This window comes from Amyelois transitella, chromosome 6 (genome assembly GCF_032362555.1).
Source record: "Amyelois transitella isolate CPQ chromosome 6, ilAmyTran1.1, whole genome shotgun sequence".
NCBI lineage: Eukaryota > Metazoa > Arthropoda > Insecta > Lepidoptera > Pyralidae > Amyelois > Amyelois transitella.
In genome coordinates, this window is record NC_083509.1 from 4,341,635 (window position 1) to 4,485,813 (window position 144,179).

Genomic DNA, 144,179 nt, shown 5'->3' on the forward strand with positions numbered 1-144,179 from the left:
AAAATATCTAATTAAAAAAACTGTTTCAATGTACGACGGCTAAATTGGTGTTCTTAGGCTTCCAACAAAACGGCCATTAAAATAAATATTTTGTTTTTAATGTAGGTACTCCATACATTTACTTTTAGATTTTAAAAAAACTTGTCACAATTTCTCATTTTTCACTTAGGATGGTAGGATTTAAGGCCATACTGCTGAAAATGGCCCTTTAGTCTGCGAGACTATTGGTCCTATCTACCCCGTACGGGATAAGACGTGATGAGTTGTATATACTCGTATATGTATGGTAGAGGTTGTGGTGTTATTCCCGTATACGAATATTTGTTTCATTCGAATAAAGCAACGTATTTTCCGCTTGCAAATATGTTCCAAAGTTTAAATCTAAACCATATTTTTTTATTTTGATATAAGGTATTGCACAAATAAATGCGTTATATAAAAATTTGCCATCAAGTTTGAGCCTTAAAATCACTAGTCATAAGATCAATGCAAGAAAATAGCAGCATCATAATAATAATATAATCGTAGTAGCATCCCACACTCTTGTTTTACTTTAACATTGTCAAACGTGAGTATTTGGTGTATATTTGTAAATTTATTATATTTATTAAATATTTTTTACGAATGCTATAAATATGTTTACAACTATACGCTAGCTATTTTATGTCACAAAAGAAGTCGTATTAAATAAAAAGCGTATTTAACTTTCGTTTTCTGAAACCTTTCATAAAACTGGACCATAATGAGTAGAGAAGTTCTTAAAATACCTACTTGTAAATATGTTGGGTAAATATTGAAACATATAGTCTTTGTTCTAAATTTAAAATGCAAAGAGGAAACTTATTAAGTATATAAATTAATGTAGTTTGAGTCAATTTGAGCAATAATGATGTAAGTAGGTATTAACAAGACCGAATTGATAAAGATTTAAGAAAGCAGTTTCTTTATAATGTAGTTACGATTTGTACTAATCAACTTTCTAAATCTAAAAGGTGATCCATACAATTTAACATCAAACCAAGTAATAGTACAAAATTCGTATCTTCTAAAAGCAGATATTTCATATATAAGCATGATTTCGCAATGAACTGGACGAAATAGCTAAGTCTATAATGACATTATTTTTATTTGGTGTAGTTTTATTGTTATTCGATACAATTTACAAAATACTTTATAGTTGATTGGTAAATAAAATCTATTAAAATATTTTATGAAGATCATTTCGTTCTAACTATACGCACTCGCCTTATAAATTTATTTCTCTGTATCAATTGAACTTTAAAAAACAAATTGGTTATTAGCATTGCTAAAGATAGATAATCATGAAGGAATTTGTTGTATAAACTTTAACAAACAAAACTACTTCTTCATATTAGATTTAGCTATGCAACAATAATCACAAGTTAACTAATGCTAAGTATGGCAAATACTTACGTTAAAATTAGAAGAGAATTTTATTTAATAATTCGAAAAAAAATATATATCCGAATATCATTTTTTAACAAGCCTTTTGGTCAAGTGCGTACAGTATTTCTACCAACTGCAGAATATAAATCTCTTCAAATGCTATTCAAATATGAGGCAACTAGATCCATTCATAAAATTTTATTTCCTACTCGTATAAAACTTTGGTGTTATTTTGTTTTTCTATCTACTGGGTCCTCGGTATAGTATTGCTACATACAAAATTTTTCGAAAATACTGATACTACTATATTTTCTTCGCAAAAATACTGCTACAAAATCTCTAAAATCCTGATCAGACTATGTCCCGAACTATGTTTATCTGTTAGTAATAAACTATTTTATTATCATTTATAATCATAATCAAAGCTCAATGCTCAAAAATTTTCAAAAACTTTCTATTTATTAGGTCGCTTATTGTTCCCGTCATGGAAATATAAATCGAATGAAGGTAACACTAAGGTGATGTCTAATCAAATTTTCATTAAAATGCTAGTATTGATTTAACTGAAAACGGCTTTAAATAATATGAATTTAAAAAATTTGAAACCTAGTGTAAATGGAAGACATACATTTTGAATCATTATAATCGTAAGTGCTATTGCAGTAAATGTTATTGCATTATATAGTGGAATGTTGTATAGCCTCTTAATACTAGGAAAGACAGCAAATATTCAATCTTAACTAATTTATATCTAGAAAAACAGAATAAGAATATGAACACAATGTCTTACATAATTTCAACAATAACACTACATATGGAGAAAAAGTACTCGTAACAGCATAAAATTAAGCGATAAATGAATAAAATCCTACCCGTTTAAGTGAGAAATACTGCGATCTAAATATCAAAATCAACGTATTTATACCATTATTATAGTTAAAGCATTCAATAAAGCTACAAATAAATAACACATTAAAATATTTTAATACAATAACTTAACATTATAGCAGTCAACTTGGAAACTAATTCAGGGTGATTATTACACAAGGATTCAGTACAGCTAAAGGAACGGTTATTACAATAGACGATATAAATGGGTAAAGTCCACATAAATATAGCTACAAACTAATTTATATTTTTTAACTGAAATTCTATTACAATAGTTTCTTTAATTAACAACTTGCCCGTTGTTGTCAAATTACAGAACACAAAATTTTATGATTGCGTATCTTAATAGATTTTTATGCACACCTGAATAGTTGAATCTATGGCACTAACATCTATCAACGCCACTGGTCTACTTCAAAATTCCATCATACCATAGTTCATGATCGACAAATTTCACTTAGTACCTACGGGCCGGTCGCTACATGTATGCAGGCTTCATCTTATAAGCTCTCTTCCAGATTTCACATAAACAAACAGTAGAATGAAACCGGTAAAAGATAGCTAGTGGCATAGAAACGTGCGTAATAATCGTCCACGCCCAAAGACCATAAAAATGCAGCTGAACTGGATGTGACTCAGCTCGTGACTTTTCAAGAGTATTGATAGCCCACATCGCCAAATTTGTGACTAGAAGAAACGTTACTATTTCTCTTCCAGGTTTCTTACGCAATTGTTCGGGAGTCTTCGCTGACCTTCGGCTTGCATCCAAAATGAACATTGTCTGACAAGTCGTTTGAATTAAAGACGACAAAGCTGTTATGAGAATAAGTATAGTATTCTTTTCTATAGTAAACTGACCTCCAATAATGGTAAAGGTGCCATAAATGAACATTCCTGTCTGAGCTCCCACAAGAAGGATATTGTCCAGTTCAAGGTTCCGGTTGCCATCGTACTTCAAATTTCTGACGCACACCATTCCAGCCAAGCTGGCAAACGTAGTCATTGCATACAATCCCAATTCACAAACATTCACTTCCACAACAGCCAAAGATGCATATTCTTTCTTAGATACTAACACGAAGAACAATATTAATGATATTATTGTGAGGACTAGTACGAGGATTCCAAAGAATAAACCCTTATGTGCTCTAGCGCAATCAACGCTATACAAATGCGGCGATTTCTTGTATGCCAAGCCTTCAAGTATCCTAGCTTTAGCTATGGCCGCCGCAACGTCTTTTGATGGGTATTTCGATATGTTTTTCCACATGACATATAAGATGGCAGCGCATATGAGGGAGTATTCAATAGTGCAGGGGAAGAGGAACGGTGAAGCGTCTTGCACCAGGGAGCCCATAATGTTCGTCCGCCTACATTCGAAGATATGATGAGGTCCTTTTAGACCACGAGGTACGCGTAAATGTGCCGCCGCAGGGTGTGATGCTGGAACTTCCGTGCCAAAAGACGCGAAGGTTTTTTGGAATGCTGTAATAGAAGAAAAACGTAAGTAAGTTAATGCTTTATTGTTCACTAAAGGAGTACATTACAAATATTAAACAGTACAGTACAAAGGCGGGCTTATCCCTAAGTCTTTAAATGTTTAAATTACTAATCACAATCATGGACTCTTTTTCTGGGATCATAGACTGTAAATGTAAAGGCTTAAGCATTATCATCGTGAAACATTGAACATGAGCTTAATGAGAGAGATAGGTAGATGTAATTATAGTTGTTTCTCCATTTCAGTGCTCGAGAATTTAGGGCAAAATGCCATTTGACGTCGATCAGGGATTGGAATGCAATTGACATACTTCGAGAAATCGCCCATAATCGTGATGAGGGCTGTCTCAAATTACTGTCGGAAGTTTAAGGCATCAACCCCTTTTTCAACTACCGAATTATATACATATATATCATATATCTATTATATATATATATATATCATATATCTATTATATATATTATATTTATATGTATATATATATATATTATTAATCAATATTATAAACTCGATATCAACTTTTAATACGAGTATTTTCTTCGCCCTTCATCCTACTGATGTCTGTATTTTTTATAGAGACATATTGATAAAGATAAATTGTCCCTGGTTAATCCTCTTTACATAAAAGGTAATGGAAACGCTACATAAGAAAGGGTCAAGTAAATGAAAGGACGCAGGAAATTTCCAAGATAATTATGTGGGTGAAAGGGCAACAAACAAAAAATTAGGGATAAAATCCCTTACTAAATGTTAATAATGGCTTTAGGCAAATTACCCTTTTATATTTAGACAGATTTATATGTGAATACATATATACTTGATACTAAATTGTTACACCTTTTACAATAGGTCAATTAAGACTGAAGTAGTTCCACACTTCAAGCTTATGGGATTCATTAATTTATGAAATTATTTTTATGGCGACTGTTTACTTTGTTTCTTCGATTTAATTTGTATTATGTTAAAGTTTTTGTAGCCTTTAATTTCCTTTAATATAATGAAACTAATGTGATCTTAGGAAAGCTTTGACTCTGGCGTAAATACATAATATATCGCAAAGATGAACAAATACTATATCGGATCTTTATCATGTAGTTTGGAACATGTGAGTACTTTTCTACTGACGGTGTAATTAAATGTCAAAACCCGCGCAGTACGAACTGAACCCCAATATAACCATGCTATATTATAAATGCGAACATCTGTTTATCTGTGAAGCTTTCACGCCCTAACCGTAAGGCCGATTTGACGAAATTTTGTATTAATATAATTTATTCAGATCGGGAGAACTGAAATAAAGCGCAATTTTACGTTGAGGCGGGCGATTGTAGGTACTTCAATAAATTCAAATCATTTTCATATAAAATATTCTGATAATAGGCTGATTATAACACCATCGTCAAACCGCAAATAAACTCGTACTACAAAACATTATTAACATTAACACCACTTTCGTAAATGTACAGTCAATGGCAGGGAAACATCATCATCATAATTAATTTATACAAAAATCCCTGTGGTCATGTTTCTCTGCCTTTGACCGTACGAACAAAATATCGATTGACGAGACATCGAAACGCCCCTATACATGGTATAGGTTAGTGTACGCACGCGACTTCATTCACCGAGCCTGCCCAACCGATGTAACACGAAGGACGGTTTGTTTAGCTAAATAGCCACGACTGACCGGAGGTATTGAACTCGATACAATACGCATTGTAAAGTAATGACTTCATTCAGATTAGTTTGAAAGGTTGCAGATATAATTGTACACATTATGTACAAAAGTGGATAAAAAAAATTGCTCTACCTACTATACATTTTATAGGATCGATATACGATGGCAAACCATGTGGTATGACCCAATAAACAAATTACGGAATGACTTGCCTCATTCTCCTCACTATTTATGCAAGGAAAACTGTTTCTTTCAACAGACTTCAAAGAAGAATTTGACTATATGCTCATTACGAAATTACTCTGGGAAATTGTATGAACCGATTATGATATCTTTCTTGAAAGGATATGTTCATTAGGCTATGGAACCAAATCATAGGAACTTTTTAATAATTTCTTATATTAAGAGCAGTTCAGATGGTTGCATAGTATATGGAAGGAAAGTACTTATAACATTTTAAATTCTTGTTTTTTTTTTATTATTATAAATGAGAGATTACTCGTAGAAGTCATTTTTTTTAGTCATTATTTTACTAACAACAGTTACCAAAAGTGTATTTTTTTTCCTAATTCCTTACCTAGCCGATGCGACAGACCGATGGTTTTGTTCTCCGGGTCGTAGAAGGTCAGGATCTCGTGCTTGGTCTCCTGCACCAGTACGTTCAGCCATACACTCAGGTTGGTGCCAACCATGTGCATCAGCCCGAAACGAGCCACTATCTTGTGTTTGTACACTTTCATCTGTAATTATATGGTTACTAATCAAGCTTTATCCTTACTGTACCTTTTAATTATTTAAACATCCCATAGGAGTTCGTAATGTTGTATGCTACATTCTTTGACATCCGTAGAAAAAAAGAGGATGGTCCTATTCAAACTAAACATAAACAACACTTGTCTTGTTAACTATTGTCTTATTATATAATACTTACTAATAAGAGATTTTATAATATCTTATTATTTTTACCATTTAAAAATTATTTCGTAGTTGACGACATAATAATTTTACAACAATTGCCTGCATCAAATCTTAATATAAAACCTAATCTACAAACCTCATTGTTCAGAAAGATGAAGTACATTTGTATGAAGATAAAGGCCATCCTGGTGGCAGGCGTGAGTGCTAGAAGAACGTTGTGGCAATTCGTGTTCCTCTCCAACTCCCAGTACTGTCCAAACTCAAGTCCGGAGTAGATCATGGATCCAATGCCGAAGGCTGCAAAGATTTTAAAGAAACGTTTGTAATTACACTTACTTATACCAGACAAGTATACAATACCATGCTAATAAACTTGCAATTCTTAAAGGCGATAGGCAGCAACCTGTCACCATTTGAATTGATGGATCTTAATTCCATTATTTAGGCATACATACAGCTGAAGCTGAACGTAGTCATTCAGTCTTATCAAGACTGTTGGCTATGTCTTCCCCACAAGGGATAAAGACTGATTGTATGTATGTACTAGACAAGTGACATTGGCCAAATATCTACTGCATCTGCAAACTGTATAGTTAAGGTTTCGGAAGACTTAAAATACCTAATTACGAGTAAAATTACACAGATTGAGTTAGCTTTTCTGACCACAAAAATAAAACATAACTAGTGTGTGACAGATGCTTCTAATCCTTCGAAGATAGTAAAAAATAATCGAAGGAAATGCTTACAAAAATTTAGATTTTCTCTTAGGTTAACTTGTTATCAGATAGCTGAATCTCTATTCCATCATTAAGCTTTTCAGCTGAACATGGCCTCTGAGTCTTTTCGAGAATATATTGTTTCTGTCTTCCACAAAACAGATAAAAAAGTGATACTATTTAAATGATATTTATTTTTATAAAATCATTTACCGGGATATTTAAAAGAAAACAGGAGTAGAATGTTTCAAAAACCAAACTTTAATATTGAAGTGCCAATAATTTAGTAGAGTCTACTTACAATGATTTTCACACAAAGAATTTTAAACAACTTTAAAGATTCTAAACTAAGTAGCCTTATATAATCAGAATAAACATACAAATTCAATTAGTACTTAACTGATAAAAAATTAAAGCTTCCATTATTTATACTTTGCTGAAGTAAACATTAATAATTAAAAATAAAGCATTTGCAATGAGTAATATTTATTTATATTCAAATATTATTCGTTCTACGATAAAAACAGTAGTTGCCAGACAAACTCCAATTACGTACATCCCATAAAGAAGGTATAAATGTTTCAATGCAAATGGTGAATATCCTTTATCAAAATAATCGGCTTTTTTCAATAAGATGGATTTTTTCATTCCTAAATCACGCATACACTTTATAAATAATCCAGTTTCCGATAATTTGAGCACCTGTTTATTAAATTTGTCTAAAAATGGAAAGCCTTTATTCACAAAAATTACACGTGCCATACGTTGTATAGGTATGCCTGGCATAACGTGGATTTTGTTCTTGTTCGTAGAATTGAGGACATGAAGATACTTGTAAAAAGTATTAACTGTGTAAAGACCAGTGTTTTTCGTTAGGTACAGAATCGCAGATTCAGTTAAATTACATTCCAGTGGTGGTTTTACAAAATTGTTAAAAACTGAAATACGAGTATAATTCAAAATTCCTCTTACACTGTGCGGTACGCAAGCTTTGTATCTTTTTTGTACTAACATTTTTACATTATTAACGTCTAGTATCTTACCAGTAGTAGCGGTGTAGCTAACAAATGTAGATTGATAAAACCCATTAATGAAAAATATATACCATACCCAAACCAAGAGGCCTATTTTAAATTTCAATCTGCGCTGTAAAAGAACTCCTGAATCTCCACAAATATAACCAAACATATACAACAATGTAGAATTTATATCATAGGGAATAGTATTTTTAAGACTGGTGTAAATTTTTTCCAGAACTATAAGAATGAACAAAATAATGAAGGAAACAACAAATACAGAAATCCAGGTATCATAATTAAACATTACTAAAAATATCGCCCAACTAGGCACGCGTTCGCCGCGTGATACAAATAACATCATATAATCATCGGTAAATGTGAAATACGTCCAGACGTAATCAAATATTAAACTTCTATTGGCCAATAAAAGAAATCCACCCAATGCTATATCAGCTGTTCTATTTTGCAATATTCCAAGAAGGTCAGTAGCTTTTTCGTTGATAATATTTCCAAAACTCTCATATTCGTTATCAAACTGATATGTTAGACTAAATTTTTCCTTTTCAGCTAACAAATTTATGACGTCTACTTCAAATCCATCTCCAGGATACAAACTTTTATTCTTTGGCCATATTGCTAATGGTGGATAATGATGCGTAATTACACGAAAAGTGCAGTTTTTCGGACTCCTTTTTTCTAGTGTGGGGAACACTTTGAGAGAAACAGTGAGGTCTTTGCATTCACAAATTTTTTTAATGTTTTCATAATTTCCACATTCATTTTCCTCATAAGGAAAATATGTAAATACTTCTTCCTTTACCAAAACCAAAACTTCAAAAATATAGTATTCAAAAACAATTTTAAACAGATCTTTGAGCTTATTTTTAGGATCTTTATATTCCACAATGATTATAAACTTTGATTCGGGATTCCAAAATATTTCTTTTTTTATGATTTCAATTTTAGCTTTTAACCCGTCATTTCCGTTAATAAATAATAAGTAATTGTAGTGTTTATTCTTGAGTTTTACAGTCATATTAGTTTTGTAGACCATCGTTACGTGGTTCAGGTTATGAATATCGATTAAAAAATTATCTGCTCTTGTTGATGCTGTCAGTTGTGATCCCATCTCTAACTGAGTTGTAATTATGTTTCCAACACATTTTTTTAACCTCTGCACAGTTATATCATTTTTATTATCTAAGTATGGAATTGATGCATAAACTTCCTTTGATATGAAAATAATATGGATGAATATAAACAAGGAAAAGTTAACCATTTTACGTAACAGCAATCTTTCAAAGATGTCCCAGAAATGAGCACTTTTTCGATCAGGATGTTAATGTATATGTAATTATATTTACCAAAATACTAATGTAAACATAATTATGTTTTCAAATTACTTGTTTAATATTCGTAGAGATTTGTCAAACTTATATACAGTTCAGAACCTAAAATAATTAATCATGTTTTGTCTATATCGAATGTCAACATGAAATACCACAATTGTTGAAAGAATGACAACGACGTACTTTAATTAGGTAGATGTTTAATCGGCTAAAGTTACTTCAATTCAATCAAATTGTATTTCATATCAAACATCAGTTTTAACTAAAATTACCTGTAATGAAAAATATTTTACAATTGAACCTGTCAAGAATATTGGTCGAATCTTCAACAAATTTATATGAGATAAGTTTATATGTATGCCTACAAAACCCGAACTTATCTTATATAAATATATTCATAATCACGTCTATATTCCTTGCGGGGTAGACAGAGCCAAGAGTCTTGGTAAAATTGAAAAACTCAACTGGAACTTACTGATTTGACAATTGTTCAAAACAAAATTAACCAGGCCTTACCCAAAAATATCTAATGATGTGACAAAAAGGGTGTCTTTTCTCATCTAGATACAAAACTGTCACCTGGGACGGCTTTTTTGGCTGGTGATAAATTAAGAAATACCTTTTTAATATACATTTATTCATATTTGACAAAACAGCAAACCTAAGGCGATAAGAGCCAAGTTAAAACGTTGATATCAACACGAAACCATAACGATAAGACAATATTTAAATATTATTTTTTGTTAAATTCTATATGCATGCAAGCATTAAGCTTTCCTTATTGTTTTTCTAAAAATAATCTCTTGCTGAGATTTGTTAAATATCACCTGTTTTGTTGCAAGTCGTTTAATTAAATTTAATCACTAAACAATTTTACCAATTTGATTACGATTAGTAAAATCATTGTGAAGAAACCTACACATACTGCCAACTAGATCAACCAAAAGCCAATATTTTTATAGTTCCCTTGCAAATATTGGCAAAGATTTCGTGCGTAGATCGCGCGGGAATTGCTAAGTGTTAAACCTAACTTTTCCAAATACAGAATTGTGGTCATAGACGAACCGGCAGCAGGTTGATGACTGCTGATAAATAAACAAATTAGCAACTACGACGTAAAGATACATTATATTTGAAGTCCAAGTATAATAAAATGAACACGTTTTGAAAATACTATTTATTCCAGAATTTAACAATAAGTTCCAGTATAAAAACTAAAGTTGAAACGCATATTCCAATTGCATAAATAGTATATATAAAATATAAATGTTTTAATGTAAAAGGAGTGAACCCTTTACCGAAACAATCAACTTCTCCCATAGAAAGAGACCTTTTTATACCTAAATCATGCATACTCTTTATGAATAATCCAGTTTCAGATAGTTTCAGTACTTGATAGTTGAATTTTTCCAAAAATGGAAAGCCTCTGTTTACAAATATTGCACGTGCTATACGTGCATCTTGCGTCCTTTGCATAACATGTATTTTGCATCTATTTGAACGATCTATAACGTAAAGGAACCTATAAAAAGTGTTTATATTAAAATATCCTCGATTTTTTGTTAAGTACAATATTGATGAGTCCGTTAAAAAACATTCTCCTGACGTTTTCGAAAAATGATCAACTGGAATATTATAAGCTTCCTTCAAGTAATTAGTTACACTATGAGGAACACAACCCTTATATTTTTTTAGGACTAATGTTTCTATATCATTAACATCAACAATTTTACATTTCACGGTAGAAAAACTTATAAGCGAGGATTGGTAAAAACAATTTATAAGAAACATATACCATACCCACAACAGAAGACATAATTTAAATTTCAATCGACGTTGTATAGGAGTGCCTGTATTTCCACAAATCACACCATACATGTAAAACAGCATTGAATTAATATCATAAGTGGTCCTATGTAATCTAGAATATTGTTTCTCTAATGCAATCAGCAAAGACAAAACAATCAGGGTAACGACGGCAGTACCGACCCAAGTTTCGTATTGAAAAACATAATAAAATATTAGCGATCGTGGTAAACTTTGATCACGTGACAATAAAACCACCATATAATCATCTATAAATGTGAAATAAGTCCAAATATAATCAAATAACAAGCTCCGACTAGAAACTAAAATAAATCCGCCCATCGTTATATCCACCGTTCCATTTTGCAGTTTTCCAAGAAGTTCAGTAGCTTTAAAGTCATTAATAGATCCAAATCTCTCTTTATTTATGTCATAATGGTATATAACACTAAAATGCTCCATTTCAGCTAGAAAATTCATAACATCATTTTCTACTCCTTTACCTAATATTGAATTTCGTTTTTCAGGTAAAATTGATAAAGGTGGGAAATGGTGAGTAACTATACGTAGACTGCAATTTTGAAATGTTCTGTCTTTTGCGGCTGGAAACACATTGCGGGCATTTTTGAGATCTGTACATTGACATACCCTTTTAATATTTTTATAATTACCACACTCATTTTTAGCGTAAGGAAAGTAAGTATAAATCACATTAACGTTCTTTTCTTTTACAACAATCAAAACTTGAAAAATGTAATTTCGAAACAATATACTAAAAACGTGTTCAATTTTGTTTTTATAATCTACACATTCAATTAAAATAATGAACCTGGCGTGAGGATTCCAATATAGATCTCTTCTTAAGTTTTCAATGTCAGTTATCAAATCACCGTTTTCTTCAACAATTAGTAAGTAATTATAATGAATATACTCATAATTTCTACTTAAATCAGTTCTATAGGTTGTAGTCACATGGTTAAGTTTATTTATAATAGGTAAAAATTGTTCTGCTTTCCTTGATACCGTCAGTTGTGATCCAAAATCTATTTGTGTTGTAATAATGTTCCCAATACATTTTGTAAGCTCATCATTTTGTATATAAATATCATTTTTAATATGACTTTTGAATAAATAAACTTCCTTTGATAAAAATAAAATAAGAATTAAGCTATTAGCCATTTTAGACAACAACAGCCGTTCTAAGCCAATGAGGAAATGACCACATTACGGGTAACTTCGAATCAATTCTGTAACGGTTGTTTACCAAAAGTAATAATGTCTTTCGAATAACCTGAAGATGACTCATTAAACACAATTGTTTTGTTTATTTTCCCTAACAGTTCCCTAGTGTAAACAGACCATTATCAAAGTGAAGTAGAAGACCCTAATGTGAAATAATGTACAGGAAGTACCAATGAAATTTTAGATGCAAGCGAAAACCCAGACCGCCACTTGACTACAAACTAATTCAGTGAACTAACCATATTTACATTATTATTTATAACCGATGGGTGCACTCAGATCGGTAGAACAAGCGCTGGAGGACTTATATCGCAATTTACCAACAAGAGATTGTTCAGAAACCTAGGACTAAAAAGTTAACATCCTTCCGAGGATTGAATCACGAACTATCAAAATAGGAAGATAAGTTGCAAAATTTAATGACACAACTAACACTTACCAACTGCGCCCATTCGTAGGTAGAAGCTGCCATAATGGTGCACTCTGGTTGTCAGCGCAAAACCTAGTGACAAGCGCTTGGCAGCCAGGTGGGGCGGTAACTGCTGGGCCGTCATAGTGCTCCGCTCTGTTCTGGACGAACAGGAGTCCGACTCCGACGGGGATGAACTTGAGTCGGTTTCTGTGAAAAAACAATAATTTAAAAGTTTTTAAAAATAATCTCCAACTATTCTCATCCAGTTGAAAAGATCACGTATTAGTGTGACGCAAATCCAAAAGTGGGAAGTGGCATAAAGCGTCTATGCCAGCTAGTATCATCAAAGTGCTTTATAAGCCTCTTACGATTAGGTACTTATTCAAGAAAAAATATTTAAAATTGTTTCGACGGCCTCTGGCCTCTGTGGCGCAGCGGTAGCACGCTTGTCTGTGACACCGGAGGTCCCAAGTTCGAATCCCGGTCAGGGCATGATGAGAAAAGAACTTTTTCTGATTGGCCTTATCTATATAAATATTTATTATAAAATAAAATAAAGTATCGTTGAGTAAGTATGTCGTAACATAAGATTCGAACTTACTTCGAGGCTATTTAATATAATCATCTTGAAGTAAAACAAATTCAACCTAAATCTCAAAAGGCGTTAGTGATAAGGCTTTTATAAATTTAGTTGCAAACAAATTGCACAAAAAAACCAAAAGATTTTTTAGAGAAAATTGCTTGCAGCGTTTTGCCAACTCGTTTATTCTTATTAGTACCGTCGCACTTTTTATAAAATGCCACAAAATTGAATTTTTCAACTTTATAATTAAGGACACAAGGATGTTTTTACCCTTCCTCGGATATTCAAGGATCCGGTTAAAGAACAGTTAAAATTAATAACATCTTAAGTAACTTGATGTTGATCACGAAGAGAATGTTTTGTTTTATTTTCGTCTGTTCCTAAGAAGTACGAGCAATTATTAGTTATCTTATCGAATGAAATGTCTCAATAAACTGAGTTAAATACGCTTAAAATAAAACTCCATGAAAACGTAGTCAAGTGCGTGGCGGTGATATTACATTATTAATACAAATATACTTCTTCCTCCTGTAGTTAATCTCTGTAGCAGCGTCACCTATCTGGAGAGGAGCCTAGGGTGCAAATTTTGATCTTGATTCCTGATTGACTAAGTCAGATATTTACACGAGTATCTTTGCGTTGGACCTCCGCAATTTTTGCAAGGAAACCTAATCCACACTGGATCATAATAATATCTAGTCATGATAACATCCATGGAAAAGAGATGGAGTAGTATTCGAAAGTACCGGGAACCACACGGCAATTTATCCCCGTATACACAGGGAAAATATAACATGGTTAATATGAAATGTTTATTTGGAATTCCAAGAATATAAAGACTTCTTAGTGTAAACCGCTTATAAAGTAAGAGGAAATATTTTATTTGCAAAACTCGGGGACAAGGACATACGAGTAATATGCTTTGTTATAAGCTTACTTTTCTAATAAAAAACATTAACAAACGTAAACAACATCGGCATTTATTGTATTGAAAATGTTGAATGTTCATGAATAATGAACATTGAGAAATTCTATTATTAATAATGTACACTGTTATTGACAGGTCTGACTTGGACTCTACTCCAACCTACAATCTCTAGGCTAAAATTATCAAAGGTTTCACTTTAAAACACAGTACAAGTATATGTGGGTAGACATGGAATTAAAAAAAATATTAAAAACATAAATTAAGCTTTTCTTTGCAGTCTTGTTTCTGATGGTGAAAAAAACATGTACCTATCTGTTGCCTTCCCTTCCGGGTATAGACGTGTTTTACTTTTATAAATCTTTTCAATGACTCCTGTCTGTCCGTCCGTCCTTGTTCACGTCATAATAAAAAGCGAAACAGCGATAGTTTTCGCGCGATATGAACGGCGTCGCGCGTGTCATGCTACAGTGTCAGAAACAAATTAAGTACTATAGAAAAATGAAATCAATTTTTAGAGGTATTAATTCAACAGTGGACTCCCCGCGGCTGGCGTAGTCATTTTTTTGTGTCATTCTGAGTCATTACACTTCAAAATTTTGCCTGTTTTAAATCTATTTATATACTAATACCGGAGTGGTCAGCGAGAGGATTTTCATTATTTGTTTCGTAAGAGCTAATCTTAGGAAACAGTGAACCGATTATGACAATTGTTTTCACCTTGTATATACATAATATAAAACATATAGTAACACATGTACCACGGTCAAAGCCATAACAGACCGCTAGTATAGAATTGATATATATAGATATATATATATATATAGACTCACTCGCAACAACAGTGGTGTCAGCAGCCGACCGCGACCGGTCCCGAGCCAGCGCCGCGTACATGTAGAGCAGGAACACCATGCTGCCAATGTACAGGTACAGGTAGAAGCCCTAAGAAGAATACAATTTTTTTTATTTAATTTTTAATTTCTCTCTCATATTTGAGAGCCAGTGTAAAAGGGAACAGGGGGAAGAGGACAAAACAGATAAAATACTCAACTCTGTTGCACTGAACATGTAACGAAATAATTTTTATCCTTTGACAAATTTCATCATCGTTATCTACAATATTATTATCTGTAAATGAGAGCAAAGCTATGTTGTATGTAAATTTACCTTTACACGATAAAGCCGGAGATTTTCATAGACTATATAAATTTGAAGTTATTTTTAATACTATCGAATGAGCTTATGGAATGTCTCAAAAATAAAACAATAAAGGCAACGAAAGTCACAAGATTCTAAACACTATTTCTATTAAATTTTCTTATCACATGTCAACAGGTATCGTATTCCCGATCTCAAGCCAAAGTAAATTAATATCCATGGCCCTTACAGCAGACAGTGAGTAATGTGGGCATTGGACAGATACTTCGTAAAGTTGGAATGTATGCAGTTAAAGATCACTTCTCTCGCTTAACTTAGCGTATTTGATCTTGGACTATCAGTCGCAATGCTTTGGAGATGAAGTCCACTTTTTAACTATTCACGCTTTTCTTTCTCGGGTAGTCATCATCTTTAGTTTTAATGAATTTTAATCCATTAGCTCTCATGTAATCCCTGGGAACTTCAGTAACGATTTCGGTATGTTCCTTCCACCATATCACCGCAGATGCAGCATAACGATATTTACTCTCTAAGTACTACCTGCACGCTTCGGGCTAATCATTCTAAGTCCTTAAATCTTAAGGTCGACCTCACAATATGAAGATTGAATGTAAGTGGCAATAACTTCTCTCACTCTGCTCACCAGCAAGCTTTGGGGACCATGCCAGCTGCTCAAAGTTTCCCTCTACACTTTGTCCAATATTCGGTCTAAATCTATTGAATTATTATAATATCTGACGGTTTAAATCTAGAATTTTGATCTGGGTGTTAATAATGCCTGTCGGAGGCAGCATAACCCCTACGAGCCTGCACGCTTGTGTTAATATTCATAGTTTTAAGAATTGGCAATAAATAATGTAAGTGGTTACTTACCTCGTAAAACGAAGGTGGAATGTAGGTGGAGATGACTTCGGCCATAGGAAACGCGACACCCATCACCACTAGCAGCTTCCCGTATAGAGCAGACAGCGTGGTTGCTAATGCATCGCCCCTATTGGACAAAAATAAAGCCGTTATAGTATTGATTTCATTACCTGCAATCTTTATCTTTAATAATTTTTTTATGACATTACACCACGACACAAGCTCAGGTTTGATTTTTGTAAAACGGTTTTTTTGTTCGTTGTAATCAATTTAATAAAATTACGTAAACACAAAACACACTTTGAACTTTCAATTGGGATTTAAATACCTCCACAATAGCATGCATGTTAATCCCCATAATCCAGTAGGTACAAAGGACGATAACCCCAGACTCGTATTGCAATTTAGCATCTCCTGCTATAACAATAAGAGTGCATGTTATTGTAAGAAAGTAGAACGAACAATGGCCCAGTGTAAATAGTTTCAATGTTTTCACAGTCATTTACAATGGGATGAAGCTGTGCCGCTGGGAAATCGGAGCTTTATCTTGAGCTTGCATTGTCTTTTACAATGGACAATGTTTTGTTAGCGCTTACGCATACTAACAGTAATTTCTTTTACCGGTATTAAACACTTAATACTATAGTTTACACCAAAAGTAATGGATTGTGCGCCAAAATTAATGTATTTTTAAAGTATTAAGTACATAGCTATTTTGAAAATTTGATTTGGCTCTCCTAAATCAAGTTTTAAAAATAGCTTATACCATTATTTTACGCTTTTATTTTGGAGTGTATTATAGTTTATTGGTTTCTACACATTTTTCCATTCAAAAACATTTATATTGAGATATCAGGTCTTTTAAACTGACATAAAATGATGAAACTAAACCGTTATTCACGCTCAACATTCAGTGTTAAATTCATTTGAATACTGTAGCACAGTTTTCATCCAAACGCGACTCGGTGACGATGTCAGTAGGCTACTGTTAATCTGCAGAATTACATCCAGTGGCTAAAGCTTCCTTTGTTCTCAAGCTACTTTGATAGTCGACCCCCGTCGAGTTTTCGTTTGACTCCATTTTCCCTTTCAAATTTCGAACGCAAGTGAATCATTACAATTCTCTTTGTCTTTCTTCCTAGCACAATTTTATGAAGAATTTATTTTAGCTTGTTTTCATAAAATTTCGTTCGAAAAAATGGCGTTCATCGTTATTGTTCTGTCACGTTATTAATTGGTTTGAATTTCAAGAAACAAATCAATGTTTCCTCGTTGTTAAGTATATCTTTACACTATATCAGTTTATTGCAACTCTCACTTGCCATCTCACTTGACTTAAATAAAACTAAAATCATCATTTGGAAGCTCATAAATATTATCACCAAGTATAAATTATCTAAATTAAATAATTAAACAACTAACGTTAACAAACATATTGTTTTAGGAGCTTATCCGGTCCAATTTTGCCCCAGACCGCAGCTCATTTATAATTTAATCGAATCCGGTCCGAACATCACATGCCGTGTCGAAATCGCTGATCCTCAATAATTAATTTGATATTTTTAGTTAACAACCTAATTAAATTTCAAAAGTATTAACGAAATTTACAGAGAGCATCTGAATTGCATTTCAGAAAAATGGTGATTTTAAAACGAAATTTCTGCTAATAGGTATTTTTAAGAAAAAATACAGTTAATTTTTAATAAAATGAAATAAAGCCAGAAAATCTAAATCTTTGTGCCTAAATTCCTACACTCGGACAATGCACCGATACAAAAGCTTTACGCTATTACAATAATAATCTATCGCTGACAAATAAGTATCCATAAATTCTATAGGCTTTACAAAAAGACACGAACCAAAATGCACTAAATAATACATAACCAATAAAAGTTGAGCCCTCAAAACAAGGCATACAGTTTCGGTCAATAAGATGTTTCAAATGTGAAGATATCTGGCCGGGATGGTTCCTGTAAGCCCCTGAGTTCCCTCAGAGGGAAGGGTCCCCTCGGCACGGGTTGTTGCCATGGTAACAGCGTGTTATTGGCCCCCCATAGGTATGAAACAGTTCCTACGCAGTTGCAAAGGCGTGTGATGATGCGCCTCCCGATTGTACGGAGGTTCGATTTTTACGCAATCGAAAAAGATTTCGTTCCAATTTTTGTTTCTTGAAGCCTTCTATTGCAATTTTTATTTGATTAATATTTGTACATTCGACTTTCCCAAAACACTGTTAAACCTAGGAAATGTTCCAAAATGATTAATAAAGTTAAAGTAGAATGCATTATCGTTTATCAAATTCTTCAATTACAATTTCAATTGATTTATTGCATTATCATTTTGTACATTCAGTTCTTCGGTTGTTTATTGAGAATATTCAAACTGTGTTTTGTTTAACTAAAATTAAATTTCTAAATGAAAACTATTTTCGATTGCTCTAGAATCGGACCCCAGGCTTAAGTTATAACATCACGCGATGAATGAGGCTCCTTGAACTTTAAAGGGATTTTGCGATGCAAGGGTGGTCCCTCTTAATATCATTTAAAACCTGTTTTCAGTTATTACGAGACAATTCGTTGTTCAAAGTAAGATAAAATCGGAAGGGTGTTTTGGCGTATTGTAGAACTAATGGTTATACAAATACATGCCGTTATTGTGAAGCCCGGTTTTAGGATGAATAATAGGTAGTGTGTTCACAGTGTGTAGTGTAGTGTGTTCACAGTGTGTCAACATGATTTTATTTAAAAAAAAAGGTACCTAATTATTCTTATTAAGTAAAACTTCGAAATTAAGTTTTACCCCCGATTGAAAAAGTGGGGTGTTATAAGTTTGACGTTTCAGCATTTCTGTGTCATCATATCCCACAAACGGATGAAGGGTTATCAATTTAGTTTTTTTTTATTAAGTGATTTACCTGCGAGTGTTCTTAGCCTTAAAATTGAGACGGGGATATTTTTATTTTGAATTTTTTCAAACAATGAAAATGTATTCCATTATGGATCCTACGTTAACTACACTCGTTTGTTTGATAAGAAGAACTTAAGTCGAGCTCCAGTAAATTATGCCCATTTAAACACAAACTATTTCCATATTTGAATGTCTAATGTCGGCTTTACTTAGGACTTCTAAGCCTTCCATTTTAAACGTCATTTATAATTGTTGAGTAAGTATAATTTAAGAGCATAATTATAATAGTGTACCTGCTATCTTTAAAACTGCCAGAGAGTTAGTAAATAAACGTATTATATCATGTTAGTTTATGAAGTTAGTTTGTGATTCTTAGTCTTAGCCAATTTTTATGAGATTTTTGAATGGTTAAGGTTTATATGGAGAGAAGCATGTCTTTTATTTATTTCTCTTTTCACAAAACAATAGCTATACCTAATTATGTAGAAAAATGAGCAGAAAATTAAATACCTGCCTGTCCGGGAAAGAAGTGTCAGTGTGCAGTCCATCCTTTTAGTAAACAAATGAATGTATATATTTTTTAAATAAATATAATCTGACATAAAGTTGAACAATCAAATTTCCTGTGTATTTATCTTACCTTACATAGATATATGATACATAGATGATCTTATTATTACAACTTAAAGGCAACAAATTACGGATGGCAGTTGCGGCTAAGTTTCAGCTTAACTCTGAACACGGCACGACACATAATTACTGAAGTTGCTGAACTGCACCGGCCCTTCAGACCGCAAGTTGTTTGCCTCGCAATCTTTTGTTTTTGCTCAGCACAGATTTCACTTATCCGAATAATAATTAGCCTTAAAGATTAAAAGTACCTATTTTATAGTAAATACAACGCTCTGTCTCTTTTTTTACAATTTTCTCATGAATTATTTTATATAATTAATAAATCCCGCTGGGGAATAAATTTAACTTTGCAAACAATATTTTTGTTATGAACTTTAATCGGTAACGGTCTGTTAAGGGTAGGTCAAAAGTACCCCATAACCTAGCCTAAACCGACAAGATTGCTTGAAAAGATTAATGAAATTGCAAAAGGAGTTTGCAAGGAGTCAAATGCAATACCTTATATATTTTGATCCTATTGTTCACTATATCATATCATTCAAGCGACTACTGACAGAAATAAAGAAACGGCAAAGGGATAATACAATTAGGTAGTTCGCCAATCCCTCCCCGTATAAAACTGTATCAAATTAGGGTCATCCATTACCTCATTTATGTTATTACGAGCATTGCTCCATTTCTACTCTATCATTCTATTGTAGGTAAATATGAAACAGGGAGCTAAATATAAGAATAGTGAATATGAATTTCTTACCTGATATTTATTTTCAGAGCTTTATTAAGAATGTAAATATTTCTTTATAAACTAACCTAATTTAATGGAACGAACAGTATTATTTATTTTTTAAATTGCAGAAATTCACTTAATGTTGTTTTCAAGCGTTGTACTAAGTATATGTTACCTGACTAAAAATTTCATTAACAATATTTAATTTCATAGAACTTATATCATTTCTAGCAACATCAACGTTTGTATCTTTCTTATACATATAAAAAAACGTTGTGCAATTTGAATTTTATATATAAAAATTAATAACACATTTAAAATTAAAGGAAACCAAAATGGAATGTAAGTAATGTCATACTTTTATTCAAAAATTGGTAGACTAGGATAGGACAATTTATGAACATCAGTCGTCACCTCGTCACCACTTCCTCGCATTGCAAACTCTTTGACTAAACACGGAATTTCCATTGGCATTAAGAATTCGTGCCCACGATTCCCACGCGTGCGTTAAAAAGCAAAACACAAAATTTCCATCATGGCATAATACACTCAGAAACCCTTCAGCATCATCCCCGCAGCCCATAAGCATATTCAAATGCGCCACACAATCTAAAGCGTTATCCAGCAGCTGTTAATATGTATACCGTATTTTCTCATAGGTACTGATATTGTAACCTTTGTTAATATTGAATGATTAAGACAAAAGTATTGGTATCGAAACTAAACAAAACAATGCAAGCGATGCTTTGACACACAATAAAAAATAACTGATAAATTCTAATTGATTTCAACAGCATCGGTTATCTACCTTGTACAGCATTAACATATTTTTTCACCAAAATTGTTACAACTCTTTGCAAAAAACTATATCGGAACGTTACAAAAAAATTATTTTATATATATTGAGGTATATAGAATGACAACAAGAGGAATCGAGGTAGAGAAAATATTTATAATGTCGAATTCAAAATTTGGAAATTCATAAAATCACAGCAAACACAATGCACAGCAAATTTCAGACCGACTTGTACCGGTATTTTTATTTTGAGAGTTTTTGTGCTCAAGACGCTGAGCCTACATTTATGCAAATGTATACTGATGTTAATTCCCAAGCACTAGACTGGGTACATTGTGTCACCGCCGAGCCGTGAGTGGTTTTCATTAGAGTGCACATTCAGTGAGGAAAATGCAATTTCCCTCGCGAGTGCGAACTGACGCGCCTAGGGACGAGAAATTAGATTTTGGGGAGATATCGAAGACTTTTTGCTTGAAAATTTGCCTGTATTTTATTTTTTATTGGGACTGGCCGGTGGACAATATTTAGACGGGGGGGAAAGTAGAGATTAAGTAATATAAGTAGTATGCAGTGTTTTTAGATTATAATTTTTGGGTTTTAAAACTCTATAATCAACAATAATTTATAGGTTGCTGGGGCATATTGATCAATGTACTTTCTTAGTTCTGGTTAAAACGACAAATAAAGTTATTTGAGGATGTCTTTTATCCGTTATGTTAAATTGTAAAGTGTTAAGACTATAATTATGATTAACGAATAAATTCAAAGTAATATAGTTAGCTCAAAATATTCTTTTAGATCGGTCTTACATACATACATATGGTCACGTCTACATCCCTTGCGGGGTAGACAGAGCCAACAGTCTTGAAAAGACTGAATGGCCACGTTCAGCTATTTGGCTTAACGATAGAATTGAAATTCAACTAGTCACAGGTTGCTAGCCCATCGCTTAAAAAAGAATCCCAAGTTTGTAAGCCTATCCCTTAGTAGCCTTTTACGACATCCATAGGAAAGAGATGGAGTGGTCCTATTCTTTTTTGTATTGGTGCCGGAAGCAACACGGCACTTCGGTCTTACTATTACTTTTAATCTTGAATTATAGACATATCACACACTTTGGAGAACACTCTATTATATATGTTTTATTACATATACATTATGCTAATAAGGGCAAATGAAGCATTATGGAACCAGGCTCACAGCACATTAACGTTTGGTATATTTAGGCCTTTATTACCCACGAAACCTTTTAGTGTAATAGGCGTCGAATTTATAATTTAATGGCGAATATCGCCTAGTGTCCTATTCCAAGAATATTTGCACGCAAAAAAACACTTTTTTCATTCGCTTCGGCAAATAAACATCAAAGTCTTAGTCGTAAAATGTCCGTAAATCGATTATTACATTACCTGAGTTTTCCCCGCACTTATTCTCAAGAGGGGAGGCTGCAGAATACTCAGTTGTAAGCTTTTACGTATTCTTGTAATTTATTACAGAACCGTGGTCGGGCGCTAACATTTTTCACTCTGGCAATTTTGCCACCCGGCCAATGATTGGCTAGAGTGAGTTTTTTTCGAGTTCCTATTTCAAAGCCCATTTATAACTGCGGTGGACATTGGAGAAAAAACGTAATGTAATAGTGCAGCGCTGTGACAAATACTCGCATTTTATTTTATGGTAGTTATTTTTCTACTTCGTCTGAATATGTTTCTAAAGTTTGGTAATTTAAATATGAAAGTTTATAAGTATCATTAAGGAAATCGGCTAATAAATCGGCGCTATTATTCTTTTATTTCGCAAAGTTATAAATTATAATCCTGATGTCTTAATTTTTCCTCAAACATACATAGATAAATTGGTAACTAGGCACTTTTACTAAGTGTGATAATGTCTTCCGTTTATATTTACATTTCCTTTATATCAAATTCAAAGACATCTCAGTTTTTATATCTTCATGAGAACAAATGTAGTTTTAGTCAAGTAGAAAAACTCGTTTTATTTTATTGTGCATAAATATCGTGGGGAGGAAATTTTACGCCCGCTAAATTACTGCAATAAATTCGATTCTGGACATCATATTTCTCGGGCAAAGCGAAATATGGGAAATTTACAAAATAACACTGCGGCAAAAAGTACACAGAATTATTAATAAACTCTTGTGGCCTTCAGTAATTTAAAAGGTACTGCAAATAACACAATTTTTAACGCGAACGTACTTACCTACATTTTTATTGCAAACGTTCATATAAGATCTTAATATTATGTTGGACCTTCTATTTATTTTCAGTAGCCATATTTTGTTATAGATTAATCTATCTTCCTTAGACTTCATATGAAATTCTTTTCGGTATTTAAACGTCATGTTTATACAGGTTTTTACACGAAGCGACTCCCAACGATTTTAATAGCCAATTATAATTACAAAAGCCCTGCCTATTTTATGCTTATTTCCTAATACTCTGAACACAACAGATTTACATTTTTCACGTACAAAAGTATCTTATACACAAAATAGGTCTATATCTTTCTAATAAGACCCAATCGCAATAAAATGTGGTATGGTGTTTCCGGAATTACTTTCTTTACTTGCGTTTTTACAACTTCGGAAAAAGAAAATTACTTTTATATTCTTCAATTCGGCGAGAGCTCATCAAATGTCTTTCCGCGATGGTTCTTATTTATAAAGGAAGGTGATCAAATCAACAAGTAGATTGAATTTTACAGGTATCATATAATTAATGATTTTTGTCAATTTTTAATGGACGTTTTTCATATTGATATCCCTGGCAGATAAACATCTATTGATAAGGCATCAATTACACAAAATTGAAACATATGTATAAGACTTAAATATCGGCTGATTGGCAAGAAGAATTACCTATAAAACTATGAAAAGTTAAGTTTGTTACACGCCTTCGAATTGTGAAAACTCAACGATCTAACTACGCGTGCACAGAAATTACTTACTCCACAGAACTTATTTATTTGACATCAACCAGTGTTGTCAAACCAAAAGATATGACAATTATTAAGTGATATTGAAATGTCCTATAATAATGAATAAAACCTTTGAATTTGAACTTTTTACAAGTCGCTCGATCATTTTTACTTACGCGCTGATAGTGTGTATCGGCTGTGATGCTGAAGGTCTTGAGGAGCGTCTGGCTGGTGGCAGCGGTGGGTGGGGCGGTCCTCCTGAACCGTACAACACTGGCTGGAGGGACAGTGACCCTCCCAGGGACAACGATGGGGGACTGGATAGTCTGACAAGCAAAAATATATCCTTGTTAATATTGTGCTTTTGAAGAATACATAGGACTTTTCAAGAATTCTTTAGTTAAAGTCGCATTTATTTTTATCTTTATAACTGCCTAACTAACCATGAGCGTAGCAAAGTATAAGCAGGGGGATGCTGCTCAAAAGAGTGGCAGAATCGCTGATAAACTGTTTGACAATGTCACTTACCATAATTGACGTTAAGTGAAACGTTCATTGAAGTATTACTGAGAAAAAAAACAATAGATTTATCGAATTCCAGGTATCGTGTGGTGTTAAAGCGGTGACTTAAATATTGTGAAAACACTTTAGTATTTTTCCTTTGAAAACTTTGTTTCACTAGTATACTTTCTACAGAAGAAGAAACGAATTTGGCGCTATTCCACTGTATCTCAAACTTAACTTGACAAAAAAGATACGTATGAAATGAAATAAAGCTTTATTCAACAAATTATTATTAAATCTTATTTGCAAGCTTACTCAATATGTAAATCGACGATTTATTGCTCTACCTGTAAGCTTTTCCATTGTTAAATCGAATTGCAATTTGAATCTGTAATATATTGCTCAATAAGTTCATTGTTCTATATAAAGAACCATTAATAATGAAATTTATATGAATTAGTCCAGTTTTCGAATTATTGAATTCAATAATATATATATAATATAATTTATTTCAAGACTGTTGGCTCTGTCTACACCGCAAGGGATATGGACATTATTATAGAAATTTATTATTTTGACTGCAAGAACCTATTCTCTTTTCTTGAGCAAAGTTTTCGAGAAACCAATACTATTTTCCATTTCTAAACCAATTCTATTTTCCATCGAATTTATTAAAATTTACTTTTTATTACTCTCAAGTTTCTCCTTGACCAAAAATGTTGACAAGTATAATCATCATCAAATCGATAAAAAAGTGTACCTGAGGGGAGATTCCATATGAACCCTGTGTGATGAGCAGGAAGGCGCTGGCTGCTGATGAGATGGGTGTGCAGGCAGCGGCGGGGGGCTGCTGTGCCGGCTCAAGGTCTCCGGGGACACCAGCGCGGCGCCGGCCGAAGCGGGACTCGGCAGTGGAGGAGCGCTACCTCCGGATATTTCGGACTCCGCTCCGCCAAAGGTCCCCCGGGAAACATGGGAACCTCCTGACATGTTGTTGGAGGGTATGGAGTAGCAACTGTAACAATAGAAAATTAACTTTGATATTTTACTAAATCATCAGAATTGTGTATAACTCTTACCACCATTTTGTAGAAGTTGTTGAGTGAATGATTATGATGAGTATTTTGATCTCAGAACTCTTTTGTTGCGAAAAATCTGAAATAAAATTTGTTCTACAAAAGCAAGGTTGTCAAGATTATAAAAAAAAACCTCTAACATCTCTCATACAAAAAAATCGCAAACACTGGTAAATACCACGTATTACAGATTGATAGGGTTAAGGATACGGGAGCAATTTGGAGGTGAATCATGCTGACTGTGAGATTTGAATGATAACCTTTAGGAGACCTGTCAAGTGTTCCGCAAACGCCCCGGGCTTAAGTGAGTTATTACGTCGGATTCCGGGGGTCTAATGGCCGCCGCTCCTAATGCAAAATTTGAATATATTTTACAGTGAAATTGCTTCATTTTGCTGGGGCATGTAGCTCTTTTAAAGGGCAAATTCTTTTTTTATGTTTATAGTTCTCTTTTCAATAAAGATTTACATTATATAGTAGTCTATCATTTGCCTATCATTTGCAATATTATTGAAATTCTTGAGAAATACAATAAATCACGCAGAACAAAAAGTCCCGTTAATTTCCGTTCCTGTTGTAATTTTGGGAAATCTTAGACACCACAAAGATGCCAAAGTTCAAATCTCCAGACCTGAACCTGTGATGTGCATTGACATCAGTCAGTCAGTCAGTTTCTTCTTTTGTATATTAATAATTATATGTATGAGGACTTGATTAACAAAATATATTTATTAAATAGTTAGAAAGCTGAGAAAATATCTGAACATGAAGTATAACAATTCAATGACAACAAAAGAATCCGTTGGTGATCGTTAAATTAACATAGAACTGCGTCCGTTGCCATCGTATATTTATGTGGCACGTGACAGTTCTGTAAAAGGCGAAAATTACAAGCGTTCCATACAATATTCAATCGGTAACGAACTATTTTGAACCGACCGCGAGCGGAACGTGAGCGAAATCCTGGAGCGAGCGGAGACAGACGTCGGTAATAGTTTATGAAGTTTGTTCCGCGTCACGGCATTGAGTTGGGGCTTGGGTTGGAACCTTTCAATAGTTCCCTATGATTTAATGTTCTTGTTAGTTATATATCTACCCAAGTAGAAAATCGTTTATTCACTAGCTTGAGCCCGCAATTCCACGCGCGTGGTATAAAGATTTTTAACATACATGCATATTACTATGTTGATTTCCCTTGCGGGGTAGACAGAGCCAACAATCTTTAAAGACCGAAAGGCCACGTTCAGCTGTATGCCTTAAAAGGCAATCTATAAAATAAAACCTTTGAACACATTATTAAAAAATACTTATCTCTCTTTTGTCTTTGATCCGATCAGACTGCTTAGGATAATATTAAAAATAACTTTACCGAGGAAACATGCAGACAGCAGACCATTTAAAAAAAGCTTTAAAAAAGCTATTAACTATATAACAGAAAACACAATAAAATTTCGCCGTAAATAAACTGCAATCAAAGATCGATTTGGGCATGAATCGGCACATCGGTAATCGTTTCAACGGCCAGCAGACGCGAGTCGTGATTAAAATAAACGTTGCATGTAATCCGGATTAAACTGTTTGCGAGTACGACCGGAGATAGACGCCGTATTCGAATAGGAAATGGTGTGCGGCGGCAGCCGATGATTCGATTCCCAGTTCCGACGGTCGGCCTAGAATCGAATTCTATAGAAATAGCTACAAATTTTTATAATAAGATACCTATGGGTAAGATGCACGCTTAATTATCTTCGATTTACTAGCCTTGGAATGAGAAACTCTAAAAATATTTTTGCCTATGTCATAATTATTATCATGTTTGCCGTCCGTCCTGGTTGTGTCTTGCCTGAATACGGAATTCAACATTGTAATCACTAAATCACATTGCAGCGTAATTCGTTAAAAAGTTTCCACTCATTTAATAATTATTTGATATATGTGTTAGTAACCTTGCATGACTGTTTAATCTGATTTTATACCTAGATGGTCTATAACCCAAAAACGACCTAAATCTTAGTCTACAGAATAGTTCTAGATGTCAGCTTAGACGGATCAATTCCCGGGAAGGTGCAGGCGTCTTAATTTATAGCTCCGATAACGAGGCTGAGCTGGCTAGATTGCTTTCAACTACATCAGCTCTAAAACAATTGGCTACTGAACTCTTATATAGCATTTGCCCAGAATTTCGCTTCCATGAAAAATTTATTAGAGCGAAATTGGCTATGCGTTGTTCCTTTTTCAAGATAGGATTAACAAAAAAAATTACCAAAATGTGTGACAACAATTTAACGTCATCTCGGTAACGTTTAAATTAATCAGTAGGCCGCTGGCGCTAAATACACTTATAATAGGTATATCATTATACAATTGCAAATCGCAAAACGAAAACCATGTTTCATTTTAACATATCTCTGAAGGCAAATCCCTTCACAGTCTGAAGAAGTATTTATTTCCACGTGTCTAATGTTTTTTGTCAAGACAGCTAGGCTTGACGCCACTCACAAACACTTGACGTTGATTCCCAAGTGGTTACTTTTCCTTTACTTTTCTTTCAGCGGGTGGATTTAACGAACGAGCCAGCTTTTTCTCGTCACGTCACAGTCACACCTTTTTCTTTATTTTGCTCATTAATTTGTTAAAGCATTTTCTAACACACATTGGACTCAAATACATAGACTTACTTCATGTTCGTGGAGGCAAACGAAAATTCGAAATAATCTAGCCAAATAAGTTTGTAAGTACCTACGAATTTGTGATAACATGCAGTCTTCATAGACTAATTGGACTGATTTTAAAATGATAAACTATAATAAAAATTTCATATAATTTCGGAATATGCACTAGGAGGCATTAAGCAACTATACCAAATTACATGTAAAATAACAATTAATTTTGATATCTTGACAAACATGTGTCTTCTGCAAGTTCATTAAGTTGCTAAGCAACAAATGAGAAAATCTGCTACGATGTAAGTCAGCAATCTTTTAAGAATTATGTTCTAAGACTTTAAACTTGTCCTTTGCTCTAGGTATGTTTCTTATTTTATACAATCGTCGTCCACTTGACATTCCTGTTAATCTCAGTTGCGCCTTCACTTCTCTGAAGAGGAGATCGAGGTGCGCATATAACACAATCCTGGATTGAATCAGGTTTTCAAACAATCTGACTGCATTCTAACCTACGCCTACTACCTCATATTGGATTATGGCTACACATACAGATGTCTCAACGTACATGATTCCCCCTAACTAATCGGTTAGCATAACTTAAGAAAAAGTTCAACTTAACTGCAAGTACATGTAAGTACTAACATGATCGTGGTAGGATTTGAACTTGTGCATCAAACTTCATGATTATTTTATGCAATGTCTATTATGAATTTAAACATATAATTGCATGATCTTCGTTTTCGCCTTCCCTTATGAGTCTATCGTTATAAATTTATGCATATTCAATTGGCTCGGTATCGTGCCCTTTACATTTTAATTAGTTCCGAGACGACAGTACAAAATATCTAAATTATAGAATAATATCATGGCACATACATATGTACTTTTCATAAGTTATCGAATTTTATATTGACCATTTTAAAAATATTTGCTCGTAGACTATTTACCGTTTTTTCCTCTCACCATTACCGCCTTATTTTAGGTTTTCCGAACTTCGGCCTCGATTCTCATACAAGAAATATAAAACCCTTAGTGCCCTATAGACGTAAGCCAAATAAAAATAAAGCAAAAAGTAAGTTAAAAGTAAGAATAAGTAAATATTTCAAAATAAACATAGTTCATGAAATTTTTATGAGTATTAATACATGCATATATAATGGGTTTATTGTGACTTATTGTTTGCGATTACTTATCTGCACATTATTTATTTACTCTATGCTCTATTAACAAGTTTACTTCACAGCGTTGTATATGGGCATAAAATTAACAAAGCTGCGAATTTCCTCCATTAATTGCGCGAGGGTTATAGAAACGTTATGAATAAACTTTGCATAATACATGTGTATTAACGAAATTGTAAGTCTAATGTGGATGAAGCGAAAGAAGTAAGTATGCAGGAATCCCGACAAGTAAAAAGATATAGTGGCAGATACTTTCCCTTCACGAAAGAGCGTGTTATATGTATGAGTGATAAATTTTATTTAGCAAATGTTTGATCGAGCCTGAAAGTTGTTTTGATTTGTCAAACCAATTTTTGAAGCATATAAAGGTTCTGATTTAACAAGCCAATGAATCATGTACCTAAGTGTTAATTTTAGATGCTTAATTGGATTCTAACTTTGAGCTCGCATCGAACTTTACCGAATATTGATAGGTTCAAGAGACGGAAGGATTGCCACAACAATATACGGTGAACTTTATAACAAAAAAATTTAAACTTTAAAAAAGCCAGTCGCGATATTTTTTTAATTTATTTATAAATGTCTGTATTCTACACGATTAAAACAGAAACAAAGATAATATAGGCGTCTAAAATCCACGCTTACCGCTTCATGCACACACATACTAGTCATGATACGGTAATACAGCCACTTATGTGGGCTCTCAGAGCCTTAATGGGCTACCCCATTAGTACTGAATTTCACACGTCGACATTGCTACCAAAATGCTCTAGAATTTCCCGGTTCATTTAGTTTCCACGCTAAAAGTTGGCAGACACAACTAAACTTGTTTGGTTGCTAATTAATTTGATTATTTATATTCGCTTTGAGTTCTTGATAGCGAAATGTACTTACCTGTTTTAGATAAACAGATTTTCCCAGTACTCTGTTTATTTAGAAATTTTATAAATACCGAACATCATCATGGTCCGCCTGCGACCAGGACTCTGGATTTAGTAAGACAGTTTTTTAGACAAAGCGGTTTCCGTATTTACCTCATTTGGAAGCTAAACCAGCTTAGATCATGGTTATACGTCCAATGCCTAAATCTGCAGATTTCCTCACAATGTTTAGTCTCACCGTAAGAATGATTCAAGACAAACAGTAATATTTGTAATCTGTGTTGTTAAAAATGAGTATTTTTTCCCGTAAAGTAACAATCAATAACAAATATAACTTCCATACAAAATAAAAATAAACCTTTCCACTATAGTAAAAATTTTGCATGAACCACAATAGGACATCAGGCAAATACGCAAAATAACAACCTAAATTGTCCTAAATCTCTCAGCGCTTCTACTACAAATACTATGTACTATTTGTACACAATATAAAAGTATCGACTACTCATAAACTTACTGGTTAAAAATCGGCTTTATATACAAGAGATAAGTTCAAATTCTGTTTGTAGTAAAATTTTGTAGTAGCGTCGAATTCGCTTTCGTTGGCACTCCGCCGGTCGCCGCCCGCCCCTAATCAATGGGCGTCTGAAACACCAGACTACTTTCACGCCGCTAGTATTTTTATACTACTTCTTCTAGTAGAGTACAAAATGGTTTGTTTGTTTATGTTTACATGACGTAAATGGATCTTTTGAAGTTCGTTGAGTTGATAGTTGTAACGTGTTATGATAAAATGTCTCTCATAGACAATACACATGCCTGCTATTCCTAATTCAATAAAAATAAAACAGAATTTTGAAGAGAATATTTTTAAACACATGACTCAACATAATTTCCTTAATTATGATATAAAAAAGCCATATTTGAATCCAAAATTCTTAACGAACGACGTATGTATACTAGAAGATTGTTAGCACCGTCACTCGTTGCTACGATATTGTGCAGTTTTTCCACAAAACATAGAACCACTGCCACAGAGCAAGTATTACGAATGGCGGATTCGTAATACTTGCTCTGTGTTCTCCATGCACAAAAACGCAAAACAGCGGCGACAGAAAATATTTCACACATTTCCCTTAAGAGTACAAGGACTTTTCTTTTTAAAATTCCACTGTCTGTTTGTCTTTAAGAAGCTAGACAAGAAGGCTGTTTGCTCTGAAAAAAGTCGTCAAAAGAATGCCTTTCTTGTGTTCGGGTGTAAATTTTCCAGCTCTTTTATGAAACTTTAAGCACGAAACATGATACAGCACGTGAATAGCTCTTAGACATCCATATATGCATCTAACAAAGCAAACGAAGCTTTAAAAATCTTTTAAGAAAAGAAAAATCTTATATTACTTACAAGGATTCTTACTCTAAATGATTAGGAACCTTAAGAATAAATCCTCGACCGCTATTATGAAAATTCTTGAACGTGATTTTCATAAATGCGAGCCTATAAACTTCCCGATCTCCTGATAAACACCTGAGCGGCCCACTCGAATTATTAATTTTCTATACGGACCTTTTGAGGTGTTCTCTGATAAAACGTTCGCTGTATTCAATGAATACAGAGTGAAACACTTTGTAAGATAACTAGTGTCCGACCGAAGCTTCGGCTTCGGCTTCGGCTTCGGCCACCTTCGGCCAAAAAATCCACCTTCGGCGAAACATTCGGCTTCGGCCCAAAATCCGGCCGAAGCCGAAGGTTTCGCCGAAGGTCCGAGCGACCGTCGAGATTGAACGAACTGTTACGAAAGTCATGAGGCGGCGGGGAGTCACTGTCAAAATATCACATTGCTGATTGCATGCATCAAAACAAGTCCGTACGTGTATTTAAACGAGTGTTTTTGTAAGAAATCAAATCATTATTTTTACCAGTAGGTAAATCACAAACTTTTATCTATACATATAATAAAACAGTAAAAATATTTTGTCTGTACATTTAGTATTTTCGACTGAAATGGATAGAGGGACACTTAGAATGAATAATAGAAAGCAAAAATATATTTTTTTTAATTTCTTGTCTGTCTGTCTGTATGTATGATCACGATTATCTCCGAAAGTACTAAACCGATTTACTTCAAACTTTCACCAATTGCTTTGTTTTAACTCAGAATAACATTTAAAGTTTGTTTCATCAAAATCGGTTCACAAAAAAAAAGTTATCGACATTTGAATGAACTCAAGGCATCAGTATGCCGGCAAATAAGTTACGAAATTAAAAATTCAAAGTCATTTATCATTATACGACGGCATTATACCTATAACATATAAATATAAGTGAAAGGCGACTAAGGGATGGGCTTACAAACTTGGGATTCTTTTTTAGGCGATGGGCGAGCAACCTATCACTTTTTGAATCTCAATTCTATCATTAAGTCAAATAGCTGAACGTGGCCATTCAGTCTTTTCAAGTCTGTTGGCTCTGTCTACCCCGCAAGGGATAAAGACGTGACCATATGTATGTAGTCTACTTTAATTTCGACACCAACGCAACGGCTTCGATGGTCCAGTGGTTAGCCCGTGAGACTGTGAAGTTGGCGGTCCAAGTTCGAATCCCAACAATTACAAGATATTTTTTATTATTAAAAATATATTTTTTTTGTATTGTTTGAGTATATTATGTAAAAAAACTGAAAATCAAAATACTACATATAATAAAACGGTAAAAATATTTTTTCTGTACATTTAATATTTTGACTGAAACGGATAGAGAATTTTTTTTTTACATTTTTTGTCTGTCTGTATCTGACTGTATGATTAAAATTCAACTCGAAATTTACGCGGACGAAGTCGCGGGCAACAGCTAGTTTATCTCTAAACCAACCACCTCTATGATATATCATCAACTTCTATATGAGACAGTCAATATATAAACCTTCAATATTGAGGTTTTGAAATGATTTTAATATTAATTGTAGCTTGTAGACAATATTGAACAAAATTAATTACTGAGTGCTGAGAGAATATAAACCTTCGGCTTCGGCTTCGGCTTCGGCCGAAGGTTGTGGCGATAGCCGATTAATCGGCTTCGGCTTCGGCTTCGGCCAAAAATAGACCTTCGGTCGGACACTAAAGATAACATAGAATATTTATTAGCTAAAATTTTCTTACACAACTTTTCGCTTGATATAATTTGAGATTAATTTTATTGGAAAATATGTATTGATGTGAATGGAAATGTGCCGTGTGGTTCCCGGCATCATTGGAAAAAAGAACAGAACCACTCGCTCTTTCACGTGGATGTTTTATTGTTTGATGATTTATTGTAAATTATTGATTAGATGTGTTAAAAAATAATTCCGAAGAATTATATTCTGAAGAGATAAGTATTTTTGTTTGTCGCTTACAAAATGTTTGAAACGTTACGACTGAAATAATTTAATATAATACGTATATAAGTCATATGTATACGCATACGCAATTAGGAAGGTTTATTAACTTTAGGTCAAAAGCATATAAAATGGGTTACCCCTTTAATCTCATAATAACAGTCCCAAAATGGCAGTAGGCGGGCACCGCCACCCGACTTCATATTTAATTAAGTGTACACATTATTACACGTGTTTGTTTTGTTTACATAGTAAATGAGTATGAACAAAGGAGAATAGAACTTGGAAATTAAGAACAAAAAGTATTTTAGCACCTTTTCAAAATAAATGATGAACCAAAATATTGCTAAATAGAGATTCCACTAGATAACACTGAACATTTCATAATGCAAATAAGTTGGAATGGGTGCTTAAGACAACAAATCGTAAAAAAATTAATTGCTTGTTCAGATACCCAGCAATGTAGTGACACGGCGACAGAAGGACAGAAGAGTACACCCTTAAGTGTTCTACAACCCCGGGCTCAATCTCCTCCCATAGAAGGGACTAAACCAAACACCAAAAGGAAGGTGTAGGCATATGACAGTAAAAAAAAAAAAATAGGCGGTATTTTTTTCCGTCGCATCTAAAAAGAACTATAATATGCAGTTTATTACTAAGTTTTCTTTCTGGTTCCCGGCACCAATACAAAAAAGAATAGAACCACTCCATTTCTTTCCCATGGATGTCGTAAAAGGCGACTAAGGGATAGGCTCACAAACTTGGGATTCTTTTTAGGCGACCGGCTAGCAACCTGTCACTATTGGATACTCAATTCTATCATTAAGCCAAATAGCTGAACGTGGCCATTCAGTCTTTTCCAGACTGTTGGCTCTGTCTACCCCGCAAGGGATATAGACGTGACCATATGTATATGTATGTATATGTTTTCTTTCTACTCGTACTAAGTTTATCTTTCCTTTTTATGTTTTTATGGTGAAAACTCATCAGAACAATGTTGTTACTCATGTTTAACAAAATAAAACAATATCACACTATTGACAGAAGTGAAAACTTACCCTAGAGTGGGTAGTGTTAACATAATCCACTTAAGTCGACTGTGGCTTTACAATAGCACCGACAAACCCCGCGTAATCTTCTGGTTTAAGGTTTCAGCATTCAGGAGCCGACGACTACCAGGATTTTTGGTTAAACTATTATAAAAACCAAGATGATAAATCCATCGATAATTTTTTAAAGAAGGCAGTAGTCAAAGTAACTCAACCGTGATAAGAAAAAACAAATAATTTAATTGCTTAAAAACTTCGTTTATGGAAATCGCGAAATCAGAATTAAGCAATGCCTCTTATTTCCGTTTCTTAACAAAAATGTTATAAATTAGGCAACAAAAAAATGCGCATGATATTAAAATTTGCATTATCTGAAGCTAGACATAAAACCAAGGAGTGTCCAACCCTTGTTATTTCAATTAAACACCATGTCAACCAGAAAACCCAAGGGTTGCGATTTGTTAGCGCTGAATAAAATTGTATAAGTCCATTGTTCCGCGCCTCGCGTGCCGTATCCACATTCCGCTGCATTTTAAAATTAATCGCTGCCCACCCTTGTCAACGTGCGGTCAATGACCCGGGTATTTAGGACGACCCAGTGTTTATTACATCGGAGGAAAACACAACAGGAAGTAGGGCGGGGGCAGTGTCGAAAAGCGAATGGCTTCGGCCCTATCCATCACTTTTGAACGATTACACCTCGTCATACAGCTGTTTATGTCTACTTAAGAGGGTTGAAGTGGCAACAAGTGCTACACGAACATGTTCGCATAACGGAAATAATCAAACAGATAACAAAGGCGATACTATAGTAAATAGTAAAATGACACGGTGCTCTATAACTGTGAACACGTTAATTTTACGCCACATTAAATACAATTCTCATCTCATTTTCTGTCTTGCCATCATTGCCGTGAACGAAATTCAATTGTATCTCTTTGTCTCTAGCGACTGTAAGGACAATTTTGTTTCATTTCCTTTTTATTTCACACCCGGTGAACATTTAACGTTCATCTCCTATGACAAGAAAGGGGTAATGCAATATTTGAAAGAAAAGAAGCTAATTTTTATGATTTTTTTTTGCATTGTTTTTGATTTATAGCAAAAAAACGTTTATAATACACCCCGGGTTTTAGAGGATTTAATAAAGCTGTAGTTATAATGCATAAATAAGAATACTAGGTACGTACCTTTCTGGCGCCAGTTCATTTCCATTTGCCAATGATAAAGATTCTGTGATTCTCATATTTGACATTTGAATTTTTTCAATCACTGGACAACTGTCAATAAGTCGATATTACCTACGTCACATACGCACATCACTAGATTTTAAAAAAATTATCATATCATTTCGCGGACACAGTCGCAAGCGCAGTGCGGTACACTGAGTGAGTACAGTTGTACTGAGGACACGGCCCGGGGTATTAACTATACTAACTGGGATGGATTGCAGCAATTTCATACTGCCATTACCACAACACGAGGGCGACAGGAGACGGGCTCTCGAACGAAATTGCTAAATAAGCTTTTGACAAAATCAGTGGACGGAACGAATCAATATGATATAGGACCCCATCTAATGTTGCTCTCACGGTAATATAAATACGATTGTTAGAAATACCTACCCATAAATAAGATAATTCATTTGCAACAAGTGCCTTTTTTTCTTAGAGCTCTTAACCCTCGTTAGAATAACTTCGCCTTAGCCTGTGAGAGACTGAACGCCAACTCAAACTTAAGTACCCAAAAGTATCCACCAGCGCATTAAAAATTTCCAAGGCTATCTGTACGTCTTCGGTTTCGATATACTTATTACTGATGGAGACCCTCGATCAGACGTTATTTTAATCCGTTGTAATATGAGCGTCTGATTCCCTGCACATAAGAAAGAACGACTCCATATCTTTCCCATTGATATCGTTTAAAGGCGATAAGGACAGACTAAGGGAAAGACTAATAAACTTTCCATTCTTCTTGTTGGCGATGGGCTAGGAACTTGTCACTATTTGAATCTTAATTCCATCATTGAACGAACATCACTGGAAGGCCACGTTCAGATATATGGTTAACATCTGTCTTTTCAAGGCTGTTGGCTCTGTCTACCCCGCAAGGGATATAGACCTTATTATTTTATGCACATGAGCATTAAACAATATCGAAGGACAAAGGGGGATTCCGCGGGGAAGTGAGCATGAGAGGATATTGCCGATCACAGCGCATAGTGCGCAGGCGCACATGAGAATTATCAACACTTCCACATTTATTAAATCCATACTCAATATTATAAACGCAAATGTCTGTCTGTCGTCTTTTATGCTAATAATAAATCTTATGACCCAACAAAAATAAATAAATAGAAAGAAATATGGCTGGGAGAACCTCCTCTTTTTTTTAATCATTCATTCATTCATATAATCACGTCAATATCCCTTGCGGGGTAGACAGAGCCAGCAGTCCTGAATGACTGGCAGGCCTGGTTCAGCTGTTATAGGTAGACAGGTTGATAAGAATCCCAAGTTTATAAGCCTATCCCTTACTCACCTTTTACGACATCAATGGGAACGAGATGGAGTACTCCTGTTCTCTTTTGGTGCCGGAAACCACAAGGCACATCACACACATCTATTTTTGATATCGGTTGAAAAGTAATTCGATAGCCTTCGACTGAACCTTATCATAAAACCATTTCTTGGTTCTACACGTGAATTTCCTCAACGTGGTTCTAATGAGAGAGAGTGTTTGAGGTTTTCACGTGCTCAGTCACGTTTTCATGGCTCCTCTATCTTGGTACTGAGATCATAATTTGATGTGAATCACAATGTTACAGTTCAGGAACGGATTCATATAGAAAAAGGCAATGTATGAGCAGACCATTAGGATAATTCACGAACTTCGATAAGGCATAATGTCTTCTTTTAAATGATGATGATAAGATGCTTTATAAAAGTACTAGCGATCCACCCCGGCTTCATTCGTGTAAATATAACTACGATTTTGATATACCTTCCTTTAGGAAACCCTCTTTTCGACATTTCAAACTGAAACAAAAATCCGTCGACAGGTTTCGAAGATTAGCGCATACATACAGACGGAGAAAATAGGGTTTACTTTATAATATGTGTAAAGTAATGATGTGAATAGCACCTTAGAATTATAATAAGATATGTAAAACTGCCATATTAATACATTTTTAATTTGTCTTAAAAGGCGACTAAGAGACAGGCTTATCAACTTAGGATTCTTCTTCTAGGCGATGGGCTAGCAACCTGTCACTATTTGAATCTAAACAGATGAACGTGTGGCCAGATCAGTCTTTTTAAATACTGTTGGCTCTGTCTACCCCGCAAGGGATATAGACGTAATTATATATATGTATGTAGTTTACTTAGGCTGAGTTATTTTTGCACATAAAATCTACCGGTCCGTCTCTGTACCGTCGGCTTCTTTTAGCCTATTACACTGAATATGTCAAGGGAAATCTCTATTTCGATAGAACGGGTCTGAATACTCTGAATAGGATAGATGTCAATTTGTATTTATTGCGGCTGGCCGAGCTGCGAGTCACGTGGCCGGCTATTATACTCTGTTAGCTAATTCCGCCCCCTGTAGAGGATGTTGCGATTACGTTAAATCTAAACCAGTTTTAGTCGTTGTAAGTGGAATATCCTTGGAAAATATTACCCTTGTTGTTAAGGACTTTATTAAAATATACTGATCTTTTGTTTCTTAATCGGCAGAATTATTGCGAATTTTATGCTACAGGCTGTAAAATAAACGCATTATGTATCCTTGTAAAATATAAAATATATAAATGGTATTTTTCCTTGTTTTAGCAACTTATAAGGAATCATGGATCTTTATGCTTCCGTTCAGCAACATTTTATTATAAGTAGTATTATTCTCTAAGGTCATATAACGGAATTTATGGAAAAGTACAAGTATCAAGTACTCTAAAATATATTTTCTCGGAAAAGCAAACATTAAAATAAATCCTCAAGAGCTTATAACACAGAAAAATAAATAATTGGGAAATCAAACACTTAATAGAATTGATAAACCTCATAGACGTCTTCGCGTTCAGATAATTGAGTTTTCCTATTTCCACAGAACTCATCTCCGCGCTGGATGTCGGGACTGTACCGGACCAGAGGCGGCCCTAGCTTATGTAGCGCCCATGTGCAAATAATAATTTGGTGCTCATTATAGTCCATATATATATATGTCTTTAAATACTTAAGTAGAGGTAAATAATCTGAAGATGTCGTATTTCAAAATACATTTATAAATTTATTTTAAAAAACGAAATGATATAACAGGTGTTATCATGATTTACTTGTGCAATTAACCATAACTATTTTAGAAATGAATTTTTTAATTTATAAGACACGTCAAAACTTTTTACCTTTATACCTTAACAAATGGACTTTATTTTATTTGACTCATCTTTGCGTGTTACTGATTGCATGCACCCTCCACAAATACATATCACGGCCCGGGATTCGATTTCCGATCATTTAACACTACGCTAATTTTTTTCTCGACGCCCCACCACTCCTACCCCGTGTGCAATTCTAATCCGGAATCAAGTAAGGCCGTCTCTTCTGTACAATATGGACTTTATAGCTCTGTGATATATTTCCTTGTATTTATTACTCCTAGAGACCAGAGGCGTCGCGCAGTCTCCTTCCGAGCTGTGGAACTTACATGGTCATAAATTCTATACGTTACATAGTAATTTGAACCTTATTTCAAATGCTCAGAATTCGGAATAAATGTAAATGTATTCTGTTGGGTGATTCCTCGTTCAGAAACGCAAAAATGGACGGATACAATCGTTACCCATAAATGGCTATTTGCATAATATCCTATCTTTGCGAGCACGCCTCTGCTGTATGCCCAAATTGGCCAATTTACTTCTTTAATCCTGACTAAATCCAAGATTAGTAAAAAGGCGTAGTGAATACGGTGAGCAATTGGAAGTGTTGTTGAATTCATTTGTTAAAGTTAGTTGAACGTAGGTACTTATCACGCCTAGCGGGACACAGTGTGCGTTTTCATTAAATTTTTGTGGCAATTTCTTTTTCTAAATAAAACAGTTATTTCCTTGACAATTTCTGTCTGTGATTTATTGCCAATATTTTACAGGCTATTTGTATATCATTTTCACATAGCAAGTCACACGAACCATTTCGCCATAAATTATATCGTATGGATAAAAAATTATCTACCTACATACAGTACAGTAACATAAATGAAATTTCTACTTCAGCTGTCCGAGACAACTTTATTTTAGCTTCAGGAACAGTATAATATAGTACCGTATTTTTAAACTCGCACTTTTTCTATAGAACTAAATAACAAAACCGTCACAGCGCTAAGCTTAGCCAAAGTCAAGTAGCCTTGGAGACTTTACCAGGGCCCTTCAGGCGCAACCCGCTCAATGTCCTATGGAACCCTCCCTTGGGAACACTTCTCACTACATCGCTAATTAACCATGAGTACTGCCTGAATATCTTTAATACTCAGGTGGTGGGGTTGACAACTCGCGGCTCTTGGGATTTAATGAACGTATCATATTGAACCATGTTTTAGTGTGTGCATCAATACTTAATCAAAAAATAAAATACCCTACTTCATGGTATTGGCGGTGGAAACCTGTTATGATTTCGTCACTACTTTTTGCCGGGTACCCTTATTATCCTACGTAGGTACTTTTATTTTCCTTTTATATGTGTGCAAATGAAGATTAGTTAAGTAGATGAAGCGTTATATGACGACATAAAATAAAACAAACAAATATACTTTCACGTCTATATTTAAATGTAAAGATCAATAATGCATTTAAATCAAGGCATCCTCTATTTTCAATATTTTTGTAACAGACAGTATTAATTCGGGAAGTATGTAAACGTACCCACTTTCATTAACATTCCTGCGCCAAATGGGTATTGTTTTGAGTGTTATCCAGAAATAGAATCGTAGTACGTCTTTTCTCGCCATTAGTGTTATCTCCCTCCAACGAAGGGGACGACCCATATTTTCTCACGTCTGCTCTCACATCTGGGTCCAATTAATCAGAATCGTAGAGGAAGTGATAAATAAAAGTGTTCGATAAATTCAGACAAACATTTGTCCAACTGTCGATAGTAAAACTTATCGTCGCTTTAAGTTTTAGTACGCAATAAGATTTTTTTAATGAATTCCAACATAATCATTCCAACTTATTTCTTATTAAAGCATAGCTTAAACTTGCCACTGAATCGTTTTCATGAAATAAGTTACGTAAGACGTCTTTGTACACAGGCGTTTCCTTAAAATTATTTTATGTAATAATTCCCATGTAGTTACCACATACTTACAAGTATTACCAAAACAACTGTTTATTTTCTAGGTGGGCCTAAGGAAACAAGGAAAATGTCTTCTTCCAATCAATTGGACGTTGCTGTCGGATTCGATTCAAAGGATAATATCTCGCTTAGGAAAAAGTAATTTTATAGGTAGGTACACGTAAGGCCTAGGAACACGTTACCCCTCAAACCAAAACATTATACAACACTACGGTCAGAATAATATTGGAAAGTCTATTTCATTGGCTCTAACCTAATCATTGCGATTTCTATGCTCTATTATATGTACACATGGCGATAATTTCTATTCAATTTTTTACTTTAATGACCCAGCAGAAACATTAATTGTTTGAATACAAGAAATAATAATTAAAATGTATCCCTATTTTACTTATCGTCCAGCCCTTTCCACATCACCATCTAAATTAATGCAAATTTGCGCCCAAAGTTTCAGATTTCATTGGCCTGTTTCAAAGGACGGACGGTCCCGACCAAATCAATTCTGCTCACTCAGGTGGAAAGTGTCGATAAGGAATTGAGACAACATTGACTCATTGTTTGGTCAACTGAGCGTCGAGACAGGAACAGATCCCGTAGATAGAACTTCGGGAAGCAATTTAGCGAAACTTGTAAAAGCGAGTTTGCGACAAAGCAGAGGTAAAGTATTGACTTTTATTAACTTCGTCTGCTATCCTTTTGCCGGAGCAGTATGCAAAAGTCGGGGCACGGAGTCGACGTGATTCCGTCACCTTTGACTTTTATTTACTTTACCTTTTTAAAGTAATGAACAAAACAAGAAAACCGTTTAGCAGTAAACCTTTGGTAGTTTTTTGTTAGCATTATGATCATGATGTTCTATGTTGATTTAAAAAAACTTGTCATTTTTTTTCAGCTAATATTTGAGATGTCAATTATTAATACTCTATGGTAAGTAAGACAGGCATCAACATGAACAAGGTTGGTACCACAGATATCGGACTAGGTATATTATATCGATTTCTATGTTTGATATACATAAATAGCAAAAGTAACTTTTTTTATCTAGTGAAGTATGAGGTATAATGACACCTACATGCAAACTAAATTTTACGTACCTACTAGTGTACGTCTGTACGTAGTGGGTATAGGCTACCAGCCCGCTAGCGAAAAACCGAACCTAAAAGTCTGATTTTTACAATGATGTTTACGTTTATTAATTCACTTCACAAAATCTCCTTGAGTTAAATGTAGACCTGACAGTATTTGCTACCAAACCGATCATGTTCACTGCAAATTTACGATTACATTTATTACGAGGATATTTTAAACTCCATCTTCACACCGGTTGTTGACCCTCCAAGTTCAGAGACTAAATAAATAGATAGGTAATTTTAGTTTCTTTGGAGTAACGGATGCCCTCATATGGCAAAACAAAGAGGCTAAGTCAAAGGGCGACTAACTTTCCGGTACATAAAGTTAGCAAGGGGGCGCTACGTCGATCCGGAGTAGTTATTGAGGAAAACGAGAATACGAAACAAAAATAATAAAATACTTGCCACAAGATTTTATTTATTTTGTACGAGATTCTCGCAAATCTGAAGAAAGATTTAGTACATAAAGTTTAGAATTCTTGTGCTCATTTGATTTTAAATTTAATAGAACGATAGCATTACTATTCAATATAATATACTCATGATAGTAAAAGTAAATATGTTATCCTTATTAGTGAAAGAATAAGGGCTCATGTAACTAATACGCTTGGCAGAACAACAGACCAGACAATCTACATCTTAGTATTACAACACCCCTATAGGTAGGTTTTGTCTGAATAGTGAAAATGTCTCCAAAGTTCCCAACTGTAAACAAACTACTTCTCAGTTACTCTTCCTCCGTTTGCTATCTTGAATAAATAATGGCAAAGCGTTAATCTCTTAACAAAACATTAGCTAGCGGCAAAAGAAGCGATGCTTAGTAGCGTTAGCGTTTGCAAGAGACGGCGAGACGCCCGACGGGAAAATAAAACACAGCGGAAAATGCAAACAGTCTCTAAATTCGCGAAACGCTGGTAGATAGACGCTAAATACTAATATTTGAAGTTTGCAAGCGCCGCACCTGGAGTCTTACCCAAGTTTTATTTCGGGGGAACCAACAGATCTCTTTGTTTTATTTTCCTCGGATTCTTTTCCAAATGCAGTTTACCCTAAATAAAAACGACTTAAAATTTTAGTTTTGTCTGTCTTTATTCACGAACTCCTCAACATTAGTACATAACATCTCCTTCTGCAATTAGAATTAGTCGCCAAGATTTTTGTATTATCTAATTTTCTTTTTATAACTATTTAAGGGCATTTGGAATACAGATATTGAAAAGAATTATCTAATCAGTCAGTTGATTGAACACATTGAACATAAGTATTTTGCATTTCCATTCCCATTCTCATATGATATCTGTAGTACCTATTTAATTTTAAACCATACTTATCTGCACAAATATTTAAGAATTTAATTTAAAGTAGGGTAGTTTCGAATAGCAAATGGTGTACTAAATCCTAAGCAAATGCTTAAAGGAATACAAATGATGAAAACGAATTTCTTTTCAAAGATGAAAGTCCAATTGCTCGCAGTCAGTTTGGAGGGTGTCAAAAGACTGTGTAGGACAATTTTGTCGAATCACGCTGTATAAATAGATAGCTTCCCCGCATTAAATAGAACTCCTGTTACAATGTTTGATTTATGACGAGTATTTTCTGGAGTAAAATATGACTTCGTTGAAATTATGGAGGCGGCAACTGCATAATGGGGGGCGTGATGTAAGCAAAATAATATGAATATATGCTTGATGATTTAATAATCCTCCGCATAGGTAAATATTAGGTATAATTTAGCATTTGTAAAGTTCAAAAAGTTTAATTTACATTACTTGAAGTTACTTTCCCAAAATCTCAGGGACGGGGCATACTATATTATAATCTTAAAATAAACCATGCATCCTTCTAAATAAGTAAAGTTAGTACAATTTCTTATAATTACAAGTCAATATTTTTTAAAATTTATTTTACCATATTTCAATAACAACATTTTCGAGATATATTACTGTATTCAATTTTGATACGGCTACTTTAAGCGTACATTTTAAACCGACCACCCTCGTCGTGTGATTTATGTAGCCCATAACCCAAACATTATCATAACCTACGATGCACAGCTGTCAGGGGGCCATTAGATAGTCCAGAGACAGTTCATGTCAGACGCTACGTGTTTAGGAACAGCAAGGAAGTCTAGACATATCTACTCAATGTGGATTAGTTTACATATCACTTTAGGCTAAGATTCTACCTAAAACATAAGCTGTATGAGCGATATATATGTATTTCAAATAAATTTTATGGGTACCTATATCTATGAACTTCGGGGCCTTGAAGCCGAATGGCGGAGGTGGCCATTACCCAAACATTACCATAACCTACTATGCACAGCTGTCAGACGGCCATTAGATAGCCCAGGTACAGTACATGTCAGATGCTGCATGTTTAGGAACGGTACCGGCTCTACACTATGTGCATTTAGGTATTTCGATTTTGAGAATGCTCGTGTACCTTAGACACGAAGCACAGTGACTAAGGGTACAACTGGGCATACTAAAAGAATGTCAATGAAAGTTGGTTATGTTATGAGAAAAAACGAGTGTAAGGCATAATATACTAATAATTACTTTCATCAGTAATTACTATTTCATTAGTAATTACCACTTCTGTTATCTTATTTATATTTATCCGATATCCGATTATATGTTACTCATATATTCATGTTCTTAATGTTACAAACCAGTATAGTTTGTAAGTGCTATACTACATCACCCCGAGCACCAGCTGTCGCCCCCACATCACCTGCGGCCATTAGATGCCCGGGGACAGAACTAAGTGGTGTCTGCATCATACAGGATCTATGTATTTGCTTATACCTATCAGTGATGTTTGGTTTATCTATCATCTTTTACACTCTGCATAAGAGAGGAAACTAATTGATTGACTGATTAACGGAGGACTCTCATCCCGAAATCTCCACTCTAAAAGCCATAGTAAGTAATTATGCTTTCTTTTTGGCAGATATTTGATTTGTATGTATGTACGTTAACTAATTTATTATTTTCCATTCACATGTTCGTCTATAAATAATCGGATGGCATTAACATTTTTTTTTGTAATTAATTTAAGGTTTTTAAATTTATGCTTTATGCGCTTGGTAACCCTACGTCGAAGACATTGCAACTTCTCATATTTGAAGTGTGCCGTGCAGCTTATTATTCTATTTACACGAAACTAAAGCGTCAAACTGCAGCGTAGTACCTACATGCACTTGCAGTTTATAAGCGAAGGAGGGTCTCCCGGAGACTGTTTTATGCTAATACGGCGCCGCTCAGCGTTGGTGCAGAGCAAGAATTTGTGAGATCGCAAATCTGGTACTTGGTGGAATGAAATACGTAAGTGAAATCTCAGCGCATATTTGATGAAAAAGCAGTTATACTTTATGAATATTTACTTCTTCATTTAGATCGAACAAAGCGAATAAATTATTTTAAAGGACTGCATCTAGCTTTGTATAAAAAAGGAGGTATAATATTTTTAACTGAAGGAAAGCGGTTTTTTTACCCATTCGTCGTTAGATTAGGTATATGCAAAGTACGGCTTCTATTCAGATAACCATTTTTAAAAACGTTCATCGTGGTCTTTAACAAATGAGCAGATTGCTATGTTGTATAATTAAGTATTCATCAAATAGCCTCAGATTTTGAGACTTCTAAGTATTATTCGTCAGTATACATTTTCGTTGTTATACCACTAACAAGAATCTGAACAAAGGAAAGTCCGTCTCCTTAAATCGCACTGAACCCTTTGTAACAAGAGATAGTTAAAAAATCAGCAAAAGGAAAATCCTAAGGTTTCGTCGGTTCAAGTGGCGGACCGCAATAAAACACCTGCCGTGCCCCGTCCCTGCCTCTTGTAAGGAAACCTCCAACAACTTCAACAAAGATCTATTTTCATTGGTAGAAGTTAAATGTGTAAATTATTACCAAAAAGTACTTACGAAGTACAGGAAAATTACTTCCTACCTATAGGTATGTAATTAAGCTGGAAAAAAGGCAGGAACGAGTACCAAACATGATCAAAATTATGACTTCTTTTTGATTATTAACTTCACCATAAAAGTTATTCTGAAGATTTCACCACGTGTGTACGCCAACTTACAAAACAAAGAAGCACGTTCGATTCAAGCCAATACACTTTTGTATTCTCGCTAACTTCATTAGTTATACTCGTATAAGTATAAGTATACCTCGTAAATTATATATCACCTAGACTTGGTATTGGTAGCCTTATATAATTTCACCATGAACAAACACATCATCAACTTAGTTATGCGTCTCTCCAATATAAATATGACCTTATTTATGACAGACCGTTTTATATTCTTTCCCCGATGAACTAGGAATAAGTACCTATTTACGGAAGGTTTTACACGAAGCAAATACTGTTTGACCTCCGTGACCATGTTCCTAAGGAAAACTAAACCAACTTGGCCCATGTTGCACTAGATGAAAGTGCTTACCCATTCGCATATGAATGATAGATAATATAAATTTAAGAAACTATGAATAAAATAGCAAATCTGTTATTGTGCCCGGCACGTTAAGTTGAACAAAATTCTACTCTATTGACGTTGCGCAGAAGATTTTTTTACATAAAAAAATTGTAATGGAATTGGGAAAATCCCGAAGTGTCAAATTCTAGGGTCTACTTATTTGCCGGGTGCCAAGTATAGCTGTGTGTAGTAACACAATCTTAGAACGTACATTGAGCTGTCAGATAGATGCATCAGCTCGTCTACTACAGGTTTAATTTAAGAGCTCTCTCACACGCGCGACTGTCTTGAAATCAGCGGTGCATCCAGCTTCCACTGTTCGCTTGCTCAGTATTTCTATGTAATCTACATCACGGTACATGTCGTGTATTTACCGACTGACAAATATAAATAAATAATATATACGGGACAAATTACCTATACAGATTGAGTTTGAGAGCCTCGAAGTAAGTTAGAGACTTCTGTTACGAGATACTAACTCATCAAAATTTTATAATAAATACTTAGATACGACTAAACATCCAAGACCCAGGCCAATCAGAAAAAGTTCTTTTCTCATCATGCCCTGGCCGATTCGAACCCTGGACCTCCGGTGTTACAGACAAGCGTACTACCGCTGCGCCACAGAAGCCGTCATTGATTAAATCAAATGATTTATAAATATAAAAGCCAACTGATGTTACTAGCAAATCGTTAGGAAGCGCATTGAACACTGTCAGATGCATCCGTCAACTCGTCTGCTCTAGGTTTAATTTAAGAGCTCTCTCACACGCGCGACTGCCGTGAAATTAGCGGTGCATCCTGCTTCCACTGTTTGCTTGCTATTATATGTTTAGGTATCTTTACATCACAGACTAGACTGTATGTAAGTAGCTATATTTTGCTAGGTTTCCAACCTTTTTGGATCCGGCAGAGAATATCAAATAGCAATTAGGATTTCCCGTGATTGGAGAAAATTTTGTGAGGATTACCCGAGCTCTGTGTTGTGTGTCACACCATCTCCTTCCCATGGTTGTCGTAAAAGGCGACTAAGGATGCTGATAAACTTGGGATTCTTATTTAAGGCGATGGTCTAGCAACCTGTCACTATTTGCTCTGTCTATCCCGCAAGGGATATAGAAGTGATTATATTGTATATGTTTATGTATGTATGTATGTGGATTGCCCGGTAATTTTTCAGCAATTGCTTATTAATTTGGTGTAGTTTCTAAGGTGGACCTTGACCGGATTTCGTCCTTTATTCGCATCCTACTACATCCACAGGAAGAGAGCCAGTGCTCGTAACCAATGTCGGGATCCAAACGGGACCTAATGGAAATATTTAGGACCAAATGTGCTCAAACGTGGGATGTAACCGGTGCCGAGCAAAAACGTTCATAATTTCCGGCAGAGTTACTAATTGTGTAGGTGCTTGAAGTGAAAACTGCGAAAAATTACCTTAATTGGTTGGATGTTGAGCTGCATGCAAGAATGAACATCATATTTCGTTCGTAATTTACAGGACTACAAATTTAGTGTGGTAAAGAGACCTTTACGTGTCTGTATCCATAAGTTGGTCTTAAATTTCGGTCTTTCATGCGTTGATTACTTAATTATTCGATGAATGTAAGTATATTCTGGTCTTTTTATATCAGTAATAACTAAAAAACAAAAGTGCCTGAGGATTAACTTATAAAATCTAGTTAATATGGATGAAATTTATGCACAAAAGCATTAGAATATTATGATGGATCAACTTTATAACAATAGAAGCAATCTCAGAGAGGCAACTTTGATCGACATAATAAAGGTTTGGTTAATGCAGTTTTTATACACCAACCTGATTAATAAAATCAGTCAAAATATACCCTAATTAACGTCAGAAATGTGCCAAAAGAACAATTCCGTCAATCACATACCATACAAAGCTGTGAATTGTCTTCGAATTCTTTAAAATAAAACAAGGCTCGTATTAAATGTTACTGCGGTAAACATGTTCTTTCAAAGCATCCAGATTTAGTTACTGTTCCACGAATATCCTTCTTCCTAGATTAATGAGTTACGGACGAAGAAACTATTAGTGGAGGTTCAAACGCGACCGCAAATAGTACGCGGTAACTATCCGTTAGGCCGAATATAAAATAGTTTCCGACTATTGTAAAGCCAATGAAGTTTGTTGTCCAAACTAAACAATGTTTGTGGCAAACAAGCTTGCTTCAAGTTCAAATAGCTTTCGTAAGAAGCGGTGTTCTAGATCACAAGGCTAAAGTACTTAAATGGTATTGACATTATCAGGGTAAAAACGAGTAAATTTTGTCTTTGTTTATGCAGTTCTCTTGACAGGTGTCCAGTCCACGTCTTCTACTAACCCAGCATATAAAGGGTGCATTTAGAGGAATGTTGTTATAAATTTTGTATTTTTTTAGTTGTCTTTTAAGAAATATTAATCATATTTTTCTCTAATAAGCCTTCTGTAATTGTGAATACCGAATTTCTAGTAAAGTTAATATTGTTTTTCTTGACGAGATATTTAATTATTATGTCAAAATTTTATCAATTCCCATTCATAGTTTACGGGTAAAACACAAAACATATTATTAATATTCCGCTTCTACATTACACAGCGTTATGTTTCTAAGAACTAAGTTAGTATCCCAGATTCGAGTAACTTTACCTACTTCCAATTTCTGGCAAGTGATTTTGTGTAGGCACGTAGCATTGACATCTAATTTATTGTAGGAGGGGAGACCGGCAGGGAGAGGACGATAGACAAACAGCATTACGACGACAACTACGTCATTCATTGCTACTGCATCTGTTGATTAAATTTTGGTACCATACGAGTACCGTATTCGAGTATTTGTGTTGTTGAGCAATCCTTCTTACAGAGTATCCTCGTTGCTTTTGCCATAGGTTATTTATTTAATTCACATGGAGATGGAAAATAAAACACCAACTAAGCAATAGTATTCATATAAGAAAGAAAAAAAAATTTGATCCGTTTCAGTTGGTTAGAGTGGAAATACTGTTGAGTAACCTGGATAGGGAGTGACAAAATAGGGATTTTGCATTTCATAAAATTTGTGACATCATAAGATGCGTTAATGTATGTATATTATGGTGATTTGTATGCCATATTTTAAAGAGTGAATTTAATAGAATTAGTTACATATTTTCAATAAATCTGATCTAGTCAAAAGCCATGAAAGATTCTTGATCTTTACTGCACATTGTATCCAGGATATATTTTTGAGCACACGAAAACAAAAAAAACATCTTATGAAACCTAGTATTTTACTAATTTTCATAAACCTTCTTTCAAACAGTATTTTGTTATTTCTATGACTTATAGCCGGTAGTCACGTAGATAGGTCTATATCCGCTGCAGCATATGTATATGCATCACGTTTGGCAACGTCATCCACGCTTTACATCGCCCTGTTTGAAATATCAAACAGGGCGAATTCAATCCTAGGTCCCTCTCTGATTTATTGCTCTTGTTTACCATACTAGGAACTGATATATAGTAGTATAGTATAGTAGTAATAAGGCGTAAATTCTTCATAACCACAACATTCTGCAAAATCATTTTGTCTTTCCATCTATAGCGATTAAAACCTAGTTAAAGATTAAAATACGTTTTTGCGCGAGTCGTACACATGTTTGTGAATCATCACCTTTTCATCGTTATGTATAAGACAATGCTATATTTAGCTTTTTTTTCGAAGGAATAACATATGGATGAAATTTGACAAAGATATTCTACATATTTGTTGAATTTAGGTATATATAGTTAAAAGTTTTCACTTTTCGGAATTTGGGTTTTATTCTAGGGCAGAAAATAACTCGATTCACAATTGTTGCACTACACAAGAATCTGAATAATTTGAATGAGCGAGCCTCATTCTAATCGCCTCTTACAAAAACAGGGCTATGGATCGGTCCTGTCTATCTAGTCCTAGGAATTCTAAGGTAACCTGGTCCAGGTAAAACCAATAAAGTTGCTCTGTAAATCTGGCCAGAACAAACATATACTAAGGTTGGTTCCACGACATCTGATATTATCTCACCTCAAAGAAAACCCGTATATTTCCTACTTGTCTGATGGGTGTGGTATGTGATCCACACGACACATTCAACACTAGGTTAGTGTTTTATGTGTTCCTGGATAAAACATATTGTTGGTTCGTCTACAGGTGGACGTTATCTGACCTTAGGGAGAAAGACCCTGGTACATACTTATCTGATCTTAGAAGATATTAGAGCCACAAGCCTTAGAACTGAAGACCCGATAGACTAGAAAAGGCTGTAAGAGAAAAGTATGTAAGCATATCCCAGGCCCCGAAGCATGGCGGCGGAGGGTGCAACTGAGAACACGATAAGATGAGAAAGAAAATTACAGTTTACGAAACCAACAGACGTAAAAACAAATTAGGCTACTCAATAAATTTGCCCCGATAGAGCTATACTGCGGTTGGTTCCGCGACATGTGGTATGTTATCTGACCTCAGGGAGAAAGCCCGTGGAACATACTCGTCTGACGGGTGCGGTGTGCCCCGCGAGTTCGACGCCGCATGTCGGTTTTGCTCACTCGTGCTCTATTAGTTCGAGTAACCTGATATGACTCGCCCTTCGTTTCACTTAATTAAAAGTTAAAGTTCTAAAGTTTATAGCGATAGCTCAGTTACTGATTCATTTAGGACGTCCAAATTTTAGCAGAAACCTGATTATCCTATTACGGTAGATGACTGTGTACAAAACTCAACCATTGGCAACTTTAAAGCTACATATTCTTCACGTAACATACTCATAATTTATCTTCTAACGAGAATAAAATAAAAATCTCTAAATTCTTCAAGTACCGATTTAACTTATCAAAAAATAAAAATCAGCATTTAGTGCCGGAGCGTTTAATTAGCATAAATTGCGGACGTGAGAAGAGTGCAAGCAATTCCATTAACATTTTTTAATGAAGAACATTTATAACGAGAAGCCTCGCAGCATCTTCAAGTAAGTTTTTCATAAAACACAGTGCTTAAGTAACTTAACGTCGTGATTCTTGTTGTGTCGATCCCTAAACATTAACTTGGATTAATAAACTTAAGAATGGTGTTTTAAAACAAAAATCATTAGAGCACCCTGGGCAATCATTAGACAGACTCTACATCGCAATCAAGAAAAACCTCAGCCCTTAACCAGAAGATATACTTAGATAAAAAGTTATAAATGTAGAATATTATAATGTAAAAATAGGGTAACTCACCATGGCACCAATTCCTTATTTTCTTCAAGAGCAGACGGCGTGGCCAGCGTGTCTGCGTCGCCCTCAGTCCTTCCTCCAGGATGTTCAGGGATCACCCTTTCGATAGTGGTCACTTCCTCAATATCGGAGTCAATACCCTGGGCGAAGTCCATGTAGAACGACTCGCGAGAGTCGCTGGACCCACGCCGCAGTTTCAGCGACAGGTCTGGAGAACTGTCATCCATCTTGCCCACTAATTTATCACTTTCGGTTTAAATCATCCTCTTCGAGTCATTTTGATCTATATCATTCACGCGTTATCCCATTGTTGAAAAAGTAGAAGCTCTAAGAAAAGAAAATGTTTGTTCGTGTCTTTAGTCGCATTCCTCGCCTTAAAAAGTTTAGAACTCGACTTAAAATTTAATCAATAACGTCTCCGAATCGCTTGTTATTTGTAGCTGTGGATATTATCGATGAATTTAAAATACAATGCCGTCCTTTATTCCAAGGAAGCAATTATAAACTCTTTATTCGATAGAACAAAAGTTGAGCGAACTTGTCAAAAGTACGAGTATTCTGTTCTGGCAGGAATATTGGAAACTACGAACAAAGTATTTTATTTGCCAAGACATTTCTTCCGAACATTAAACCGTTTTCGTGAATAATTATTCATGGTCACTTCCTGAATATCGGAATCTATACCCTTTGTCTATCTAGATATAATAGCGTCCACAGGAATTTAAAAAAAATCTCCCATAATGCACTTAGCCCACATAAGACATTCCAAAACTACACCATGCGTTACATAAGTTAATAATACAATATCAGTGTTGGCAATTACTGTGAGAGAAAAATGTAATACCTATTTCAAAACCTATAAATCTCAACAAGAAGGTAAGTATTATTATTTGCAACCTCGGTCACTTTCTGAATCTCATTTCATAAAGTAAGGGTAAGCGTAAGGGTTAATCGTGATATATTACGTAATGAGGCATGACTTTTATTATACAGAATTTTTTAAATTGTTAGGTATATTATAAGCTAGCCAGTGTTATTTGGTATCCACTGTCGACGAATGTAGTTATTAATTTGATCATCATACTCATAGTCACGTCACGCGTGTCGGACATACCAGTCAAAACAGATGTGGGCAACAAAAAGTGGCACTCCCGAACAATAGTGATTTATCTTGTCTCACAAAAAGCGCTTTGAAGTAAAAAGAACAATGACCCGTGAATCGTTCACTACAACCTTCCCTAAAATCGACACGCTTCCTGTAACGTTAATAACTAAATCTGTCTATATTTAGGTAGGTCTACTACAAATAGTCTATGTTCCTGAACGTTTAGTAGGTATTTTTATTTGATAGGTTCACGTACGTAGGATGTACTAGAAATAGTCTGAGAGCTAGCATCCGCAGCATATTCAGTTTCATGTCTGCCTCTATAAACATTAACGTAAAGTTTTATTACTAAAAATAAGTTTTATTACTATAAAAATAAAAAACTTACAAAGCTAATAATTCCAATGTGGAAGATTTTTAATAGAGTTCGGTTACTATATTGAAAAAACTGAAGAAAGGTTTTTTTTTATGTAGTAAATTCATTTATTAATTAATAATATTATGTTGACAAAATGTAATCATTACTATTTCTAAACTTTACTTATAATAATAAAACTACCTAATTAAAAAAGAAGTAAAATTTATAAACTACAAAAAAAAAAGGTTATTTCGTCATATCATTGTGTAATGAAATGAAACATTTTTTTCGGACGAAGTTGAAATTTGGGAGGCATGTGTATCTTTTGCCAGAAGAAGTGCAGTGTGAGTATTGTTATTTCTTGTTAACACGCGCACGTGTCACGTCTTTTCCCTTACGTGGTAGACAGAGTCAATAGACACAAGACTCGACGGCCGAAAAAAAAACTTTTTTAAAAACGTTTTACAATAAGTAAATGGTAATTAATAACCATATCTTCGCAGTATTAGCGTTCTAGTAGGAAATCCAAAATCGATAAAATTCTTTTCAATTATTCATTGTAAACTCTAGTGCCTTCACGACCTACTTATTTACATTTACAAATATTCTACTCAACAATTATGGATGAGGATGACCAAAACTAAATTTGCTAATCAGTTTGGACAAAGGTAACGCATAAATAAATCAAAGTTGGAATTAATCGTTTGTATGTCTATCGCGTACGCACGTGATTTTATATGGTAAGTCAAAGTAGCCGAAACCCGATTTTATGAATTAAATATAGAATTCTAAACAATGCACGATAATTGTTATCGTTACCAAAATTCTGGTCCTTCAACCCGGATATTCATTTCGGAACACCCTACTTCATAACATAGGTATTTTAATGACCTCAGAAAGGCTATACAAGTAAAGGTATATATAAGTATCTGCTACTCACTGAAACCTTCTTTATCAAGTTTAAATCTATTAACATACAAAACAAATCATGTAAGTAACTTAAGAACAACATTAATATTAATACCACATCCAGGAGCGATATTAATCGCTGCCGATCCCTCGGGAACAACAATAAAGCCCACGAACAAACATATTCATTTGCACACGACTGACAATCAGTATTCCTATGCCGGGCACGCTTCGCACCGGGCGAACGCGTATTGACACGGAATAATTCACGGAGTCACTCACACACGGATATATTTGTAGTGTAGTAGGATCATAACACGTGCGTAGAGGAACGCAGTGGGCGATAGAGGCGCCCTCGCGCGGCGAAGGTTGGCGCGCGATTGCCGCCAGAATGGGAACGCAGCGCCATGCGGGAAGGGAGGGGGATCCACCCTCAGACTAGGGACTCGTTCGGGCGACGGGATCAATCTGACTACCGAGGGCCATCCATACAATGCCATTGACATCGCATTCGTAGGAACGGAAGCTAAATAAAACACTGGTCAGTAATAATCTATGAAGTTTATAACATTGCTTTTGACCACGGATCCAAACAATACTTACTTAAAATTTAACATTCTCAATATCACAATACTTGCTAGTCTTTAATTAAATAAATTTACTAAAAACATAAAATAAGAAAGAAATAACTAACTTGTCCAATTAAGGACAAAAATAATTAAAAACTTTTGTATAAAAAACGTAAATACATGCATAGTCTCGTTACATTGTCAACATACACAAGACAACATTTGAAGATTGTCACGTCACACACAATATATGAAGAATTTATAATACGGATTATAGTAAAATCATATGATATTCAGTTACATGATGTTCAATATTAATAATTAGTTCTTAATAGATACCTACACGACCTTCTCCGTGTAATTAATAAAGATAAGTTATTAAGACATTAAAAAAAAAATCTCGTCCCATGATAAAAGCCTTTCACTTGATTGACAGATACAATCAACGCGGGAAGTAAAACTGTGTATTGTTTTCCTACAGGACCAGCATGGAAGCTTGAATCAGCTTATTCCCATAGTCGCCTTTTACGGGATTAAAGGGGAACTAATTGAGTGCTCCTAACTTAAATTTACTCATTGTTTTTCAGAGCTTCCTTCACCGGTTCCACAGTATAATCAAAAATACTCGCCCTGTTTAAGAAGAATAGAATGATTCATTGGGCTTTTCTTTTAATATAAAAATGAAAATCGAAGGTTTTCTTTTCAATTCACCTGTCGGCTTTCAATTTTGTCCCGTTTTCATCTTGTTTACAAACATTCAATGCTGGTTGATCAAAAACATCTAATAAATCCTGCAATTTTCTTTTGTCTTACTTTAAAATTGTTTTATCGCAGTATGTTATTTTAAACAATATTTTAAAATATTAGTACAGTCTGTAAAGAATAATACGAAAAAAGTACTGTGGTATAATTAAATTATGCATGGATTTTACATAAACTATGATAAATATATGGATGTATCAAGTTCTGTTTCTCCCGTCTGAAACAGAGATATATTTCTCCAGACAGTATTTTACAGCAATTATTATGCGATAGATTCTCATTATGACATGACCTTTTGTTTTCTATTTTTTTTTCAGACACAAATTATTACTTTTAATTGATATTAATAGTAAACAGAACTGATATGATGTATAATGTAAACCCTATCTAATTTGATAATAAGTATAAGATTATTTGGTGACAGTTTAAAACAAGTAATCATAGAGTAATAAGTAACACAAAGATTTGTTATCTTGTGAAAGAAAATTATGCTCTTTGGTCAAAATGTACTTATAGTTGATTGGATTTTAATGCTCAACTAGTTTCAGAATCTAATAAAAATGTGGTGTTTTATAAATGTTTACTAGAAAATTAATTACATACCTACTGGCATTGAATTCAAATAAAAAAATAAAATTAAAGAATATATTTTCACTTTTACCCACAACTTGACAGATTCTGTTATAACCAACTATTTAAAAACATTGTTACCAATAATCATTAACCAAACATTGCATTGTGGATACTTATTAATCTATAACAATACTGGAAAGTAAGGGCCGACATTACATTTTTTTTAAATTTTAGCCGACACAAGACTTCCACGCTAGGCCTCCGCAGGCCATCGACCCAATCAGGTAAACTGCTAAAGCGGCCACCAATACTATGACCACGTACATCTTGATGTTCTTCCAGAATAACGTCCTTTGCAGAGTCCTTGATGTCGTCCGATACGTTACAGACTGAAACAAAATAAAATAATTTGTTAATTTGCCAACTAAGTGTAGGATATAAAATAACTTATTGAGTCATGTGGTTCCCGGAACCGATAGAAAAAACAATTATAAATAGAGCAACAATTGAATGCCATATCAACACAGGCACAGCCCCAGTCGCTCTAGGATTTAGAGATTTGAAATTACGCATGAAGGTTCCTTATTTGGTCTATGGGTGCACTAATGGAGGGCTTCCCGAAATTACTCTGGGAAAGGAAATTAGCGGGAATTTTAAAATTTACGCGGGGTAAGCCGCAGGCATCTGTAATATAAAAAAGTAGCGTATGCTACTTCTGAAAGTTGTGTCTGCCTCTGTAATAAATATCATCAAAATAGTATATATAGCGCAGTAGTTTTTTGTGTGAAAACATTACAAACATACACACAAATGTTTCCTCCTTATAAATTAGTATAGAAAAAAAAACGGTTATCATTATTATTTGATGATTGCACCTTAAGACTTTCAACGTAAGGCGTTTTTCGGAATGATCATGCAGAAATAATTACAGGTTTATTTGATGATTGCAATTGTTTTTGACCTTGTCGCAATAATACATTAATGGAAGGAAAACATTTAACGAAATCAAGGGCGTTGTTTGTTATGGTTGGTGTGTTTGTTAACAATATAAAATCCACTTTTGAATGAGACAGATTAAAACACATACATATAATCGTGTCTATATCCCTTGCCAGGCAAACAGAGCCAACAGTCTTGAAAATACTTATACGCCACGTTCAGCTGTTTGGTTAATGATAGAATTGAGAAGTATGCAGAGATCGTGGAAAGATATAGTCTCTGCCTACGTGTGTAAGTATTAAGGCGTAATCTTATGTTTGTATGTATAGAATTGAAATTCAAATAGTCCATCGCCTAAAAGTAGAATCCCAAGTATATAAGCCTATCCCTTAACTTTGTCGCCTTTTATGACATCCATGGGAAAGAGATGGAGAACTACACGGCTGATTAAATCATAACGATTAAACATTTGATTTGTATGCCCTATATTAGTCAAGCCGTAAGTTTGTATACCCATGTTTTTTTAATGACGCTTCAATAGCCTATGCAAAATAATTTTATAAATACTTGTCATATCATAAAGTAAGAAGAGAAAAATGTAGAAGTGAAAAAAAAACATAATTGTGGCAAGTGGAAAAAGGCGTTTGTTTAGCTGACCCCAAGCCCTAAAACAGAATGATGAAGGGTGCAACTGGAAATGGGCAGAGATGAGAAAGAGAGTAAAGAAATAGGCGTTATGTATGTAGTATCTGTGTGTGTGTCATACTCATGATTCTTGTTTACTAAACAAATACTCTTGTGCTTATTGCAAAAATATATAATAATTTTTGTTTATGCATGTTGCGGATATACTCACACTGGTTTGCAAATTCTCAGCCTTATTCACTAGCAACTCCAACTTTTCACCACGCATGGCCATTGTGTCTGTAAGAAATTAACATTCCTCATAAATAATATATTATTACTAATCAAAAAATTTTTTAGATATCAAAATATTGGGTTACAATATGTTCAACCTGAAATTACATAATAGTCAATTGGTTCACTGATTGGTTTACCAAAGAAACAATGCAGTGAATAGAAAAAAACAATATTATACTTGACTACCTATATTGAAATTTTCTTATAGTTAAAATATGTTGAACATTTAAAAAATACCAATCTTCATTATTTGATAATCTAATATTTAATTATTAATCGCCATTTGTTTATTAGAGTACCTACTAATGGAAAATATTTTTAGGTCGTATCAGTTCATTATTAATTATAATTACAGCAAGGATTCATTAGGTAATTTCACATCACTGATAATGTTATGTAATTAGTATGCATAGCTCTAAACAATTGTATTTTAGTAAACCGAATGTAACATTTTGTAGGTACCAAAGAAGGATATTTTTAAACTATAAAGTACACATTTACATAAGGTATTTTTCTATTACAAAGGTATAGATTTTTCATTACATGTACTAATAGCATTATAGTTTATTTGAGTCCCCAATAAATAAAACTTTCAATGTTCCAGCTTGTTCAATGAAGTAATATTTTTTAAAGGAGAAGTGACTAACATGATGAAATTTTGATGGTTAAAATGCTATCATCATTAGTAAAAATGCATGATCAGAAGCTAGAAGTTATGTAATCGATACCTATAATAATATCTAGTAATACATAAATGAAATGGTAACTAAAAAATGTCTGTACTTGAAAAATATTGGAAATAAATTTAATATTTCCATTATTTCAAGTACTATTTATTTTTATTTTTAGAAGACCAGCAGAAGTCAAAAATGTGATATAGAATTTCTGTTAGTTGGTTTGGGTTATATACATATAATGGGTTATAAACAGCTTAGTTCAGTCTTTGAGAGACCCATGACTCTGTCTTCCAGATTAGCAATAGGGATATATGTATGGATATTAAATGTATGTGTATATGTTACATTATAAAGAATTTACAAATGAATGTAACATCTACAACATAGAAAGGAAATCTCACTGTTTTAAATGGTCAATAACACATATCAAGGTATCTAGTACAGTACAATGCATACAAACAATAAAGATAAGGTTATTTTAATTGATAAACATATTTACACTATATAAATCATTTATCAATACCAGAAAAACATGCAATGAGTCACTTCATACTCTAACATGGATTTACATAGACTTTGAATAAAAGTAAGTAAAATTCCTTGCCTAAGTTTATTTTGGCAATAAACTTAAAAACTTGGATTTTCATTTGGTTTACATGAAAATACAGTGACTCATACAAAGTTTGAGCTAAGCTACAAGTAGTGTCCGACCGAAGGTCTATTTTTGGCCGAAGCCGAAGCCGGAGCCGATTAATCGGCTATCGCCACAACCTTCGGCCGAAGCCGAAGCCGAAGCCGAAGGTTTATATTCTCTCAGCACTCAGTAATTAATTTTGTTCAATATTGTCTACAAGCTACAATTAATATTAAAATCATTTCAAAACCTCAATATTAAAGGTTTATATATTGACTGTCTCATATAGAAGTTGATGATATACCATTGAGGTTTAGAGATAAACTAGCTGTTGCCCGCGACTTCGTCCGCGTAAATTTCGAGTTGAATTTTAATCATACAGTCAGATACAGACAGACAAAAAATGTAAAAAAAAAATTCTCTATCCGTTTCAGTCAAAATATTAAATGTACAGAAAAAATATTTTTACCGTTTTATTATATGTAGTATTTTGATTTTCAGTTTTTTTACATAAAATACTCAAACAATACAAAAAAAATATATTTTTAATAATAAAAAATATCTTGTAATTGTTGGGATTCGAACTTGGACCGCCAACTTCACAGTCTCACGGGCTAACCACTGGACCATCGAAGCTGTTGCGTTGGTGTCGAAATTAAAGTAGACTACATACATATGGTCACGTCTTTATCCCTTGCGGGGTAGACAGAGCCAACAGACTTGAAAAGACTGAATGGCCACGTTCAGCTATTTGACTTAATGATAGAATTGAGATTCAAAAAGTGATAGGTTGCTCGCCCATCGCCTAAAAAAGAATCCCAAGTTTGTAAGCCCATCCCTTAGTCGCCTTTCACTTATATTTATATGTTATAGGTATAATGCCGTCGTATAATGATAAATGACTTTGAATTTTTAATTTCGTAACTTATTTGCCGGCATACTGATGCCTTGAGTTCATTCAAATGTCGATAACTTTTTTTTTTTGTGAACCGATTTTGATGAAACAAACGAAAAGAAAAAATGAAAGTTTGAACTAAATCGGTTTATTACTTTCGGAGATAATCGTGATCATACATACAGACAGACAGACAAGAAATTAAAAAAAATATTTTTGCTTTCTATTATTCATTCTAAGTGTCCCTCTATCCATTTCAGTCGAAAATACTAAATGTACAGACAAAATATTTTACTGTTTTATTATATGTATAGATAAAAGTTTGTGATTTACCTACTGGTAAAAATAATGATTTGATTTCTTACAAAAACACTCTTTAAATACACGTACGGACTTGTTTTGATGCATGCAATCAGCAATGCGATATTTTGACAGTGACTCCCCGCCGCCTCATGACTTTCGTAACAGTTCGTTCAATCTCGACGGTCGCTCGGACCTTCGGCGAAACCTTCGGCTTCGGCCGGATTTTGGGCCGAAGCCGAATGTTTCGCCGAAGGTGGATTTTTTGGCCGAAGGTGGCCGAAGCCGAAGCCGAAGCTTCGGTCGGACACTAGCTACAAGTAAAATACTAATTATACTTATACCAAGACATAGATGTAGAAAAAAGGTGAACATAGATTGGCTTAAAAAAGTGAAATATCATAATGGTTTTGTGTGTGATACAGAAAACTTGCATTCGTAAAATAATCTATAATGCATCTCTATGATATGATAGCTGTTGACTGGCCCACTGGTGATAGTGCAGCTATATATTTTAAATGTCAGAAAGCATACAAAGATGATAGAGTGCAGCTATATTTTGAAATACCTATTAGTATTTACACTTCAACAATGTTGTAAGGTAAATTAAATTATTTGTTGTCCATAGGACACTTACCAATATTCTTAACCATAATATCTTTCAATTCATCTAGTTCTCCATGAACTTTTGATATAGCGTCGAGGTCCCTTGACTCACTGTAGTGTTTCATCTCAGTTGCAAGGACTCGTGCAAACTCACTATTCATTGCATAGGGAATAGCAGTTTGGGCTGTATCTCCAAATGTTGTAGTAAACCTCCTTTTAATCTCATTGAGAAAGAGGAATGCTCTAGAACGTTGAAATTTCTGCAAAAAAGAAACATTATTTTCTATATGTAGCACATACAATTACTCATAGAAATATCTCTACATTTTATTTAATACTTACATCATCTGTAATACAAAAATACACCAATTTATTTTCTGAAATGTAGTGAAATAGGTAATTCCCGTGGGAATACGTCAACTTATCATCATGGGGCGGAATCTTCGAAAGTATTTGTTCAGTAACTTCTGTGAAATTTCCCGCACAGCTCGCATATTTAGCCAAAACCACAGTACCGCGCGCTACAACACTGAATAGTAACGGCATATTGGAAATCACTAATCTAACTACACAAAGATTAAAATGAGGCTATCGACACAAAGGCGTTAAGTACGCCGTAATTCACACTCGACACTGAACGTATTTTGTAAACCCCGTATCCGTGGTATCGCAGAGAGAGAAAACTAATTAATACTTTATTAATCTAAGTAGGTATCCAATTAATTTTAAAACAAGTGTTTACAGCTTGGACGAAGTAAGTTTACAGTGTCTTTTAAGAGACGGTAGGTACTAAAAAATATAGATAAATTTTAATTCACGAAATATGTACGAGAACAGAGAACGTACAGAAAACGAACAACAATGTAAGTAATCTCATGTCAAAGTCAATTAGTGTTAACAATTCTTACACATTCTTCCCCAAATAAAAGTTATTTTATTTCCCCAAAATTTCTGTCAAAATTATTTTATATTAACTATTGCCGGCCCGATCTCCTGGACCACTACCACGGGAATGGTACTGAATAATATGTATGGAACTGAATCATAATACAATAAGAGTTAAGACAGACATAACATTTCTACGACGACGGTAAATTGCGGTGCAAGATAGTCCTACGTGTTTTTCAAACGATATTTTATGTAAATATCTTTTACATTACTTCTACCAAGAGGCTCTTAAAATTGATACTACCTTTTCCCTACAGTACGGTAATATGTAACATAGTAACACTTAAAGTATGATGTCAACAAACAATTTAATGTCAAATGTCAATATCTTACCTCAATCAAAAGCCAATGTGGCAGCAGGCATAGATAAGTTTTTTACGGCCATGATCCTTGTTTGAATTTATTTTACCTTCTTTCCGAGGTGGCATATTTTATCTACCATATGTACTTCTTTTCTTTTGCTTTATTGGCAATCTTTTCATGTAAGCACATCGGTGTAGGCACACCTCTATATTTTATTAGTATATAGCGTTATACCATGTCCATTTGGTACCCAGCCTATATTAATAGAACTAGCTGTGCCCGCGACTTCGTCCGCGTGGAATAGTTATTTTAGGCTTCATTGAAGCCCTCAAGGATGCATAATTTCCCCCGTTTTTTTCACATTTTCCATTATTTCTTGGCTCCTTATAGTTGCAGCGTGATGTATATAGCCTAAAGCCTTCCTCGATAAATGGTCTATTCTACACAATAAGAATTTTTCAATTCGAACCAGTAGTTCCTGAAATTAGCGCGTTCAAACAAACAAACTCTTCAGCTTTATAATATTAGTAAAAAATAAGACCACTCTTTCCCATGGATGTCATAAGAAGCGAAAAAGGGAATAATTTAGAAACATTTAACCATAATCCAACATGGGGCAAGGTTTACAGAAGGCAGATTGGAGTTAAAATCTCTGTGTAAAAACCCGAATAAGTTCATGGTCAAATCACACACCCCAGGCCAGTCCTCTCCAAGACGACCAGAGTAACAGGTATTTACTCCATGAGGAAGAAGATGTAGCAACAAAATATTTATTTTACACCAAAGAACCACAGCTAAGAATTCAAAAAGAATGTCAGTTATAGCTATGCATTTTTATTTACTTTATGGTACAGAAACATAAGAACATCACTGGCTAATCCGATATGCATAATTTTATAAACCTATTAGTACACATATAATTGAATATCTGTTTAAATACTTTAATATAAATATAGAAGCTGAATTTAATCAAAATAGTCATCAATATCTATATCTGGATTTAAAATATCATCACCAAATGGTGACAAATCAATTTGGTCTAGGATTAAATTTTCACACATCTCTTCAATATCTGTTTCTCCTATTAAAATTGCACCTTGGAGTTTACCATTTTGTAAAACAAATTTTATATATTCCATACAGGGAGTAGTGCGTAACAATATTTCATAATTATCACCTAAACCTTGGCCATTGTATTTGCCCAGAAGTACAACTTTATAACCAAATAATGTAGTACAATGAGTGAACAATTCAAAGCAAAAATCTTGCAACACTTCTTCATTGGTCAGTCTACCGTGCATAGCTTTGGCAGCCATTGCCCCCATTTGCCTAGCTTGTGTCCATAGGCGTAACTGGAACCAGTGGGGTGAAAACTCCCATGCTGCATGAGCAACATCTCCTGCTGCAAAAACATCTCTTACTGATGTCTCCTGCAACTCATTTACACATAACCCACCATCAGCACCTTTTTTTGGTTCTACATCCCAACCATAATTTATAGCGGGTTCAACTCCTGTTGCTGATACAACAAAATCACACTGTATTTTCCTGCCATTAGAAAGCTCAACCTCTAGTGGAAAGTCTGCATTTACTTCATTAACTGATTGAACTTCCACCTTATAAATTATTTCTAATTCTTGATCTCCTGTCTCATTCTTTACTTCCAACTTACGAAACCAATCAGGTCCCAAAGCAGCAGATTTTAAGTTCTTATTCAAAGAAACCAATGTATCTTCTTCAGTAAAGATGTGCCTTCTTAAAATTGTTGGGTGTTTGTCAGGTGTCTGATTATTTGATTTATTTCTAATAGTATTCTGAAAAAATTCAGCTGCACCAGGATCAATAAATGTTGCCGATATGTAATCATCTCGAATAACCCACACTTTCTGTATACCTTTCGTTGCATGAACTATTTCCGATGCAATACCTCCATTGCCCACAATAACCATTCTGTGACCTGATTTCAATTTTTCTTGGAACTCTTGAACTGATTCAGTGTCTCTTATTCCAAGAATTCTACTGCATCTTTTAGAATCTGCTATTAGTCTTGGAACTCCACCAGTGCAAATACAAATAACATTGTAATTTATTTTTAGTCCACCATCTGTTGTGACAATTTTATTTTGACTATCAATATATTGTAAAGAATCGTAAACTATTTTGAGGTTGGGATGTATCCTCTGCAAAGAACTTGCTTCACTCTCATGCACATCAAATTTAATTATCGTTTTGGCAAGAAAACTAACATTACTGACATTTTTCACCAGAGAAGACGCAGTGATTATAATGAGTCTGTCTTCTGGGTGTAGTATACCCAAAGTTTCAACACAAGTTACACCTGCAATTCCACCACCAACTATTAAATAAGATGTTTGAATTACAGACATATTTACATTTAATTTTCAACTTAACATCGTAGATAGGTAGGTACTTTATTTATCACATAATCGATCAGTAAGACTTCATATATTTATCAATTTAATGTAAAACGGTCTGTATTGGTGCTTTATCACAGATAATTATTTTCAAATGTTCACCGTTTAGTTCCTTTGTATGCGCATAGCGCTAGTGTCGCATCTGTCACTAGTGACGCGCAAGCTTAGCTAATGTCGACAAGCTAGTGATTACCTACTCGATATCTAAAAATGCTACTAGGGTTTCTTACGTACCTACTGCGCATATATCGGAACTATAGTGACCTACATACAGAGTATAGGTTACACAATATATAATGTCTAAGGTTATTGTATTAATAGGGTACATGATTTTCAAGTTGAACTATTGATAGTAAAATATCGATAGTTCGGCAACGCCATGGCAACGCTAATCTACACGATTCTTCGCACCTGATTTGATGTGCAAGCTAAGCTAATTGTCGAAATATGCTAGTGATGTACCCATTTCAATATCGGAAAATTTTGCAGCATAAACTTTAAGCTCAGGGTATCGATATAATTATAATTATGGTTTAAACAGGGCTTGTTAACGTTATCAAAATAATACTAAAAGTAGCCATGAAAACGTTATTTTGTAAAAGTTATAATTGATTCTGTTGTAGGCGTGATATCGGATATGTAATCTTATAACGTTATATAACGATGTTAAATAACGTTATATGTTGTTACAAATTAACGTTAAGAATAGCGATACCAATTAACTATATAAATAACGTAACCAATTAGCGTTATAAATATCGTTACTGCTATGTGATATGAAAGTCTGTTCTGTTTTTTAAAATAAAGGTACCTAAAGTTTGTCTGTCGCCACACTGTACAATACGCGATGTATTTATGTGTTCACAGCGAATCCGTCATAAAATCAATCAGTAACGTTATATGAATTTACTGGTAAAAATTGCTAAACAGTAACGCTAAATGCTAAACTTTATCATACCTATTAACGTGAATTTTACTGGTTAGTTTATATGAGTATGATGATAAATGACGCCAAAAATATCGTTACCCAGCATAACGATACCTACTTAATATAAAACAATAACCCTGTTTGTGTAACAAACAGTGTGTGTTTAAGAATATGAAACATGTTTACCAAAGAAATTAAACACTCTGTACAGAGTCTGAAATTTTCTGAAATTCAGACCATTTCAGACTCAGTCTGTCGTCAGTGTCACATTACGTCACTGTCAGTTTAGGTAGGACGGAAAATCGATTGTATCGTTAATAGGGAAAGCGCGACTTTATTGAAATTTGTTATTAAATAAAATGAATATATGTTTATTTCACAACAACTTAAAAATGTGAATCATTTATCGCGCCAATTAATGATGCAGATATCTGTTTGAATAATTTAATTTATAATATAAATATAAAAAACATCATGTTATTGTGGGTCATAATTTGTACAGCTCCGTGGTTAGCAGCATCTTGGTACTTCCCTTTTCTATGGGGAATCATATACATTCAAATATTAGCTATTTGCTTGGGGCTGGCTATAGTGGCTCTTACATTATGGGGTCATATTGCGTTGTCATCTCCTCATCAAACCTCCTTATTTTTAATTGAAAAGGTTGAAAAAGAGGTACGACAACTAGAGGAAGCTTTGAAGGTCAGCCTTTACATTATATATATTATTAAGATTAATTCATTTAAAACTATTAAAACGAATTCTACATTCCTTAAACTTCATCCACTTAACTAATCTGGTTGTATGAAACAAAGTATGTAAACCCCTCACAAAACTCTTAAGTAAAAGTAAAATAATATACAATTTTCAATTTGGTTTATTTTGTTCATTTATATAGGAGGATCTGGGCAGCTGGCTGAAGACAACAAAAAGAACTCACTTGCCAATTATATTTGGACGTACTGTGGACAGTCAACTACAACTTTTAATTGACTATGTCCTGAGGGATTTTATAACTAAATGGTTAAAGGAATTCTCTCATAAACCAGAACCAGTGGTGGACAAATTTAGGGAACACATTTGGGGGGCTATACAGAAACTGTATGAGAGATTGCTCAAAGTGGATGCGGAGAAACTCCTAGCTGGTGATATGGTCATAAAAATAACACAACATTTTGAGAGGATAAGGATTTCGAGGAGTTGTGCGTAAGTATGCACATTGATTTTTAAATAAATATAAATATATATATAATATAAATATATACGGGACAAATTACACAGATTGAGTTAGCCTCGAAGTAAGTTCGAGACTTGTGTTACGAGATACTAACTCAACGATACTATATTTTATAATAAATACTTATAATCAAGGCCCAGGTCAATCAGAGAAAGTTCGTTTCTCATCATGCCCTGGCAGGGATTCGAACCCGGGACCTCCAGTGACACAGACAAGTGCACTACTGCTGCGCCACAGAGGCCGCTAATCATAAATCTTTACCAAGTTTATAGACTTCTCATGTAATGATTCTTCTTCGAAGTACGTAATTAGCTTATATCTTAACATCCATAATATATATCCATATCCCTTGCGGGGTTGTCAAAGCCAACAGTCTTTGAAAAGACTGATAGGCCTTGTTCAGCTGTTTGGCTAAATGATCGAATTGAGATTAAAATACAGGTTGCAAGCCCGTTGCCTAAAAGAAGAATTCTAAGTTTATAAGCCCAGCCGTTAATCACATTTTACGACATCCATGGTTCTTTAAAAAGTTAAGATACACAGACTACTTACTATAGCTGGAATACTTATATTTCAAAGGTTGTTCAAATATACCAAATGTCATCATAAATTTTATATTTAATTTAATGTTAGTTTCAAGTTGAATAATACTACAAGTTGTAATGAAATTTTATAGATTGGAACTAAACCAAGCACCAGTATTTGCTCTATCACCACATTTAATGTCCTGTGAGACGGAACTGCACTACTTGCGACAGATCAGTGAGCTTATAATAATGTTCCTGATGCCTCGATGCTACTCCCTGGCACCTGCCTCGCATCTCATGAGAGAAATATTGGCATGCAAAGGTATTAAAAACATTTTTAGAGCTCTTTATCATAATTTAGGGATGTTCAATAATTTGGTCTCTTTTTCATATGTGTGTTTGCAATTGCACTCTTAGGGTCAGTTCAACATGTGCTGTTGACACAGTAGTCAATCAGTCACTTTTCTTTTATAAATACAAATGTAAGGATTGTCTGTGTTTCAGTTCTACAACCAGCAATAGATTTGATCACAGAACCAGATTACATCAACCAAAAGATTATACAATATCTAGAGGCCCAGAAAGAGGTAAATGCCATGCACATGAGAACCCACGAGTATGCCAAGACGTTTGAGGATTACATAAGGCTGATCAACAACTGTAACAACGTCGACACACTGAAACGGTTACGGTATGTGATTATTGCTGTATTTGGCTTACTCCATATTGTACCTTGTTATGATAGGAATTCATTGTTTGACATATCTATACTACGCAAGGAATTGGGGGATATTAATCTCTCATACGGAAATTACGGGAAATATATGGCCCTATTCTAAAGTACCACAAATAAACCGTGTATTTCATTTGTAATTAATTAAATTTTTTTAGCTATGATATTGTGACACAAATCATGCAAGCAACCACCCTACAAAACGTGAAGCGTGCTAAAGGTATAGACATAGAAGAAATTGAGAAGAACAGTGGAACCCAACACAACATTAGTCGTCAGCAGATAAACGATGCTAAGAAACTCCGGAGGTACATAAGTCAGTTGACCATAGCCAAAGAGGAATGCGAAGCGGCGTTGAGGAAACTGGGGTGGGATGGGGCGTTTCCTACTGTCGAGTCTGGTAATAATAAGGTATTTATTACAGATATTGTTATTATTCTTCTTTCAGTTTTATCAGTTTATTGTTACTGTTGCACAATTGATAAATTTATAGCAATAAGTTCACCTTTTGTATAAATGATTAATTAAAGTAGAATTCCTAAATCTAGCTAGATTCATATCTTCTACTTTGTTAATTTGAAGTTTGAAATTGCTTGATTTTTGATTACGACACTTCAGACGTGACATGCATTCAAAAGAGACAAATAAACTGTTCCTGCTTATCCTTTATTCTATTAAAATTTTTTTGCTGCGCATCACCATCGATGAATAAATCTCTCAACTATTTGATTAGAATCAACATAGACTCTTTAACTCATACATTTCAGACTCTACCACTACACAAAGTAATGGAAAGCGTTACCGGTCGTCGATACCTCTCCATGTTTCTAGAAACTATGTGTTCGCAAGGGTTAGTCGGATTTTGGACTGCAGTGGAAGAGTTAAGGCACAGCCCGCGGAGTAGTTGGCATCAGCTTGGTGCTGAAATTTTTTATACTTACATTAGATCGCCCAGTGCTGAAGTTAAAGTTGATAAGGTTAGTGTTTTCTTGTCTTCAAGATTATGCATGCGATCATCACGCTTCCTTGTCAGAAAGATAGGCAGAAACTACATCTTTTAATTGATAAACTGTGGTTAAAGAACCTTCCATATTTAATTAGGTTCTATGTTACCTATAATTTCTTACTATAAGAACTAAAGTAAAGTGGCTGAAGGTGCAACTGGAAACACTCATACACAAGAGACGGAATGGGTTACTCTTAGATAAGACCTATTATTATTGGACCTAAAATGTTTTACTCCATCATGTTGCAGGATACAAGGAAAAGAATGGAAGGATTTCTATTAGGAGATAAGGGACCAGAAGTTTTTTACGAGGTTCAAGACACGGTGGTCGATACTATACAAGAAAAATATTATTCTTCATTTCTATTGAGTGACCAGTACACGGCTTTGGTAGCTGAACTGGCTACTGAGGAAGCTAACAAAGGTAAAACGATTTTGCTAATATTATAAAGGCGAAAGTTCGTAAATTGAAAGGGTTGGGATAAAAAGTAATGAACGAATTTTCATAAAATTTTGCAGTAATACGAGTATAACTTAAGCATTAGATTAACGTAATAAGTTAAAAATTACAGAGATTTTGGGCAGGCGAAATTGCGAGTAACAGCACAAAACAAAGAATTCCCATGAGATGACAGCCTCTTGACTCATTCGATGTGTCAACCGACTTCTTAGAATGCATAGAAAATTTTAATGTTACACATTAAAATTTTCTATGCATTCTAAGAAGTCGGAATATAGAATTATTTATTTTTCTATGCTTAGTTTTTTTCACATTTAACTTAATAAATAATTTTCCAGAAAGGAAAATGTTTTGAAGTAAATTGGCATTTCTCTATTAATTTACAGAAATAAACTCGGAGCGATCGCCTATAGAAGATCGACAGCTGTCAAATGAATCTGTATCGTCAGCTGAAAGTGTGGCGGGAACCATTCACTTAGCTGAACATTCCACGTACGCCCGGCGGAAACTGGACCAGTTGCAGGAGAGGCATAATAACAAGATTCAGGTAATTTTATCTATAACTATTTGTTCGACGCGGATTTAGACCTCGCGTAAACTTAAAATTTTTACAAAATTGTAAATATCTCAAACTACTACTTACTACTACTTAACCGATTTTGATGCTCCACGAATTTAAAAATTCCATTTAACATATATTTAAAATTTCATTAAAATCAGACCAACTTTATAATGCCATACCAATCAGGTTCCTCGAGGTTCGTCGCTTACATTCTTTGTATTAAAAAAATATCTAACCTTCCCACATTTCTACTAAATTGCAATTATAGCCCGGAATAATATAAACTAAGAAATAAATTTAATTTACTGTCCGATTTCGGATTCTCACCAAAGAGGGCGATAAACCTGTTCAAAATACAAGAGTACAATTATTATTTCAGGCTTTAGCGGCTCTACGTGCATCTCTCAAGCCGAATTCTCCAGCACTTTCGATGTTAGAGAACGAAGTGGAGAAACTGGCGGGAGAACAAATGCGTCTGGAGGCTCACCTGGCGAGGACCGACACCTGGGCCGAACACCTGGGGCGGTGGCGCGCTTCTGTTCACAGCGCGGAGGTAACCTTTTTCGTTACTTCTAGAATATTCGAGATTTTGAAGGGAGAAGTGGAGGAACTGGCGGGAAAACAGATGCGCCTGGAGGCTTCTATTATTTTTGTGCGCAAGTTAGCAGAGAAAGTAGGGAAATAGATGTGTATACTTGAAGGAGATGTAACCGCATTGGCTTCCTACCAATGAAGTGAAATTTGCACACACAATTACATCTTTATCCCTTACTGGGTAGACAGAGCTTGAAACCACATCTGGCTTGAGCTTGGGCAGAGTGAGCTTTACGTCAACCAATAATGTGAAACCAAAAGATACAACAATTATTAAGTGATGTTGAATAAAAATTATGAATTTGAATTTGATAGCCAAGCCTTGAAAAGAATGAAAGGCCACAAACAGCTGTAAGACTTTATGATGCAATTGACTTTCAAATAGTGGCGGGTTGCTAGCACATCGCCTTAAAGAAGAATTTCAAGATTATAAGCCATTCTCTTGATTGTCTTTTACAATAAAAATGTAAATAAAATATAATATAAATTAAATTTGTAGATAGTAGAAGAATCGAAGCCGCCCCAATTCGTGATAGTGGTGCACATGGCCGAACAAGACGCCGGCGACGACGAGCGGCCCGAACAGATCTCTACGGGATGGGTTCTGCTGAAAACGCTCAACGAATTCCAGGTAATCTATACATGTGAATTATGCGAAGGAAGTAGGGATACAGGCAAATTGAAAGATGTAGTCTCTGCCTACCCGTCCGGGCAAAATAGCTTGATTTTATCTATAAAAATAATAATTATTTTATTTCGCAATACGAGGATTAGAAAAATCTGGATTTGCCCGTCTCCAGGTTGTGCAAAATAAAAATAACGACCTAATTATGTTGGTTGACAAAATGGTTGAACTATGTACTTTGACTTAGAGAATGAATATAATAATAGAAGAATTTTATGTTTTTTTACAGGATTTACATCGAAAACTAAGGCCTATGTGTGCAGAATTGAAAAACTTGGAGTTGCCATCAAACTCATTCAAATTTCTCTTCGGTAAAAATGATAAAAACTCCTTGGAGAAGGCGAAACAATTAATACAGAAATATTTAGAGGTATATATATTATAGAAACACCATCTTAATATCACACATTTTTAAATACCTACCGTTAGTATTCTAATATTCCAACTTTGTGTAAAACGCGTTTGAAGTACCTACATTTCATGAGATTGGTTAAAGTTCTTTAAAAATCAGACAGGAAATAAATAATTGTAAATTTTTACTTGCAGTTTGTTTTAGAAGACGACAGACTGAATCAATGCGAGGCTTTGTACACATTCCTAAACCCAAGCACCGAGTACCTGAAACAGGGAGACTTACCAAAGAAAAACAAGTTCTCTTTCTCTACTTTATTTAAGAGGTATGTACGCGTGACCAAAAAAAATATTAATTAGTTTTTTTTTTATTTACAAACTTCCTGGTGGTAAGCATGATGAGGCCTTAAGTGGTGCACGCAAGCTTAAATGGTGCCTATTCACTCTTACCTTGTATGTATGTATTTATAATACTTTTTGAAAAATATGTTATTGACATATTTTTCGTTGTTTTTTGTTGCACCAATGATTAGTGCTTTTGTTTTACAATATCCTCAGGAATAAATGAAATGAGTCTATTCTCTTTTAAAAATCTAAACAACAGAGTCACATTTTGATTGGTTTTTTTTTTAATTCTTATTTAGTAACTTAATTTTTTCATTAAAAAAAATCGTCATATGTTTTCACAGTACCAGTAGTGAAGCAACGAACAGATCGTCGCAAGAAAAAGACCTATCATTCACTCATTTGTCTGCGGACGAAGACGAAATATCGTTATTGCTGGAAGGCAATGGAGATCCCAACAAGAGCATGACCAATTCTATGCGAGGTAAGTTTAAAGCCTTTGCTTAAAACGACGAAAATTTTAAATTTGCTTTTTTTTTTAATTAAAAAATATATGCAATGACAAAGAATACTTGCGAGTTACATAATAATTGTGATTTATGTCATCATATTACCTAATAGAAATGTGTTTGCGAGCTTTAAAACTGTACACACATACATATAGTCACATCTATATCTTGGGGGTGGACAGAGCGAACAGTCATAAAAAGAACGAAACGCCACATCAGCTTTATGATGGAAATGAGATTTAAATAGTGATAGGTTGCTAGCTCATCGCCTAAAACCTAAATAAATCTAAATATGTATATAAAGGAGGACACTGACTGACTGATTGACTTATATATCAACATACAGCTCACCTGGGTGTGCTGGGTCTGGGAAATTTTGCATGTAGTTTCCTTATGTGGTGGACCACATAAAGAAACTACATGCCAAAAAGCCCCCGTAAGGTCCCGCTTAAAGCTCCAGCGGTAAATCCTCTCTTGGTGCACCCTCCCGCTGTCCAGTTTCATGTAACAGCGATAGCTTTTCGCGCGATAAAAACGGCGTCGCGCGGGCCGTACTACGGGGGCTGGGGTACACTACTAGTATATACCGTCGGAATGGAAAATCGCTCGCAAAACCTACTGACAAAATATACATAGAATAAAAATAGTAATTTGTTAATTAATCGCTAGGTGGCGCAGTGCTAGGCGAAGAACGAGATAGTATAGCGGAACCATTGTACGCGTTACTGAGCGAAGTGTTCGACATGCGCGGCGTGTTCCGCTGGCTCAGGAAGACCTTGGTCACCTTCGTGCAGATCACATACGGCAGGACCATCAACAGGTATGTCTCCAATAGAACTTGTTATACAGGGTGCCTGGTAAATCGCGTTGGATATATAAAGGGGACAATCAAAATCTGATTCTAGTTCCAAATTATTTAAAAAATATCCTAATATAAACAAAATGAGGTTATTTCACAACTACAAATTAAACAAAAAAATATATTTAAGAACTTTCTCGTGAGCAATGTATGTTCGTACCATTTAATCCTGTAGGTAATTAAATGAACTTGTTTGTTTTCAATACAGACAAATAAAAGAGACGGTATCGTGGTTGTTCTCCGAACAAATGCTGCACTATTACATCAGCGTGGTTCTCAAGTCTTGGTGGCCAGGAGGAGTTTTAAGTGAAACTGTGCTCAGCCGCAATATGCAGGACAAAGGTGAGGAAAAGATTTATCAAACTTTAAATGCAAATAGACATCTCATAATAAGACATTTTTTATAATACTAGTTGATGCCCACAACTTTGTTTGTGTGGTTGAACAATTTTTGTTAATCATTCCTATGTTTGTATAGTTTATCTGGACCATTATGGTTCTCCGTCAAGTGTCCCAGTTTTTAAAATCATTTATAGCCTATATGTATGCAGAGATCGTGGCAAGTGGAAAGAGGTAGTCTCTGCCTACCCCTCCGGGAAAGAGGCGTGATTTTATGTATGTATGTATGTATAGCCTATATGTGCCTGCGATTAGCGTGTACAAACAGGCTTTTTTTTTCAAATATTTACTCTCCTACTGTGTAATGTAAACAATGTGCATGTTTTTGCAAATGTATTGTTTCTTGTTATAGAACACACACGCACCCTGGCGTTGCAACAGCTGGACGAAAGCGTAATAGACACGTTCTCTTCACTAGTGGGCGCGCCCGCCGCCGCTCGGGGAGCACACAAACTGTTCTACACGATACAGAATACGACGCATAACAAACAGCTGTTCTATGTGAGTATATGGCTTTCAAACTATTTTTACCCGGCTTCAAAAGTTGGGTTATGATGTCTATAGCGGGTGTGGTGTTTCGGGAACGACCGCCAATAAAGGAAAGATCTTCCTTGTGTCGAAGCTTGTATTTATGCTCCATTCCATAGAAATTCTGATTGCGCGATTTAGACTTCGTCAATATTCGTTGAATAGTTAACTGTGACTGTGATTGACCGATGACGTGTGACGGCAGCTAAAAGATAGCGTAATTTACACGTTTTCTTCACTAATGACACACATACTGTTCTACATTCTCACAATATCTCTTTTAATTTGTTCACCAGGTAAAGTAAAGAATTTTAGAATCCCATTTAGAAAGGGGAACATAAAACAAAATTTTTTTTAATGATGTTTGTGAATTTTTGATTTTTGTTACGATATAAAATGCAATAAAATAATTAAATTTAAGAATTTATCAATTATCGCATTATAATTTTCTTGCACCACATATACATAGAAAATGATAATATTGAAATAATACTTATATAAAAGTTTTACTCAGTTTTAATTTGTATAAAATGTCGTATATAATATAAGACAAAAATGCACGTTATGATCACGCAGGACATTGGTTCTAGAGTATAAATGCTAAGGGCTAAAATTAGTATTAAAATTACTATAATAGTTGCGTATGACCTGGTGTTGGAGATTTTGGTAGTGAGCTCAACCTTTTCTGGCATTTTACTTACGTCTGATATAGTCTGAAAAAAATAATTAGGTAAGTAAATTAGCTATTTCATTTTAAACAGGGTAATGAAGATAGCACGATAGTTAAACATACATACATATGGTCACGTCTATATCCCTTGCGGGGTAGAGAGAGCCACCAGTCTTGAAAAGACTGAATGGCCACGTTCAGCTATTTGGCTTAATGATAGAATTGAGATTCAAAATTTCAAATTTAAAAAAAAAATAGGTTGCTAGCCCATCGCCTAAAACAGAATCCCAAGTTTGTAAACCTATCCCTTAGTCGCCTTCTACGATATCCATGGGAAAGAGATGGAGTGGTCCTATTCTTTTTTGTATTGGTGCCGAGAACCACACGGCACGATAGTTAAAATTGAAAATAATTGAAGTTTATGATTGTATATTTACTTACACTGAAATAAGTTGCATTTTCTGTATTGACAAACAGTATTTTTTCTCCCAAAATCGTCTCTGTGGATAAAGTAAATTTATTAATATAATTATTATAAATAAGTATACACGGAAAAAAATACAGATTATTTATAGTGCGCTACCCATGAAAACAGTTAGAGATATGTGTTTTGGATTACTAATTCAACTTTTGAATTAATATCCAAAACACAGACCAATTAGAAAAATTGTTCGTTATCCACCATGATCTGACTAAAGAACGAACCCAGGATAAAAAAATCCAGGACAAATAAGAAATTATATTTACATATAATTTGTAATAAACTTTCACTCTCAAATATCTTTTTCATAGCTAAAAATCACATAATTTTTTAGTTCTGAGTGGCCCTAAAAAGCATTAGACAGGAGGAAGGGAGGGAGAGTTTGTCTCCTAACATGAAAAACCTATCTTACCACTACTATCCACACCTATACTATTAAGTTCATCAATTTCGCCGTGCCTGATCTCAATAGTATTGTAGTCTTCACTGTATCGGTGCATTTCGGTTGCCAGTACGTCTGCAAAATCCCCTTTAACTCTATATTTAAATCGTCTTTGGATTTCGTTCAGGAATAAAAACGCTCTGGAGCGTTGACATGCCTGTAAAGTTCAAAATTAATGATTTTAGAATTACAGTCTAAATAATTGGCACTATAACAAAGTACTGTGCATCCAGATTCTCTCTCTTTCCCTCTTTGTATCGATTGCATTCTTAACTGTGTTGGTTTTGAGTTATTTAAAGTTTGAGTTAGTCAGCATCAATCCAGCCACCAATTTTTCTTGTTAATTTTTAATGCACAGGTTGCTAATACTTTTAGTTCTTAAATCGCCTTTTAAGATTTTTCACTTTGTCAAAAACAGCAGGAAAATCCAGCGTTTAAAATTTTTAATTTTTATGTACATTTTTAACGTATTTCATTGTGTTGTTCATGTCATTGGGTTGAAGAATAATTTATTTAAGCCTTTTCTATTCATTTTTCATAAGAACAAATACACATTTAATGGATACAAATGTGTAGTCATGGCAGGAAGGTTGTTTTAATTTTTCACGAAATTATGAAACTTACCTTGTCCGTGATACAGAAATAAAAATGTGCTTCTTCTAAAATGTAGTGGAACAAATAATGCCCGTGGAAATATGTCATCTTCCCTTTCCCAGGAGAAAGTTTGGACATAACTTCTTCTAAAATCTCCATAAAATTACCGTCGCATGAAGCATATTTCGATTTGATTATTTTATTACATGCTATGGCACTGAATAGTATAGGCATTTTTACTTTTGAATTTTTTTCACGATTTCAAGTTATTAAAGAATGATTGATGAAGAACTCGAGGAAATAATTATACGTTAAATTTGAATTACATATCTTCTATTTTTAATTTAATGTCTTTATTATACATATATATTTTGAACACTCACTCTATTGTAACTGAACATACAGCCTTGGCCAAAAGTCTTAGGCACCCCCAACTTTTATTAAAATAATGAAGTAAAACAACTTTTATTTTCTATATTTATTTATTTCTTAAAAATCAGGTTAATATAAACAAGAAAAGCTTAAAATCTAGTAGGTCCACCTTTAGATTTTATTACTGCACTGATTCGAGCCGGCATGCTGCGTACTAACTTTGTACACTCATTCCTAGAAATACTGTTCCATTCTTAAACTAATGCATTTTTAATGCACTTTTTGATGAAATACTATGCTCCTTGATCCTCTGCTTTAAAATACCCCAAAGATGCTCAATTGGGTTGAGGTCTGGAGACTGCATCGGCCAATCCAGCACCTCAATATTATTTTCAACAACCAACGCATCACTATCCCTGACTTATGACACGGTGCGTTGTCTTGCTGAAAAATGACGCCGTCTAGGTTGAGGTTACCGTAAATGCTTATTAGCGATGGTATTAGACGAGTTTTGAGTACTTGGATGTACTTTTCACTGTTCATACGACCTTCACAAACAAACATTTCACCAACGCCATCGGCAGCCATGCAGCCCCAGATCATAATACTACCTCTGCCGTGCTTGCCAGTATGTACAACGCAATCTGCATGGTATTCTGCGCCCATACGTCGCCTCACAAAGGTCACACCCGGTGTCCCAAAAACCTGGTTGAGGAAAAAACAATACCTATTAGGAAATTGATTATAATTTGTAATATTAGAGTGGAACTAAAAAGGAAAAGTTCTTAATTATAAGAAAACTACTAGAATTGACTCACCTTAAAGTTAGATTCATCAGACCACACCACATTAGCCCAATCTTCCTCTGTGAAATGTTGGTACTGCAAAGCTATTCTAGGCGCTTCTTTTAATTAGTTTCTGACAGCCTAGGCTTCTTCCTGGCTTTGCAACCTTTTAGGCCTGCTTCGCCGAGTCTTCTTCTGTCGGTTCGCGAACTTTTTGACTTTCCAGCTTCATCTGACAAAGCAGCAGCAAGCGCGGATGAAGTTTTCTTCCTATTTTTCAGTGACTCTCGAACCAATTTTCTATCTTCGCGATCCGTTGTCACACGTTTTCGGCCTGCTCGTGGTTTCTCGTCGTGGGTACCGGTCTCGGCAAACCATTTGATGGCAGACTGTACAGCGCAACGCGAACATTTCACCAACTTGGCGATTTCTTTCTGGGATCGCCCTTGTTCGTGTAAAAGTGCAATTTTCACTCGATTTTCAATAGTAATTTTACTTTTTTTGGGCATTTTAGAATTAATATGATGTCAATTTGTCGCTCAAAAAAAATTACAGCTCGTTTACTAGTTGAAGTCTAGAACACAACTGGTCATATAATCACTGATGAGATTACAAAAAACTGAAATCTTTTGTTTTCGGTGACCAGGGTTTTTCATGACCTCAAAATATGCCACCTACTGTGCCAGGTAACGTTTTATGACCCTGACAATACATTAAAGATAAGTATTAATTCATTGTTTCAATAGTAAACATGGATTGTGTATTTTTAAGGGGTGCCTAAAACTTTTGGCCAAGGCTGTATATGTAATTTACATTTGTTGATATAATTTATCTGTTAGTATTTTTCCGGTGTCTGACGGTACTTTCGCCCAGCCTACACACTTCTTTACTAATAAAATCGTGTGAAGTTCAACTATTCCGGGATATCTCACGCCTACACGACTCTTGGATTGAGTGTGTGCCATTGACTTTAAATCGTGTCTGCGCTGGACTAGTTTGGAGCTTTTTAATTATATTTTCTTAAAATTTGTTATATTTGTCAATTAATGCAAATATTTTTGAAATGAATTTATTTCTGTGCAATAAAAATATTACAAAAAAGAGCGTCGGTAGTCGAATCGGTTTAAGGTGCGTGGTTAAAAAGTGTGATGCGCAGAAAGGCACAAGTTCAAATCCCACCTCGGCCATGTACTAATGACTCTTTTTAAAGTAATGTTTATTAGTTTGAATACTAACCGATGCTTTTACGGTTAGTGAAAACATCGTGAGGAAACCTGCACATTCTGACAACTGGATGTGTAACCATCGATCCAATACGGGTTAGATTCCCCTACAAAGGTCAGGTGGAAGTCGCTTCGTGCAAAAACCTGACCCACCCAATCCAGGATCCATATTCAAAGCCATACCCCGGGCTCTTCTCCAGAGAGGTGAGGAGGCAACCGGGACTAAAGCCAGGATACTGATAACTATTTTAAGATCTGAATTGTTTTAATTTTGATTATTAAATTATTAAATTGTTTTAATTGTTTTAATTATATATATAATATATAATTAAAACAATTCAATTAATGATATATAATATATCATTAAGCCAAATAGCTGAACGTGGCCATTCAGTCTTTTCAAGACTGTTGGCTCTGTCTACCCCGCAAGGGATATAGACGTGATCATATGTATGTATGTATGTATTGTTTTAATTCTGGTAATATTATTTCTGCTCGTGGTACTGTTCAGATGTGTGTACACTGTACAGTACTATAAGTCTCCAGTCAAATGTGCCAGAGACAAATACATACATATAAAAGATACATCATCATCAGTTTTTGTCTCTGTGGTCGTCCGTCTGCGACAAGAATCCGAGTGTGTATGTCAGGGTTTTACACGAACCGTCTTGCCTGACCTCCGCAATCTTGCACGGGTAGATATAAATAATAAATAAATTTATGGAAAATAGTCTTATAAACAGGATTTGCAAGATTTTCTGTTTCCAGCACTACTTTGTATTGTAGGCCAGTGCAATATGTAGTTCCTATCACGCGGATTAGCGTGCGATCTTGTTCGCATTCTAAAATTATTACATTGTCGGTGGAGCGCGGCCGTCACGCCACAATGTCTCCGATACTCAATCAATGCATTAAAACGCGACAAATGTTCTTAACTCCGATGCTATTTCTATTTTTGCTATATTTCTTTTGTCTAGTCTGGAAATTGAAAATTGTAATTCAAAGAATCGTTTTATATGAATGTAAAAAAAATATTCAATTAAATTTTTGTTTGGTAATACCTAATTATGTATCTACAAACATTGTAAAGTGAATAAAGTCTCTTCTTCTACGTCCCCCTGTCTTAATTGCACCAGGGCTGTCTACTTTACTGTTAAGGAAGTAATGGGGAATCCACTATTATGGGGGAGCAAACAAGAAATATTTTAAAATAATTGTTTCTTTATTTCAGGAACTATTCGAACTTGTGCTGCTAGAAGTGTTCCCTGAACTAAAACGCTACACTTGAAACTACCAGCCGGTGGGTAAGATGACAATAGATATATACCTAATGTTTGATGAAGTTTATACTGTACAGGGATTTTATCTGAAAGTAACGGTCGAAAAGTAATTTCCTCCTTATATTTTGATACTCTTATGAGGCATTCCGTTTTATATATTTAAAAACGCGACTGATGATCTTTTATAATTTTAGAATCTAATATAAAAAAGTCTTTTATAATATTATTTTCTATTTCTGATCTCATTTTAAATGTATGTTTCGTAGTATGTAGTAGATTAGTCTTTCTAAGTACATTCATAAGTTATGTAAACAGCCGTTGTGATTTGAAGATCTCGAAATGGAAAACAACCTGTACTCCATTTCTTTAGGTACTGAGATAAAGGTAAAAATATTGAAATGTCTTTTACACAAATAATACGGTTGTAAAATAAAATATGGTTTATACCAAAAGCATTCTGACATCTGTTATATCATTTTGTTTTTATTACCATGGTTGAAAATTCTAAAAAAAAGACGTATCCAGCTCGTTTACCTATATTTCAGCACCTAAAAAACATATTATTGATTAATTGCAAGTGTGGTCGGGTGTGTGATCGTTTGTGCCATAACGTAAAGTAGGATGCTTTAGCACAGTTGTTACCTGACATATCTAGCATTTAGATTATTTGATGTAGACTGCGTTGTTTTCCTTCAATGTGGCCTGAAGTCTTATGAGTAACGCTGTTTCTTCGTAATCCTGTCAAGTTGAATTTAATTTCGTGTCCCTGGAATTACGTTCAACCGTCGACTTGATCTTATTAATTATTGAATGCGACGGCCTAATATGCACATTTATGTAGGGGCTGGATTTCTTGTCCATTATGTGAACTGTTTATTTTACAATTTGTCTTGGTACTGAATATAAATAACCTATAAACTTATACCTGTTGTTGGTGCCACGTACATACTAATTTTTATGTAGATTTGTACATTTCATTTACCAGTCCTATCAATTTTGTTATGCAGACTGTGCCAAACAATTCACATTATCTATAGCCAAATACTATAAGGTTATTTCTACTTGGCATGCTGTACTTCATTAAATGTAACATTCTCTAAAATGGTCTTCTAAAAATAGCCTTAAAATTATAAAAATGAGCCTACTTATAAGTGAAATCTTTGTTTTAAATTTAAAATCCAGTTAAAAATTAAAAAAACCAATCACACCAACAGTTAATAAAATTAAAAAGCACGCACGATAATCTCTTTAAGCTCTCTCTACCAAAACTTAGAATTATTGTATAAAACATAACAATTAAGTTTAAACCCCACCGTAATTAATTCTCTAGTCTTTCTTCAGTTATATTCCTCGAATTCTTTTCAAAAAATATTATTCCGAATTATTATCTATTTTGGAGAATATAATTATTTTTATTTTATAGTAGGTACACTTCTCATGGATATATTTAGAAGTGAGATATAATAAGTAAATCACGGGTATAAAATACTCGTATGTAATTAAAAATATAAAAAAGTAAACTATGTAAATGTCTATACGTAATAAGGCGGATCAGTTTCTTTTACTCCACTATGTAAAATTAAATAATTTTTAACATATAATCTACTTATAAGCACAAAATTGGGAACTAATAACACTATAAAATATTTTTTTATTTTGTACTCTTTTTCTGATGGCTTTACTTGTAAAATCACTAGTTAACTAAAACTTGTTTTAAAAACATCGTACCAGTCTGTTTTGATGCTACCTATCGGATAAGTGTTATATTTGCTGTTGTTGACTAAGAGTAATTTTATCTATGAATAACTATCTGTATGTTGGAGAAAATAAAGTATTATTATGTAAATTACCTTAATGACGTTTTATTTTTGTTTCCTAAATAATAAGTGATTAATTTAAGTTTATATCATCGAAGAGAACTCGTCGGTAATAATAATGGTAATAATGGTTCCACCCTTAATTCTTTGTGGTATTCGTTTTATATATGAGGATGGGGTTTAAATAAAAAGGCTTGTTATTCGAATAATTCTATTTTTAATAATTTTCAGTACAACAGTTTTAACACCACCCGAAGGAGGCTTCAAAGGTGTAAAAGCTGTTTATTTATTACCTAAATTACTTACGTGTAATTGTAACAAAAGTTATGAAAAAAGGAAATTTAATTTGGCACACTCAGCATGTTCAAGATTTTTCTTTTTATTTTTATTCAAACAAATATGAAATAATAATATTTTATCCAATAATTACAACATTAAATACGCGTTGTGCGTTAGGTGTGTGCATATTTGTGCATTTTGCAAGTTAATTCGACTTCGTTACATTGGTATGATTATTAAAATAAAGTTTTAATGCAATAGTTCATGTAATATAAATATATATATACGTATAAATTAGCTTTCCATCATTGATAACCCATTCAAAATTTCACAAAGCATCTGGTATCACAGCACTCACATTTTTAAACTTCACTTTCCTTATAAGCTATTTAACAAAACAATTTACATAAAATATATCCTTAAAACTAAGATGAAACCTCATAGTAATATTCTTTACTAGCAGATGACCTTCTTAACCTCTTTGATTCAAAAAAGGAAAATTCGCGTGTTGGGTACTTCTTAAGAAAAATAAACAATTTATTCCTAATAAATTGAATAAAAGAGGGCAAAAGATGTACATTTAGAGTACTTTATTGGAATAGTCACAATAAATATATATCATTGATCATGTAGTAACTTGCAACTGGGGCGGATTTAGTTTGACACCTTGTCTATTTTTTTCTTCTGCGTAACGATTTTTACACATTACAAAACTAATTTGGACTATTAGGCGCTATTTAAATACCAAAATAATAATTTTAAATGCATTCAAAACACTGCATTTGAGTGTTAAATGTTTATTAGTACACTTATATCGTATATGTTATATAATTTATATGTTACAATATTTTAATATACACACGTGCTGAATTCTTTAGAAGAATAATATAACGGTGGGTGCACGAATCGACTTGATCAATCAATTGATTCGTTACTTGAAAGAACTTGCGTGGCGATTGAGAGACACGTTTCGAACAAGTTATTGCGGGATAACGTATAAATAAAATATATTTAATAAAAAATATTGATTGTTGTATATAATTGTATTTTATCAGTTATCCGTTGCCTCCCGTCCTATACTACCTTAGATTAAAACACCCTGTGAAACTTCATTACGCCCTCTGGTGTTGCAATCCAGAAACCGAGAGTAAATATTGATTAAATAATTAATTGTTTTTTTTGTGACAAACGTAGTTATTAACTAAGTATCGGTGTGATATGACGTGTGCATAGTTTTGGAATACAAATGCACAGAGTGCATCGGTAATAAAAAAAAAATGTCATACTATAACGTATCAAGTTAATATAAATAAACTATTATTTACAATCCAATATTCATACAGATTTGTTTGACAAAAATGTCATAAGTAATTAAAACTAACTATTTACATTGATATTTTATTGTCACCATATTTTTCCTGGTGAATTAGTTCTAAGTTAGCGGATTTTTATTCAAACAAAACCATAAAGAGATCGTCAGTATTTTGTTTTATGTTTTCGTAAATATTGTGCAATTCTTCAGAAGTCAATGATCTTGGAATATACATAAATTTTGACAAACATTCCGAAATTCAGTATTCATGCTTGTGATCCCATACCATCTACTCGTCTTTTATACCATACCTACCGAATAAATAAATATATAACAGCCGCCGCCCGTGAGCCATCGCGAGCGGTAAACGGCTTGTATAAAAATAATAAATGTTATTCCTAGTTTTCTCCATTCACTTAGATATATAAAGTAATAAAATCCATTCATCATGTATACTTGATAATTAATTTCTAATTCTTGTTTGTGTACTGCGCTACCACGCCAGGGACGCCCTACTGTTACACAGATGGGTACCGACTTTCATAGTGTGCTAGCGAAGTAGAATATAACCTACTTTTTATTTCGATAACTTTAATGACAATGACAAAGTGTTTGCTTTGGATGTTATTATATGTAAATAAATAATCAATTTGACCCAAATACATTTAGTTAATATGCCATTGATGAATTGGAGCAAGCTTTGTTAATCTTCATATAAAATGTTCTTGTTATAATTAACCAACCTGTATATTTGAATGCCCCTCATAACATCACCATTCTCCAATCATGGTGTAGTCATCAGCATCTAATTTATCTATAACCAATTGCCTATTTCTATAAACTATAACAATAATTCAAATATACTGGTAAACATACATGTCTTATTCATAATAAAACACATATTTATCTGACGGAGTAACGACGAATATTACGTTAAAAATTTAAGTTGATCTGAAATTAATCTTATAGAACTGTCAATAACAGCTTTACTAAGCTAAACTTTTCAACTGAAACCTTGTTTCAAATTTAATCGCAAAATATTTCTTTTAATTACTAACAATGCGATCTTATCGACCTACAACATCCCTTCGGATTTCAAAATCTGCAATTGACGATTATTAGGTATCGAAATCCGAATGAGCAAAAATAAATCGATTAAGTATCGATAAACGCAATAAAGTTATTCCATATTTTTTAAATAGAAAACCTTACTGCTGTATTCTTTATAGTGCACATGGAAGTTTAACTTTACATAATTATGTAGAATTATACAATATCAATTTAAGGTTATCTTCATTTGCGACACATAACTTGCGAATATCTGAGTAAATGTTGAGAACTTGGTAATTATTCTTTCACTGTGACAGTTCGTTTGTAGCTATGTTGGATTTCGTAAAATGGTTAATAAGGGATTCCATTAGAATTGCCTTGCAGGGTTCTCAGTCCAATTTGGACATGACGTTTAACGGGATGTAAGTTACGCACTACAGCCATTGTCCATTGTTTTTTATACGTCAATTTGTGGTTTAGTTCAGGCGAAAGGATGCAGGGTGACTGGTTCGAAGTCGTCGTGTGTCGCAGGCCGGTGCGGGGGCGGCGGTGGCGGAGGGAGCAAACTGGTACCCTCCGGGATATACACGTTGGTTACGCGCTCCTGTCAATTCAGAACGCTTATGTAAGAACTGTGAGCAAAATCTGATCGAAAAATTTAGTTGAACAGTTTTGTCGGAGAGTTTGAGAAGGATTTAAGTATTTATTACGTACCTGACTTTTGTCGTACTTGAAGATGCCCTGAAACCTATTGGGCCTAGTGGTTCTCTCGAGGCCTTCAACTCCCGCGCCGGTGTTACAGCTGTAGTTAGGGTTGTGAAAGGAGATGTGACCGCTCGACTCTCGGTAGTTCTCTTTCAGTTCGCCACCGCGTTCGCGATTGATTTTTACTGAAAATTATAATTTTATTGGTCAAGATTGGAACGTTACATTAGCTAAAATTTGTCTGAAGATGCAAATTTTCCATATTATAACCAATATACCTACTATGATAATGAAATACATAGAACAATTGTATGTTTACGGAACGGCGGTGGAAGCAAAAAATGAAAAATTTATTCAGATTACATAAATTAAAATTTTCACTACCTAATTGTAAAAAGATAATTCGTACAATGGGCCATTTAAGACTTTGGCTAGATAGTGAGAATCTTGAGAACGGTTGAATAAGGTACATGACCACATTACCGAATTTGCCACAAACGAAGGCGACGAAGAGTATCGCTATAATCAGGATCTGTATGATAGCTTCAACTATGATAATAGCCTCGAAGCTAGATTTAGGCGGGAGATCGTTGCGGATTATATGTGAGTTGTCGTATTACTTTGGATAGTGAGAACCTATTTTATTACGTATACTTACCTATATTTTAGAACTTACCACAAACGAAGGCGACAACGAGTATCCCTATAATAAGGATCAGTATGATAGCTACAACTATGATGATAGCTCCGAAGCTGGTTTCGGGCGCCATGGTGGGTTTTGGCGGGAGATCGTTACGAGTCATATCGGAGTAGTCGTACGACTCGGGATAGTGAGGCGGCATTTTGCTGTCCACGCGCGTTTTTGGTACTGAAAATAATAATCCTATTGTTGTTATCAATGCGATAGTTAAATCGAAAGGAACGTAAACGGATATTTCAAATGAAAATGCAAAAAGAAATAAGCTATTTTAGTGCTCGTCCGCGTGTATTATGTATCTAATTTATAGAATTTTAATAAACGACACAAATTAGACAGATTGAGTTAGCCCCAGATTTCTACGCTTGCCATCAAGACTAAAGTATATGCTTGTTAAGTTAAAAGCGGAAAAAAAATATAATCGGAGCTAAACTTAAAGAATATTCAATATTCTTCCTTAAAAATAAAATGTACCTGTTGAGCATTGTCTCGAATCTGGTTCATCAGGGCATGCGCAGATATAATCATGCACCCTGAACAGACACAGATGGGAACACCCTCCATTCTCCTCTTTACAAGGGTTCCACCCGTGTTGTTTATCAGCCGACACGGCCTTGATTTCCATAGCCATTTCCAAATCCGTTCGTATGGCTGTCACATTCTTGCCCGTTCTTTTGTCTGCTCTCATTATGGACTTCTTGTACCAATCCGTCCAGTAAATGTAATCGTTGAACTGAAAATTGTTATATTGTTACGAGTGGAATAAAAGTACTGATGTTTATTTTTTTTCTATAAGTTTCTATTCTATTGGCCAGTTAGTAAAATTTAAGTGCACGGATAAATAGTAATTTCTTACCTGTGTCATGCCAAAGGGATTTTTAGCTTCTGGGACCAGCTGGACTCTGTGATCCCCGTTCAGATCAGACGTGTCAATTCTATCTTTGAGCGCGTCAGTCCAGTACAATCTTCTTTCTTTGTAATCTATGGTTATGCCGTTAGGGAAACCTAAGTCTTGTTTGACTATTATTTTTCTATGGCTTCCGTCAAGGAATGACCTTTCTATGTTAGGATGTTCTCCCCAGTCACTCCAATAAAGATATCTGAAATAATCCCGATTAAATGTTATATTATCACTAATATTTTTTTTTGTGTGTCCAAAGAATTAAATATGTACTTAAATATTTACCCCTTTGCCGGGAATAGAGCTAACGCTCTTGGTTCTGTCAAACCCGTAATCAAGGTTTTTCGACAAGATCCATCTAATCTTGCCACTTCTATGACCTACAAAAAAGAAAAAAAAATATTAGATTTCCACCTATTTTTTTTTTTTACTATTTTTACTAATACATATTTTAATAACGATACCAACCTTGAACTCATTGTCAGTCCAGTAGATATTATTAGCGATCCAATCAACTCCAATACCATTAGGCGTATCAAGCCTTTCTCTTATAATTACTTTGGTGTCACTCATATTCAGCATGTTGATGGACCTAGAAGCATCACACATTTTCGTTACTTTCGTCTCCAGTAATTGATTTAAAATTGAAATGATTCTTGTTATAAGTAGCACTCACCGTATGACGTCATGGTTAACGTCTGTAAAGAATATCAGTTTTTGTTCCCAATGATAATCGACTGCGATTGAATTCATTACGTCTTTCAATGGTAACGTGACGTCCCATTGTTCAGGCGTGTCTAAAGATATCATAGCCACGCTTCCCCTTGTGGCAAATACCAAAAAGTTGTCGGGATGTTTTTTACATATTTTGGGATTTGGCTCGGTCTCGTTTTCGAAAAGTATGCCTGTTGGACAGGCACAGGAGTGGCCATGTGGAGATCGCAAGCAAAGATGGGAACATCCGCCATTGTTATGGCCACACACATCCTCTGGTATTCGCTCGCCCTGTAAAAATAATTGAAATCACACATAAACTTTGATTATCTTATAAACAAAACATATATTTACAGTTATGTCTGTAGAAATTAGACCTATTAATGTCAGCAACGAGTACGGACCTAAGGATGCGATTTCTATTCTTATTGTGAATCGTATGTATCATAATTACCTGAACAGCTCTTATGTCCATAAGCCCTTCCAGATTTTCTCTGATCACCAGAGGATCCCTACCGTTATTTTTGTCAGCTCTATGTAAAGCTTTGGTTTTCCAATCAGTCCAGTAGATGTGTTTGCCAACAATCACAATGCCGTAAGGATACGGAACGTTGCTGAGGACAGTACGACGGTCATTACCGTTGAAATCTGAACTTTCTATTGTGAGGACTTTAGCATCGTTCCAGTAAAGACGACCTTCGGTGCGGTCAATAGCGAGGCCATTTGGCCATTTGATGTTGTTATCCACGATGACTTGTCTGAAAAATTATCAAAAATATAAACAACTGTTGTATATTTTTAGACGTTTTTCTTCAGTTTCCAGGTGCATGCGAACCTTATCTGCAATTCCACGGAACATAAACACGCGTATATTATGTTCAATGCGTAATAATATGGTACCTACCTATTTTTGCCATCCATATCCGCTCTTTCAATTTTGGCTGATTGTCCCCAATCAGACCAAAACATGTAGCCATGTTCGTAGTGTAAAGCTATAGCTCGAGGTGAATCTGTTTAAAATAATACAATACATTAATGAGTAAATAAAAACTTATATGCAATAGATGTAGAAAATAACCAAAATCCTTTTTGCATTGAAATCTTACCTAAACCAGTCCAAACGAGAACTTTTCTGTTATTGCCATTGAGTTCTGCAACTTCTATGCTGTTGCGTCCCCCATCGGTCCAGTAAATCTAAAAATATTATTATAAATTAAAATAAATCAATAGGTTTGCATGACTTGCAAATTTATTGCCATTGTAATTTGTATTAACCACAAAAAGGCACGTGCACAAAATAAATGATGATTACCTTTCGACCTGATGAATCGATAACGATGCCGTCAGCTGTATGGAGTCCTTTTCCTACAATAGTCTCAATATTGTCTCCACCTTTATTGCAACGTTGAATTTTTCTTTCTCCAGTATCCGTCCAATAAATTTGACCTGAAAATATTTTGTATTTTACGCTGCAACTTCATATTTTGTTTGATTAAGAGGAAATAACAGTCACTATGAAATATATTCGTCTTACCAGTCTTTTGGTCAACATCCACCCCCAGGGCATTTTTCAAGGGCGGCAGTGGCAGCACAACATCAATCAAATACGGTACATCCAGAGATACTATTCGAATATCCACGCGGTGAGCAAATATCAAGAAGTTAACGGGACCTAAAGCGCACGTTCTGCCGTCCTTCTGCAAAGATATCATTAACATTAATCATTTTGTTAGCAAAATAATTGTTAAAATGGCTTATATTTATAAAGAGCTCTTACGTGTAGCTTTATTCCAATCGGGCAAGCACATGAGCGTCCTTCTGGTTTCAGAAGACAAAGATGAGAACACCCACCATTATTCTTTCCGCATCTGAAACGTAACAATACCGATCAATAGATACACCTATTTGAATCGAATAATTACATTTGCATCTCAACAAAATGCATTCAGGTGATCATTATAGAAAATTCGTTTATAACAAGCAAAAATATCTATCTAAAATCAAATAAAATATACTGAAAGTTTCTTCTGGAATTTCGTATCATCTTATTATATTTTCGTCAATCAGTGTTGTTATTTTGTATTAGCAAACGGAATCTGACTACGTCAAACATTTGAATCGTTTGGTACAGTGTTGTGCCTAGATCTGTTTAGTACCATTTTTTACATGGACGATAACAGATCGCTTTTTTCTTTTGGTATTACTTACCGACTTGGGACGCTCATCCTTTCCTTGTGAAACACCCTCACATCCATGAGTCCAGCTACGCCAGCGCCTAATGTCCGCCGGTTGGCTCCGGTAAATTTGTTAGCGGCCTGGATCGACTGTGTCTCCCAATCAGTCCAGATTACCTCATCTCCATACAGATCCAGACCAAAGGGATGAGTGAGGTGTGTTCCTGATTGGATAAGGAAATGTAAGTCATCGTATTCAAGTCTTTCTTATCCACCCACCTGATAGTTAAAGTATCTATCACTACATATCACAAAGTCTCCTATTTTCTCAATGCGTAAATCTCGGAAAATTGTGGATGGATTTTGTTCCTGTTTATAAATAAAGGTGGGTTTTCTGAGGTTTTTTGTTCATAAACTTTTAATGATTTGTTGAGTCATTTGAATCAAGTCTTCGTATCTTATCCCCCACGACAACACAATCTGTACATACATATCTTGCTATATTAGTCTGTGATCAAATCAAAGTGGCTAGAGTACCAACAGGAAAATAAGAATAAGCAGCAAATTCTCCCATAAAATTTGAGTCATAATTTACAAAGTATATCTTACCAATCAGTACTTTACGCCCGGTGCCATTGAGGAAAGCGTATTCGATAGTTTTGTTTCCACCATCGGACCAGTAAATGCGGTCATTGGGAAGATCCAGTGCCAATCCGTTTGGCCAAGTCATGTCGCCAAATATAAGCCTTCTACGATTCCCGCCGTCCATATCAGCTCGCTCGATGCATGGCACAGCACCCCAATCAGACCAATACATAACACCTCCTAAAATGATAAATAACTCCAATAAAGTCAAAGAGACATAACTCGAGTAAGTCCTCCGTGGAAGATTAACTATACAACCATATCTAAATCATAACAATGAACCGCCTTACCTTTTGGATCCACAACGATATCTCTTGGTTTATCAATTTTGTCCCAGGCTAATAGAGTTCTCATACTCCCGTTGGCATTGGCCACTTCTATCCTGTTGGTGCCGGCATCAGTCCAATACAACTTGTTGGTGATCCAGTCATAAGCCAAACCGGCAGGAGAGACTGTAAATTATGACATAGATGATGTTAGAAAAAATGTAGTTGTTTGTATTAATTTTGTTTTTATATAGCATAACTTAAAAGTCGTTCCTCCAATTTAGAAGGGGCAGGCAGAGAATACATCTTTTCATTTACTACGACCTCTGCATTCTTATTTTATTTCATCTACTTCCATGAAATCTCGTCAGTTTATGTTACACTATATAAAGGTACCTTCTCCTTCCAACATTTCCATTTACATTCTTCACCTTACTGAGATTAAGTCAAACAAAGATTGTTACTTACTAAGATTGGATCCAACAATGATTGTTTGGTGTGAGCCGTTCAGATAGGCTTTGTTGATAGTGTCCTTTTCCACGTCCGTCCAGAAAATCGAGTTGGTGTTGTGGTCCCAGTCCAGTGCTACGGCAGACTTTATATTCTCCACGGGTATCACCTGGTCCGGATTCAACAATGTGATATTCTAATTAGTATGCCATTTTTGAAACGTAATGATAGATCTGTCAATATACCTTATGTGCTTTGATGAATTTTATATAATTAATATACTCAAACAGATTGATAATGTCATTAAAATTTTTCGAGATGAAAGTTACTTGATCTCGTTAAACGTTTTTAGAACGAAGATTATCCATCGTATTTCTACTACAAAAAAACTTACATAAAAGTGTTCAGAATCTAATGTTCTGGCACAAATTTGATAAAGCAAGCAATAAAATTTGTTCATTAATGATTACCTAATATGAGGAAAAAAACCGCTATAGAATAATAACCATTAAGTCTGATAGCTTCTATTATATTCGGTGTATTGCATTGTTCAAAATGAAATTATTATTTTCAATTGTTTTTACTACAAGTATGTAACGTTTTGTAATTTCTAAATGATTCTGAGCCTGGCCTTGTCTTGCCCACTTCTGACTTCGAATTTCACCAAGTGAAGACTCATTTTTGAGTTATGTAATTAGTTTGACTGTTAACAAATGCTTTCACGGTGAAGGAAAAAAATCGTGAGGAAACCTGTAGTGTACATTGAGGCAATTGGATGTGTAGCCGTGATTCATGAGGGGTAGTTGCCGCTGTAAAGTTTGCGCAGGTCAGATGGTACCCCCATCATCTTAGTGTAAAAACCCAATCTAATATCATTTTTGAAAAGTAAGACTACCATTAATTATATTAGACGTAACATTATACTTTTGTAGTACGAGGCCTACAATCCATGCCAACTTTCGGGGACCTTTAACTTTGCCATTTTTGCGTAAAATACTATCTCAAGATATTTTATTGGCATTTGCGTTTGGCGTATTGAGTTCAAAAGAGGTAGACTTATATAACGTTATACTCGTATAAGTACTTACTAATTGTTTTAGCTTGGATTCATTCTTCTGATTTAGAAGATGTCAACGTCAACCTTGACAAATTGTTTAACATCGGACTTGAAAATATAAATCCGTTGAAAAATTTAGGAAGGTTCAACAATGAGAATCTCGAACATTTACACCATCAACAATTTTATGAAACTTTCAATGAAACTGCTCTTAAAGAAGAGCAGAAGAGATTCAGATTACGAACAGAACCAACTTTTACCAAAAATAATGATAATACTATGGTCGCCACCTTGCCTTCATTCAAAAAAATAAAAGGAGTCGAATTCGTCGAAAAGTTAAAAATGAGAAAGCGATATAGAGACTTAGAACATTTCTGTAGTGTTAACAGTAGTACAATTCCAGAATTAACCGTTGGGTACGATGAAAGTTCTAATATAACACTAAGGTTTGACCGCATAAGGGCTCAAGAAAACAACACGTTAAAATTACAAAATTCACGTAGATTTCGAAGGGAATTTTATCAAGATAATGATTATTACTCAACGCATCCAAGAAGAAAACGCCGCTTAAAAAATTTAATGGCACATTTTGTTTATCGTATAAGATATGAACTCCCGTACGCTCAGTTATTAAGAAAAAAATATTATGGATATACAAAGTACAAGATAGGTTATAACTTTGCATTGATAAGAAATTTAAAAAGGCAGCAAAAGATCTTATTCATGACCACTGATAAGTATAAATCAAATTTTACCAATTTGTACACCCATTTAAAAATATACGACAAAATATTGCGCCTGAACGTGGATATAAGGGATGTTTTAAGATTATTGTACAGATTGGAAAGAGCCAGGAGATTAGAACTAAGTCCATTCTACTATTTAGAGATGACTACAGAGAAGAAGGGACCTAACGTTACTAGACCAGCTCACTTGGCTAATAGGACATATCCTCCAACTTAATTATTTCAAAAATAATAAAATGTTTTGGTGTGTGCTTCTCAATATTTTTTTTCTTACAACACTTGCAAGTTATAATACTTCAAAAATGTTATAACAAAATTTGCTCAGAAGACGTGTTTATTTAAAAAGTGATCCGGAATATAGTAAGTATATTTACAGGATAAAAAAGCGATCAAGTTCTCTACTTCGAATTTACAAATTGTAACAAAAATATAATACCTATGTATTTGTGTGTACACATAGTAGAAATATCTTTGTTTGTTGGGACATATGTAGGTCGAAAGCACATTTTTCGTTGTATTATTTTATTTCAGTATCTTTATTTCTCGTATAATTTAGCCATAAATAAAAAAAATTACTACCGCTTCCAAAGCGCTGGTGTAGAAGAAGCGACGGAACAAACTATACAGTGTTTCATTCAAATTAACGGAAATTTACAAAGTTTTTTTATTAATTATTTTACTATCCAAAACTTACCATGTCTAAGGAATCCATCGGTTTTCTTGGATTCAGTTGCTTTAATCTAATGTCTTTGCGACGAGCGTAAAGCAATAGTTTCTCTGGAGTTTCATCGCATGTTTGTCTGAAAATAAAGTCGATTGAAATTCATTAGAATCTACATAAATACATATAGTCTTTATCCCTTGCGGGGTTGATAAAGCCAACAGTTTCGAAAAGATGAAAGCTAGGCCAAGTTTAGCTGTATGACTTAATGATAGAATTGAGACTTAAACAGTGACAAGCTACTAGGCCATCGCCTACAAAAGGATTATCAAGTTTATAAACCTATCACTTAGTCGCCTTTCACTGCATTCATGGAAAAGATATGGAGTGGTTCTATTTAAAAGTGCCTGAAAGTATACTTACCCATCAGAACTGAGACTAAAGCCGACGGGACATCGGCAAGTTCTGCCAGCGCTGTAAGGTAGGCAGAGATGAGAACAACCGCCGTTGTTGCCTCCGCAGCGGTTCTTGTACGTCTTCAGCTGCCGGAGAGGATGGTAGCTGACGAAAAAATGTTTCGTTAATGCTTGCTTAAAGTGAAAGTGAAAATTGGGTACGTAAGTCAGGTTTTTGCACGAAGCTGTACAACCTTTGTCTTTGAGAACCATTGGATAATCAATATTGTTCATGTTTGTTCGTAATTATAAGTTTATTGCGGTTAGTTTCAAAAGTATTTTTTTCATCTTCGCGTGTTGCCAGTTGCACTTTCTGCTATTATGCCTTGTGGCCTGGTATCCATGCTGGCTTCGGCTAATTATTATCAATGGCAATAACAATTCCAATTAAATCTCAAATAATAATATACAGACCTATGAATATCCATGGGAACGTTCAAGCCGGCATGAACGGTTTGTATTCCCCTCCCAGTCTTTTTGTTCACCGTCGATATACTTTTCGTATGCCAGTCCGTCCAATATATTGCGTCCTCGAACAACGTCATGGCGAAGGGATGAGGGAGTCCCTTATTCGTGATCTGTAAAGAGTATTTTAGCAACATTTTTATTATAAACATTGATCTGCTGATTGATTGATACTACTACTAGTAGAGATTCCTTTTGACAACATATCAACTACGGTTACTTTGTGAAAAAAGACTGAAGTTATACTACCTGCTAAAATATGGTTTTCCGCTATTTTCTTAAAAATAACTTTAGAAAAAATTATTTGTTTTCCTAGATAATACGAGATTTTGATGTTTTCAAACCATGTCAAAATTTGTTTCTTTTTAAATAATACTTTGCATCAACATATTTTGCATTTTTCTAGCTTCAATAGATGTAAAAGGTATTCCTACAAAAAAAAATGTGTTCTTACCCGTTTCCTTTCCCTTCCATCAAATGTAGCCTTCTCGATGACATGATGTTTAGCGTCAGCCCAGTATATCTTTGACTCCATATAATCAATGGTCAGTCCGTTAGGCCATACGATATGATCATATATTACTGTTTTCCGCCTGCTGCCGTCCATATCGGCACGTTCTATTTTTGGATTCGGTCCTATAAGGGCATAATAATATATACTTAATAATACGAGTATAAATACGAAAATCTGTCTGTTACACTTCCACGGCTAATCAATAACAATTAAGTAAGTATTAAAAAAAAAGTATTGAATTTCCATTTCTACTGTAAGAAAGTTGATCCTTTGTTGATTCATATTGAAGCATAAATATTTAACTAAAAAGAGTTTTTATTTTATTTTCACATATCTATACATTAATATGGCAGATTCCATTTTTCATTGTAAATTTTTTTTTTATTAAATATATCAGAAATCAGAAGCTATAAAATATCAGAAGCTAGATTTTAAATGTTTACGAGATCAGAAAGTCTTGACACAGCTTGTATTTTAAAGTAATTTTCAATCATGTCTCACCCCAATCAGTCCAAAACACTAGAGCGTCTCCTGGATGGACGGCTATAGCCCTGGGTTTGTCCAAGTCGTTGGCTGCTATGACCGCCCTCAGGGACCCGTCTAGATTAGCCACCTCCACACGCCTTGTACCAGAGTCCGTCCAGAAAATCAGGTTATGTATCCAGTCGACTGCGACGCCACCAGGTGTTTCTAAACCCCATCTTATTACATCTGTAATTATAAATTTATCTATGTGTACATCAATCAAAATCGAAGTTTTTGATCAAAACACTTCACAATTGAAACCGACTTTTTTAAGCTCCTATTTTTTTAAGCTCCTATTTAAATATGAAAAGGGGATTTTATATTTTTTGTGATAGACTATTATTTGTATATTTATAAATTCACGTCCTTTACGCAACCTTTAGTAAAAATAAAGGTTGTAAACAACTCTTCTTACCGCATTTAAAAGCACCAAGGATACAATATAGGTATAACTGCATTTCATGATACCTGTCATGTTGTTGTTGTTCATCTGAGCAACGCGTATCACCCTCAGGTTATTTTCAGTCCAGAACACCAGTTTCTTCTCATAATGATAGTCCAACGCAACTGCATTATGCAAGCCTTTTACCACCGACATGTAGTTGTCCCCAGTCAACCACACCTAAACAAAAAGAATTGATAATGACCAACCAATTCCAATATTAGAAGTCTCGTTACTTCAAATCCCTTCTAATCTGAAGGCAGTCGAGGTGACAACCCTAAGGACTAATTTGTAACAGGCAAAAACATATGTATATCATAAAAAGGTGACTCAAAAACTATCCGAAAATAAAATTCCTCGCCTCTGCAACATAAGTTGAATGAGCATTCAACTACTTATCATGATTGTCGCGATAAAGTTGCGTCGTGATTATGTAAATTTGCATTTGAATTTGAAATGAGGCGACTTGTATCCCGAAATAGAAATCCTTGTTGCGCATGCAAATTAAACAAACCTAGGTGCCTACAATATTTTCACTCACGCTGGGGTTCATACGTCATTGCGTTTGAGGTCTTCGTAATGTCAAGGTCATTGTTATCGGCACATAATACGATCTTGATTATTTTTTGTGTATATCATAACTTCGTAATAACATATATATGATATTGCCAATTTTTTCTTAGAATAAAAAATATATTATCAGTCCTATCGCGTTCGACGTATTCTTCTTGTGGTGACCCACTTTTCTGTGTCAACAAAGCCAATTCTCAGAAGTGCTAGATAATATTACTTATCTATTTTCTCCGACCTTTAAGGTAGGGGAAGTTTTAAGTATTGGAAAAAGTTGTACCTGACGTATCCCAATCCTGTTAGAGAACAGCAGTGATGGCGATTCCCCAGTAGGCTTGCAAGACCGTCCATCAGGTCTCAGGACATATCCAGTCATGCACCCGCAGCGGAAGCTTCCGATCGTATTGGAACAGGTCTGGGAGCATACTGGATCCTGTTCGTACATGCACTCGTCGATATCGCGGCAACTGGTGACAAAAACAAAACTGATGAAGAAAGAACAAAAAATATTTTAATGGTGCATAAAATAAAATACAGGTAAATGACACAAGCCAATATGATCAGAAGATGAGGGATAGAGAAGATGGATCTCTGGTGTATTTCAGAACAGAAGAGAATAAGAAATCCTCACTTTAATGAACTAAATTTAATCAGGTGATGACAATCTAAATCAAAATATTTTAAGAGAGCTGACTACAAAACAAATTGCTTAATCTGATTTATACCTAATAATTACAGTATTTATTGCAGCAGCAATTACTAGCAACAGTGGAGAAATGTATAGAGAGCATATTTTCAGCGTAAAGCCTGAAAATATTACAACTAACATTAAACATTTTAAAGGTTAAACGAACAAAAATACCTTTTTCCATCATCGTCCAACAAGAATCCCAATGGACAGTCACAGGCAGGTAGACCATCATGCGTAGTGATGCATAGTTTCTCACACTTATCTTCTGGCCCGCATTTTCTTTTCACTGGACATTTTTCCTCATCATCTCCTTTAGGGCAATCTTTCATCCCGTCACAAACATGCTTCCTGTTTACGCAATTTCGGAATGCGTTGCTGATGAGATTTTCTTGAGATTTACACATGTATTGGTCTTCTTCGCAAAACACTTTGCACTTCATTTCGTCTTCACCGTCCACGCAGTCTCGAACTCCATCGCATATCCAGGTTTTCTGTAATCAAACGTTTAACAATAGAAAACTATTCTTGAGATTTGCGACATTTAGAATTAAAGTACAATCAAAAGTATAATTTTCTACAGGACTGTCATAACTATTACCAGGAGATTCACCCCAAAAAGAGAACCAAAATAATTATTTATTACATGCATATTGCTCATTAAAGAAAGTGTCTCACCAAAATGCATCGTCGCTCTGCGCACATGTACTCGTCGGGGGTACAATTGCGTATGGTATGAGGCTCGCAGTTGAGCTCGTCGCCGCCATCAGAGCAGTCTCTTTCACTGTCACATCTCCATCGTTCTGGGATGCACTTTCCGTCACTGCATCTGATGGAAAACAAGAGTTTGGGGCATTTTAAACAAAATTTGATATAGATAGGAAAAAAACATTCACGACTATAACACCAAATAAAAAATCCAGAAGGACAAACTGTTAGTTGACCGCAAAAACATCGCTTGATGTTTTGGACTGGTCGGTATGAACATACAACGCAATCAAAAGCTGAGCCCCTTTTGTTGCGAGGTAATTTTTGTTAAAATAATCCGTTACTAATATTGGAAATAACTACAATGGAAAAATGTTGACGTATTTAAGGTCACAGGCCCCTTAGCATAGTGGCGGAGGAAGTAACTAGGAACACGCAAAATGATAGAGATTACAGATTCCAAACCATAAGTATAATTAGTAAAGAAGAATTATTACTTGAACTCTCCGGCATTGCAGTTCCCCGGCATCATAGGACAGGTGTCCTCGTCGGTCCAGTCCCCGCAGTCGTTGTCCCCGTCGCATTGGAAACTCTTGCGGATGCAGCGCTTGTTGTCGCATTGAAACTCATTCTCGCCACATCTTAGTAGATCAATTGCTGCATGGGAAATAAGATATTGAATATGTAAGCCAAAATTCTAAACTAAACCTAAAGATAAGTCATTTGTAATGAAAGAAACATGACCATTAGTGCATACAAACCGAAACCAAAGGGGAAATCAAGTTTTCTGCAGGCAACTTTTAACTAGCTCACGAAATAAGGCACACCTACTTGTATACTATTATATTGTCGATGCTACGCCAACTATATGAAATCCGTTTCATATAGTTGGCGAAATCCGCTACGTAGACGCTTGGTTCGTGGTTTCGTAGCTAATGATCGAGTCGTAGCAAACGTCGTAGCATTACAACAGTTAGCTACGACAGCTACTGTTTTGTATTTGTAGCCTTGTATTGCATTTTAATGCTGAGTTATTCACATGTATTCTAAAAAACTGTTACACGTTATGTTAAAAACGAACGTGTTTAAAAAGAAAATTTACACAAATCCATGTTCGTGTGTATTTAAGATATATTTAAGAATTATTGTTCACTCCGTGAGTACGTCGGTAGATCCAATAAAATAAATCCCTTGAAATATTTTCATGGAATTTCATAAAAATAGAACAAAATAACAATAGTTTAAAAACATATATAAACTTACGACATTCTATCTCGTCGGAGTTGTCAGGGCAGTCGCCCTCCTTGTCGCACCGCCAGTGCAGGGAGATGCATTCTCCGACCGCACACATGAACTGATTATCTCTACACCTGATCAAACAAAAATATTATAGTAAATTTTGGACGATGATCTTTGCTATTCCTATTAATGTTATAAAACGAAAGTAACTATGTCTGTCTGTCTGTTACGGTTTCACGCCTAAACGATTATAGATATAGATAACAATCGCTTTTTCCTTGAGATAACTGAGATCGCGTGTCTACTTTAGTTCTGTATATGTAACTCTACATAAAATAAAATTATCAGTGAAAAAATTGTCTTTTTTCCACGTAAACGAAGGCGCTTATATATAAACATACTACGAGCTTTATCCCGCGACTTCTTCCGCATGGTATTTCCGCAATAAATGCTCATGCTCAAATCTATCTCTGTACCAAATTTCATTAAAATCGGTTCAGTGTTTAAGACGTGAAAGCGAAAGAACGTTTTGGGAGAACGTTACATAATTTGATAAATCTGCTAGAAAATATAATGCATGAATTTCCGATTTGAAAAAGATAGTAAAATATGTTATGTTTTATAGTACAAAAAAAAATTAAATACGATGGTAATTTCATGATATTAGGCTCTATGATACCTCATGGATTCACTCCTATAAGATAATTTCGGATGGTTTCTTAATTTTAAGCAATAAACTTTAGAAAGAATGCAGGGATTGTGGCAATGAAAAGATCCAGTCTTTGCCTAACCCTCCGGGAAAGAGGCGCGCTATAATGTACGGACGTAATGTTATTAGCCTTAGCTATTACTATTAGCATCTTACTAAGAACATGCTAACCTTGACCTGATGCAGTATTTTTGTATCGAAGCTTCATTAATTTTTTAATTTCTACTTGTGTTCTATAAGAAGGTCCCGGCCGCCCACGGAACCGGGATAATTCGGGCGAGTCTGGAAGCCAGGCTGCGTGTAGGCGGGTTGCCATGGTTACATCCCCCAACCCACCCTGTATATCCCCCGCACCGTGTATTGATCTACAGACCGTTACAGGACGTTTTGTATAGTACCAGTGACACAACAAAATATGTGTGTGACAGACAGATATGTGAATGTAATATTAACAAATAATATCAAAGCCAATGCGAAAGAATTTCCTTCGTCGATTGCGTTCTGTTCGATTCCGTTTTACATGAAACCATTACAATTTGATGATTCGACAAATTTAAAGTGGTAGTTATTAATATGACTCAATATTTACCTATTAACATTATATCAAGATATTTTTAAAGGAACGGTGTCAAAAGGACGCTAACAACTGGATTAAACCCACGATTTTTACAGTCATGACCAATTTATCCTGACCTCTTAACACCTACTAATAAAGTTCAATTTTTTATATAAATGGAACATTAAAAGCCTACCACAGTTAAAGATTATTTATTTTCATGAAATGAGCAGTTGTTACGAGTATACATCTTTTCATTACCAATACCGAAAAAATATAAAGTTCATATGTAGGATGTATTACTTTTATAAGGGTTACTTGTCACGTCCACAAAAAAGCACATTCGAGTATTAACACTACAGAAAACACTCAAAGACTAAGACAAGGATATTTTTTTTGATGACTTTCTTAAAATCAGACCTATGGATGCCAAGCTGAGAGATAACATTAGAAGATGTGTTAAAATCTACAGAGGACGATAATATAGATCTGATTCAGCAATACTTGACAGTAAATAGTGAAAATTTCTCATAGTCACTCAGAGTGTATGTACTTTGTATGTATTACATGTATTTTGCAGTACGCATGTGCACCTTTCTTGCATCACCAACTTAAAGTTTTTCTGTTTGGTCATCCGGGGGAATGGTAGAGAATACCAAACAGCATTAGATCCGCGACTTTTGTACATTTTATTCTGTGCAATAAAGTTTTAAAGAAATAAATGAGAAAGACTTAGAGATAAGAGCACATACTTCCCGATGCTAAAAAAACATACGTCAGACAGGCGCAGCAACACTAAAGCCAAAACTTTTCATGAATTAAAGATTTTTGACAAAGGTAAACGATAATATCCTGGTATGTATGTGTAGTAGCATAATAATGGTATGTGCAGTGTACAACTGTGCAATAGAAAATTAGTCTGCAAGCTTATGTCACGACGCTGCACGTGTCTGCGTAGTTTGTTTGCAGTAAAGTAATATTAGTTTCCTGCTTTTTAACCCTTTGTAATCGTTGCTTTTAAACTCGTTGTTTGTTTTTTTCTCTCTGTCTTTTGTCTTTGCTTTTTAATGGGAACTGGATGGTTGCCGAGACATTGATCATCTGTTATCATTTATCCTTTTAAATATTTTAAAATTTTAAACATATTAAAAGTAGATAACTCGAATAACGAGGTTCATATAGATCATTTAAGCCTTTAATTAATAATATGGTTTTACCATTATATATTTACTGAACTCAATTTTTTGAGACACCATACTGTACAATCATCATTGAATTTATTTTCGAACACTGTCCCCATAGAGACTGTTTCAATCGAGGATAAATTACTTCATGGTAAGCCTAGTAAACAGAAAAATTATACACAGCGGGGTGTCTGGCAAACAGCGCAATCAGGGAGGTATTGAGGACTCGCTGCGTAGCGTTACGGTAGGGCAGTATTAGGGTGAGACTAATAAAATACCCAACGAGAAGCGCCATCTAATTCATACGCGACTTTGACGACAGCACAACATATTTTTAGCAACTTAGTTTTGCAAAATGGTAATAACAACTTAAATCAATTTATAAATATGCATTAGTGGAAATTAAACAATACTTTTCCTAATATGAAAATATACACTGTATCATTTTGTTAATTTTGTGAAATTGCTACATAGCGTTACAGTAATGGGGTTAAATATGTGATGTCATATAATAGATTGGCAATCTAAGTCAAGAAGCTGTCTATGCGTGAACAAAGCATCTTACCCGTAACTTGGTTCATGAGTTTACTGATCGCAATAAAAGCTATATACATAAAAGCTGATGCCCTGCCCCTTGGATGGGTGGGGCGATAAATTTCTGAATACCAGTTTTTAAGTTGAACCAAGCCTAACAAATCGGATAAAACCGCATTCAAATCGGAGCAATAGTTTTTACGTGATTCGGTACAAACATACAGACAGACATTGTTCTCAAATTTACATTTCTATATTTATTTTAGAAGGATATGATATAGCTTTACTTACTTGCCCTTAGTGCAATTTGTTTCATCAGAGTTGTCCCGGCAGTCATTGTCCCCATCGCACACCCAGTCCTTGTGGATGCAAAGGTCGTTGGCGCAGTGGAACTGATCAGAGGTGCAGTTCTCTACTCCGCCTATAGAACATAAGGGATACAATGTTACTTTTTCTTCCTATTGATGTGTGTAATTTAGATCTTCTTTTGCTAGGAAGTTGATTATGTGTAGAGGGGGCACAAGTTAAAAGCCTATTGCGGCCATATTACTAATAACGTTGTTTTAAGTTGTGCATGCATTTGGTTGCTAACTGCTATCCTAAAGTTGACGAAAAATAACGTGAGTTGAACGAGAATAACAGGTGGGAATCCAAAATGGGTCAAGTAAAAATCAATCCAGGATTGTAGCCATAGACGAACCCTTGGCTCCTCTGTATATTTGAAGACGCAGTTGAGATTTACACAAGAAGAACTATGATGAGTTACAAAAAAATGTTGCTATCTGTTAAATTACAAAAAAAAAGAGAAATTGTACCGCAATGGGTCTCATCCCAGAAATCCCCGCAGTCGTTGTCGCCATCGCATTTCCAGTCAAGGGCTATGCACACATTGGTGTTCGGACAGATAGTCCGGTTCTCTCGCTCGTCGCATGATCTCGCGCAGTTTGCTTCGTCTTCTGCTTCTGCGCAGTCGGCTATGCCGTCACAACGCTTCTCCAGCGGTATGCAAGTGCAGGAGATCTAAGAATGATTATGTATCATTAACTTTGTAGCTCCTATAGCAGTAGTAACTGTCAAAGATTTGCTTGTACCTTACCAAAGATTTTCAAATTTACTACAAATTATTTATTAATCTTTTTAAAATTTACAAGTTGCTCTTTGTTTAACTTCTTAATAAAGTCGTGGCATAATAACAGCCGATTATTCCTGATCATATAATAATTTGCCCATTGAAAATACACTTACTATAAATATGATATTCAATGATTATGAAAATGTACATAGGATAATTATTAATACAAGATTATTATCGTAATTTGAAATTTTATTATTCATTATTTAAAAAATATGTATTCTAGAGTTTTGAATATTAAATTAGGCGTATTATCTCGAAGTACCTGGCATGAAAACTGTTGTTTGAGGCACGGCAGATGGCAGCCGCCGTCGTCCTCGTGGTCTTCGATATCCTCTGCCACAACATAGGCGTCCTTGTCCACTACAGGGCGATCTGCATTACAAATTTTCAATTTTGTTATTAAAGGAATAGTTTAATAAAAACGTTTTTTATTGGGAATTTGAGTACGTTCGACTACAAAGTTGCTGAGGTGATACATGTAAGTCTATTTTTAACCGCTCGTTGTTCGATCGCTTTAATGCATTTTTCATAATTTTTATAAATGTTATCATTTACTACTTAAATGTAATTTTTTTATGCTTTCTGTCTGATTTTGGCAAGTGGGTCTATGATTTAGTTCTACTCTACGTTAAATTAGTTTCTTCATATTTTTAATTAAATTTCATCCTGCTTTACTAATTCTGTGGTCACATATGGTATATTCAGAAAGTTATAGATAGAAGCCGCTGGTTGCAGACGACTTCTAATCGATTCAGATAAAAATCTTTGGAGGTAGCCTAAGTACACTACGATGTAAGTCTACTGGAGTAATTTTTCAGATCGTAATAGAAACTTACGGTGCCAAGGTTCAACACGAGTGTAGGGGTTGTGTTGGCGGAAACCCGGGGCTTGCATCGGCACGGGCCCGATGGCCGGCGGCTGGTACGGCGGCACACGGCCGACCGGCGATCGGAGGTCCGGCGGGTCCGCCGTGTCGTTCGCCGGACGCGGCACCGCCAGCGACGGCGCTTCGTCCGCGTTCACTGTTGTGAAAAAACAAAATAAAAACGAATGTATTTTTAATTATTTAGAGATTATATATTATTACGTTGTGTTGCCATTTAAATAATATTAAATGACGATTGATCAGTTATCGACCGGTAATAAAAAATAATTAAATTACTAAAGTGGCTATTAAAAATAGGGGTTGGTGATAAAAGTGACATCATTATCACTGTTCTATTTTATGCCCTATATGACATTTCATTTATCTATAAAAACAATTTGTTTCACCACGTGAATCACGATTTTTTTTTTGTAAAATACATGTAATATTAAAAACAAACTCACCACATAGCCAAAAAACAACGAAGGAGGTGATGTATACGGCGATCGGTGCCGGCATGGTGTCTGTCACCAGAGCGGTTCGCGCATCGCCTAAGTCACCTGCGCTGCGCCCGCGCACCCGCTCCTCGACCGCGGAGGGTGCATGACGAATGAGAGTTGTGTCGCGTCGGGAACAACCAAATCTGTATGCATACACAACACATAGTACAATAACTCTTTGGACCACATTAAAAAAATCGTAGATAGCTTACAAGCAAAAAGATAACCTAGCACTAGATGGCGATATTTTCCTCTGAAGTAAGAAAAAATACAATTGGGAGTGCAGGTGACGAAAACATATGTATTTAACATATTTTTATTTCTTCATTACCCTCAAAAAAGTATGGGACCGCTTAAATAAGTTAAAATGTGTTTGTCAAAAATACTTGGGTCTTCAACTACCTATAGACATTTTATGAAAATCGAATCAGCGGTTTTACTATGAAAGGGTAAATGGCAGAATTATATTGGTCGTAATACTACTAAGTACCTAAATTATATTTAAATAAAAAGGTTAAAAATTCTAAGTAGGTACCTAATCCTGTCCAGATGCATCTAGAAGGAAATGACAAGATCAGGTCGCATGCAATGCATGATTCACAAACAATCCAATTCCTAGTAATGCACTATGATTGCACTTGACTTTGTTTATTTGTTCAATCATATATGACCATGAGCCGACCCTAGTGTTGTTTATATAACTGCAAAGTTTATTTTTAGACTTTCGAGGAACTGCAACAAGGAAAATCTTGAACTGAACGATATCTACGATATTGACGACCTCTGTTGGGTGAAGATTATCTTGCTTATTGACTACTGCTGGTCCCAAAGAGAACATTTGGGTCCCGGATTAAATTTCAGATGATAAGTACATGTGTTTTTTAAAAAGTAATATTTTACCGTAATGATTTTATTGTGCTCGTTATTTTAACGCTCATTTACAATTGAGTTAGACATTTTTAAAGTATTGCATTCGTTTAGGGAAAAACTTTTAACAATCAATCCGCGTAAAATTGGTTGATTAGTTGAAATTTTATAATAATTATCATTATAAGATTTGTGTTACCGAAAAAAAAAATTTAGAATATTAATTGAGCTTAAAAAAATCAAGACAACATTAACAACCTAATAACGCGTGCTAATTTTGATGACTACATTGGCGCACACTCACTGGAATAAGTTGTAATTTTTTTCATAAAAGTTATACATTACTACATTAATTTATCTGTTGTAGAAAAATATAACCTTAAAAAAATATAAACATCGCAAAAAGCAGTTTCCACAAACAAAAATAAGCTACTCTTTCACAGGTATTGAGGTGAAGATCTATTCGTTAGCGCTCCTTCCACATTCCGCCAACAACGTAAAATTTTAGAAATTTGAGAGATATTTGAGTTTCAATGATTCAAATGGTTACTTAGAAAAAAAATCGCGCGAGTATATTTTTTGCCAAAAGAGTTTACATATTTCATGTGCATATGCATTATGTACTTGACCGCTCAGGTTGCCTGACAAATAAATACATATATGGTACGCAGATTTATAATAAGTATTAACACAATCACAGATTATTTTAAAATAAAAATAACACCTACCTTATTATAAAAAATGTAAACTAGCTTGGACTTGGCAGTGTTTTTCAGTTTACCTGCAGTGGTTTGAAGGCTCGATAAAGTTTTAAATTATGAAAGAACTACCTCCTTATATAGTATTTATTTTTAACTTAACGCCCAAATAAAACTAAACCACAGTGTATAAGTTATAGCTGGCCAGTAATAAAGGTGGGCTAAGCCGCCATCTTAGTTTTAGCCTGTACCTGAGACTACATCTCTTTGCGCATGCTCCCTGGCATCCCACAGTCTACTTGTTGATCCCGTTTTCATTCACCTAGAATGGACGCCAACTATCTACGCAGTTTCAAAATTGCGGGGAACATCTATCAATCAATCTTTCTTTATATAGAAATTATTAAAAAAAATACAATAGTTACATAATTATGAAATTTATGTCTCAACGGGGCAATTAATTTTTAACGAGGAAAGATTTATGCGCTGTTATAAAAACGCCTCAAAAATGTAAAAGCCGATTTACTTAGGTACTCGTAATTATATAATAATAATAAATATATATATTGTACGGTCTAATAATGAAATTTTGGTGTCATAATTTACCTTTCCCTGAAGTCAGTTACTTCACAACCTTGTGAAATAGAGCTTTTCGGCTTATTTTTGCCGTATTAAGATGAATATGTTTTTAAATACATACTTATATAATCTATAATTATAAAATTTTAACAAAGCAGCTAAATGATTAGTCTTAATTGAAATGAAACCTTTTCTATTTTGAAGTTAAACAGACTAAAATCAGTTCAATAGTTTCTAAGAATTATCAATGACGTAATCGGAGGAAACTGATTGATTCACTGACTGACTTTGAACGCACAGCCCAAACCGCTGAGCCTAGATATTTGACATTTGGCATGTGTCTAGTTTCCCTTATGTGGTCTTGGGGTAAGGTAGGGATGAGAATAATACCCGCAATTCCCATGGGAATGAGTCGAGAATCATATAGGTATATTAATATTTGATCAGGAAGAAAATGAGAGTACGCCCGCTTAAAACGAAAAATCGCACGTATTTCCGTTGCGATGTTTTTTCCGGGAATCTTACGCTACACTACCTTACCTACTACCTATGGAACCTATATTATAATATTCAAGTCTTTAGACCAGCAGTGACGGTTTTCATTTACGTATATATTTTTGTTAATAATAATAAAGGTAGTTTTTTTTATAAGTAAGTCGTCGTTTTGTTTGTTACCTTTCAAAATAAGTAGTAAGTCCGTATTAAATATAAAAAGTATGAGATCATTACATTTTCGTAAGATGGCTAAGACCTTCACCGATAAATAATATAACGGAAAATCTAATTATATAACAGTAGATGTTGATGTACACTTATTATATACATCTTCAACTATTTACAGTTCAAGATGTACACCGACTCAACCCGATAACCTCACAGCGTTATCAGTGCCTATTTTGTCCATAGTATACTTATATGAAATACTTATTCATAAAATTTATGTAATTTATTTTTTAAACATTTAAAAAAGTCATAGATAATTTTCAACAATTTTGTCTTCTGTGCTCCTCAATTCTATTTCGATTCCTTGGAACACCCGCCTCAAAGCTTGCTGTGCTTAAAATATTTGCAATTCAAACATTCCGTAGAATATAATAATAAAATAAACTATTGTGTCGGGTTTATAGAGATTATTTAACAAAAAAATATGAATTGTTTAAATCAAATACTAGATACGCAACTTCTGTTCTCAGTATGTTACATATCCCAGCTTGATTTCATTTGTTATACTGCAGACAAAGGTTTGTGATCTTTTACCTACTTTATGTGACTTAACTCAAAGTCAACATTTCAGCAATGTAGCGGAAATTTATTATCAAAATTTTGTTGGTACCGATCCGGTTCCTATTAATTCTTATTACATAAAAATGTTTTTTTCTTTAATTATTCGTTACCTTTATTACAAGTTATACTACGCATAAAACTATTGCACATTACAAACTGATCAAGTTTTGAAACCGCTTTTATGGTTTATACCTGCAACGTGGATCGCGTATGCATCATTTTAAACCGCAGAACAAAATTAGCTCATTCATCAAAGCTGGCTAGTCTATTTATCTCTAGCTCCGCAAATTAATTTTATTATGACAATATTTGCAAATACGCATGAGAATTGAGCGATCAATATGGGGAGGGGGTGTACTGCGCGACTTGCGCCCACGTCCGCCCCCGCACGCCTCCCCCGCGCTCGTCCGAGAGAACCCCGAAATCCGACACCTCTGCCACCCACGGACTGACCATGAAACTCCATGTTACGACGTCAAATACTAAATCCCCTTAAATAGCCACATTTTTTCACTTTCCTTTATTGTCTTTCATTTTTAGGATTTGGTTTTAGAATGTTTGCATAATTTTATCAGTTTCAAGTTTTTCCTATTACAATATGATTGGCAATGACTAGGACATCTTTAAGGATATCGAACACTAGATGCGTAAATACTAAGTATTTTCTTATTCATCTATATACCTTAGTTATCAAAAGTCAGCATAATCCTGAATCACCACAAAACACTGATTTTGAAAACTGGCTTTTCACTGTTCGAGGCTTCGAACTATTCACTGAAGTTCGTTACATCCACGATAGATACTTGAGACACAGCTTCTCTACTAAGCGAGGAAATCGTTTTTCCTGATCTGTGTAGTTTGTCAGATAGATAGGAAGATTGCCGGGTGTGCTCTCCTCGGCTCTGGGGTAGGTACTAGGTGAGCAGGCTGCCTCGCCCCCCGCGGGCCGCGCGCGCGCCCCGCGCAGTCTGCGCTTTGTCGATGAATGGAACCCGCCGCGCCGCCCCTACTCCGTCTCTATATACACCTAAATCCCTTTCAACACTCTCCTACATTTGTATTTTATCGGCTACTGTGAATAACGTTCGATGAAAATAGATGAAGGGCTTATAAATATAGTCGAATTGAACTGATATTTTCATCTATTACGAGCATATTTTTTGTTTAAATTTTGTTATCTGTTTGTATTTATGATTTTATTATGTTTGGTAGGTACGCTGTGATATTTTTCGGTACGAATTTCTTATTTTAAGATAGTGCTTAATTGTTATGTGAATCGCTTTTATCTGGCAATCATATTTTCATGATATGCAGATACCTAATGAATTTACTAACTACTACTCAGCTATGTTATTCTTCGATTTGAAGATTAAAAATACCTTCCTAAAAATCTTTTATTTGTGGAAAAGTCTGAAATCAAAATTTTACTTTTATCCAACCTACACCCTGATTTCAGTCTTGCCTCTTTTCATCATTCCTTTAATTGATACTTACCTACTTTCATTTCAAAAACTCATAATTTCGTACATCGCTGACTAACCGTTTTCTCCGTAAATACCTATTAAAAATTTAGTCTAATATCATTCCGTTCATTTTCCTATTATCATTCGGTTTTCCTTATCCTATCAATATTGTTATTAGGAAATAACAATTTGCATCCCATTTGTACCTTAAGAATATAAATTTCCATCAAATTATGGCACTTACCGACTTCTCTTTGAATAAATTAAAATTGCTCGCAAAGCATTTATTCTTCTTAATAATTACCAAATGCAGTAAACTTTGGTTAACGCTGCATAGCGTTTGCAAAAAATCTATTACAGCGACATCTATGTAAATGTGAAGATGAAAACTAAATATTATAACGGTATGAGCCTGAATAGTGAAACCCGCTTTTCACGGATTTACATGAGGAGAATATTTTATTTGATTTTCCCAAAAGGCTGTAGAGGGCGGTGTTTTGGGGTTTCCGATAGAGTAGAAATAAGACCACTAGAATTCAACTCGTCCTATAGATGTCGTAAGACGAGACTAAGGCCTTATTAGAGTGTTTACTTAAACTTAAGGCACCCTTAAGGATAAAAGCACTAATGAATAATGTATTAAACTGTCCAATCTTGATGTCATGTTCCCGCTAGCCTTTTTTAAATCTTCAAGAAGGTGTTTTGACTTTTCATTGTCAGACCCAAAATTTTGAAGTTGACACTTTGAATGTAAATTTTATAGGTACTTGATCAGTAGGTAAATAAACAAAATGATGGATATAGAAAAAAAATGCTTTATCTCAAAGGTTAAATCTACTTTTAAAATCACACGTTTATTTTACGTACATATGTTAAACATAGGTGAAAAAAGGGAAAAATGGTTTATTTATTGAGCTTGTGATTTTTTTATGATATATACGTTTTTTTATTAATATTTTATTTTCAGATTTTTTCAAGTTTTCATTAGGCGATAATGAAAAAACAAAGTCGATAATAAACTTTATTTTACAACGTTTCTTATTATAATTAACTATTGGCTTGCAATCAGTTTCTAATTTTAACATCAATTTAACTACAATTTCCTCTCACTTACGACGTCCATACTAAAGACATAATTAGGTATCATAGGTATTATTTACAAGATATTATGGAACATCTAATTTACACATTTAAGTATAATAGGTACGATAACAAATAATTTAGTTCGTCTTATTTTGTGCCAATTCACTTACACTTGTAATAAATTATTATAAATATCTGAAAGGACTATCAAGTAATTTTTTTTTAATTTTATTTTATCTATTTATTTTATTAATTGCTTGCATAGTGAAAATCACATTATACGAATGTACAAACTTCGATTTGGTTCCTACTTTAATCCTTTTCTAGGTCTCTGACGTGGTTTCAGTAGAGATAACGAATGGAACTAATTTATGAACGTTTTATCAGACGAAAGACTTTCGGGTTTAAATCACCTGGATTAAAACCCGTCCTACCCTATCTGAGGTAAAACTCAGGTTGTATATTTTAAGTCTGCATTTGCCTATTAAATAACATAGTTAAGAAACAAAGTCTTAGACTGCAAAAATGTTATACCTTCACGAGACCACGATAGCAATTCCATATGCAAGCACTTTTTACTTTAATTAGTATAGATAGATTGATATCTAATAGGACAGATAATAAATTAGTAGTAAAAGCCCCAAAACAAATCTTTGTTGCGCTTAGTTCGTTACGTTATGATTTTGGCAGTTTCGTTATCATAACCATGCGATATGCTATATCTACTAATGACATCGGAATCTACAAAAAAATCTTTTATACCTACATTTGGCCTATTACTTAGCACGTGTAGGTCACACTTATAATTATTTTTATAAAAATATTTGCATAGCTCGTCTCACAGGTGGTGCTAAATAAATCAATGAACACTTTACGGAAAAAATAACATTAAGATGTCTTCACTGGTCGATGATATACATACTTACATAATAAGTTAATAATTACGATATAAGTTGACTTATTGCTTTAAGTATTGAAATTTCATCACGTAGCTTCGTCAATTTCTTATTGTATTTCTTGTATCTAAGTCCCTTTTACACTGACTGCTTCTTATTATTTTAAACACACATGAATAGGCTGTATTCTTCTAAAAGTGTTCGTTAACACGAGGCCAGATTTAAATCCTTACAGAGTCGCTCGCCTTGTGGAACCGCAGCCAATGTGAACTTAACCTTTCATTTCCTTACAATAGTTTCAGTCGAATATGTAGAAGACCCAGTAGACGGCGTTGAAGAGGAGGAAACAGACCGGGAAGATGACTCGAGAATACGTGTCTATTACATTGACATCCCTGATTTTAGGCATGGAAGCTTTGATGACGGTGGCTCCGCGACGGAGCGCGTGCATCATCTTGGGTTTACCAGTAGAACCATCTGAAAAAATCAATGAAATTAATATTCAGAAAATCGTATATCGAGGATTCACTCTCTATCATCTTTGCATAATCTAGTTGCACCCGTCAGGTTACGCTTTGAGACCCTCCTGGGTCTGTAGATATAAATCATGGATAAAAACGTATATATTAAAAGTTATAATACCTCAGTACTATAGTTATGGTACTGAAGTACCACATATTTACTAAACGAACAATTTCCCATAAATTCTGTATAAAAATTAGAAACGAATGAGATTTACAGACTTCAAAACACTTTAATTATAACAACCTGAGATTTCCTATTCGGATAGAGACAAAGAGGTAAACAGAATTACTTCTAGAGTTCCTGGAATGTGGCCGATTCCTGTATCGCAGATGAGTATGGTCTCTTTGCAACCTCAAAGAGGGAGGGGCACCCGCTGCGACAGGCAGAGGCTTGGAGCGGAGTCCTAGCAATGGAGACACCCGGCCGGTACTGCTACACTCTCGCAGGGCTATTATTTCTTCTGGCGACCGAGAACCTGAAAAATGAGGGTTAGTACGCTGCATATTTATAGAACCAATACACTCGTATGCTTATTGTTGCTGAGACTTATATATATAATTTTTATTTATTTGTTAATTTTTGATATCGTGAAGATATTAGAAAACTCTTTATTAATGACAAAGCTATGACCATGATCCTGGTATAGCTAAGTCAAGTAATTGATAATGTTCAAGGTCTTGTTCCTCCTCGAGTTAGTACTGGTTACATCCTCATCTCTCTGACGAGCTAGCCTAGCCCTAGCCCAGGGTGCACCATGTTTAAGTGTATCGTAATAATTAAGTATATTTTAGAACAAAAATGGAAATATATAGTAATACAAACCAGAACATTTCATATCCTTCTCCATACTGATACTAGTCGACAAGTCCCTGTTCTTTAACTTTGCCCTCTTCCTGGCTCTGGCGCCCCAGTACGTATAATTAACAGCGGCGTACTCCAACAGAGCAGCGAAGACGAACACAAAGCACATCACCAGGTAGATGTCGATTGCCTTCACGTAGGAGATGCGGGGAAGACTGCTGCGGACGCCAGTACTGATCGTGGTCATCGTCAAAACGGTAGTTATTCCTGGGTAGAAGGTAAGATTAAGAATCATTAATATTTTGATTGTCTCAATATAATTCCTAAGCCAATTTGATTTTACAAATTCATTTATGCATACTAGCTGAAAGTACTGAAAAACAAGAGAACTATGTCTGTCACTGACCAAAACAATCATTCCCACTAGTTCGACTCGTCAGTTCGAAGCCTAGGGTGGTATGATACTATCTATTTATATGCTAGAGCCTGCCATCAAAAATGTCAAGACTTCGCATCGATTTTAAATAGTTCCTTACCCAAGGCAACTCTGGCCGAAGTGGCTTCGTGATTGATCCAGAAAGAAACCCACGAGAGCATCACGATCAGAATGCTCGGCAAGTATGTCTGGAACACGAAGTAGCCGATGTTCCGGCGAAGCTTGAAACTCAGCGAAAGTCTCTGGTAAACGCCCGTCGCCAACTTTTCCTGAAGAAATTTGAGTGGTAGTTTGATAGAAGGATAAGTTTGCACTAATTGGGTGAAATGTAATAGGAAATTTTATTTGCCTACTATATGATAAAGACTTTTGTAAATGTGTAAATATTGATTTTTTTAATACAACAAGCAAAGGAGTCGAAAAATGCACCGAAACTTTAAAATGTGAGAGAAAGAGTAGACCTTCATTATTTATCTCGAAATACTGCACGTTTCGATTTGGGGACTTGGATACATACGTTACTAAAGAGAGTCAGAAATAATATTACCTTCCTATCGTTAGTTTCGTGGCCCAGTATAGTGAACTGTGGCAGCTCGGCGTCTTCCACTCCTCGCACTGGGGTCTCCTTCCAGTACATCACCACATCCGACACGGTGTACCCATCTGTAGAGAGATAAGACAAGTTAGCATGCTGATGAAAGTTTATGTGGCTTGTGGCATTCATATTGGAAACGAACTTTTTCGTATAGATCTTGAGTTATTTATTGGTCAGTAGCCGCAAATTAGAATGTGAGTTATAAACATATTTTTAACAACGAACTTTGGTTTCAAGAACTGCAGATTTTATGTCTATAAAACTAGCCACAACACCACATAATTGATAACGGAACAATGAAATTCTTGAACACAACAGCCAATCATTTTCTTATGACTTTTTGTGAAGCGATGCCAAACGACAATGCACTGATTTTTTTATGAAATTAATGTTGACGTGCAAGAGGAACATGAAATGTTCACAGCTCAGAGGGGAAGAGTTTATTGTAAGCAAATTAACGTCAAAAAGCTTTTAGTGTGAAAATGCGTCGAAAATTCGATGTACGCCAGCACTTCATATTTAAATACCGCAGCGTGATTCCTGCGCAAGAGAAAGAAATGCTCATTACACGTCTGTTGACAAAGACACAGAATAACAGGCATTTGGACCACAGATATAGATCTAGCTAGATCCCACTAGTTAACCCATCTTAGTCTATATAGGCTTAGCGTATCAAGCATTTTCTGCTTAGTGTGAAGTCAATAGGATGTTTTTGTTTATTTCAGAAATATTCAAAGACTTCAATCAAGTTTTGTTGATTTATAGATGCAGGAAAACATTGATATGTTTAGTTACAATAACGGAATCTGGCTAGATTTATATCTGTATTGGACATTTAACGTGTCGATGATGTAAGTGGCCAAGCCAAGCAAATCATGTGAAGCCGGCCGGATGATCTATTACAAGTGTATGAGTCACACAGCTCTCAATCTCGACGGTGCAGTTCTGGCTGTCCAGGGGGTAGTAGTGGAGGTCCATCATGCACGCCAGCGTGGCGGTGAACCGCATCCCGTAGGTGATGCTGCCGTCGCCCCCCAGTCTAACTAGTTTGTTGCGCTCAGTCACGTCGTGAAGGAAGCTAAAATTTTAATTATTTATAATTTTTCTTTAAAGCCAAAAAGGAGCTTTTCTCCTATATCACAGGAAAACCAACCATGGGTATTATAAAAACAGTGCAAACATTTTCTTAATAATAATGCTTACCAAATAATGTTTTCTGATTATGATGTAATTGTATAAGAAATTTTTAAAATTGTTTTCTGTGAATGTGTCCATTTGAACAAGGATAAATAACAAATTGTGTTTACAACATTGAGGAAAGAAAGTATTTAAAAGTAAGAACTTATATCATGAGTATTTGTAAGTACTGACCTATTTTTGTCGTTAGCAAAGAAGGTGTCTGGAACCCATATCTTATCAGCGAAGTCACCAGATAGGGTGAGAACCTCGTCCGACAGTCCAAAACCTAACCTTTCATCCTTCCAATATTGATTAAGATATAGCGTTATTGTGTAATCCTGAAAGAAAATTAGACAGAAATCAAATCAAAGTTCTTATGTATACTATTATGTATACACTTAACGTTAACTAAGAGATGATGTGTGATTGGAAATTAGCATAACAACAACCGTAACCTCTGGCAGAAGAAACTAAAATTTTCAGTTAACACGGGATAATAGAAAATGTTACGTGGGCAAAGTCGTGGTTTACCCACATTACATCATCACATTACATTTAGTTACATGTATCTTATTTCAAAAAGATATCTATTGTAGCTAAAAGAAATAGGAAGACGCCTTATTGGTATAAATGCAGGCGAAAAAAAATTATTTGGGATCTATTTGGTAATCTAAATTGACAGATTTAATAGGAACAAAATTCCATAACATTTTATAACAGAATTAAATTTGATAGAATACCAGTATCTACCAGCCCTTAATAAAACACAGCGATGTAAATTTAGAGCCAAATGAAATGGGATAGGGCCCAAGGGAGGGAGTGTAGATTTCAGACGTCGGATTTCACTCAAATCCATATAACACACGGCAAAATAGTTTTGAATTTCGTGCATAAGATCGGGTTTGATATTGAAACTATAGATAGAGTATATAAGAGGGAGTGGGCGGCGACTTTAGCAGCCGTAGTCCGCGAGTGGCGGTGGTATGCAAAGGCGGCATCGATTGGCAGAGTCAGCACACCGCCCCTCGGTCAACGACGATGTGTGTCAAGTGACCACGGCCTTGCTCCCTTTTGGATGCTATTAAAAGCTTAATGAATTACCACGGCTCAACGGCCCTTGATACGACCCAAAACTCGAGATTCTCAAGAAACACAAGGTCGCCGGCGAAATTTTGGCGACACGGCCGTTATCAATCAATCTTTGATGGCGGCCCTTGAGTTGTGTATCTACAAAATGTTTACGTTTTTTTTTATTCCGTGCACAAATTGTGAGAAGAATGCCTAACTTTTGACTTGACAACAGGAATTAATAAAATCGATGTAACCATATACGTATTAAAACACGTAGCAACTTCACGGAATAACTTCTGTATCAGTAACGTAATGCCTATTCAAAATATGTTATAAAAATCAAAATTAGATTAGTTGCTTTTCATAATAACGACATAAGGTACTTATAAGCTTTTATTATACTTTGACCGTGACTCACATTCACATTTTATGAATCTCTGCCAATCAGGAAATCAATCATCACTCTATAATGTTTTTATAACAGTCAACAATCGACTCGACTTGAAATCGTCTTACCATATTGACTTCCGATATAGCGTCAAAACTTGCGATAGTCAAATCCATACCCACGAACAGCGGATCGCCTGAAAACAATAATATTTTGTACACCGAAGCAAACGTCATATGGAATCACAATATGCTGACCATCCGCAGTCACCTACAAAATTCGTTTCGTATTCTTTACGGCCCAAAGCTTGCAGTATTTGCAATACGGAATACTCTGGAGTTATGTAAGACTGAAATAACATCTGGTTCACATTGCGGGTCATATACAAAATAAATACGTGCAGAGGTGTGTGATACGAGCAATATGATTACGACATTCATATTGGATTCTCGTCTGCATCCGCGTTCCTCATACCGATGTACTTGCATCAAACATATTTGAAATTGTTTCATGAGATCACTCAGTAAACTGGAATATTTTGACAGTGAATTGAATTTTCTCTGAATGTATTTTGGATTGTTTATCAACATTTCATTTGATTTTATTACTTTGTACCTTTAAATTAAATTCAGGCTACATCATTATAAGCTTATTGTTACTTATAAATAAGGTTTATTATCCCCAAATAATAATACATCTGTATTGCAAAGCTATATAAGTTAAGATCTGGAATTAAAAAAATGAATCACAATATTCTTTTTTGAATTCCGGCAAAAAATTCAAACAAACAAAAGTTTGTAAATAAAGTTTGTGTTGATTGAAAATTTTTCCCTTTCACTCACCACCAAAGTTAGGTCGCAACCGGATGTCGTACCCGTCCAGGATCCTGGTAACCGTGTGGGTGACGTTCTCCAACCGGTCGAACGCACTCAAACGTCCACTTCTAAAAAATATATAAAATAGGTCAGTACGAATACATTTCATTTGTTCCTTCAGGGGCTCGATTCTCACGCGGTCTAAAATGTTTTGTTGTTAACACAGTTTGTGCATTTACAGAGATTCGCAATAAAAAATCAAAAGTTTGTGAATATTTAAAAATGCACCTTTAACAACCTTTAAAGACAGTATTTTATTTAATCTAGACATAATTTACCAATAGAACAAGGTTATGTTATTTACTAGACCATAAAACGCCTTGTCTAACATTCTTGTCGTGACTTAGTGTTAACTAGACTACTAGATTCATGTTTGAGTAATCTCAACAATTCCTTTTAAGGTTGAAAGTAAGTTTTAAACATAATTAATCTGCCACTTTACAACATTCACTTTTCTTTTTTGTCATTTCTTTGGTAATTCAAAAAGCAGAAATATAATTTTGAAATAAATGTACATGCATCTATTAAAGGTTTTCTTACATTCACATCACAGATTTTCTTTCCATTTCATCATAAGATTAGATGATCATAGATAAGATAATGAAGATCTAAGAATGAAGTTGCTTAACTTTCCTATTATAAAAACCAAACTTTGTACAACCGTTTTTTTATTATAATCTCAGGAGTACGCGATAAAATCTTCTTTGAATAAATAAAAAAAAAAAGGGTAATTGGGGATAATATAAAAAAAAATACCTCTAAAACGAACACCCAAACACTATTTTCACAAAAGCATATGACACTGTTCCTGTGAGGTCCTAAAGTTTGCACTGTAAGTGACAATGGTAAATACTTTGATTAAATAAATAACCAAAATGTTTACGCAAATCACACGCTGAGCTAGCTTGAAACTACATAAGTTTTCTTACTAGATAAGTTTACTTGTCTTTCTTTTCAATTCGATTAAACTTTTCTCAGATTTTTTTTTCGTATTTTATTTACATATGTACATCATTACGTAATGAAATATCTTTTAACAGTGGTAAAAATCTAAGGTTTCTCGATACTTATTATATCATCTAAGTTTTATGTTAATAGAATAATAGTTCAGTTCTTGCTTAAAACATAATATAATATTTACTAACACTTCTAAAACGCAAATCAAATCATTCAGGCTTGTATAAAACCCTAGTTGTGTTTGAATAGAGCAAACGTTTACAAAGTACGAATATTTGTGGCGGCTCTCCCGAGCAACTTGCCGTCGGCCGGCGGCTTGTCTACCTTCGCCGTGCCCACAAATATGCCTTGCCGGGAAATCTTCCTGGAAGTACTGCTGAACAATACACTTTTTACTTATAACAGAGTTTTTCGTTACTATTTTCTTTTTACTCCTTCAATAAAACCAGCATATATGGGAGTAGGAGCTTTATAAGCTATGTAACTGATTGCATATCTTTAATTTATCTTTCTTGTCCTAATATCTATTTTCAAATTGACGGTAATTGCTTATTTAATATTTGCCTTTCTCATTTTGCTTGATAAAAGAACCTAATATACAATAATTGTTACTAGCTAAAAATAATTATAAAATTTAAAATGTTACAAAATATTAACATTTTGTAATGTTTACACTACCAATTTAACAGTCAGGATATTTCAAAATGAATAATGATTCACAATAAGCACTCGCTGTAAACTACGATCATATAAAAAATAACAATTAAATCGACCCAACGCTTACAACGTTATTACATTCATCTGTAATTATTTTTTACAGCAAACATGTGAGTTCGAAACTTTACAAAAGCATTTGTAATTCAAATATTCCGAACTTAACAAAAAAAAGTTGAAAACTTCTTCACTTATTGAATTTTGATTCATGTTTGATAATCTTGTTATCAGAATTATGTAAATAATTTCAGCAACTAACATTGTTGTGACTATAAGTTTACTGAAAAAGTTAACTCATCTAGTTTGAAAGTAACTTACTGTGCTCTCGCAAGTGTGATCACTATCGGAATCATGAGGAGTCTTGCAAAAGGGCGCGCGTGCAGGCGACAGGAACGCGCGCCACGCGTGCGCCGCGCGTTCATCGCGCGACCGACCGCGGCACGCGGCACATTGCGCGCTCACCGCAACCACGACCACACCGCCACTTTCTTCTCCCCAGTCTCACACACTAAACACCTCATATTTAATTTAATTTCTAAATCATTTCAAGTTTTCAAAAGTTTAAGAGTTTCGTTACGGCTTATCGCGATCACGATCTCTTACGTAGTCCAACAGAGTGTAGCATGAGCGGCCGCGGCGGCAGCGTCGCGCAAAGTGTCGCCGCGCGTGCGCTAGTGCAGATCTCCGCTTGTTCTCAGTAGTCACCATAGACTTCGTCCCCATTGGTGATAAAGTCTCATTTAAGTTCCGTTTAATGCAACTTTTTCAAGATGGGAAATTAAACGCTAGTACAATGGCCAATTTTAATACAGTCGTGTGATGCGCTAAAGAGAAATATATCTTACCTCACGTCATCTCCGTTGCACGATAACTATTCCGAAAAGACAAAAAATCGGTAAAGATAAGTTTTTAATAATTTTGTTACGTCAGCCTTCGGCATAAGAAACATTATAATCACACCACCATTATAGGAGATTTGAGAGCACAACAGCGGTTTTGAACTTTTCTATAAGGTACGAAAAACCACAGCAGACTCCGTTTGTTATCACCGGCTACAAGCGAAAAGTGAATTAAAGGAGCGAAGCCTGTGGACGATGAGGAAAAAGTTCCGATCTCGTAGTTCTCGCCTACAACTCGCGACATTCTCGGCCAGACCTACCATTGATATTGCTTTCAAACTTCAAACCCCTTCATACCTCCGTCGTATAACGTCTATATACCTTGCGGGCTAGACAGAGCCAACAGTCTTGAAAAGACTGACAGGCTACGTTCAGCTTTTTGGCTCAATAATGGAATTGAGATTCAAATAGTGACAGGTTGCTAGCCCATCGCCTAAAAGAAGAATCCCAAGTTTATAAGCCTGTCCCTTAGTCGCCTTTTACGACATCCATGGGAACGAGATGGAGTGGTCCTATTCTTTTTTATATTGGTGCCGGGAACCACACAGCACATGCCGGGAACCACACAGAAACTGTTACAGTTGGAACATAAAATAATATCAGGTGTCGATACCTTAATACGGATTTTTTTATTTTACGGACAAGCCTTGGCTACATGTTGGACATATTAAACCTTGAAAGAATTTACTTGGTGGGAATCTTAGATGATTTTTCAATATTTACTGTTATATCTCAGTAAATGTAAAATACTTTGATAAATGTATATTATTTTTTAATTAAAGAATCAATATCAATTGCCTATTTAAGTTAGCCAAATGTTGATCCTTACTAGTTTCTTTCTACTACGTTTTAATATATACTAAATTGTCTCTGTTGTTATAAATTTTATGAAAATTGCAATGCAGGTACAATAAATAAGTTATTCACATAAACACTCAAGTCGATCTAAATAGTTTAACTTCACAACATAGTATAAAGCAAGTTTCCCGCGTCTCCCTATATCAGTATGTATGCTTAAATCTTTAAAACTACTAGTTTTTTTTTTATTAATAGAATGCTTCAAGAGGATGGTTTATATGTATAAATACGTTCAGTGCGAAGTTGGGGCGGGACTAGTTATTAGTAAAACTAAGTTATAACAACAAAATTAAAAAGGTTTATTCCACCTCACACAGGTTTCCGTTTGGCACACAAACCGCAAAGTGAGTACGTGTATCACTTTAAAGTGGCACACTCTGCGTTGCCGCATGTCTCGCTAGTCCTGTTCCGTTCCAGTGCCTTTTCACCCTGTCCTGATTCAACCCAGTTTGAGGAATACCTAACGGGGTAAATCAAGAGTGGTGTGAACAGTGTAGTCCCCATCCTTTACTTTACCTTTCAGTTTAAACTCTAGATCTACCGCATTTTCGGTGCCAAGTCATTTTACTATTTGACTAAAATATTTCTTCACAATTTTGATTTTGCATTTAATTAGAATATGCATTCATAAAGAAAAGCTCATTCCTTTACCCATCACTTACAGTTTTTTAAAAGTTGATCTACATTTCTCTTAGGTGAAAGGCTTCTAATGTTATGTGTATTTTGGGGTTGGCAACACTGATCGTGAACATGCGGCATCCGCACGCCGCAGCTAGCTTCGCCGGCGGAAGTTATTTGCGGCGTTCGCGCCTCCGACACGGTTGCACAACACCATGTAACTCTCCTGCTTGACAGATAAATGCTATTTACATATTTAAGACTAGCTTTTTCTTTTTCTGATTTATTATTTTTCTGACTTCTGATTTGCTTTTTCTGATTTATATCCAACAATTCGGATACTTTGTTCCCCAATTATTTCGTTAAAATAAGACATCAAGAAACCGTACCTTTCTAGTGTTTCTAAATTAACTTTGAATTAAAAAACAGCTTAACTGCTAGTACGTACCAAGACGGCATCGAAATAATTGTATGTAAAGCTTAGTGTCTGTTTTGTTGCCTTTTAATACAATATAAACAAATAAAAATCGAACCGAAAACAGTGCAGAACCAACCGGTTCAGTTTAACACAAAATTATTTGTATGCACAAACTTAAATATAAACGTGAAAGTGGATGATTATCGTTCAAGCAAAATGCAGACTACAAAATCATTGAAGTATTTTTCATATTTCTCCAGACGTAATCTGCGAGGTTCGACTCAATCCGTTTGATTTTATCTCTTCCAGATCAATAAATACTCGCATTTTGGGATAAGGACATGCCATGAATGATGGCTTTTTAGTTTGAGTTGCTCAGTGATTCCGATTTTGAATAAAGATAACATAATATTTTTTTATCTGAAACCCATATTCAGGCTGAGTTGTTATAGTACCCTGCTCTTACACTAACACGACTCTTCTCAAAATTACGTACAACACAAAAGACTCCTTAATTTTTCATACAACTGAGTCCTATTTGGTCAAATGTTTATGTGATAAGGCTACAGAGATTCATACGTCGTCGACCTTCCACTAATAAAAGATGCATTTGCAATTATATCAATCTTTCAAATCGTAGATTCGACAAAATGTAAGTCTTTTTTTCCATGTAATACTGCCTTATCATGCAAATAATATGCTGTTATCATAATCCTCGGCAGCTTTAAGCCGATTTGTTATAAAATCCGGAACTAAATTATGTTTTTCGCATATCTTAATAAAAATATGCAAATATCTATACTTGATTATATTTTCTATATTAAGATATCGTTTGACAAATGGGACGGGATTGGATGTTGTTTACCCAAGAGTGTTAGGAATGGACACAATTGAAAAAGGCCTAAGTCCAAAACTGGACGTAAAGAAGTGTTAATATTGATAGATAGATCCTTAATAATGTAAATAGGATAAATTGAGGTAGTAAAATAATGATAAGGCTGACACGTCATAAAAATTATATAATGATTATAATAAGGAAACCAAAACATTTTTTTAAGAATTAAAAAAAGTCTTAAATTCTTCGTCAAAAGTACCAAAATTCAGGTAAAATTCATATGAACGGCAGCACTCACGATTACAAGCGGATATCGCGTCGCGGAGTCATCGAGTCAAGTTGCACTCACAGTATTGTCACTCGCCTCTATCTGTGAGAGCTGTAATTAATCATCACCAACCACTCAGCTACTTTGTATTTGAGGCTTTTCAATTTTCTTGTTACCTCACCATTAAATGTCCATCAAGATAAAATTTGAGGAAAGAATAAGACCTAGAATGTAGACATTCGTTTGTTGTTCATAACAACTAATATGACAAAAAACTAAGAACAATTCTTATGAAAATCGTTTTTAAAGCAATCAGCAAATAAATAATTTATTAGTTATGCTTGTTGTTTATTAGGTATTATCAATAAATTTGTGATTTGATGAAAAAATAATCTTAAAAGGGTAATGTTAGTTTTTTTACATCCTACATTAACTAGGCTGATCTTTGTTCACGTGTGGCAAATACTATCCTTCTGCTTATAGTTTAGAGCTAACTCTTGTCGGTTGAGCAAATTGGAGCATCCTCCATTCATATCTTTTTATTTATTTTTTTCAATAACCTTATAATGTCCACTGGGTAATAAAACGTTAAAATTTAAAAAAACCCCGAAGAAAAGTAATGCACCGTGATTTCATTTCCCCGGCACTTGTTGGAGAGTGAAAAATCCTGGCAATAAAGAGACAACAGCGGTTTGTTGATCCGCGAGATTGGGGTGTGTAATGGCGGCGATTTAAAAGAGACGTGATACTGGAGATACGATGGAAATAGTGCAAGACCTACCCAACTATCCATATCAGACGGTGTTGAGAGCACAATATGGCTTTGTTCTTGAAAAGTGTAACAACATTTTGTTTGTAATAATAAAATTGTGTTAATTTAGTATTTACTCAAAACTTTTCTACTTAAAAGCTACAATTTGTTAACCATTTGCGGCTAGTCAACCGTTATTTATGAACTTAAAAATTATTCAAACTTATTGATGTTGTTAAAACAATTTTATTGTATTGTCTTACTTTGTATAATATACAAAGAAATTCAAAGCGTAAAAGCAACACCGATTACGAACATAAGCTCATATTATACAAGAGTAAGTGCAAAACAATTTGTAAAGGGCCCCGAGAGCCCCAAATGGAATTTACATACACAATCGTGCCACGTCTACGGCGTAGCGCTCTCCGTAGCCTCTCGTAGCTGGTGCTACGAGACGCTACGAAGTTTCGTTCTAAAAGCTTCTAACTCAATAGAAAATCTGAAAAGTATGGAACAATGCCTGAGACGAATTGGAGCGTACAACCGATTTTGTTGATCAAATTGCTTTTGATGAACGATATTCATTAAGGTGTGAAATAGATAAGGAAATGACAATTCTCTGCTACATTTATACTAAAATTGTGCCATTTTCTAACAATGTTAACCGATAAAAAGACAAGATAAGTAAGATAGGCTTACAAACTTGGGATTCTTCTTTAGGCGATGGGCTAGCAACCTGTCACTATTTGAATCTCAATTCTATCATCAAGCCAAATAGCTGAACGTGGCCGTTCAGTCTTTTCAAGATTGTTGGCTCTGTCTACCCCGCAAGGGATATAGACGTGACTATATGTATGTATGTATGTATAAGTAAGATAGGTTTACAGCACAATATTTGAAATTCATATCCATACTGATATTAAAAAAATTAAAGATTGTTTATTTGTCCGTCATTCCTCTTTTTCAAAACCACTGAAATTGATTAAGATCTGCTGTATGAATTTTTGCATACCTAAATAAAGTGTAAAGTACGGAGGTGGAAATATGGTTCTTTTCTGATTACTTCTTCCTTGCAGAAAAATGTGAAGTTAGACAAACACTAAGAAATGAAGTGAATGAAAATAAATTAAACTCACACTTGCACGAAAAACATCCCATTAATTTTGTAATCGTCAAACGAAGATACTCGTAATTATGATGAATTAACATCTTCTTTACAAACTTTTGTTTTGAATGATTAATCTTCAAAGAAATTTTATACAGTTCTGTTCCACGAAGTGACCGTTTGTTGGTGTTGTTGAAAAATTTTTACACTCTTATTAAGCTTAAAAACTAGACAAATTTTATAACATTTATGTAAAACAATATTAATAGGACGTTAGTTTTAGTATTGGCGGAGTTTAATCCGAAAGGTTATATTTGCGGTTACGCTAGAGTTGAGAGCCATTGTCCAAATGAACATATTATTACGTGCTATTTACAAAATGGCTTTTTGTCAACGTTAATAAAAGTGCCATCTCGTAGGAAATGGCCGGCTGTTTTGGTAGGTACATAAAAAAAATAAAGATTTTTAAATATTTTACTTGAATCAACTTATAGGGGTTATTAAAGGCACAAGCAAGCTCAGGAAGAAGTGAACTTAACCAACTATGAAATATCAAATTACTTCAGGTCCTAAGTTCTATTATTACATTAGTACTATTTATTATTTTTTTGAAAACCGTACTATCTTTTTATCGCCTTAGCCTTCATTTCTAAAAGTCTTGTTTCTCAAGAAACAGCACTAATGCCATACAGCCTTGAAGCCAACGAGACGACCCCGTCCTGACGACCTGTCGTCAACGCCGTATTATCTCTTCCAACGAAACTCTCCAATTACAATAAGTTCGACGATTTAAACTCGGATTGAATTACGAGTAAGTCTAAACACGATCATTTTAAAGGGATTCCTGTAATAGGGTGGCATCAGTCGGCTCGACAACCCATTATGGGCAGGAGATACTATCAGAAATTAAACAGGTTACAGATCTGTCACTTTATATTACAGACCATATAAGTTTAAATGGTCTGTGATTTATAAAAATGTAGGTACGCTTCAAAATCTTTTATTATCTATGAGTACTTTAACCTTATTTTGAACTAGCTTTCCCCCGCGACTCCGTCCGCGCGGATGTCGGTCTTCGCATAGATGGTTTATTTCTCCATTTTATTTTCAGTCCGGTCAATTTAGACCAAAAAATAGGAATGAAGCTACATTAATTCCCATCAAGCTGAAAATGAGTATAATTGTTTAAAACACAATCAAAAGCATTATTTCAAAATTCCCCATGATTCCGGTTTAAGGAAAAAAATTACCCAAGGTCAAAGGTAAGAAAATGGGATTTTCACGATTTTCTTCAAAACAGTAAGTTTTATAGGAAAATTACCTCAGACATAGATTGTAGATCATAAAGATATCTATAAAAAGGAATCAATATTTTTTTATTTTTTTTCAATAAAGCTACCGTTTCTGAGACGATGCAAACAGTTGCAAGCGTCATAATATGCATAAGCACGTCTCGTATATACTCTATGTAGCAGTAATATAAGTAAAAATATTGTTCTGTCGGTAATTTTAACTTGAATTCAAAATATAAAATATACATAAGTATAATGAAACCCAGTCCCTTCATTTATACTGTAGTGAAACCTTGAGACAACATCTGTCTCTCTGTTTAATTGTGTACGTGGCTAGGGTCGTATAGCTGCTTTATCTCAGAATGCTCAACACATGAAATACCGTTAGTCTTTAATAATAGTTGTCCTTGCGGGGATACCGTTGTCGGCTATGGACACCACGGCCTCTCATGCCCTAGAAGTGCCGGCAATTTAGGGCGCCATGCCGCCCTAAATGATATAATCCTCCATGCTCTTGCCACCATCCATGTTCCAGCCGTTCTAGAACCAAACGGTCTGGCTCGGGATGATGCCAAGAGACCGGATGGTATGACTTTGGTACCCTGGAGATTGGGGCGGCCTTTGGTGTGGGATGCTACTTGTGTCGACACACTTGCGCCGTCTCATCTTCAGGTTACTAAATCTAAGGCCGTTCTGCTTCAAATGAGGCAAAAAACCTCAAAAGGCGCAAATATGTAGTTATCGGGATCAAAGTTTACATCAGATGGCAAGTGTGATAGTGATATTGAAAGGAGAGTGAACGCGGGGAACATGGTGAATGGAGCTTTGCATGCCTTTATGAGCAGTCAGAAACTATCCAAAAAGGCTCGACTGGCTGTGCACAGGGGCGTGTTGGTCCCGACATTAATGTATGGGAGTGAAAGTTGGGTATGGCAAAAGAAGCACGAAAGCAGAATAAATGCAGTGGAAATGAGAGCGTTAAGGAGTATGTTGGGTGTGTGAAATTGAGTGACCGGATAAGGAACAGTGTGATAAGGGAATGTTGTGATGTGAAAGAAGATGTAGTTACAGGAATAGAAAAGGGTATGTTGAGATGGTTCGGTCATGTGGAGAGGATGAATGAAAACAGGTTGACTAAGCAGATATACATGGAGAGTGTGGAGGGAAAGGTCGGGGTGGGAAGACCTAGACGAACATATCTTGATCAAATTAAGGACGTCCTGGTAAAGGGTCAGGTCAAAAGTACCCGAAACCGCCGAGCTTGCATGAAGAGAGTTATGAATGTAGATGAAGCAAAGGAGGTATGCAGGGATCGTGGCAAGTGGAAAGAGTTAGTCTCTGCCTACCCCTCCGGGAAAGAGGCGTGATTTTATGTATGTAGTTATCAGTAATATCTATACTTTTGAACCTTTTGGGGTAGAAACTCTGGGACCGGGGGGCCTATCTGCCCATCAGCTTTTCCGACAATTGTCGAAAAAGCTAATTGAGGTATCTCTTGACCGGAGGGCTGGAAATTATCTGGCTCAGAGAATCAGCATTGCCATTCGAATTGGCAATGCTGCCAGCCTTCTGGGCACATTCCCGCATGTTGATGCTATGCAAGGACTGTACAATTATAAATTAAATTTTAGTTTGTAGTCATCTTTTTTCTTTCTTTTTATAAGTAGTTTTAGTTTTAATTTGATTATTGCATTGAATTTGATAATTGTAATCTCTATTATTGTCCTAAGATGATTCTATTTTTTTTTAAATAATAAATGCGAAAGTTAATCTTGAGTGCCACTGCGTAGTGAAAACACGTGTTTATTCTAACCTATTTCAGACTTTTTCAAGTTTAATAATAAAAATGTTAAAAAAAAATGCGCTAATAGTACACTACCTCAGAGGTGGCAAGGAAACGGATGCATATTATGACGCTTGCAACTTTTTGCATCGTTATATCACAGAAACGGTAGCTTTATTGAAAAAAAATATTGATACCTTTTTTATAGATAACTTTATGATCTACAATTTATGTCTGAGGTAATTTTCCGATTTGAAAAACTTACCGTTTTAAAGAAAATTGCGATACACCCATTTTTTACCTTTGACCGTGAGTAAATTTTTTTCCTTAAACCGGAATCATGGGGAATTTTGAAATAATGCTTTTGATTGTGTTTTAAATAATTATACTCATTTTCAGCTTGATGGGAATTAATGTAGCTATGTAGTATTTTTTTCATAGTAATTAGTAGCGGCCCGCTTGTGCAGCAAACGGTTCAAGCCAAAGCCGACTTTAGGCGAAACATGTTACGGCGCTAAATCCACTGCGGGTAACGCAACGTGTGTTCGCGGTTCTACAGAACAACGTCTATGGATAAACTGAAAAATTAAGATTTTTTTCTTCGTATTTTTTCGGGATAAAAAGTATCCTATTTTACGCCCAGGATAATAAGGTATAATTATACCAAGTTTCATCAAAATCGAACCGTTAGTTTTCACGTGATGCCTGAACATACAGACAGACAGACAAAAATTTTTTTAACCACATATTTGTGTTTGGTATCGATCCAGTAACACCCCCTGCTATTTATTTTTTCAATATTTTCAATGTACAGAATTGACCCTTCTACAGATTTATTATATGTATAGATTATCTGTGTCAGTGGCTCACAGCTGGAGATTGGAAAATGGTTTGTTAAACTTTATTGATCTTAAATTATTATGAAAACTAAGTTTTTTTATTATCTCTTGTCTATCTACCATTGTTTTAATTGAGGCGTGTTTATTTAAATAAGAAATTTACAATTGTATACTGAAGACATCGTAATCTCATTACATTTTACAGTTTTTGTTAATCTTATGTCAGAAGAACATTTTTTATGTCTTTCGTTGTTTTTAATTTGAGTCTAGTTTCCAGAGTTGCATTTTAAAAGAGCTAGTTCTATGGTCATGTTATTTTGCTACCACGGCTCTGTACCGACCACATCGGCAATCAGCCCGGCCTTAGGGATCACCGTGGCCCACCATTGTTCCCGTGACCCGCTTTGCATTTCACTCGCCTACATATTCGACAGTTATTGAATACTCGATTACGACTGCAAGTCGTCGTCTTTATTCGAAATTAATTAACTCCGACATGTGTGGATGGCAGATTTATTCCGGGAGAATTTTTGTAGTCTTAATGAATGTTCTATGGTTCAACGCATCGACTGTAATCTCATTTGATGAGTATTTCTTCAATTCGATTTTTCAAAGTATAAAATTGTAAAATAAAGTAATTTTCAAATGTAGTAAATTTCTTATGTATTCGTACTAGTAAATTATAAACAGTGATATTTTATACGCAAAACACACAAATCGCATCTAGTAAGGTCAGTATAAACATTTTAGATGAAAAGACTCAAGAGTGTGTCGAGTAGAATTTCGAGGTAAGCATGTGGTTTTTGGGCATCATACATAAGAGGCAGTACATTCAACCGCAGAAGTTGGAATACGACGGCAACGAATAACAAACTCTACGGCTTCGGGTTAAGAACTAAGTTGACGTTAGAGTTATATTTCTGATCGCGCCTGCGTGGTTGCAAAATTTGAGTCAGAATCGCGGCGCGGCTTTTGGACCAAAACGTTGATCGTCTTCGCTGCCTGCCGACTGCGGCGCCACAGCCGCGCAACTCCGCAGCAACTCCGCGACAACACAAACAACAACTGTAACTTAGATTACGATATAAGAACATCGGCAATAAACCCAAGATGCTAACAAGTTTCGTCTTCATCTTTTTCGGGTGAGTACACTTAGCGCAATTAACATTAGAACATTTATTGTGTTGGTAAACAATTCATTAGAATACTTACTTTATCATGTAAGTAATACTGGTATGTTATTACTTTTGCCTTCTTAATGAATATGATTTTATTAACAAATCTAAGTAACCTACATTACAAAAAATGCAGTTGATTATATTATAAGCAAATCCTTTAGGTTGGCCCTAAAGGTGCAACTGAGATCACGCTAAGATATGAGTGTGTAATGTATATAAGAACCTCAAAATTCTAAAAGTAAAGATGTCTGAGCCCGATGCAATGAAGTTTTGATAATTATTATTTAATGTACGTTTGTTATTTAAGTAATACCTAGTTAGTATCTTTATAAATACGTTTATCAAAACATTTGATCGCTGTATTTCATTGACAGTTGAAGGTAACAATAACTATCATATTTCGTGAAAGATGATTGAGGAAAAGAAACAAGTGTGTCGCAGCAGACACAAGGATTTAAATGGTGTCCTGACGAAGAACCCTCGTCAAGTGTCCGCACTGTGTTTACTTGTCGCCGAAACTGAATCTCATCTAATTGTTTTTGCATTTCACGATACGCCCGTAAAACGAGTTGAATAAAACTAAATATTTTTAAATTAAACAAAATGGTAATTACAATGATCAGCAACTGTTCTTAGCCTTCGGGTCTTTTTGAGACTATCGCCTCTGTCATATGTATGTTGCATGCATGTAGTACAAAATATCATAGGTCTGTACAGAAATATGTGAATGGGAATGTTGGAAGGGGAAGGCCTAGATCCTAAAATGTACCTTAATCGAATCGGGGACGTCCTGGCAAAAGAATAAGTGAACTACCCTAAATTGAAGAGTTTGCATAAAGATATTGATGAATGTGTATGCAAGAATCTTCGAAAGTGGAAAGATGAAATATACCTACATTTTACAAATCAACTAAGAATTCATAATTTATGACCCATAAACTATGAATTCTTAGTTGATTTTTGATTGAATTTTTAGTTGATGACTCATAAATCAAAGAAGGGAAGGTTTTTTTTTACTCCTGAATCAATTCAATAGTGATTGTAAAAACCTATGCAATAAATATATAATGAACACACAAATCAATTTTAAATTTGTAAAAAAGTAAACTTAAACAGAGAATATTAGCAATAAAACGATTTCATTTGTATTTCATTCATTTCACCTCAATATGCTATGATTTTAACAACGCTGTAGAAATTCTGTTACTCAAATGGACAGATTTTGAAACAGCTGGAGTGCCGTATTGCATTGAATATCGGAACAAAAGGTTTAGTAAACTATTGCAGAACTCTTCTGATAGTTTTCACCTCGCTACTATGTCAGATATATAGGCAAAGTTTTAATTACGTTTTTGATGCCGAGTGGGATAATCACACACACACACACATTTTAAAATTACGATAAATAGACATTTTAAAGTCTCTAGTGGCAATGATAATAACAATTACTACGCATTCCTAGATGAATCAATGTCATTTAACAATTACAAAGTTTACTTTGTTGTCAAGAAAAGTTATTTATTTTAATAGGAATTATAAAGTCATCCTGCCATATATTATGGCAAATCGAGCTTTAAATTATACAAGGAAAAAGAGTTTCCTGGAGCCACTTACAAAATATACATATATGTCTGACCCTCTTATCTTTCTATCATGAGCTTCAATTTTCTACGCATTTCACTGTACATTTGACTTCGTTAGTGATAGAATATCTATTTACTTGTTTTAAGACATCACTTGCATATATATATTGAGTGCGTTTGACCTAAGATAAGTGTAGGCCTAAGATAGTGCACGCCAGCTCAAATATTTCACATACACACACATATTCATTCTTGCCTTGAAAATCCCCAAGTTTTATGTATCGGGAAAGAGTATTATTATGTATTTCAGAAACGGATTGGTCTGCAAGTTAGGATTTTGAAAAATTTTTGAAAAAAAGAATATATTAGGAAAATTTTCCATTGTTATATTATATGAAACTTTAAAGGTAGTCAAACAAAGAGCAGTTTCCCACAGCCACTTATAAAATATACATATAAGATAATACAGAAAGGGGATCGCTAACTATTCCGGACTTCACCAGAACTATTCTTTAGGCGGAGATAAACTTTTAATTACGCCTTTGAGGTTGACAAGACAAACGGGAATTTTATGCCGATTAGCCAAGCTTTGTGCGCTCTGCAACAATAGATTGACTGCATTTACTAAAGAAATGAAAAAACTGTCTCTAGTTATTATAGATAAGATAAATCTTAGACACCATCATCATAAGACCATATTAATGGCATACTTTGAAATCAACACATTGTAATCTTAGAATCAGTATGTTGATTACAACATGAAAAATAACATTCAATATTTTTTTAAGTCATTGCCTCATCTAATGATCTCTCCGTAAAAACCTATTCATAACTTAACCGCCTTGGAAGACAAAATCGCTACAACGTACTACGTTCTTAGCCTTGATATAAACAAGCATTCATAATGAATGTAGATACTCTGTGTTCCACTTATTCGTCAAAGAGATCAAAGTGATGTCTTAAAACAAGTAAGTAGATATTCTTTTACTAACGAAGTCAAATGTACAGTGAAGTACGAGTACGTAAAAAACTGAAGCTCATGATAGAAAGAGAAGAGGGTCGGACATCGATATTACATTCATTCATTTTCCATTACGAAGGTAACGCACCCATGTCGCAAAAACGATTGGAAATCCGGCGAAATGTTGACAGTAATAATAACACGTCGTACAGATCAGTTATGAATACCAAATGAAGATAAATGCCAAATTTCAGCCGATAATTTAAATGTAAACATAATTATGAGTTTATTAAGGCTAAATGCAGTGCAAGTTCGTGCTGATTGTTTACGTTTTCAGCTATATTTGCTCGAATCAGCCATTTGTTGTTTGCCCCAAGCGCTCGGCTTTGCCTTGTTTATATTTCATATTTGTTACTTTCACGCTTAACGTCATATCTTCAAAGATCCGGAAAATATCAGGGAATATTCTATTATTTTTATTTCACTCTCATTCTTGCCCGTGACTTTAAAATTACAAAATGTTCTTCGGTGAGGGAGGTCTTAATTTTATACAAAAATACTTTTTTTGTCAACAATAAGTGAAGTTTGTTCTCAAACAGAAAATTAATCCTTTTCTGAATATTCGGTGAAAGAGTAGACGGTACAGAAACGTTACCCCTTTTCAGTACTATCAATTCGCAGAGCTCAAATTTACGAAACTCTCTAGGTACCTTACGAGTATGAAGGATTACTAAGGGCTCTGAAACCTTACAAAGATAAGGCATGCCTAAATTTCGAGGTCAGTTACATCTGTATTTTATAATGAATCGGTCCCTATGGCAACGATTAACAAATAAAAGAGGTCCCTTTGCGACTGTCGCGCTAAGGCAAACATCGTATGTAATTTAACTAAATGATACATGGGTACTCAAAAACATGATGTTTTAATTTTAAACTCACATCGCAATTTTACCAGAAATAGATGATTACTATTTCTTCGAAAAATCTCTATGGCCTATTTGAAGCTCTGAACTGTGTCTTGGTTTCAAAATACATACATAAATTAATATAACGTTAACCGACTCCAAGATCGTGGTCATAGGTACTCCGTTCTTTTCTACAGAAAGGTGAGGATGCAACTGGAACAAACACCAAGGGGATGATGACAAATTATATATCATTATCATTTGCGTTTTACCCTTAACCATAATAAATATAACTGAAAATAATTAAATGCAAAACGTCCTTCATAGTAGCGAAAAGTCGGGTTCATGCTTTTTCAATTTAGATAAAATAAGATAATTAAATTTGATATAATAAATCATTTATTTGTTTAAATTACAATATTTAACAAAAATTTGGAAGAAAAATTGTTTGAACAACTTTGACTTCATTGAAAGTCAATAGTTTCATATAATAAATTGATAGTCAAATAGTTTCAAAACATAATTAATATAATGATTTCCATTTCTTATTACTCAAATTACTAAAACAAGTAGTGGAGCGTACAGTTGTGGCGCCGAAAAACTTGCTTATCTCATCCATCGTTCATTGTCCTATCGGCGACACCGGGCCCCGCCGCCGCTACAATGGGTGATAGATCGGAAAATAACATTATCGGAACTTACCTAAACAAATCGCCTGCCATAAATAATATAACACACACTTATCATTTTTGTGTGAAATGTTATATTATTTAAGAGTAATTACCTATATAACTTCATTAGAAGTATATTTTCGTCCGACTTTTAAGCCTACTTTACATCACCTTGCTCTATTAAATGTTGTTAAAATAGCCTAAATAAAATAGTTATGAATTATATCGAAATAGGTACATTCTTTATGTACATATTAAGGATATTAAAGAATTATTAAGTTTATGTAAAGCCACGGTAAAAATTATTTTCGAAAAATTCTTTATACATTTTAGCATTTACTTCAATCTCAACAAGGTGATGTAGCACTTACTACAAAACTCCATTAATGTTGCTTAAATTTATAGAAAATTACTAATTTATTCACAAGCTGTAATGCTGTTAAGTAGCAATTTGTCTGTTAAACCGGTGAATTCAGTGGAATATACGATTAAAAGTAATGAGCATTTTAATCGCTTTCAGATTGGTCTCAGGTGAAATTTTCCCAAATTAGGTCACACAATTTGTCAAATGACAGTTTGGCGCGGTTAGGATCAAACAAGATTAGGTGAATTCAATTCCTGCCGCGTGGAAACTAAGTTCGGCATCGGTATGGAGTTTAGACACGAAACTAGCGGGCGCTACAGACAGACAATGTCGCTCCATTGTGCAAGCTTTCTATACACTAAAGTGTTCAATCTAAATTACTTAGCCTGCTTTTCATCTAACGTTTACGTGCTCTCGTCCAAAGTAGATGCTAATACCATGCTAATTCAAAATACAGCGTTTTTTTTTAAATTATCATCCCAACTAATTTAAAACCGTTGGACACCTATTTTATTTTATTTTATTTTATTTTATTTGGAGAACAAACAGTCTTACATAACTAGATAAACAAAGAAATAAACAACAAATGACCATTAACATGTTCTCGCATATGAGTAACTAAGCAGCTTGTCTGAAAGAGAAGGAAAGAAAAATTTAGGGGGAAAAAACTAACATAAAAAAGAGAGAAATCAGAAAAAAAAGAGATATATCACACAAGGAGAACACCTAACTTGCAGAGAGAGAACCATTAAACCATGCCTGAGATAAAGTGTTTTTAAATTTATTGACACTAGAATTGAATAAATCAAGATCTGGGTGGGCAGCTATTTTATTTATCTCAATAGCAGATCTGACAAAGAAAGAGTTATGTCTATATTTACATGCACTATATGGAACATATAGAAATGTGGGCAACCTAACAGTTCTAGTAGGCACTTTCAAATAAATTTTATTTAATAAAGATGGAGTATCTAACTGGCTTTGAGCAATTTTTACTAAAAACATAATATCGGCAGTTTGTCTGCGAATATATAATGGCAGAAAATGGTACCTTGAACACATAGAATTATAGTAAGAATCAAAACACTTTGTTTTAAATTGCAAGTACCTTAAAAATTTTCTTTGGATTGATTCAAGCCTATCAATATATATATTGTACTGAGGATTCCAGACTTGGGAGCAATACTCGAGGGAGCTACGAACCAGGGCACAGTATAGTATTTTTATCAGTTTAACATTAGTGAACTGAGAGCACGACCTTTTAAGAAATCCTAAAGATCTAGAGGCCTTTTTAACTATGTGATCGATATGAATTTCGTATGTTAATTTTGAATCATGTATGATACCTAAGTCCCGAATCTCTTCGACTCTCTTTAGTTCATTGCCTAATAAACAATAATTGTAATGCGTCGGTTTTGTCTTTCTGGTAAATGAAATATAGTAGCATTTATTAATGTTTAAGTCCAATTTATTACTAGAGCAATATTCAGCAAATTTATTTAAATCCTCTTGAAGAAGTAAACAATCCGACACACTAGAAATGTTACTGAAAATTTTCATATCATCCGCGTAAAGGAGAACCTGAGAGTTTGAGAAGCAGGAGCGCACATCATTTATGAAAATATTAAAAAGTAAGGGTCCTAATAATGAGCCTTGAGGTACCCCAGAAGGCACCACATTCCAAATAGATAGGGAGCCATTAATAGCTACGGCTTGGGATCGGTTTTCAATATAAGAGCTGAACCACCTAAATAGGTTTCCATGGATTCCGGCTAAGTAAAGTTTTTTTAGCAGGATTCCATGATCGATACGATCGAATGCCTTGCTAAAATCCGTGAACACAGAGTCCACTTGTCCACCTGATTCCATATTAACTGTAACATAATCAATAAAACTAATAAGATTGGAGTTAGTCGACCTCTTTCTTAGAAAACCATGCTGCTCTTCGATAAATGATGAAGCCAAAGCATTGTACACTTGATCATGTATAATTTTCTCAAAAATTTTTACGAAAATGCATAATTTAGAAATTGGTCTATAATTTTTAATATTACTCTTGCTTCCATTTTTATGTACTGGAGTAATAAATGCTTGCTTCCATATTTTAGGCACAGTCCCTTCAACAATAGACCTTCTAAACAGAATCGATAAAGGATGACATAAACCAGCAGCACAGCCAGCAACAAATTTAGCATCAATCAGGTCAGGCCCTGCACCTTTAGAGATGTCAACAGTTGTTAACGATTTGAGAACAAAATCAGTGTCAATTTCAATATTCGAGATCGAATTAAATCCATGCAAATGACCAGCAGGAACAGAATTTGAAGAATCAGTGGAATTGTCTTGAAAATTAGAATGGAAATATGTAGCAAAAAGATTGGAAATATCGTCACTAGTATCAGCTGATTGATCTTCAAGATACATGGTTGAAGGCAAAGAGTTCGAACCATGTCTATTAGATTTTATAAAAGACCAGAATAATTTAGGTTCCTCAATTATAGTATCTTCGCACCGTTTAATATACATATCATAGCATTCTTTTTCCAGTCTTTTCGCCCTCTCTCTCAAAAGATTAAAAGTTTCGCGGTCACTCAAATTTCTATACTTTTTAAACTTAATAAAGTATTTACGCTTTTCTTTAAGTAATTTTTTTAAAGAGGACGTGTACCAGACAGGAAATTTGCCTGAAGAAATTATTTTTCTAGGCACAAATAAATCTCGCAAGCGATATAGGTGATTATAGAAGGCATCCGTAGCATCATCTAAGGAGCAATTATATAACAACAATTTCCAATCGACTTCATTAAGTGAACTCACTATTGCCTCAAAGTCGGCTTTCTCGTACACAAATTTAATTCTAGGATTGCTCTTAAGTGCGACATTTGTTAAGAAGGATAATTTGATCTCAAGCGATTTGTGATGTGGATCCTCAGGAACCAGAGGATCCTCACAGTGTGAGACAACTACGGGCCCATTGGATAGTACATAGTCCAGGATACGATTACAGGAGGAATTTCTAATATAATTAAATTGGTTAAGGTTACATTCTGACAGAGTATCAAAAAATAACAATTGAGAAACCCCAGATACCCCACTAGGACGCAGATAGTTTCCTTCATCACACCATTCTACATTTTTTAAATTAAAATCCCCTAATATTAAAAACGAGTCATTCGGGCAAGTATCAAATATAGACGAAAGCTTTTCTGAAAAATTACTCAACTGCATGTTAAAAGAGTTACCAAGCGCTTCTTTGCAGAGGTATATTGTACAAACATGTAGTTTTATGTTTTCTTTAAGATTGTTATTTTTTAGCGTAATTGTCACCCAAATATCCTCTGCAGATGACCGCCACTCAGGTCGTTCAATGGCTGCGAAGTCCCTATGAACGGCGAGTAATGTTCCGCCGCCATATTTTTCGCCAGTCATTTCGTAATTTCTATCCCGTCTAAATACTACGTACCTATCATCAAACAACTCACTGTCTCCCAAACCCTCAAGCAACCACGTCTCTGTCAGCGAAACAATGTCAAAAGATGTTAATAAAAGATTACGTTTAAATATTTGTGTCTTTGTACGAAGCCCTCGAGTATTTTGGTAAAAAACTTTAATATTAGAATCCACAATTAATAATAATCAACATAAGTCTAAGTAGAAACTTTGTAAAGACTATAGTAGATAATATAATGAACCTCAGTACTAGATACCAGATAAAAATAATATTAATGTCAGCATTGTAACTAATCGATTTATACAGAAATCTGTATAAATAACATGTATTCAATACAAGTCTTCTATTCAATATCGATATTATCAAGAAATTGATAATAATATTACAGTGAACAATTGCAAAATATATAAGGAAATAATGTAAATAAACGAAAAACGACAATCTACTTTTACTTAACGTCACAATCTTACATAAAATAAAAATAGTACCGAATGCGTTAACGATAAAATAAAAATAATTAACTATAGCTATAATATTTATATATAACATAAGTAACTTATGCGAACTATATATAATAATATTATCAGTTCCGACACAAGGTACTGCATATAGCAAATAATTTATGTACGTTATCAGTTTAATACTTAAAATAAACAATGACATCAAAAACCTACAAATAAAAATATTACTGACAGATACTGCACTGGCACTAAGCAAATTATAACAAAGATAAATTAAACTAACGTTTGGCGATAAATGAGGATTTAAAATAGTCTGAGAGAAATATGCAAAATAAATATAACTATTTAGCCGAAAAAAGTGTCCTAGCATCCAGGTAAAACTAAATGCAAATAAGGAATTTAAGCCGAAGAATAAATTGCATAGAACGCAGGCGAGTGAATGGAGAGTTATAAGAAATACCGTAAGCTCAGCGTAAATAATGACATGCGATGTAAACAAACTGCGAAGTGCGCAGTCAAATCTCCAACATACAAATGTATTTCTTGCAACGCGTGCGCACAGTCGAAGCTGCGGCGCGCACTGCCGTTGCCTACGAGCACTTACCTGCGGAAACAGGTAGCCCGCTCCACCGAGCCGACTCACATAAAAACACAAAGGAAGGAATGCACGCATGGTTCTCAATCTGCTTACAAGTTTATAACAAAATCTAAAAGACTGCAACTTCGGGAGTCTAACGCATTCAAGAAACAAAGTTAAACTATTTTTAAAAGGTCTTTTTCGTTTCTTATAATAAAAACAGGTGACGTGTCGGATTTTCTGGCCATAATTTTTGCATGCTTCACCCAAACATATCTGAAATCCGTCTCTCGAGCCAGTGATCTCGCCTTACTTAACAAGGTCTTATTCTTCTGGGTCAGATGGTCGTTTACGTAGAACGGACCAGTAGCAGAGAAACCCAAACCTGCGAGCGTAAGCTGCTTGCTTTTACGCGCGGACGCCACCAAATCTTCTTTAATATATCTATTATTAAACGATATTATTATAGGTTTCTCAGCATCAGGCACTCGAGTAGGTATCCTCGCAATGTAGCTTATAGAGTCCCTTCTTATAGGGAAATTACTCAACTCCCCTATCCTTTCCGCAATCTCATATAGATTTTCTCCCTTCCTTAAGGGTACCCCACGGATCTCGACATTGTTCGCTCGAGCCCACTGATCCCTATCCTCAAGCTCTTGCCGCAGTCTGCATACTTCCTCCTGCAAATCAGGGATCTCTGTCAAAGCCTTTTCAACACTTTTGACGCGAGCATCCAAAGACGCAAAAGCCGAGTGAGCCATTTCAACAGAATCTTTTAAATCTGACATTTCGGCCTTGATAACGGCAACATCTGCCGAGAGAGACTTCAACGGCTCCAGCTGGAAAGTGATCCGACTCAACTGCTCCTGTATACTGTCCAACTGGGAAGGCATTGGGGATGTTGCGGCAGGCGAAAGTGAAGATCCGGACTTACACCCAGGGCACCGCCAGTTATTTCTTCTTTCACCCAGTCTTCTAAACCCGGTTTCTGTGACGCCGGCACATGCGAAGTCGAACTGGTTCTTACAAACACAGCACACCGGCCCATCTGAGTGCTCCTTATTGCAACTGATACAGGTGAACATCGTAACCGAGGTTTGGGAAGCACTGGGAATTATAATTCTAACAGACAAGCGCGTGCGCTTACTACAGATGCCTCACGGCGACTGAAAACTAAACCTAGGGAAACAAAACCTAGGGAACTAACTTCAAATGAAAGATTTTCCCCGCTTATTTTACGTACTTCTCAATCAATCTCACATTGTTAAGGGGCAATCAGTTTATAATATTTTTCATTTCGGTTTACATTCGTGTATTGGAGTAATGTCTTAGAGTTTTATTATATTTTAATAGATGCTCCATTATTTAGGATAATTCACAACTCTGCAATAAATGTTCCTCAAAGCTAAACACAGAATATGTTCAACATTAACACCAATCACGCCTTATATAAAAACATCAAGATTCCTTAAATATGTTGTGAATTGCGCACACCGCACTTTGCCTGACACACATGCCACGGAGAGTTGTACGTCTCTCTCTCAATCATACAATCTTAAATTAACTCGTATTAAAACATCAAGCCTTAAATAAATATGTTATGTCACATACGTCGACGTACATCAGAATGTGCCACATACACGAGGCTCACCGCACCTCGCCTGACACACTTGCCATGTAGAGTTGTACAGGATTTCCGTTCAGCAAGAAGAGGCAATCGGCACGCCGCCGCTTTCGTATATTCCTTGTTTTCACTACGTATTTTGGACCAATTTAGTAATACTTTAGGGCAACGCGACGTGAAATAGTATAATTTCACTTCGAGTAAAATACTTAGTTCATTCGATTTTTTTTGTAATGCAATCCACAAATGTGTTTATAGAATTTTATTCATAATAACATTTTTTTTAAAATAAAAGTACAAGTTACATACCAGAGTTTATTTATTTATAAGATTTTGGTCCGTGTAGGTGCTATTTCTAGTCTATTTGTTTATTAATTAATTTATTTACTAATTTATGTTCACTGAAAACATCGACACTGATAATCACAAGAAACAAAAGTTTTATAAGTTTTATTTGTCTCCTTATTACAACAGATCGCACGAAAAACACCGACAAATAGTCTTATATTTTAGTAATTTATTACTTTCTTTATAACTGAGTTCGACAAATGATATTAAAAGATCTGTACAAGAAAAACAAAATACTGTGATTGTTCTCCAAATGGTCACAGTAATTCATCATTCGCAGATTCAGACGAGATTGTACGAACAATCAATTTGAGTGACGTTTTATTACTATCTCGTAAAATACCTAATATATTTTGATTTACATAACTTTGATTCGACTAAGACTTAAGCTGCCATGCTTATCACAGTTAACGACTAAAAGACAACGTGCCAGCCTCTTCTCTTTCGATGCACATTGTAAAAGTCAATCATATAGGTAGCTATGCTGAACTTAGAATTCTTCTTTTTGACATTGTGCTAACTTTACACTACCTAAATCTATTTCATCATTAAGCAATCCAGCTAAAGGTGACTTTTTCATTCTTACCAAGATTTTTGACACTGTCTGTCTCATAAAAGAAACAGACGTGATATTTGTATGTTTATAAATTCAACTAACAGGCATGTTAACGCGACGCGTTTGTATACAAATCCAATAAAACCGCTTCTTTGTAGCGCTATCTCTCCACTCATGTGAAAGGATGTTAACAGAAAATATCGAATCCCCTGCGTGCTTATCGCACCCGAGAACTTCTATTTATAGGACCTTTCAAGAGTTTCGACCCTATACACATTTAAGAATATTGAAATTTACGAGTGTCCTTTAAGTGTCTCTCCGTCTTGGGTTTGACGAGGTTCAGTCAAAATGCACTGAAGATATAGCTCATAAATGTATCGCCGTAACACTTTGCTTCGAACGATGTATCAATAAGCGTTTTGTCGTGTTATGCTCGTAACTTTAAATTACAATGCTCATCAGTTAAAACATGTGAGCTAAGCTAATGTCAGTTTAGTCAAGTTTTATAGACAATGCAATAATATTACTGATTTTAAAATAACGTAATAGAATACCTGCCCCTTTACTACCTTTCATGATGTAAAATAGGTGTCGTACTAACATTTTCCTGTTACTAAACGACCACCACTACCCTACACATTTTCATATGAAGTCTTAAAATTTTGATAAGATGAAGATTTTCCTTTGAATTCGAAGATTATGTCGAACCATGTTTACCCATAAATACTGCGTTCGATTCATACTATGTGCCATTAGCTTTACCTCCCGACTTCGCCTGCGCGAATTTAGCGCCCCCATAACAAAAGAATACAGGTTTTTCGCAAATCCCATGGGAACTATAGTTTTTACCAACATGTACCTTTCATGCCGGTAAAATCTATAGTCGCCAGTAGTTAATTATATATAAACCTACGCGTTACTAGTTAACTTCACGCAGAGTCAAAAAACTTCAGTTGTCACGGTGAGGAAAAACATCGTGAGGAAATCTGCACATGCATGCATGTGTAACATGATCATGATCATATATGGCTTTGATTCCCCTGCGAAGGTCAGGCGGGAGACGCTTCATTTAAAAACCTCACTTACCGAATCAATTTCAAAGGTGCACCCCGAGCTCGTCCCCAGAGAGGTGAAGAAGGATTTACAAGGAGGATGTACAAACGAGACTGACACCAGTAGGAATAAAATATTCCTAAATTATATGCTTAGAAAAGATTTCAATGACACGAATGACGCATCATCGAGCTCCTTAGGAGTGTGCAAGGGCGGCTCGCGGACTTGACGGGCTGCCAACTATCGACCGATCTGATGACTCTCAATGTCAACGGCCACTTACATGATTCATTATCACATAACTAGGAGACGTAGACGTTTTTAAATGACTAAATAAAATGAAATGGAAAAAATGAAGAAAATTTCTATGAAGAATGGAGAACATGAGTCGATATACGATATGTTAATGATATATTGTTACTTTACCTTTGGGTTAAGTTACTCGTGAAAAGTCTCAGTTCCCCGATAACTACGCTACAATAGGGGCTTTCAAGAGACTTGCAATGCAATCACTTATAATAGACATTATTTTAGCTTGCATGTTCCTCCTTTTACATTATCTTACGGATTGACCGCGCTCAAAACAAAATTAAAAAAATATTCCTCATTTAAGTTAGTTAAAGTACAATAAATAAACATCTACAACATCAGCCGTAAAATATACAATTTTGTTTTCATATTAGCATACGAGTATCTTGGTCTTACGGACACGTCTGAAATATTATTTACAATAGGTACCTACTCAGTTTTTCATCAGACCATATTTACGCAAAGAATCGATATTCTTCCATACTTCACCACATACTTCATAAGGCGGACTATATGAACATCAATGAATAGTAGGGCTCAAACATTTTTATGAGAATTTCTACCCGCAAGATCAAACAGGATTTGGGGACGA

The 144,179-nt window shown here is 34.8% G+C and overlaps 8 protein-coding genes across 8 annotated transcripts; 1 reads left to right on the forward strand and 7 right to left on the reverse strand.

The window, feature by feature from the left end:
• Positions 1–2,461: 2,461 nt before the first annotated feature.
• Positions 2,462–52,629, reverse strand: LOC106131190 (proton channel OtopLc). The gene is made up of 9 exons (XM_013330199.2): positions 52,406–52,629; positions 25,731–25,985; positions 24,643–24,792; positions 16,476–16,593; positions 15,278–15,386; positions 12,964–13,143; positions 6,529–6,689; positions 6,052–6,214; positions 2,462–3,780 (listed from the first exon to the last, which is right to left on the reverse strand). Exons 1-9 carry the CDS (start codon positions 52,627–52,629, stop codon positions 2,774–2,776), a joined length of 2,367 nt encoding a protein of 788 aa, XP_013185653.2. The 3' UTR covers positions 2,462–2,773.
• Positions 52,630–55,316: 2,687 nt separating this feature from the next.
• Positions 55,317–62,522, reverse strand: LOC106131383 (vesicle-associated membrane protein 7). Its single transcript, XM_013330482.2, has 4 exons — positions 61,993–62,522; positions 61,682–61,910; positions 58,474–58,541; positions 55,317–57,067 (listed from the first exon to the last, which is right to left on the reverse strand). The coding sequence occupies exons 1-4, from the start codon at positions 62,194–62,196 to the stop codon at positions 56,909–56,911; spliced, it is 660 nt and encodes a 219-aa protein (XP_013185936.1). The 5' UTR covers positions 62,197–62,522; the 3' UTR covers positions 55,317–56,908.
• A 1,193-nt stretch (positions 62,523–63,715) lies between these two features.
• On the reverse strand, positions 63,716–65,437 carry LOC106131346 (pyridine nucleotide-disulfide oxidoreductase domain-containing protein 1). The gene has a single exon (XM_013330432.2). It carries the CDS (start codon positions 65,286–65,288, stop codon positions 63,867–63,869), a length of 1,422 nt encoding a protein of 473 aa, XP_013185886.1. The 5' UTR covers positions 65,289–65,437; the 3' UTR covers positions 63,716–63,866.
• Positions 65,438–66,558: 1,121 nt separating this feature from the next.
• LOC106131347 (sorting nexin-25) lies at positions 66,559–82,214 on the forward strand. The gene is made up of 17 exons (XM_013330433.2): positions 66,559–66,966; positions 67,163–67,470; positions 68,178–68,350; positions 68,533–68,719; positions 68,920–69,172; positions 69,529–69,738; positions 70,017–70,191; positions 70,614–70,774; positions 71,169–71,342; positions 71,883–72,014; positions 72,298–72,438; positions 72,615–72,745; positions 73,109–73,248; positions 73,943–74,093; positions 74,341–74,474; positions 74,884–75,032; positions 80,858–82,214. The coding sequence occupies exons 1-17, from the start codon at positions 66,739–66,741 to the stop codon at positions 80,912–80,914; spliced, it is 2,904 nt and encodes a 967-aa protein (XP_013185887.2). The 5' UTR covers positions 66,559–66,738; the 3' UTR covers positions 80,915–82,214.
• Positions 75,602–77,638, reverse strand: LOC132901840 (vesicle-associated membrane protein 7-like; the record flags this gene model as incomplete). Its single annotated transcript, XM_060944696.1, has 4 exons — positions 77,277–77,638; positions 76,623–76,809; positions 76,171–76,229; positions 75,602–75,772 (listed from the first exon to the last, which is right to left on the reverse strand). Coding segments are annotated over exons 1-4 (621 nt in total), but the record flags the coding sequence as incomplete, so codon positions are not given.
• A 776-nt stretch (positions 82,215–82,990) lies between the features above and the next one.
• On the reverse strand, positions 82,991–109,746 carry LOC106131041 (low-density lipoprotein receptor-related protein 4). The gene is made up of 35 exons (XM_060944823.1): positions 109,580–109,746; positions 105,434–105,612; positions 104,941–105,126; positions 104,367–104,476; positions 103,785–103,989; positions 103,261–103,390; positions 100,011–100,117; positions 99,245–99,404; positions 98,718–98,868; positions 98,214–98,533; positions 97,632–97,818; positions 96,808–96,961; positions 96,316–96,525; positions 95,755–95,936; positions 95,250–95,413; positions 94,804–94,941; positions 94,414–94,519; positions 91,935–92,085; positions 91,491–91,652; positions 91,165–91,380; positions 90,590–90,779; positions 90,159–90,249; positions 89,916–90,078; positions 89,694–89,827; positions 89,488–89,575; positions 89,286–89,391; positions 88,836–89,139; positions 88,344–88,672; positions 88,136–88,259; positions 87,953–88,047; positions 87,623–87,866; positions 87,241–87,499; positions 86,746–86,937; positions 86,079–86,254; positions 82,991–85,968 (listed from the first exon to the last, which is right to left on the reverse strand). The coding sequence occupies exons 2-35, from the start codon at positions 105,486–105,488 to the stop codon at positions 85,846–85,848; spliced, it is 5,712 nt and encodes a 1,903-aa protein (XP_060800806.1). The 5' UTR covers positions 105,489–105,612; positions 109,580–109,746; the 3' UTR covers positions 82,991–85,845.
• Positions 109,747–112,599: 2,853 nt separating this feature from the next.
• On the reverse strand, positions 112,600–120,302 carry LOC106131042 (gamma-aminobutyric acid receptor subunit beta-like). The gene is made up of 10 exons (XM_060944748.1): positions 120,199–120,302; positions 118,177–118,277; positions 117,463–117,530; positions 116,068–116,213; positions 115,617–115,774; positions 114,649–114,764; positions 114,202–114,370; positions 113,687–113,932; positions 113,154–113,339; positions 112,600–112,816 (listed from the first exon to the last, which is right to left on the reverse strand). The coding sequence occupies exons 1-10, from the start codon at positions 120,300–120,302 to the stop codon at positions 112,638–112,640; spliced, it is 1,473 nt and encodes a 490-aa protein (XP_060800731.1). The 3' UTR covers positions 112,600–112,637.
• Positions 120,303–138,636: 18,334 nt separating this feature from the next.
• Positions 138,637–140,861, reverse strand: LOC132901839 (uncharacterized). The gene has a single exon (XM_060944687.1). The coding sequence runs from the start codon at positions 140,780–140,782 to the stop codon at positions 139,874–139,876; it is 909 nt and encodes a 302-aa protein (XP_060800670.1). The 5' UTR covers positions 140,783–140,861; the 3' UTR covers positions 138,637–139,873.
• Positions 140,862–144,179: the final 3,318 nt, after the last annotated feature.

Excerpts from the sequence above, each read along its gene's own strand:
- LOC106131190 (XM_013330199.2), bottom strand. The coding sequence starts at position 52,629 with ATGGATGACAGTTCTCCAGACCTGTCGCTGAAACTGCGGCGTGGGTCC. Across the intron at positions 24,793-25,730 it reads CATATGGAATCTCCCCTCAG|ACTATCCAGTCCCCCATCGT; the intron begins GTACACTTTTTT and ends TTTGCTTGTCAG. Across the intron at positions 15,387-16,475 it reads TTCCACCTTCGTTTTACGAG|GGCTTCTACCTGTACCTGTA; the intron begins GTAAGTAACCAC and ends TATTCTTCTTAG.
- LOC106131383 (XM_013330482.2), bottom strand. The coding sequence starts at position 62,196 with ATGCCGTTACTATTCAGTGTTGTAGCGCGCGGTACTGTGGTTTTGGCT. Across the intron at positions 61,911-61,992 it reads ATTTTTGTATTACAGATGAT|AAATTTCAACGTTCTAGAGC; the intron begins GTAAGTATTAAA and ends TCTTTTTTGCAG. Across the intron at positions 57,068-58,473 it reads CTGAGAATTTGCAAACCAGT|TCTGTAACGTATCGGACGAC; the intron begins GTGAGTATATCC and ends ATTTTGTTTCAG.
- LOC106131346 (XM_013330432.2), bottom strand. The coding sequence starts at position 65,288 with ATGTCTGTAATTCAAACATCTTATTTAATAGTTGGTGGTGGAATTGCA.
- LOC106131347 (XM_013330433.2), top strand. The coding sequence starts at position 66,739 with ATGTTATTGTGGGTCATAATTTGTACAGCTCCGTGGTTAGCAGCATCT. Across the intron at positions 68,351-68,532 it reads AGAAATATTGGCATGCAAAG|TTCTACAACCAGCAATAGAT; the intron begins GTATTAAAAACA and ends TCTGTGTTTCAG. Across the intron at positions 72,439-72,614 it reads TAATACAGAAATATTTAGAG|TTTGTTTTAGAAGACGACAG; the intron begins GTATATATATTA and ends TTTTACTTGCAG.
- LOC106131041 (XM_060944823.1), bottom strand. The coding sequence starts at position 105,488 with ATGCCGGCACCGATCGCCGTATACATCACCTCCTTCGTTGTTTTTTGG. Across the intron at positions 96,962-97,631 it reads ACAGGATTGGGATACGTCAG|GTGTGGTTGACTGGGGACAA; the intron begins GTACAACTTTTT and ends CTTTTTGTTTAG. Across the intron at positions 95,414-95,754 it reads ATGGAAGGGAAAGGAAACGG|ATCACGAATAAGGGACTCCC; the intron begins GTAAGAACACAT and ends TACTCTTTACAG.
- LOC106131042 (XM_060944748.1), bottom strand. The coding sequence starts at position 120,302 with ATGAACGCGCGGCGCACGCGTGGCGCGCGTTCCTGTCGCCTGCACGCG. Across the intron at positions 117,531-118,176 it reads GTTGCGACCTAACTTTGGTG|GCGATCCGCTGTTCGTGGGT; the intron begins GTGAGTGAAAGG and ends TATTGTTTTCAG. Across the intron at positions 114,765-115,616 it reads CACCGTCGAGATTGAGAGCT|ATGGGTACACCGTGTCGGAT; the intron begins GTGTGACTCATA and ends ATCTCTCTACAG.
- LOC132901839 (XM_060944687.1), bottom strand. The coding sequence starts at position 140,782 with ATGTTCACCTGTATCAGTTGCAATAAGGAGCACTCAGATGGGCCGGTG.